Here is a 127,961-nt window from a genome sequence, read left to right as displayed (position 1 = left end):
TGGTTCTTTTTTCATGTTTTCTATCTCTTTTTGTACATTCTTACTGATTTCACCTATTCTTCCTCTAAGTTCATTGAACATCTTTATAAACTGTGTTTTGAACTATTTATCTGGTACATTGCTTGCCTTCATTTTGTTAAATTCTTTTTCTAGATTTTGGTCCTCTTATTTAATTTGGGATATATCTCCATTTTGGTTGCCTCTCTGTGTGCAATTCTATGTACTAGTTAGATCTATGTCTTCCAGTCTTGGCATGGTGGCCTTATGTAGTAGTTGTCCTGTGGGGCACAGTGGTATAGACTTCTTGGTTCTTGAGGTGGGTGTTCCAGGTCTGTTCCATGTGTGGTTTGTATATGCCCTCCTATTGTAGTTGAGCCTTGATTGCTGTTAGCACTTCAGTGCTTGGGATGGACATTCAGCCTGGCTGGATGTGAGGACTGTGACTCTAGCAGATGACATGTAGTGTTTGGGCTAATCATATGGGATAGGTTTTGCGACAGTGGTGCTTTGGTGCCTGCCAAGTCCATTCTTTGGGCATGTTGTTTGTGGAGCTAATTAGGTGGTGTTCTGGTATAGTCTGAAATCTGACACCAGGTGAATTGTTTCTGGGGTCTCTTGGGAGGGGCTCCAGTGTAGGCCCAGGCCCAGCCACTGCCTGTGCCTGGCCTAGGCCACCTGGGAGGAAATACAAAGTGATCTGTGGTTGGTAACTCCCTGTGTTGGACTTGGAGACATCTGGTAGAGGATATGCTGTGAACCTAGGCCCCCAGTACCAGTGCTGGGGGCCACTTAGTTAGAGGCCAAGGCCCTCTGCTTCTTTTTTTTTTTGGAGTGCTGTGAGATTTTAGAAAAGTCTGTAAGGTGGGCAAGTTTGGGCTTGTAAGGGACAGACATTGAAAGAGGTTTGGATTGATGCATGGGTTGGATAGGGCGTGGTCTCAGGGAATCACTGGAGTGGGGTGAGTGGTATTAGCCAAGTTAATAAAGACTCAGATATGGCACAGTCTGTGCCTGACTGCTGTGTTGGGGGAGGGCTCAAAAAAGATAAGTGGTCCCTGCTATCACTTCTGTCTGTTAGCTCTCACCCTGATGCCAGACAGTACAGTTCCTCCCTGTATATACCAGACTCTTTTATAGCTGCTGTCCATTTGCTGGGGCTTAGGGCAAGTGTATATGAGCTTTCATACCACTGTATGCTGATATTTCCCATTCTAGTCTGCTCAAGAAGTAAAATGCTGATCACCAACCCTCTAGGATTGATTTCAGTATTCAATAGTAGGTTTGGCAGAATTTGGGAAAAGAAAACACAAACAATATACTCTGAGGTGGGCCGTAACTACAAGAGAACATCTTATAAATTAAATCTGAGCAATAGATAAGAGCCCATAATGCACAGGCTCTTAAGCCAGAAAAGTGCTCTTCCTCATCGTCTATGGATCTGAATTTCCATCAGGTATCTTTTTCCCTCAGCCTGAAGAACTTTCTTTCACAATTATTGTATTGGAGTTCAGCTAATGACAAATTCTCTTTTATCTCAAAATGTTTTTGTTTATTTTGCTTTTAGTTTTGAAAGATATCTTCTTGATAGAGAATTGTGGGTTACATGTTTTATTTTCCTTTTGTCACATTAGCAGATATTATTGTTTTATGTTCTCCTCAGTGCCTTAAGAGAAGTCAGCTGTCATACTTACTTGGAAGGATTGTGGCTGCTTTTCTCTTTTGCTTTCAGAACTTTTACTATAATGTTTTAGTTTAGTGGAAGTTTCTTGGTAAATTTAAACATTTTATTTATCTTGCTAGCATTTCCTGGACTTGTGGGGTTGTTGTTTAGGTTTAGATGTGGTAAAATTTTGGCCAATTTTTATTCAAATAATTGTCTATACTGTTGTTTCTCTTCTCTTTCTAAAACTCCATTAACATGTATGTTTGACTGCTTGCTACTCTACCCCATGTTTATCACTGTCTTCCTCTTACTTTAATATTGCTTTCAAATCATGTTACATTTTTATTCTCCTGACTAGGTTCACTGTTCTTTCTTTACTGTACTAAACTGTGGCTAATCTCACTAATGAATTTTATAAATTAGATTTACTGGATATAATTTACATACAGTAAAACTTACCTGTAAAGATTTCAGCTGTAGGAAGTTTAATAAATGGAAACATTAATCATGTAACTACTACGATAGACATAAAAGACTTTCATTACCCTCCAACATTTTCTCCTGCCAATTTGTAATCAACCCTCACTACCTCCCCAACCTCCTTCCCCATCCATTCAACCATTGATCTGTTTTAATCCTTATAATGTTGCTTTTCCAGAATGTCATAATGGATGACAGCCTCTGAGTATAGCTTATTTGACTCATTACAATGCATTTCATTCCTATTGTTGCGTGGACTAGAAGCTCATTCCTTTTTATTGCAGAGTATTATTCCATTGCATGGTTGTACCATGATTGTTCAGCCACTCACCACTGAAGGACATGTGGTTTCCAATGTGGGGTGATTATGACTAAGGCTGCTATGAATATTCTCATACTGGTTTCTATTTGGACATGTTCTAATTTACTTGATTTGCTGAGCTTTATGATAAGTATAGTTTAACTTTATAAGAAATAGCCAAATTGTATTCCAAAATGGTCACAGCAAGTTATAATCTTAGGAGTACTGTATGGGAGTTCTAATTGCTCTATATTCTTCCCAGTATATGGTATAGTAAGGTTTTAATTTTGTTTTTAATTTCAGCCATACTAGTAGGTGTTTAGTGTATCTCATTGCAATTTTAAATTACATTTTTGTATTTATTAATCACATTAAGCAACTTTTCATGTACTCTTTTTGCCAGCCATATATCCACTTTGGTGAAATAGGTCTATTCAGATCTTTTATCAATTTTTAACAATTGATTTGTTTTTTATATTATTGTGTTTTGAGAGTTCTTTCTATATTGTAAATACAAGTCCATTAATAAATATGAATTTTTCAAATTTTTCTCCCAGTCTATGACTCATATATATTTTTTTATAACAATGTCTTTTGATAGCAGAAGTTTTGAGTTTTAAGAAATTCAATTCATTAAGTTTTTTCATTAAAGGATCATGCTTTTAGGATTGTATTTAAAAAATCTTTAGACAAGTCAAGTCGAAAATATTTTTTATGTTTTCCAGTAAAAGTGTTATAATTTTAAGTTTAAATTTAAGTCTAAGATCTATTTTGAGTAAATGTATGTGGTGCTAACACGGGGTTTTAGGTATTTTATTTGCATACAGATGTGCAATCGTGCCTGTACTTTTACCATACTTTCACTGAATTGTTTGTACACTTGTGATGAAACGAAATAGAGACATTTCACAGAGTATTTTCTGGATTCTCTTTCTGTCTATTGTTTGCTATGGCTATAATTTCACAAATACCACAACTGTTTTGATTATATGCTTTATAATATGTTTTATAATGTCTCAACACCAGGTAGAATGAATCTTCTATTTTTTTTTCAAAATTGTTTTGAGTATTTTAGTACTTTTGTCTTTTCCTATTTTAGAATTTTAGAATCGGTTTGTCTATTTCTATAAAAATTTCTGCTGAGACTTTTACTGAGATTGTGCTCAATTTATAGATCAGTTTACAGAGAATCAACATGCCTGTCCTCTTGATTCTTTCAATTCCTGATACTGAATTTTTCTCTATTTATTGACATTTTATTTAATTTCTTTTCAGTATTTAGTTATTTTTAACTATTCAAATCTCGTACATATATCGTTAGATTGAAAAATATTTTCCATAGTGCCAAGCTATTGTAAATGTAAATAGTACTTACAATTTTTCAATTTCTAATGATTTATTGCTAGTGTACAACATAACATTGATTTCTGTACATTGAGCTTGTATCTTCCAACCTTGCTAAAACTTGTCTTTCAAATTTTCTGGACATGCAATCATGTCATAAATGAATGAATATGTTATTTATTCCTTTCCAGTATGTATACCTATTTCTATCTCTCACCTTAATATACTGTATAAGACCTCCAACACAATGCTGAATATGGTCAGAGTAGACATCCTTGTCTCACTCCAACCTTAGGAGAAAATAAATTAGTCTTTTATTATTGAGTATAATGCTAGCTGTGAGATTCTTGTGGGTTCCTTTATCAGGTTTAGGCAGTTAGTTCCCTTCTATTCTTATTTTCAGGATTTTATCATGAAAAGAGGATAAATTCTGTTAAATGCTTATTTTGGTGTCAAGATGATCATGTATTTTTTCTTTTTTATTGTTTCCTGATTTGTAAATTCTACTGATTAACTTTTAAATTTGAATCAATCTTACATCCTTTAAAATAAATCCTACTTGATTGTGATGCATTCTTATTTTTTATATGACAGAATTTGATCTGTTTATAAATTGTTAAGGTAAGGGAATTTATCAATACTAAGCCAGTATTACAGGAAATGTTGGAGGAATTACCTTAAGAAGAAAAACAATGTATGAAAAATAGGAATAAAGAATGGTAATAACTACATTTCTATCAACAAGTACCTCAAATGGAAAAGAATTAAATGCTCCAACTAAAAGATAGAGAGGCTGAATGGATAAGAAAACAAAACCCTACATATGCTGCCTACAAGAGATTCACTTCAGATTAAAAGGCATATAGGGACTAAAAGGAAGGGGATGGAAAAAAGATATTGCCTTGATGGATCTAGAGGGTATTGCACTGAATAAAACAGGTCAGATAGAGAAAGACGAATATTGTATGATTTCACATACATGTGGAATCTAAAGAACAAAATAAACAACAATGATAACAAAAGTGGAAATGAAATTATACAGAGAATATTTTGAGGGCTACTGGATGGGAGGGGATTGGGGAATGGCAGAAAAGGCAAAGGGATTAAGAGGTACAAATGAAGAGTTGCAGAATAGACATGGAGATGTGGACTATAACATAGGGAATATGGTTAATAATGTTTTAATAAATATGTAAGGGGGAAATGGGGTACTAGATTTAGTGGAGTGATTACTTTGCAAGTTATGTGGATCTCTGATCACTATGCTATACAACTGAAACTGGTATATTATTGTATGCCAACTATAACTGAAAAAAAAACTCATTGAATTGTACAACGTAAATACAAGCAATTAGTTGTCTATTATATTTCAAAAAAGCTGGGAAAAAAGAAAAAAGAAGTTTAGGTTCTATGTTTATTATGGACATTGTTGTAACCTTCTTGTAATATTTCTATTTGGTCTTGGTATCAGGGTAATACTGTCCTCATGAAATGAGGTCGGAGTATCCTTCCTTTTATATTCCCTTGAAGTATTTGTGTAGAGTTGCTATTATTTATTCCTGAAACATTTGGTAGAATTCTCCACATTGAGGTTTAAGTTGTCAGATTTCTAGGCATAAAGTTGTTTGTATTATTTCATTATAATCCTTTATGTGTCTCTAGAATATATACTGATGTCCTCTTTTTCATTATTGATATTGTTAGTTTGTAACTTTTTTTTTCAATTGAGACTGGCTTTGGATTTATCCATTTTATTGGTTTTTTTATTTTCCCAATAACCAGGTGCTGGTTTCATTGATTTTATTTTTTTCTGTTTTCAATTTCATTAATTTCTAGCTTTATTATTTCCTGTTTTGTACTTTGGGGTTGAATTTTCTCTTTCTCTTTAGTTTCCTAAGCTGGAAGTTTAGATTATTGAGGTCAGAATTTTCTCTTTTTCTAATATAACTATTTCATGCTATAAATATCCTTCTATGCTTTTGCATAGAAATTTTGATATGTTGATATGCTGTGTTTTAATCTTTATCGAGTTCACAACACTTTTTAATTTTTATTGTGACTTTTTCTTTGATTCATAGGTGAGTTAGAAGTATCTTTCACAATTTTCAAATATTGGGGCTTTTGCATATATCTTTGTTTTAATTTCTACATTCATTCGCTCAATTGTGATCAGATAACGTACAGTAAATAATTTCAATTTTTTGGAATTAAAAAATTACCTTATTGCCTAGAAAATGTCATTATAGATTGTTCCATATGTACCTGAAAATAAGATATATTTTTCTGTTCATCAGCGGTTCCTTTCTTTTAAGAGTCAAATACCCTACAGTGTCTCCCTACTTTGATCATGCTCTGATGTCTTAAACATTGTTTTTTAAGTACAGGCATACCTTGGAGATACTATAAATTGGTTCTAGACCACAGTAATAAAGTGAATATCAAAATAAAGTGAGTTGTAATTGTTTTAATGGTGAGGGTCTTGCCTTCAGTTTGTAAAAAACACAACATCTGTGAAGCACAAAAGAGCAACGTGCAATTAAACAAGGTATGCCTGTATGTTTTGTCCAGCCAGAGTTTATCAATATTATCACTGAGAGGGTTAGTCTTTTGCAATTTAATTTGTCATTTCCTCTAGCCAGAGCTCTCATGCTTCTTATCTTATGAGATAAAACTTCCTTATTTTTAAGCCAATGTGTGTTTTATGATGCTTTTAAGCAAAAAAAAAAAAAATTTAATTCATATGTGTACACAGAAATTCACAGTGTGTACAGTGGAATGTCAACAATATGTGCGGTGAGAGGTGAAGAACTCTATAACTAGAACTATTTTTGATTATATATGAGCTATATTAATTTAGAAACCAACTGAACAGGAGAAGCAAACACATATGGCTGTTTTGTTTACTTGTTAGTAAAAGTGTTTATAAAGCATTTCTGTACTATTTATGAATTAGAAGAAAATACATGGAAATATTGTTACCTTTACACTGAGGAGGGTCACTATTCCATACATTATGCCCAGAACAAGCAAGCCTGCTCTCCCCAACAAGTGAATATTCATCTGGTCCCTTTGAAGGATTACAGCTGTAAGTTACTACTTCATTATATTCAAACGTAGCCTTGTGGCTATTGGTATATTTTCCATTGGGTATTTCTCCAGGTGGTTGACACAAAATCTCTTAGAAAGAGAAAAAGAAGACAGGAAAGGCAAAGGAAAAAGTGAAAGATGAAGACAGCATTACTAATGTCCTGTAAATTGTCTTCAATGCATTCACTAACACATGATTTCTACAATGTAGCTGTGAACCCAATATCCATTTAGAAGAATTTTTTTTTTATGAGAAAATGTATTAGCCCAAAACAAACCACTAATGGAGAAATGAACTTTTAGAATAAATCTCATTTTCTTAAATACCTATATAACATGCCTATATGAAATACCTCTATTTACGTGCAAGGCCCTGTTAAGACTTGTTCTCATCATAAGAGATGCTGACAATTTAATGAGATGATATGCTTTGATTAAAAACACAACTCGGAGCTGGTTGAGAAATGGTTTATAACTTATAAGTATATCCACTCCTAAATTGATGGTTCAGTTTTACTAGGATGTTATTGTCTTTCTTCACTTTCATCCTTAAGAGTGTACAGTGAAATTTCCAGTGTTTACAAATTGTTTGATAATGCAAGAGACTGAAATTTAGAGGTCTTCTGTTGGCCTGGATATTGAAGACATTTGAAAAATGTAAGACAATGCCACTATTTCCATATTTTGAAACAAACATTTTCATTTTGCATAAAAAATTACTTTTTAAAACATATATTGAGCTTATTGTTCTTAATTAGTAAATAATTTTAAAAACCTTTTTTAATTCCAATATAATGAATATCAATAAACCTAACATACCGGCACAAGAGTTTTGTGGGGTCTCTGTTAATTTAATAGCATAAAGAGATCACCAGGCATAAAAGTTTGAGAACTGCTGCCTTGAATTCTAAAGAGAGAATATACTTACTTTCACACTGTGGGGGATTATCACTCCAATCCACATGATCTCCAGAATGTTCACAATATAGAACTTTTGTTCCAAGTAAATAATAACTAAATAAGAAAATAAAAAATTACTGTTTTTTTATGAGTTAACAAGAAGCACATAATTATGAAGAAAATTTTTATATGGTTGTTTTCCTACACTCCAGTAGTTTGAAGGAGAAGTTTCTTAAACAACATGTATTGAACATGCTAAGTAAATCTGCAGTTTAATGAAATAAAGAGATTTTGCATTTGAGAATGCATTGGCCTAAAGAAAAATGCGTAAGTAAACCTGTCATGCCTGTCAGTCAAGCGTTTGCTATGTCTCACAGGCACTACAACATTCAAATCTCTGTCCTCATTTATGCCATTCTGTTCATTCACGGTGACTGAGTAGAGAGATCAGGCTCTAGAGTTCATTTGACTGGATTCCAGTTCTAACTCCATAACTGGCTTGTTTTTTTTTCAGCTTGGTCAGGTCACTTAGTTTCTTTTTCTCAGCTTCCTCATTTATGAAAAGGGAAAAATAGTAAAAACCTTGTGGGTTTTTTTTTTTTTTTGAGAATTAGATGAGTTAGCATGTGGACCATGGTGAATGCTAGGTAAGTTTTAGGACTTATTAATATTTTTCAGAATATTCACCTAGGAGTAGCTCAGGAAAACTCCTACTCAATGAAATCTCTGATGATTTACATTCACAGTACTTTCTCCTCCTCTAGACTCTTATTGTAATGATCATGAATAAATCTATTTCTTTGGTACTTCTCATTTACTACTTTCCTTTAACAGCTCTCAGTATATATTGTGCTTCTCAATAAGACTACAACTTTTTGAGGAGAGTCTCTGTCTTAAAAGACTTTTTGGTACTCCTCATCGTGTGTAACAAACTCTCTATAATTATTGACTGATATGTTCACTTATTAAACTACAAAATAATCAGTGAAACTGCATATGATTGCTGCCAGCTGACTTCTCTCCAAGGATCACTCATTGATTCTACACCATAATGTATTAGGAGAGGATCTGGGATGATGGATTGCGGCAGGATAGGAAACACCAAAAATGTGTCTGCCCACCTAGACAACAATTGCAGTGCTAGAATCTCTCTTATGTCACTGTTTTGGAACTCGAGAGCCTCCTGAAGGCCTGCAACTTCCAGGAAATAGCTTAGATGGGTATAATGCATTACTTAATAATGCATTAATTTTAGCTCTTAACACAATGGCAGCTATCCATTTCTTTCCCATAGCAGACAGCCTGTACATGTGTTCCTGGGGCAATTTGTAAGCAATCTGCAGGAGTAGGGTGAGCAAAAAGGACTGTGTCTTTCAAATATTGGAGTTCTGTGCTCTATTATTTACTGCTCCTTCTGATCACAGAGATGCAAAGAGGTGGGCAACCATTGTGGTCGCACCTACCCCAACTCTTGCAAGCTCTTTCCTTGCCAAAAGAAGTGACTTCCCAGGGATTTAAAGATCCATTCATTTTTCACTTTTTCCCCTTTCAGGAGACAGACATGAAAACTGGGATATTCAAAAACAACTGCATATGTCAGGGAAATTAAGGAGCGTCTGTGGAAAAGTCAGAAAAGACTTGAGAAGACCTTCAATTTGTGTGTCAGTCAGATTTTCATCACCAAATCACCATACAAAAGTTGAAACAAACAAACAAAAAACAACAATAATGAAAGAAGAATCGTAGTGACAGTTAAGAATCTGATTCCCAGAGTTACCCCATTATTAGATTCAAATGTCCAGTTCAACAACAACGAAAAAGGCATACAAAGACACAGGAAAGTATGGCCCATTCATAGAAAATGATAAATCACAAAAACGATCCTTGAAAAAGAACTGAGGGTAGCTCTACTACACAAAGACTTTAATATTGACATTGAAACTGTGTATACATCTTTTGCAGGTACTCTTGGTGGCAAAACTGTGGTTTCTGGTTCCACAGTCCTCTTTCTTTCCACGGCAGCTGAGTGGCAGACACAGAGATCTCTGTGAGTGCCCTGATGAGGAAGAGCATCACTCTCAAGGTTGAGCTCAATGACCACACTGAGAATGTTAAAGCAAAACTTCAAGCAAAGGAAGGCTTCACTCTGGACTACAGCATCTGATTTTTTTTCTGGGAAAACATGAAGGCAGGCCACATTCTGTCAGACTACAATATCCAGATGTAGTCCACCCCGTGGTGCCTATTTTTTTTGGTGGAATCAATGAGGTTTTCTTCCACCAGCTCCCCAGAAATACTACGTCCACAAGATGATATTGCCTGTGATTCAGCATGATCAACTGTTTCAAGAAGAAATGTAGACACCAACAACCTGTAACAAAGGAAGATGGTCAAAAGAGGCTTCCCCACTGGATCATCTTTGTTTCACAGTGGGTTCTCCTGCTAGAGCCAAATGGCCCTTGGGCCTTAACAAAATTTAGAAAAAAAAAAAAAACTTCCTTAAGGACTCAAAGAACTAATGCAAAATGTGTAGAAATTTAAGAAAATAAGGTGTGAATAAAATAATAATATAAATTAGGATAAAGAACCCCAAGAAACCATAAGAAAATTTTGGAGTTCAAAAGTACAACAACCAAAATGAAAAATTTACTGGAGGAATTAAAGGCAGTTTTGGGCAGGCAGAAGGAAGAATCTAGGAACTTAATAATAGGACAATTGAAATTATTGAGCCTAAGTAACACAGAGAAAAAGGATAAAAGGGAACTGAGCCTTAGGGACTTGTGGAACATCAATAAGCAGATCAATATACACTTTGAAACTTCTAGAAGGAAATGATAAAGAGAAAGGGGCATAGAAAATCTTTGAAAAAATAATGCCTGAAAACTTCCAAAATCTGATTAAAGATATGATTATGAATATCTAAAGAGCTCAACAAATTCCAAGTAATATAAACTCTAAAGATCCACACTAAGATACATAATAATCAAACTTCAAATATCAGTGACAGAGAATCTTGAAAGCTGCAAGAGAGAGGTGAATCATCATATACAAGGGATCCTAAATAAGACTATCAGCAGATTTCTCATCAGAAACTTGGAAGCCTGAAGACAGAAAACTAATAGAATCAAAGTGATAAAAAAAAAAATTGTCAACCAAAAATCCTCTATATAGCAAAACTGTGTTTCACAAGTGAGGGAGATAGTAAGATATCTCCAGAAATAAAAACTGAAGTAGTATTTTCCCCTACATTTTACCAAATATTCACGATTTAAGGAACAGTAAAGGACTAAAGCCAAATCTAGCCAAAAATTAATAATGAACTTAGATCAGAAATAAACAAAACATGAAAGAGAAACATAACAGAGAAAATGAATCAAACCAAAAGTTAGTTTTTCAAAAAGATCAACTACTGAAATTATTAAAATCAAAAATTAAAGTGGTCGCTTTTATCATTATCTTTCTCATCTTGAAGTTTATTTCATCAGATATAAGTATGGCTACACCTGTATTTCTCCGGATGCCATTTGCTTGGAGAATTGTCTTCCACTTTTTCACTTTGAGTCTATAATTGCCCTTACACCTGAGATGCATCCCTTGAAGGCAGCATATGGTTGGAGTTGTTTTCCTTCTTTCTTTCTTCTTCTTTTTTTTTGATCCAATTTGCTACTCTGTGCCTTTTTATTGATGAGTTAAGTCCATTCACCTTTTGGATAATTATTAATATATATCTTTTGTTTTCTGGTAGCTCAGAGTCTCTATTGTTTCTTTGCCCTGTATTTCTGTCTGTTATTTTAGTTTGGTGTATTCTATGGTTTTCATCTCAATTCCCTCTTTTTTTATTTTATATGTCTCACATCTGTTTTTTTAGTTACCATTAAGATTACGTAAAAGAAATTTTCCCTCTAAAATCAGGAACAAGACAAGGTTGCCCTCTCTCACCACTCTTATTCAATATAGTATTGGTGTCCTAGCTAGAGAAATCAGGCAAGAGAAAGAAATAAAATAAAAGGCATTTAAATTGGGAATGAAGTCAAACTGTCATTTTTTTTGCAGATGACATAATTTTCTATATGGAGAACTTAAAAGACTCCACCAAAATACTATTAGAAACAATAAAGAAAAAAGTAATACACAAAGAATTAAATTTTAGAAAAAGAAATGAAAAAAAATCTTATGCAATTGAAACAGAAAGAATAAAATATCTAGGAATAAACAACAAAGAATGTGAAGAACCTATACACTGAGAATTACAAGACATTAAAAGAAATTGAAGAAGACAAAAAGAAATGAAAAGATATTTTGTGTTCATGGATTGAAAGAATCAATGTAGTTAAAATGGCCATATTACTCAAAGCAATATACAGATTTAATGCAATCCCCATCAAAATCTCAACAGAATTTTTAAAAAATATAGAACAAAAAAATCATCGGATTTGTATGGACTCACAAAAGACCTGAATAGCCAAAGGAATCCTGAGGGGAAAAAAATGGTACAGGTATCACACTCCCTGACTTCAAATTATACTACAAAATACAATAATCAAAACAGCATGATATTGGCAGAAAAACAGACACACAGACAATGCAATAAAATTGAGAGCCCAGAAATAAACCCCTGCATATATGGACAAATATTTTTTGGCAATATGCAATAGAGAAATTATCTTTAATAAATAGTGCTGGAAAAATTGGCAAATTACATGTAAAATATTGAAACTAGACTGCTACCTCTCACCATAGACTAAAATCAACTCAGAATGGATGAAAGACCTAAATAGAAGTCCTGAAACAATAAATTACATAGAAGAAAACATAGGTACTAAGATCATGAACTTTGGATTTAGAAAAGACTTTATGAATTTGACCTCGAAGGCAAAAAAAATGAAAGCGAAATTAAATGAATAGGATCATATCAAACTAAACAGCTTCTGCACAGCAAACAAAACCATCAAAAGAACGAAAAGCAACAATCAGAATGGGGAAAATATTTGCAAACAACACCTCTAATTAGGGACTAATATCCAAAACATGTAAAGAATTATACAACTCAACAACAATAAAAAAGTAATAGAATATTCAGCTAACTAGCTGAGTGACATTTGGCAAGGCATTTAATCTTTCTGTTTCCTCATCTCTAAATTGACATAAATGACATTACATAGCTATTGTCAAGCTCAAATGAGATAATAAAGGGAAAATACTTTAAAAATATTTTTTCAAAAGCAAACAGTCCAATTATGGGCAGAGGACCTGTACAGACATTTCTCTCAATAAGATATACAAATGTCCAATAGACATATGAAAAGATTTTCACCTTCACCAGATATTAGGGAAATGAAAATCAAAACCACAATGAGATACCACCTCACACTTGCTAGAATAGCTATCGTCGGTATAAATAATAACAAGTGTTGGAGAGGTTTTTGGGGAAAAAAATGAACCCTCATACACTGCGGGTGGAAATATAAATTGGTACAGCCACTATGAAAAACAGTATGAAGCATTCTCAAAAAACTAAGAATAGAATTATCATATGACCTAGCAATCCCTCTTCTGGATATCCAGCCCCAAATTTTGAAAACATTTATTTGTAAGGATATATGCATTCCTAAGTTCATTGCAGCATTATTCACAGTGGCCAAGATATGAAAACAACCAAAGTGCCCTTTGTTACATGACTGGGTAAAAAAGATATGGCATATATATATATACAATGAAATATTGCTCAGTTATAAAAAAAGAAGAAACACTGCTATTTGTACAACATCAATGAATCTTGAAATTATCATGCTATGTGAACTAAGTCAGATAGAAAATGTCAAGAACCATAGGATTTCACTCATATGTAAAACAAACTGAATGTAACAAATGAACATGACAAACAAAAACTCATAGACACAGACAGTTTATTGATTACCAGAGAGAAAAAAGAGGGGAGTAGATATGTGTAGATGGTCAAATATATGATGATGAAAGGAGATAGGACTGTAGGCAGTGAATACACAATACAAACAATATATATACATATGATGTAGTATTGAACTGTACATTGAAACCTATTTAATTTTATTAACCAATGTCACCACAATAAATTTAATAAAAAATGAAAGTGGTAACATTTTTACAAATTCTATACAAATACAAAATTTTATAAAGCACTATAAATGACACTATACCAACCTAGATAAAATGGAAAAATTCCTAGAAACATAAAATTGACCAAGACTAAATCACAAAGAAATGCAAGATCTGAGTAGACCTATACTTAGTAGGGAGATTGAGTCAGTAGTTAAACAACTCCCAATGAAGAAAAACACTGGACCTCGTGATTTTAATGGTGAATACTATTAAACATTTAAAGAAAAACTTATACTGATCCTTCTCAAACTTTTCCAAAAATTTGAAGAGGTGAGAAGTCTTCCAAACTCATTCTATAAGATCAACTTTACCATACCATCAAAGCCAGAAAACACTTTAAGAGAAGAAATCTACAGACCAATATTGCTTATGAACCTTGATACAAAATATGCATCAAAATACTATCAACAGAATTCAGCAGGATTTTACGTCATGACCAAGTGAGACTTATTCCTGGAATGCAAGAGTAACTCAATACGTGAAAAATAATCAATGGAATCTGCCATATCACTTGAATGAAAGGGAATAGAACCACGCGATCATTTCAATTAATATAGAAAAGGCATTTGATAAAATTCAACAATTTTGCATAATAAAAATACTCAATAAACTAGGAACTGAAGGAAACTACTTTAAGATAATAAGCATCATACATAAAAAAAAAAAAACCCACAGCAAACATACTCAATGGTGAAAAACTAAAAGCTTTCCTTATATGATTGAGAACTATGCAAGATTCCCTCTTTTACCAACTTTAGTCAACATAGTACTGGGTATTCTAGCCAGCAGAAGAAGAAAAGAAAAAATAAAGACATTCAAATAAGTTAGGAAAAAGTAAAATTCTGTTAGCAGATAATGAGATTTATGTGTAAAAAAAACCTAACACTACCACACACACATACAAAAATCCTGTTAGAAATAATAAATAAATACAGCAAAGTAGCAGGATACCAAGTCATTATGAAAACCTGTTGTATTTTATAGTGTTTTACATTTACCCTCTAAAAGTATACTTTTCATAAATGTCTAATATACCGAATATACTATTTAAAGAAACCTATAGACCAAAGGAACTATTAAGTGCACAGCACCTCCTTTTGAGATCTGCAGTCCTTTGTAGCAGTCTCAAAAATTAGATTTTTCAAATAAGAGATCTTGATCAACATTGTAATCAAAGCTAATTAGGTCAATTTTGGTCTGGTAACACCTGACAGAGTTATCTTGATATAAGAATATCTTTGCTTGGCAATTCTAGTTCCCATTTCTATAAGCCCTTCTTTAATTCTGAGAGTTGACCATTTTAAATAACGTGTATTTTGATGTTAAACATAAAGTCATTATTTTTACTACATTTTTAATGTTAACAATAGACCTATTATGACAGAATATTATAAATTTTGCATTTCTTCAATTTAAATTTTATTCTATCATTATACAGCTTTTCATTTCATTCATTAAAAATGATTAAATATAATAATTATTATACAATTTTGCTGCCTTTCGATTTTAATTTGTTTTATTCTTTATGCATCTCCATAAAATCCTAAGTGTTGATGAGTTATAAGCTGTTGCAAAAAAAAAATGAAATCAATATTATGGAAATATTTGAGAAGAGAAGCAAAACATAAATGAAATTAGTAACATTTACCTTACTCTTCTAAGAAGCAACTTACCCCTCATTACAAATATAGTGAGCCTGGGAACCAAGCTGAAAAGTTCCATGACTGTAGATTATTTGTCCATTTTGGAGTTCTCCTAACTGTGGACATAATATTTCTAAAAGAAAGATTTCAAATTTCTTGTTTTATACCCATTGCAAAAAAAGATTTGAATCAAAATCAAAATTTTACATTGCTTTTTTGAACTCTTGAAAATATTTTTTTATTATTAAATGCTCAAACTTAAGAATCACATTAAGAAAGGAATTGCCAAGAAAAAGATTCCAAGATGATTTTCGAAGACATTGCTCTCTAAAAATCTACATTCTCAGAGAAAATCATTTTTGAAGTAATGAAATAAGCAGTCTAAAATGTGTGAAGATCTCTAAAGTAATAAACAAAAGTTTTGTTTACTTACTTGTACAAGCCTCCTGGAGATGTGTCCATGTTTTATCAGGCTGACAAACAGCAGAAGTGGCAAGAAAAGGCAGAATATGCTTGTACCCAAGGCGACACTGATATTCTATTTTGTCCCCAGGATGATACACAGGTTTAGGAGTACCCTTGAGCATCATAGATTCAAATCTTGGTGGATCATCACAGGCATCTGGGCATGACAGGAGGAGAACATGAAAATAAAGTATTTTATCTTTTTCATCAGCAAAGGAGAATGGTCTGGTATTAGGAGGAAAGTACAGAATAAATGGAAAGTTGTTGGTAAGATTTTAAATGACTTTCCCCTGAATTTATACAAATGGTAGTAGTGGTGGAAGATGTTCTGTGCTTGCTTTAAATAACATACTATTAAGTTTTGGTTTGTTAAGGAATGAGGTGAATATTCAATACAGTAAACTAAAGAGGCAACAGCAATATTTTTAGTTGGAAAATATATTTATAGATAAGTGTCCACCTCCATTTTTCAAAAATTCTTTTCACATCCTAAGAATTTCTTTCACACCCTATTCTACCCTAAGAAGACTTCTATAGTATATAGTACACTGGTAAGACTATACTTTCACAGTTTGAAATACAATCTGATGATGACTTGTCACTTCAGGCTCAGTCTTCTCTCAGAAGGTAAGCTCCTGGTGGTCAGGAATCATATGCCTTCCATTACTACTACTACACTCTGTACACAGAGGGTATTCAAGGAATGCAATGATAAGAGGTGATCACTATAGAAGCATTGTAGATTTCAAAAGTAAAAATAAATATGGACTAAAGTATTTCAAAATATAACACTTCATGTGATGTGTTTCATATCAGTAAGCTGAGCATTTTATAAGAGAATAGATGTCACTTAAATATTAAATTTTATAACTTTAACAGTATTTTAGATATAATTTCTCTTCCTTCACTGATCAATGGATCATGCATGACTTCAGAAGTTCCCCAAGGTGGCTATTTGGGCTGTGTGTTAAATATATCTCTATAATACAGTTACTACATTGCTAAACTTTTTGAACTCTTTACTTCTGGGTGTGTTTTTCTGGTAGTTTTGTTCTTCCTAGTAATAAAAACAAAAGTTTGCTTCTTATTTTCCATTTCTTCTCCAGCAATTCCTCCCTCTTTAAATGATCTGTGGGCTTGACAGCCTAACAAATCTGTTAGAACCATTATTTAAAATAATGTGATGGACACACATCTAGTAAAATTCCGAAGGACTAAAAGAATGCCCAGCCTCTCTTATAAGGTTAAGAACATAGGAAGAAAGGAGGTAGATCTATTCTAATCCTTGAGGTACCTTCCTGTGTTGCTCCTTGGATTGGTATTACTTCAGATTGAGAGACTGGTCAAGAGAACTCTAAACAAGTGAAAATTTGCTCTTATTTCATATTGTATTCTAGATTCTAAAATTCTCTCTATATACACAGGCCAACATTTCATTTCCATCATGCCCTGATATCCACCTGTTGGACTAATGTTTTCCACATTTCCACGATGCTGGCCTTGATATCTAAATGTTCCTCAATTACTTGCCCAACAAAATAAAAAAGCCAACCAAAAGCCCTAGTAATTAAAAGCATTGTTTAAAAAGAGGTGAGGTTCATTAATAACATTACATTTACTGAATACCCTCAGCCAGACATCCTCACTTTCAACAAGAAAACAAGCATGGGCTAGAAATGCTGTATATTTCTGTTCAGCTACAAATGGATAGCAACATTCTAGAAGTTCCTGGAACCACCGAGAAGGAAGTCAAGTACAGCAAGCCTGTTATTAAATTATACAAGAATCCTTCATTTTATGAATTTCACCTCATAACTGTCTTGAAAGCATATAAGAGGATCCTTATATGACTTCTACATGCAGTACTCTGAAATGAAAAGGAAAAGTCAATTGGCTAGTTTAATCCACTAGGAAAGGTCATTGGCTAATTTGAAGTATGTCTTCCCAGTAACATACATCGTGAAAGATACTTTCGGCAATGTGCAGAGTTTAAAATTTGGTGTTGGCATCCAGTTGATTATAAGCTTTTACACTATAATTATTGCGTCCAATATCACACATTTTAATAAGTAGGTTTCCTCCCTTGCTCAGAACATAGAATTTTCTTCCCGTGGGGATGTTCAAAGTAAACATTCCCAGATTCAAAAGAATAGCATCTTGAATTAGTTTTTTTCCTAGGTAGTTGAAATATAATTATTATTTGGCTGCAAAGCTGTACTTTAGCCACAGATGACATTATATACTATGATAGGCTGCATTCAGAAAATTCCCCCAATGTTCCAGGTGAGTTTCAGGAAAGTGAAATAGTTTCCTACTATGGATCAAGAGAACTGCTCACCTTCTCCACACTTGCCAAAATTGTTTAAGCACTCTTTACCTGCTGCAAAATTAAACTTTACTTTCTGACATGATTACACATACCCCTGCACGGACCAGTGCCTTCAGAAGATCACGGCGTCTGACTAAAACCAGAAGCCCAATGAAACCTGGCTGTCCTGCTCCTTATCCCACTGTACGTACAACCCTCATTAAATGATAAGAGACTTCATCCCAAAGAAATGATTTCACGTGTGTAAGTCGAGGCGGACTAAAACCCAGAATAAAGTCTCCCCAGGATAATGTTCTTCCCACAACAGTAGCTACCCTCCCACTTACAGGACATTCCTTCCATGACCCCACTGGAATCTTGGAAACTATAATACAATTTAACTTACAAATTAGACACACTAAGAGATTAACAAAGTAGCTGACAATTAATAAAGCGATTATGACAATATCCTTCCTATAAGTTAAATGAATGTGGTTTCTCATTGTCAAAATATCTTACTGTACTGTACTCTCCTCTCTTCTTGTGATGATGTGAGATGGTACAATGCCTATGTGATGAGATGAAGTTAGGTGAACATACTGGACAAATAAATTATTCATTTTCCAGGTGGGATGAAATAGACAGTGTGAGATTTCATCATAATGCTCAGAAAGGCGTGCAATATAAATCTTGTGAATTGTTTATCGCTGGAATTTTCCATTTAATATTTTTGGACCATGGTTGTGGGTAACAAACCACAGAAGGGGAAATTGTGGATAAGGGGTATCTTGTCCCTTGCTTCTGCTGCAACCAAGGGTCAACCTGAGGTAGCAGCACTGAAGTCAGGAAGACAACTCCTTCGTTTATACCAAAATAATCTCTCAAGTCTTAGGCAGCGCAGTTGATCAGCAGCCCATGCAATTACTTCATTTCAATAAACAAGGTCTTTTCTTGTTTTTCAGTTACTATAAAATTTACTTTCTGTTGCCAAATAAAAATACCCCGTAAGGAGAAAGAATTATTGTATGAGGTGGGAGAAGCTGGTGTTAGAAATGAGTCATGTTCTAGAGACAGCAGAAATTTCCCAGTTTGAATGGTATTATATAAAAAATACTAAAATGGTCACAGGAAGATATCTGTGTCAGCACATCACTTCAAAAAGGAATAAGGAGCATAGTCAATAACACAGAAAACATACATATTAAAAAACAGGAGCCACGGACCTTCCTCTTCAGTAATATTGTTTGGAGAGATGCTGTCAATCATGTGAACTTCCTATATGCCAGGCGCTGTAGTGTATCTCATTTTAACTTACCTATCACCCAGTGAAAAAGGCATTATATCATTTTACATAAAGTAAATACATGCAAGGTTTACATAACCTGCTAAATTTACATACCTCTTTCTATCTGCGGACTATGGCAACAACTAGAATGATTGTAAATATGTACTTTTTACTTTTATTACTAAATATGATGAATGGTGTAAATCACCAGGCATTCAATGAAGTTTTTAAAAAATCATTAGTTATTTAAACAACTTTGAAAAGTAAAGCAGGAAGTTAATCAACCTGACAGATGGAATATTGTAGGTTTTGTCCTGGGGAGAATCAAAAATACAAAACAAAATATTGTAGACTGACTTACCATTTGGTTATGATTTTCACTTATATGAAATTATGCCTTTCATTCTTCACTTATTTAGGTAAAATATCCATGCCTCAATTTTTTGAAAAATGGCTACTGTACATTTTTAAACATAAAAATGCCAACTGGAAAATTTTATACCTATGTGATATACATGACCTACCAAGGACCCTATGAAAACATACAAAAATAACAGCAGCAGAGTTGTTTGTCAATTGTATGTCATACATTTTTTTCATGGAAATAATACAAGACAGAGTTAATTACTAAAACTACTGGTTTCCAATTATTCTGTATCATTGATATTTAATGTCAAAAGAAATCTAAAAAAGAAAGAAGGAAAGGGACATCCGTTGTACCTTTAATACATTCTGGCATCTCAGGCTCCCATACATTGTTAGCACCACAGAAAATTGTGCCGTTGCCTTTAAGTTTAAAGCCCTCCAGGCATTCAAATACAACCTTCGCTTTGTAGTCATATTCTTTTCTAAATCCTGACACCAGTCTTCCATTTTTGACTACTGGATTTTGACATTTGACCACTGAAAAGAAAAATTCCAGAATTAATAAAAAGCTACTTTGACATAGCACAGAAAAACTAGTGTAAAGTAGTTATTTACAGTGTAAATAAAGAGACAAGAAATAGAAGGCAGGATATTACTTTCCGAAAAAAAGAGTTGATTTACGCATTTTAATTCCAGGTAACCAGATGTAGAGAATATAGTAATCTTTTTCTACATAAAACAGACTGTCATTACAGTTTATTGGTTTCTTACATTTTTTCCTCATTCCTGAGAATTTTTAAGAAGGTCTGATTAACAGATACAAATTACGGGAAATGATCAAGTCATCTTTTGATATTCTTTAGCTCTAGAGATTTAAAAAAAAAAAAATTATGCTGACACTGATGACAATGTCCTGTATTTTAGAAAGGCAGGCAAGACTCTTGTGAGGAGGTAATACTTGAACTCAAATGTAAAATCTGAAAAGAAGCTAGCCACCCAAAGATTGGGGGAAAAAAAAAGTCCTCAAGTAGCAACAACATTCATGAACTGGGATATTCAAGGAATAGAAATGCCAGTGCAGTTAGAGGCATGTTTTCCAAAGTTTTGGACTATAACCCAGAGAGGAAACATCACATTTATTTGTTTGTTTGTTTGTTTGTTTGTTTATAAGCCAAAATTACATTTTTTCCTTTTTTAAAAAAAGTGTATTAATTTTAATTAGTTTCAAGTATACAGTACATTGGTCAGATATCTATATATATCATAAAATGATCCCCCTAATTACTCCCTCCCTTCCCTGAACCTCTACCTAGCCAACATATTATCGCTAATTGCATTCCCTATGCTGTGCTTGCCATTTCCACAACCATCTATCAACTACTAATTTGTACTTCTTTAGTCCTTCACCTCATTCTCCTAAACCCCCAATCTCCCTACTCTCTGTCCATCACCAAACTGTCCACTATATTTGTGAGTCTCTTTTTGATTAGTTTGTTCTTTTTGTTCCTTAGATTCCATATGTAAGTGAAATCACATGGTATTTATTTTTCTCTGACTTATTTCTCTCAGTATAATAACCTCTAGATCCATCTATGTTGTTGCAAATTGTAGGATTTCATTTTTTTAATGGCTGAGTAATATTCCTTGCATATACAAACCATAATTTCTTTGTCCAATTGTCTGTTGATGGGCATTTTGTTTGCTCCCATATCTTGGCTATTGTAAATTGTGCTGCCATGGACATTGGGGTGCATAGATCTTCACAAATTATTGTTTTGGTGTTCTTTGGATAAATACCCAAAAGTGTAATTGTTGGGTCAAAAGGTATATCCATTTTTAATTATTTGAGCAACCTCCATACTGTTTTCCATAGCAGCTGTACCAATTTGCAATCCTACCAACAATGTATGAAGGTTCCGTTTTCTCCCCATTCTCGTCAACACTTGTTTTTTGGTTTATTGATGATAGCCATTTTGACAAGTGTGAGGTGATGTCTCATTGTGGTTTTAATTTGCATTTCTCTGTTGATCAGCAACTGTGAGCATCTTTTCATATGTCTATTAGCCATCTGCATTTCCTCATTTGAGAAGTATCTATTCAAGTCTTCTGCTCATTTTTTAATTGGATTGTGCATTTTTTTGTTGTTGAGTTGCATGAGTTCTTTATATATTTTGGATATTAACCCCTTATCAGATGTATCATTAGCAAATATCTTCTCCCAATCATTCGGTTGTCTTTTTGTTTGGTCGATGGTTTCCTTTACTGTACAAAAACTTTTTAGTTTGATATAGTCCCATTTGTTTATTTTTTTCTTTTGTTTCCCTTGCCTGGGGAGATGTGTCCAAAAAGAAATTAATATTATTAATATCGGAGAGTTTACTGCCTAAGTTTTCTTCTAGAATTTTTATGGTTTTGGGTCTTACATTTAAGCCTTTAACCATTTTGAATCTATTCTTGTATATGGTGTAAGAAGGTGGTCTAGATTCTTTTTTTTTTTTTTTTTGCATGTATCCGTCCAATTTTCCCAACACCACTTACTGAAGAGACTGTTTGCCCCTTTATATATTTTTACCTTTTTTGTCATATATTAAGTAAGCATAAAGGTATGGATTTATTTCTGGGCTCTCTATTCTGTTCTATTGATCAGTGTATCTGTTTTTATGCCAGTATCATGCTGTTTTGATTACTGTAGACTAGTAGTATAGTTTGATATCAAGTTGTGTGATACCTCCAACTTTGTTGTTCTTTCTCAAGATTGCTGTGGCTATTCGGGGTCTTTTATAGTTCCATATCAATTGTAGAATTATTTGTTCTTGCTCTCTGAAAAATGCCATTGGTACTTCGATAGGGATTGCATTGAATCTATAGATTGTTTTGGGTAGTATAGCTATTCAAATGATGTTGATTCTTCCTACCCATGAGCACGGTATATGCTTCCATTTATTTGTATTTTCTTCTATTTCTTTTTTTAATGACATGATTTTCTGAAAACAGGTCTTTTACCTTCTTGGTTAATTTGATTCCCAGGTATTTTATAGTTTTCAGTGCAATTGTAAATGTGATTGTTTTCTTAATTTCTCTTTCTGAAAATTCATCATTGGTGTATAAAAATGCCACTGACTTCTGAATATTTATTTTGTAACCTGCTACATTACCGAATTCATTGATGAGTTTTAACAGTTTTTTGATGGAATCTTTAGGGTTCTCTGTATATAGTATCATGCCGAAGGCAAATAACAAGAGTTTTACTTCTTCCTTTCCAGTATGGATATCTTTTATTTCTCTTTCTTGTTTTATTGCTGTGGCCAAGATTTCCAACAAAATATTGAAGAGGAGTGGTGAAAGTAGGCATCTTTGTCTTGTTCCTGATCCTAAGGAAAATGCTTTTAGCTTTTCACTGCTGAATATGTTAGCTGTGGGTTTGTCATATATGGCTTTTTTTTTTATATATATTGAAGTATGTTCCTTCTATTAAACTTAGCTGAGAAGTTTTTTTTTAAATTATATATAGATGCTGAATTTTGTCAAATGGTTTTTCTGGATCTATTGATATGATCATATGATTTTTATTCCCCATGGGTTTATTGGGTCATACACCACATTCTACATTGTAAACCAGTATATAATCTCATAGGCCTGAGATAAAGTTAAAAGTTAATACAAAGACTTCATACCAGTGTATTCTGGTATTTTCCATTAGACTCTACTAATTAGCAAGTAAAATGCTGGTCATCGTCTTGATTAATTTCAGGATCCATTAATGTGTTTGGTAGGATTTGAAAAAAAAATTAAAAATGGACTAGGTAGTGAGTGCAAGAGAACATTTTATAAGATTAAATCCAAATGATATATAAAGGCCCATAATGTAGAGCCTTTTAAGCCAGAACAGAGCTCTTCCTCCTTGTCTGCGATCTGAATTTCCATCAGATATCTTTTCCCTTAAGCCTGAAAAAGTTCCGTTAGCAACTCTTATAGTGCAGGTTGGATGTGACAAATTCTCTCACCTTTACCTCAAAATATTTTCATTTATTTCACCTTCAGTTCTGAAAGATTTCTTAACAGAGATTTCAAGGTTATGTGTTTTATTTTTATTTTATTTTATATTTTATTTTATTTTATTTTACTTTACTTTATTTTATATTATTTTATTTTCTTTAGTGCTTTAGCAGATAATATTGTCTTCTAGTCTCCAAAGTTCTTTCACAGTTCCTTAAGAAAAGTCATTCTACTTGGCGGGTGGCGGGGCAACGCGGGGGAAGCGCAATGTGATATTTTTTTCTCTCTCCTCTCACCGGCTTCTTTTATTTAAACTTTCAATATCAGTAATTTTACTATGATACATTTAGTTTATTGAGGATTTCTTGGTAAATTTAAAAAATTTATTTATCCTGTTAGTGTCACTGAATTTTCTGGACTTGCGGGGTTATTTTGTTTCATGTGGTAAATTTTTGGCCAATTTTTATTCAAATAATTGTCTATACTGTTGTTTCTCCTCTCTTTTTGTAATTCTAATAATATATATGTTTGACTGCTCGCTACTCTTTCCCAGGTTTGTAACTCTCTCCCTCTTATTTTAATATTCCTTTCAAATTATGTTGGATTCTATTGTTCAGAAGTTAGGTTTACTAATTTTTTTCATGTTGTGGTAAATGCTGGTAACCACATTAATGATTTTCAGTTAGTTTTACCAGATGTAAGTTACATAGTAATATTCATCTTTTTAAGTGTCCAGCTGTATGAGGTTTCATAAATGCAAGTGCAAACCACGGAATTACAACAAAATAGACATAGAAAAGTTCCATTACCTATAACATTTCCTCATGCCACTAGTAATCAGCCTTCGCCACTGCCTCCAACCACCTTTCCCAACTATCCAACAATTGATCTGTTTGCATCCCTATTATGATGCTTTTCCGGAATGTCATAATAATGGGATCACCGCCTTTGAGTATTGCTTATTTCACTTATCACAATGCATTTGAGGCTTGTTCCTGTTGTGTGGATCAGAAGCTCATTCCTTTTCATTGCAGACTATTATTCTGTTGTATAAATGTATCATGGTTGTTCAGCCATTCACCAACTGAAGAATATGTGGATGTTTCCAATGTAGGGTGATTATGCTTAAGGCTGCTATGAATATTCTCATATTGGTTTCTATGTGAACATTTTTTAACTTACTTGGATTGCTGAGTTGCTTGGTAAATATATACTTAACACTGCAAAAAACTGCTAAACCGTGTTCCCTATTGGACATTTCTCAATCTTAATAGCAATGTATGAGAGTTACAGTTTCTCCATATCCTTGCAAGTACATGATACTCTTAGTTTTTTGTGTTTGTTTTAATTTCAGCCATTCTAGTGTGTGTCTAGTGATTTTAGTGATATCTCATTGCAGTTTTAAATCACATTTTGTTGTCATTTTTATGAAAGATCTCTTTCCATCACATTACTTTCAGTCTGTGTGTGAGTTTCAATCCCAAGTCAGTCTCTTGCAGGCAGCATATGCAAGGGTCTTGTTTTCTTATCCAGTTGACCACCCTATCTTTTGATTGAAACACGTAAGCCACATTTATTTATTTATTTGTTTGTTTATTATTTATTATTATTTATGCCTACAGTACCTGGTCTTCCTAGGTGGTGGTCTCCTATCCAAGTACTAACCAGGCCTGACCCTGCTTAGATTCTGAGATCAGACAACGGGCTTGTTCAGGGTGGTGTGGCCGTAGATCATGGACTGGGGCTCCACTGAGGCATGAACCCAGGACTTTCTGCATGTGAAGCAGACATGCTAATCACTGCACTATGGAACCATGTCCAAAGCCATTTATATTTAAAGTTAATGTTGATAGATATGTGGTAATTGCTATATTATTCATATTTTCGATCTCTTTCCCCCTCCTTCTTAAAAAAAGTCCCTTCAACAATTCCTCTGTAACTGGTTTGGTGATGATGAACTCCTTTAGCTTTTTCTTGTCTTTGTACTTCAATTCTAAGGGATAACTTTGCTGGGTAGAATACTCATTGCTCTGAATATTTTGGGCCAACCTCTTCTGGCCTGTAAAGTTTCTGTTACCAGCTGACAGTCTTATAGGCACTCCTCTGTAGGTAACCGACTATATTTCTCTTGCTATTCTTCGTCTTTAACTTTTGGCATTTTAATTATGACATATCTTGGTGTGGACCTTTCGAGTTCATCTTGTTTGGGACTCTCTCTTCTTTTCGGCCTTGTATTTTTATTTCCTTTGTCAGGTTAGGGAAGTTTTCTGTCATTTTTTCAAATAAGTTTTTAATTCTTGCTCTCTTTCTTCTCCTTCTGGTACCCCTATGATGCAAATCCTGTATAATTGATGTTGCCTCAGAGGCTCCTCTAACTATCCACACTTTTGGGGTTCTTTTTTCCCCTCCCCTCAGGGTTTTTTTTTTCTCGTTTTTATTCTGTTCGTGTTTTTCTGCTACCTTATTTACTAAATCATTGATTCAGTCCTCTGCTTCATTTAGTGTACTGTTGGTTCCTTCTAAAGTAGTCTTCATTTCAGTTATTGTATTCTTTATTGCCGATTGGCTCTTTTTCATGTTTTACATCTCCATTTTGTTTTCTATCTCTTTGTTAAGGTTCTCACTGAGTTCTTCCACTTTTCCTCTAAATTCATTGAGCATTATTATAACCAGTGTTTTGAACTCTACAACTGATATGGTGTTTGTCTCCATTTACTTTAGTTTCTTTTCTGGATCTTTGTTCTGTTCTTTCATTTGGGACGTTTTTTTATCTCCCCATTTTGGCTGCCTGCCTGTGTTTATTTCTATGTATTAGGTAGAGTTGCTATATCTCCTGGTCTTAGTAGAGTGGCCTTATGTAGTACTTGACCCATGGGGCTCAGGGGCTCAGTCTCTCTGGTCATCTGAACTGAGTTCTCCAGGTATGTCCCTTTTATGGGTTGGGTATGCTCTCTTGTAGTTGAGCCTTGGTTGCTATTTGCATATCATTGGGAGGGATTGATCCTCTGGTTGATTGGTTGTGAGGACTGGTACTATAAGGAGCTGTTGTGCAGGGGCTGGTCTTACCAAGCAGGATTCACATTAGCAGGGCTCTGGTGCCTTCCCACTCTGCCCTTTGGGTGTGTTGTGCGGCCCACTGCAGGCCAAGTTCAGCTACCTGGCAAGAGTCACCAAGCATTCTGCAGATGGCTGCTGCACACATTGGGCATGGTTGTGCCTTGAGAGGCCAGGCTGTGAACCGAGGCAATCTGCTGCTAGTGCCAGCTGGGGGCTGCTCAGCAAGAGGTATAGGGAATTCTGAGGTTAAATGCTGCTTGTTAAGGTTTTGTGAATCTTTGAGATATTTTTAAGAAAGTCTGAAGCATAAGCCAAGACAGGCCATTTGTATGAAAAAGCCATTGGAAGTGGTCAGGGTGTGCCCACAGGTTAAGTAGGTGGGGTGGGGTCTCGGGGAATCACTAGGGTGAGGCAATCAGTTTTAGCAAGGTTGATGGAGACTCTGATATGGGTCCTGACTGCATCTGCACACCAGAAGGGGAGAGAGATCCACAAAGGAATAGTGGCCTCCATCAGCACTTCTGTCTGGGAGAAAGCTGCCTCTCCAGCTCTCACCCTAAAGCCAGACAATTCAGTTCCTCCCTGTATATCCCTGGCATCTTTTGTGCTGCTGCTTCAGTCCTGGAGTTCAGAGTGCGTTTAGCAGCAGATAAGTCCCTGTCTCAGCCCTAGAAGAGGAATGCTTGGGATTCCTGGAGGACTGTGTCTGCTGATTTTCACATACAGATTTTGTGGGTTCATCTCTTCCCATCACTGGAACCCTAGGCTGAAGTGCCTGGTGTAGGGCCGGGACCCTTCAGTCCTCTGGGGGGAACCTCAGCAGCCAAGATATCTCTCCTTATTTTGAGCTGCCACATGCAGGTGTGGGACTAACCCATTTAGCATCTTTGTCCTTCCTACCAATCTCTCGGTTGCTGCTTCTCTGTTTTTAGTTGTTGACTTCTGTTCAGCAAAACATTAGATTTTCCACAACAGTCGTTCTATAGTTTAGTTGTAATTTTGATTTGGTCATGAGAGGAGGCAAACACAACATCTACCTCTTCTGCAATATTGACCAGAATACAGTTGAGATTTAAAAAAATATTTTTGCATCTGGGCATCCAATTGTGCCTATATTTTTATCTTATGTTTACTAAATTCTTTGTATACCTGTGCCTTATAACCTGGCTAAAACTTTAGTCTTTCATAATTTCCACACAGATAAACACATAATAAGTGAATTAAGTCTACTTTATTTCTTCCATTCCAATATGTATGCCTATTCCTTATTGTACTGGCTAGAATTTTCAATATAATACTGAATAGAGTGGTAAGAGTAGATATTTTTGTCTTGTTACAAGTTTAGGGGAAAATAAATTCTATTACTTTTAAGTATAATGTTAACTCTGAGATTCTTGTATGTAATTTTTATCAGGTTCGGATAATTAGTTCCCTTCTATTACCAGTTTCCTAAAAAGTGTTGCCATGGAAAGATGATTAATTCTGTCAAATGCTTTTCTTTTTACATCTATTAAAATGATCATGTGTTTTTTCTTCTTTATACTCACTTTATATGGTAGATAGTACTGATTAATTATTGTCTTTGTTTTTTAATTAATTAATTAATTAAAGTGAAATTTACTTGGGTAACATTGGTCAGTACAATTATATAATTTTCAAGTGTACATTATCATTCGACATGAATATATTCTAATATGTGATTACCACCCAAAGTCCAGTTTCCTTCACCTTTACCCACTTCACCCTACCCCTACCCACCTATTATTCACCACCATTACCCCATCAATTTCTCCTCGCCTCTCCCACCCCCTACACTCTGGTAACCACTAGTCCATTGTCCATATCCCTAAGCCTCTGTTTGTCCTGTTCATTTGTCGCTTTTAGGTTTATATACCACATATAAGTCATATCATGTGATTTTCCACTTTTTCAGTCTGGCTTATTTCGCTTAACATGATTATCTAGAGGTCCATCCATGTTGTCGCAAATGGCAGTGCTTCATCTCTTCTTATGGCTGAGTAATATTCCATTGTATATATGTGCCACAGTTTCTTTGGTTAACCATCTTTCGTAAGAGACTTTGGTTGCTTCCATCTCCTGGCCACTGTGAATAATGCTGCTATGAACATCAGTGTGCAAATATCTTTTTGGATATTAGTTTTCAAGTCTTTGGGTAAATATCCAGTGGAGGGATTACTGGATCATATGGTAGATCAAGTCTTAGTTTTTTGAGGAACCTCCATACTGTTTTCCATAGTGGCTGTACCAATTTGCAGTCCCACCAGCAGTGTATGAGGGTTCCTTTTTTATCACATCCTCTCCAATATTTGTTATTACTTGTACTGATGATCATAGCTATTCTAAAAGGTGTGAGATGGTATCATATTGTGGTTTTGATTTGCATTTCTCTAATAGTTAGTGATGTTGAGCATCTTTTCATATATTTGTTGGCCATTTGTATATCCTCTAGGGAAAAGTGTCTGTTCAGGTCTTCTGCCCATTTTTTGATTGGATCATTTGTTTTGTTGTTGTTGTTATTGAGTTGTATGAGTTCTTTGTATATTTTGAATATTACGCCCTCATCGAAAGTGTTGCTTATAAATATATTTCCCCACTCGGATGGTTCTTTCTTTACCTTGTTGACGATTTTTTTTTTTTTTTTTTGCTGAGCAGTAGCTTTTTAGGTTGACGTAGTCTCATTCATTTATTTTAGCTTTTACTTCCCTTGCCTTCGAGGTCAGATTCATAAAATCCTCTTTAAGTCCAAGGTCCTCGAGTTAAGTTCCTATGTTTTCTTCTATGTATTTCATTGTTTCAGGTCTTATTTTCAGGTCCTTAGTCCATTTTGAGTTAATGTTGCTGTGTGGTGATAGACAACAGTCTAGTTTCATTCTTTTGCCAGTGGCCTTCCAATTTTCCCAGTACTATTTATTGAAGAAGCTTTCCTTTCTCCACTGTATATTTTTGGCTTCTTTGTCAAAAATTATTTGCCCATATAAAAATGGGTTTAATTCTGTTCCACTGGTCAGTGTGTCTGTTTTGCTGCCAATACCATGCCATTTGACTACTGTTGCTTTGTAGTATAATTTGAATACCTCCAGCCTCATTCTTTTTTCTCAGGTTGGATTTGGCATTTGGGGTCTTTTGTGCTTCTATACAAATCTGATGATTCTTTGTTTCATTTCTTTAAAAAATGCTGATGGGATTTTGATGGGGATTGCATTAAATCTGTATAATGCTTTAGGTAATAAGGTAATTTTACTCCATTAATTATTCCAATCCAAGAACATGAAATATATTTCCATTTCTTTGTATCTTCTTTGATTTCTTTTAATAAGGTCTTGCAGTTTTCATTACGTAGGTCCTTCACTTGTTTCCTTAAATTTATTTCTAGGTATTTTATTCTTTTTGTTGCAATTGCAAAAAGAATTATTTTTTCCACTTCTTTTTATGACGCTTCATTATTAGAATATAGGAATGCTATGGATTTTTGAACGTTGAGTTTGTATCCAGAAACTCTACTGTATTTGCTTATTGTTTCTAGTAGTGTTCTTGTGGAGTCTTTAGGGTTTTCTATATACAGAATCATGTCATTTGCAAATAGCGACAGTTTGACTTCTTCGTTTCTTCTTTGGATGCTTTTTATATCTTTCTTTTGCCTGACTGCACTCGCTAGGACCTCCAATGTTATATTGAATAACAGTGGCTAAGTGGACAGCTTTGCCTTGTTCCTGATCTTAGAGGGAAGGTTCTTAGTTTTTCACCATTAAGTATAATGTTAGCTAAGGGTTGTCATATATGGCCTTTATTATTATATTAAGGTACTTTCCTTCTATACCAATTTTGTTAAGTGTTTTAATCATAAATGGATGCTGTATCTTGTCAAAAGCTTTTCTGCATCTATTGATATAATCATATGATTTTTATTTTTTAATTTATGTGGTATATCACATTATTTGGTTTGTGTATGTTGAACCATCGCTGTTCCTCTGGGATGAAGCCCACTGATTGTGGTGTGTAATCTTTTTAATATTTTGCTGTATTCGGTTCGCTGGGATCTAATTTATGATTTTTGCATCTGTGTCATGAGAGATACTGGTCTATAGTTTTCTTTATTTGTGTTATCTTTACCAGGTTTTGGTCTCAGGGTGATATTGACCTCATAAAATGAGGTGGGAAATATGGCCTCCTCTTTGATTTTTTGTAACAGTTTGAGGAGAATAGGTATTAAATCTTCTTTGAATGTTTGGTAGAATTCACTGGTGAAGCCATCTGGTCTTGGAGTTTTATTTTTTGGTATGTTTCTGATGATTGTTTCAATTTCCATACTGCTGATTGGTCTATCTAGATTTTCCAGGTCTTCTTGATTCAGTCTAAGAAGGTTTTATCTTTCTAAGTACTGGTCTATTTCTTCTGGGTTATTAAATTTGGTTGATATAATTTTTCATAGTATTCTTGCATGATCCTTGGTATTTCTGTGATATCAGTTGTAATTTCCCCTCTTTTATTCCTGACTTTGTTTATTTGTGTCCTTTCTCTTTTTTCTTTAGTGAGTCTAGCCAGGAGTTTGTCAATTTTATAAACCTTCTCAAGAACCAGCTCTTTGTTTTATTTATTTTTTCTATTTTTTTTTGTTTTCAATTTCATTTAATTTTGCTCGAATTTTGATGATTTCTTTCCTTCTGCTGTCTTTAGGCTTCATTTGCTCTTCCTTTTCTACTTTTTTAAGATGAAGCATTAGGTTGCTTATTTGGGCTCATTCTTGGGCCTGTAATGATATGAACTTTCCTCTCATGACCACTTTTGCCATGTCCCAAAAGTTTTGATATGTTGTACTATCATTATCATTCATTTCTATGTATCTCTTGATCTTTTTTTTTATTTCTTCCCTGACTCAGTTATTTTTCAATAGCATGTCATTTAATCACTATGTATTTGTGTTTCTTTCTGATTTCTTTCTGCAGTTGATATCTTGTTTCAAAGAATTATGGTCAGAGAAAATGGTTGGTATGATTTCAACCCTCTTGTATTTGTTGAGGCTATCTCTGTGTCCCAGTATGTGCTCAATTCTCGAGAATGTTCTAGAGAAGAATATATAAGTAGCTGTTTTGGGATGGAATGTTCTGTCTATGTCACTTATGCTCAGCTGGTCTAATGTGTCATTTATGGATGTTATTTCCTTATTGATTTTATGTTTGGATGATCTGTCTATATCTCACAGTGGGGTATTTAGGTCCCTTACTGTGACGATGTTTTGGTCTGTTTCTTTCTTTAATTCTTTTAGTAATTGCTTTACATATTTTGAGGCTCTGTGATTGGGAGCATAGGTATTAATAAGTGTTATGTCTTCGCAGTGCATGATTCTCTTTATCATTATAAAGTGTCCCTCGGTATCTTTCTTTACCTTTTTTATTTTGAAATCCATTTCATCTGATATTAGCACTGCTACTCCCACTTTTCTCTGAATGCAATTTTTTTTGAAATATTATTTTCCACTCTTTCTCTTTGAGTCTATATTTGTCTTTGGAGCTGAGATATGTCTCCTGGAGGCAGCATATGGTCGGGTTTTGTTTTTTGATACAATCTGCAAGTCTGTGCCTTTTTATTGGTGAGTTTGGTCCACTTACATTTATGATGTTTATTGAAATATGAGGTCATCCTAAAGCCATTTTATCTTTTGCTTTCTGGGAGCTCAGTGTTCCCCTTGCTTCCTTATCCTTGTGTTTCTTTTTCTTTTTCTTTATTTAATATTTTGTTTGGCTTTTGTGGGTTTGCCTCTGATTCTTCTTGTTTTATGTTATATACTTCAGTTCTGATTCTATGTTGTGTAGTTACGATTACAAATGTGAAAATGTTAGTTATCTATATAGAATAGTCCATTTTCTTCTGTGCATGCCTTATCTCCTTTCCCCTTTGCAAATGTAGATCTTTGAATCCTCCCTTTTCTCTCATTGTTATCTCAATTTGTTCCTAAGTATGCTGAACGTTCATTACTATTTTGCTATAGCAATTCTTTTCTTATTATTTAAGCTTACGATGCCCTTTTCTTCATAAGGGTTGCACTCCTCTGCTTCTATTTACCTGACAGTCACTTTACTCCTAATTATGTATTTTTGTTGTTGTTATTTTGTTTTAGGTGAACTGACCTCTTTCAGAATTTCCTATAGTTTAGGCCTCATAATGGAGAATTCCTTCAATTTTTGCATGTCTGAAAAGATCTTAATTTCTCTCCTTAATATCTAAGGAGAGCTTAGCTGGATACGTTATTCTAGGCTGGTCGTTCCTTTCACTTACTAGTTTAAATATTTGATTCCACTCCTTTCTGCCTTGTAAGGTCTGTGCTGAGAAGTCCGATGATAATCTAATGGATTTTCCTCTTACATTACCATTTTCTTCTCCCTGGCTCCCTGAAAATTCGATCTTTGTCATTGATTTTTGATAATTTTAATACAGTGTGTCTTGGTGAGAGCCTTTGTGTGTTGAGATAATTGGGTGTTCTGTTGACTTATTAAATTCCAAACTCCTGTTCATTCCTTATATTTGGGAAATTCTCTTCCACTGTTTGTCTGAAAATGCTTTCTAATCCCTGTTCCTTTTCCTCACCTTCGAGAATGCCCATTATTCTTATGTTTCCTCTCCTGATGGTATCAGCTAATTTTTGAATTTCTCTTTCATTATTTTTCATTCTTTGGTTTCTCTCTTCTTCCTTCTGATTTATTTCGAGATTTCTGTCTTTAATATCACTGATCTTTCCTTCATTTGGTCGACTCTATTTCTCAAGCTCGTTATTTCATTTTTCAACTCTTGCAGTGTATTCTTCAGCTCCAGAAGTTTTATTTGATTCTTTTTGAGGGTTTCAATCTCCTTGCTTGCTCATCTAGCTGTTTTTGCAATTTCTGAAATTGTTGATATAACTAATTTTGGAAATCACTGAGTTTTTTCAGAAGTACCATCCTGAATTCTCTGTCACTTAAGTCTCATATTACCATATCTGTAAGCTTATTTTCTGGAGATTTTTCTCTTTAATTCTTAGATGCCTTGTCACCTTGGTTGTTCATAGTGTTTAATGGACTATTTCTCTGATTGGCTATTAATTAATGGAAGCGTATTCTGTTGTTTTTCCAGTAACAAGATTTATGATATAAAGGTCTCTCTTTAGCTTGCTGTAAAGCACTTTTCTTTTGGTTTCCAGTGCCTCTTGGATCTCTCCTTCACATAAAGCCTAATGCCTTTTATCCTCTTGTAGATATTTAATCACACTTGCTACTCTCAGTTTCAGCACCTGTCACTGTTAGCAACAGTTTTGTTAGTATTTGCTTAGATTCCCCTGGGTTTCCACGGCGCTCCATTTTGGAAGGTATAGAGTGAGAAGACCTCTAGGTTGGGGGTCGCGGGCTATGGCTCAACCTCGGTTTTGCAGCTGTGGCCAGTAAAAATCAACTGTTGTTTCTCTGCAGTCACATCCTATTTCTATGCTTTCTGCCCTGATGACTGAGCCCTGCTGCTGGCTGTGTAGAAAAATCCTGGCACTTCCAGGCAGGGCTGTTCAGGGAAGTCACTGCACCTTCTCCCCTCCCCTTCCTCTTGCAGGGAGCTCCAGAGACTGAGATAGGCAGCTTCAGTCTCCAAAGCTTTTGCTCAGATTCTCCTGGGGCTCAATGGTAATCGTTCTCAGAGGGTATGGAGGGAGGGGTCCTCCACGTTGGGAGTTGAGGGCTGCAGCTCAGCCTTGGTTTTGCAACTGGGACTGGTAAAAATCAACTGTTGTTTCTCTGATGTCCAGTCCCACTTCTCTGCTTTCTGCCCTGATGTCTGAGCGCTGCTGCCAGTTGTGGGTAGAAAATTCCCAGTACTTTCAGGCAGAGCTGATCAGAGAACTCGGTGCACCTTCACTCCTCCCTCCCCTTCTTCAAGGAATTCTGGCAGCTGCGGGAGAGAGCATCTTTATTTGTCTCAGTCTACCGCTCTGACCTGTGGTAGCTCCTATGTGCAGATTCTTTGCTCAGAGGCGCTGATGTGCAGTTTGGGTGTTTTTTGTTCAGTTTTAGATATTCAGTTTATTGTTGTTTCAAGGGGAGAGATCTGAGGGTGTCTCTCACTCCACCATGTTTCCTAATTTTTGAATTTGAATCAATATTGTATTCATGGAAGCCTACTTGATTATGATATAGTCTTATTTTTACATATGACAGGATTTGATTTTTTAATATCTTGTTAATAAGTTTTGATTCTATGTTCGCAATGGATGTTGTTTTTAATTTTCCTGCAATGTTTTTGTCTGGTTTTGATATCAAAGGCAATGTTTTCGTTTGTATTTTCTTGAATAGCTTGTGTAGAACTGCTATTATTTACTCCTTAAATGTTTGGTACAATTAACAGTGACAACATGGGGACTGTAGTTCTCTTTGTGAGAAGATTTAAGTTGTTGAATTTATAGGCATAAAATTCTTTGTGTCACTACCTTATTATTCTTTAAATGTCTCTAGGATATATAGTAATGACCTCTTTTTCATTCTTGATATTGGAAATTTCTATCTTCTTTTTTTGTCAGACTGGCTGCAGGTCTCTCAATTTTATTGCTCTCCAAGAACCATGTATTAGTTTTATTGATTCTATTTGTTTTCTCTTTTCAATTTCATTGATTTCTAATTTTATTATTTCCATCAGTTTCCTTGTTCTCAATTTAAATAACTCTTCCTTTTTAAGTTCTTAAGGTAGAAACTCATTGAGCTGAGAGTGTTCTTTTTTTTTCTAATATAAGCATTCATGCTATAAAAATCTTTCTAAGCAATGCTTTTGCTGTATTCCAGAAATTTTGATATGCTGTGTTTTAACTTTTATTGAGTTTACAACATTTTCTAATTTTTATTGTGGCTTTTTCTTTGATTCATAGGTGAATTAGAAGTGTCTTTCATAATTTTCAAATATTGGGGCTTTTGCATATATCTTTGTTTTAATTTCTACATTCATTCACTCATTCATTCAATTGTGATCAGATAATGTACAGTAAATAATTTCAATTTTTGGATTAAAAAATTATCTTATTGTATAGGAAATTTCATCAAAGATTGTTCTATATGGACTCAAAAAGAGGATATATTTTTCTGTTCTTCAGCAGTTCCTTTCTTTTAAAAGTCAAATACCCTACAGTGTCTCCCTACTTTGGTTGTGCTATAATGCCTTAAACATTGTTTCTTAAGTACAGGCATACCTTGGAGATACTGTGGATTTGTTCCAGACTACAGTAATAAAGTGAGTATCAAAACAAAGTGAGTTGTAATAGTTTTGATGGTGAGGGTCTTGCCTACAATTTGTAAAAAAATACAACATCTGTGAAGCGCAAAAGAGCAATGTGCAATTAAACAAGGTATGCCTGTATGTTTTGTCCAGAGTTCATCAATTTTATCACTGAGAGGGTTAGTCTTTTGCAATTTAATCTGTCATTTCCTCTAGCCAGAACTCTCATGCTTCTTGTCTTCCAAGATAAAACTTCTTTATTTTTAAGCCAGTGTGTGTTTTATGATGCTCTTAAGCAAAAAAAAAAAAAAAATCTTAATTCATACGTGTACACAGAAATTCACAGTGTATACAGTGGAATGTCAACAACATGTGAGGTGAGAGGTGAAGAACTCTACAACTAGAACTATTTTTGATTATATATGAGCTATATTAATTTAGAAACCAACTGAACAGGAGAAGCAAATACATATGACTGTTTTGTTTACTTGTTAGTAAAAGCGTTTACAAAGCATTTCCATACTATTTATGACTTAGAAGGAAATACATGGAAATATTGTTACCTTTACACTGAGGAGGGTCACTACTCCATACATCATGCCCAGAACAAGCAAGCCTGCTCTCCCCAACAAGTGAATATTTATCTGGTCCCTCTGAAGGATTACAGCTGTAAGTTACTACTTCATTATAGTCAAATGTAGCCTTGTAGCTTTTGGTATATTTTCCATTGAATATTTCTCCAGGTCGTTGACAAAAAATCTCTTAGAAAGAGAAAAAGAAGACAAGAAAGGCAAAGGAAAAGGTGGAAGATGAAGACAGCAGTAGCAATGTCCTATAAACTGCCTTCAATACATTCACTAACATATGATTTCTACAATGTAGCTGTGCACCCAATACCCATTTAGAAGAAAGTTTCTATGAGAAAATGTATTATCTCAATTCAAACCACTAAATAAATCTCGTTTTCTTAAATACCTATATAACATACCTGTATGAAATAACTCCATTTATGTGCAAGGCCCTGTTAAGATTTATTCTCATCATAAGAGATGCTGACAATTTAATGAGACAATATGTTTTGATTAAAAACACAACTTGGTGCTGGTTGAGAAATGCTTTATAACTTATAAATATATCCACTCCTAAATTGATGGTTCGGTTTTACTAGGATGTTATTATCTTTCTTCACTTTCATGCTAAAGAGTGTACAGTGAAATTTCCAGTGTCTACAAATTGTTTGATAATGCAAAAGACTGAATTTAGAGGTCTTCCTTTGGACTGGGTATTGAATATATTTGAAAAATGTAAAATAATGCCACCATTTCCATATTTTTAAAATAAGTTTTGATTTTGCATAAAAGGTACTTTTTAAAATATATATTGAGCTTATTGTTCTTAACAATGAATTAATAAATAATTTTGAAAACCTGTTTTAATTCCAATATAATGAATATCAATAAACTTAACATACTCGTACAAGAACTTTGTTGGATCTTTGTTAATTTAATAGCATAAAGGGGTCTCCAGGCATAAAAGTTTGAGAACTGTTGCCCTAAATTCTAAAGAGAGAATATACATACTTACTTTCACACTGTGGGGGATTATCACTCCAATCCACACTATCTCCAGAACGTTTACAATATAAAATTTTTGTTCCACGTAAGTAATAACTAAATAAGAAAATAAAAGATTACTGTTTTTTTATTAGTTAACAAGAAGCACGTAATTATAAAAAAAAATTTAATGGATGTTTTCCTATTCTACAGTCATTTGAGGGAAAAGTTTCTTAAATGACATATATTGAACATGCCAACTAAAAAATCACAAAGGCAGTTAGAAAACACTTTGAGAAGACTTAAAATGAAAACAATATATAAAATTTACAAGATATAGTGAAAGCAGTGTCAAAGGTGGGGTTTTATAGCTATAAACAGAATAAAAAAGGAGGGATTTGATATCAACTTAATTTCACAATTTAGGGAATTAGATAAAAAGGATTAAATCAAATGCTAGCCAAAGATAATAAATAATGAAAATTAGAGCAGAGGTGAACAAAATAGAGAAAAGAAAAATGTTAGAAAACATCAATCAAACTAAAGTTGGTTTTAAAAAGGAGCAACTAAATTCATAATAATTTAACTAGACGAATTTAGAAAAGACTCAAACTACTAAATCAAAAATGAAAGTAGGGACATTTACACCTATTCTACAGAAATACAAAATATAATAAAGTACTATGAACTACTTTACCTGACAAATTGAATACCTAGATAAAATGGAAAAATCTAGACACAGAAAACTGATTATGACTAAACCAGAAAGAAATATGTAATCTGAATAAACCTATACTTAGAAAGGAGATTGAATCATTAATCAAACAACTCCCAATAAAGAAAAGCCCTGGACCTGATGATTTTACTGGTGAAACCTACAAAAGATTTTTTTTAAAAATCAATATCAATCCTTCTCAATCTTTTCCAAATCATTGCAGAAGAAGAAAGCCTTCTGAACATATCCGGAGACCAGTATTACCAGAACACCAAAACCAAAGACACTAGAAGAAAAGAAAGATATAGACCAAAGTCCTTTATGAATCCTGATGCAGAAACCCACAACAAATTATTAGCAAACAGAATTCAGCAGGATTATACACCATGACCAAGTGAGAATTACTGCTGGAATGCAAGGGTAACTCAATATATAAAAATTGATCAAAGTAATCTGTCATATCAATAGAATGAAAAGGAAAAAAATCATAATCATCTCAATTGGTGTAGAAAAAGCATTTGATGAAATGCAAACTTTTGCATAATAAAAATACTCAACAAACTAAAACAGAAGGAAACTACCTTAAGATAGTAAACACCACACATGAAAAACCCACAGTAAACATACTCAGTGGTGAAAAGCTAAAAAGCTTTTCCTCTAATATCAGGAACAATGAGAGGATGCCTGCTTTTACCATTTGTATGCAGCATAGTAGTAAAAGTTCTAGCTAGAGTGGTTAGGCTAGAAAAAAAGAAATAAAAGACACACTTTTGTTAAGAAGAAGTAACATTATTAATGTTTGCAGATAAGAATATCTTTCTTATATGTAGAAAACCCTAAAGACACCATACGCACACATGCACACACACACACACACACACACACACACACACACACACAGTGCTATTAGAATAAATGAATACCACAAAGTAGCAGGATACCAACTCAATATAAAAAACTGTTGCATTTTTATAGTGTTTGCATTTTCGTCGTGTTTTATATATATAACACTATAAAAATGCACATTTTTATATAAAACACTATAAAATGCACACTTTTCATAATTGCCTAATCTCCTATAGAACGAGATTACTATTAAGTGCTCAATTCCTCTTTTTGAGATGCTTCATTCCTTTGTAGCACTCTCAAAAATAAGATTTTCCAACTGTGAGACTTGATCAATAAATATTAAGGCCCAGGCTAACCAGGCCTATTTTCACCTGGTAACAGCTGACAAAGATACCTCGATGTGAGAATGTCTTTGGCAATTCTACTTTGATTTCTATGAACCCTTTATCAACTTTGAGAGTTGATCATTTTAAACAAGGTGTACTTGTTGTTAAGGATAAAGTCATCATGACTACTATATGTTTAATGCTAATGATAAGATTATTATTCATACAGTAAGTATTATACAATTTTGCTTTCCTGCAATTTAAATTTCTTCCATTCATTATCTACATTTTTAGTCCAAGAGTTGATTAGCTACAAGCAAAGTTGTCACAGAGAAAGCAAAATGAATCAAAATTATAGGAATGCATAAGGAGAGAAGCAAAAAAAAATATGAAATTAGTAATATTTACCTTCTTCCTAAGCAGCAACTTACTTACCCCTCATTGCAAACATAGTGAGCCTGTGAACCAAACTGAAAAGTTCTGTTTACATAGATTATTTGGCCATTTGGGGGGTCTCCTAGGAATGGACATAATGTTTCTAGAAGAAAATTTCAAATTTCTGTGTCAAAACAATTTCAAAACAGATTTAGACCAAAATCAAAATTCTACATTACTATTCTGAATTCATGGAAATATTGCCTTTCTTTAACTCTTAAAAGCCCAAACTTAAGATTCACATTTACTTTGAAGATCGATTGCCAAGAAAAAGACTCTGGGCTGATTTTCAAAGATTTGCTATCTATAATCTACATTCTCATGAGAAAAACATTATTGAAATAGTGAAACAGGCAGTCTAAAAGTGGGAAGATCTCTAGACCAATAAAAACAAAAGTTTTGTTTACTTACTTGCACAAGCATCTTGGAGAGGTGTCCATGTGTTATCAGGCTGACAAACAGCAAAAGTGGCAAGAAAAGGCAGAATGCGCTTGTACCCAGGACGACACTGATATTCTATTTTGTCCCCAGGATGATAAAGAGTTTTAGGAAGACCATAGAGCATCATAGATTCAAATCTTGGTGGATCACCACAGGTACCTAGATAACAGAATAAGAATATGAAAATAAAAGTATTTTATCTTCTTCATCAGCTAGAGACTACAAGTGGTGGTAGTGGTGGAGGATGTTCTGTGCTTGCTTTAAATAATATACTTTTAGGTTTTGGTTTGTTAGAGAATGAGATGAATATTCAATACAGTAAACTGAAGAGACAACAGCAATATTTTTAGTTGTAAAATATATTTATAGATATGCATCCTCCCCCATATTTTCTAAATGCCTTTCGTACATGATTCTTCCCAAAGAAGAATTCCACAGTATATAGTACTTTGGTCAGACTACCCCTCCACAGTTTGAGACACAAACTGATGATGACTTATCACTTCATGCTCAGTCTTCTTTCAGAGGGTAAGTTTCTGGAGGTCAGGGATCCTATGCCTTCCTTTTCTACCACACTCAGTACCCAGAAGGTGTTCAAGGAATGCAATGATAAGAGGTGATCACTATAGAAGCATTGTAGATTTCAAAAGTAAAAATAAATATGGACTAAAGTATTTCAAAATATAACACTTCATGTGATGTGTTTCATATCAGTAAGCTGAGCATTTTATAACAGAATAGATGTCAACTTAAATAATAAATTTTATAACTTTAACAGTATTTTAGATATAATTTCTCTTCCTTCATGGATCAATGGATCATGCATGACTTCAGAAGTTCCCCAAGGTGGCTATTTGGGCTGCGTGTTAAATATATCTCTATGATACAGTTACTACATTGCTAAACTTTTTGAACTCTTTACTTCTGGGTGTGTTTTTCTGGTAGTTTTGTTCTTCCTAGTAATAAAAACAAAAGTTTGCTTCTTATTTTCCATTCCTTCTCCAGCAATTCCTCCCTCTTTAAATGATCTGTGGGCTTGACAGCCTAACAAATCTGTTAGAACCATTATTTAAAATAATGTGATGGACACACATCTAGTAAAATTCCGAAGGACTAAAAGAATGCCCAGCCTCTCTTATAAGGTTAAGAACATAGGAAGAAAGGAGGTAGATCTATTCTAATCCTTGAGGTACCTTCCTGTGTTGCTCCTTGGATTGGTATTACTTCAGATTGAGAGACTGGTCAAGAGAACTCTAAACAAGTGAAAATTTACTCTTATTTCATATTGTATTCTAGATTCTAAAATTCTCTCTATATACTCAGGCCAACATTTCATTTCCATCATGCCCTGACATCCACCTGTTGGACTAATGTTTTCCACATTTCCACTGTGCTGGCTTTGATATCCAAATGTTCCTCAATCACTTGCCCAAAACAAAATAAAAAAGCCAACCAAAAGCCCTAGTAATTAAAAGCATTGTTTAAAAAGTGGATTAGTACAGAGGTGAGGTTCATTAATAACATCACATTTACTGAATACCCTCAGCCAGACATCCTCACTTTCAACAAGAAAACAAGCATGGGCTAGAAATGCTGTATATTTCTGTTCAGCTACAAATGGATAGCAACATTCTAGAAGTTCCTGGAACCACCGAGAAGGAAGTCAAGTACAGCAAGCCTGTTATTAAATTATACAAGAATCCTTCATTTTATGAATTTCACCTCAGTAACTGTCTTGAAAGCATATAAGAGGATCCTTATATGACTTCTACATGCAGTACTCTGAAATGAAAAGGAAAAGTCAATTGGCTAGTTTAATCCACTAGGAAAGGTCATTGGCTAATTTGAAGTATGTCTTCCCAGTAACATACATCGTGAAAGATACTTTCGGCAATGTGCAGAGTTTAAAATTTGGTGTTGGCATCCAGTTGATTATAAGCTTTTACACTATAATTATTGCGTCCAATATCACACATTTTAATAAGTAGGTTTCCTCCCTTGCTCAGAACATTGAATTTTCTTCCCGTGGGGATGTTCAAAGTAAACATTCCCAGATCCAAAAGAATAGCATCTTGAATTAGTTTTTTTCCTAGGTAGTTGAAATATAATTATTATTTGGCTGCAAAGCTGTACTTTAGCCACAGATGACATTATATACTATGATAGGCTGCATTCAGAAAATTCCCCCAATGTTCCAGGTGAGTTTCAGGAAAGTGAAATAGTTTCCTACTATGGATCAAGAGAACTGCTCACCTTCTCCACACTTGCCAAAATTGTTTAAGCACTCTTTACCTGCTGCAAAATTAAACTTTACTTTCTGACATGATTACACATACCCCTGCACGGACCAGTGCCTTCAGAAGATCACGGCGTCTGACTAAAACCAGAAGCCCAATGAAACCTGGCTGTCCTGCTCCTTATCCCACTGTACGTACAACCCTCATTAAATGATATGAGACTTCATCCCAAAGAAATGATTTCACGTGTGTAAGTCGAGGCGGACTAAAACCCAGAATAAAGTTTCCCCAGGATAATGTTCTTCCCACAACAGTAGCTACCCTCCCACTTACAGGACATTCCTTCCATGACCCCACTGGAATCTTGGAAACTATAATACAATTTAACTTACAAATTAGACACACTAAGAGATTAACAAAGTAGCTGACAATTAATAAAGCGATTATGACAATATCCTTCCTATAAGTTAAATGAATGTGGTTTCTCATTGTCAAAATATCTTACTGTACTGTACTCTCCTCTCTTCTTGTGATGATGTGAGATGGTACAATGCCTATGTGATGAGATGAAGTTAGGTGAACATACTGGACAAATAAATTATTCATTTTCCAGGTGGGATGAAATAGACAGTGTGAGATTTCATCATAATGCTCAGAAAGGCGTGCAATATAAATCTTGTGAATTGTTTATCGCTGGAATTTTCCATTTAATATTTTTGGACCATGGTTGTGGGTAACAAACCACAGAAGGGGAAATTGTGGATAAGGGGTATCTTGTCCCTTGCTTCTGCTGCAACCAAGGGTCAATCTGAGGTAGCAGCACTGAAGTCAGGAAGACAACTCCTTCATCTATACCAAAATAATCTCTCAAGTCTTAGGCAGCGCAGTTGATCAGTAATCCATGGAATTATTTCATTTTTCAATAAACAAGGACTTTTCCTGTCTTTCAGTTACTATAAAATTTATTTTCTGTTGCCAAATAAAAATACCCCATAAGGAGAAAAAATAATTGTATGAGGTGGGAGAAGCTGGTGTTAGAAATATGAGTTATGTTCTAGAGACAGCAGAAATTTCCCAGTTTGAATGGTATTATATAAAAAATACTAAAATGGTCACAGGAAGATATCTGTGTCAGCACATCACTTTAAAAATGAATAAGGAGAATAGTCAATAAAAAATAGCACATACATATTAAAAAACTGGAGTCGATTTCTATGGCCTTAATAACCAATATAGAGGCTGACTTCAGAAATATGGCAGAGTGAGAGAGGATCCTGGATCTCCTCCCTGGAAACAACAATAAGCTGAACATTTAACTTAACAAAAACCACCCAAACTGCATACTAGCACATCCGAGCATGGCGTCTGCACATAGGAACTACCGCAGGTTAGAGCCCCTGGTGTCAGGTGGTGGACGGAGAGAAAAAAGGTGCCTCTTGCAGCTGGTGGAGGAAAGGGTGGGGAGAAGGTACGGAGAGTTTCCTGAACAGAGTTTCCTGCCTGGGAGTGCTATGAGCTCCACGTGGCCAGCGGCAGTGTTTGGTCATCAGTGCAGAAGGCAGAGAAACAAGGATGGCAGAAAAGCACGGATGGCGGAGACACAACAGTTGATTTTTACCAGCTACAACTGCAAAACTGATGCTGAGCCACGGCCCCCATTCCCAACCCAGGCGGCATCTAACCCCACGCCCTCTGTGACAGAACACTGCTAAGTATCAGGGTAACCTGAGCAAATGCTACTGAAACTGTCACTGACAGGAACTGAGACTGAGCATAGTGAGTGTGTTTAAACATCTAGGAGAAGAAAAAAGACATTATTAGGAATTTTTTATAAAGCAGAGATCCAAGAAGTTTAGATACTAGAAACCGAGGGACCATTAAATAATAAATCTTCTTTCTGGAAAAAAATAAGAATACACTTCCATTAATGTCAAGGAAGAGAAATATTCCATTAAATACTATGAAAACCAAGATGATAAAGGATCTCAGAAAGAAAGAGAAAAATCTCCAGAAAGTAAGCTTATAGACATAGAAATATGTGATTTAAATGATAGAGAATTCAGGGTGGTACTTCTGAAAAAACTCATTGATATCGGAAACAAATCATATCAACAATTTCAGGAATTGAAAAAAAAAAACAAAAAGATGAGCAGAATGAGTACTTTAGCAAAGAGAATGAAACTCTCAAAATAATAGAATAGACCTTCTGGAGATAAAGAACAAACTGCAAGAGTTGAAAAATAAAACAGCAAGTTTGTGAAATAGAGTTGACAAAATGGAGGAAAAGATCAGTGATAGTAAAGACAGAAATCTAGAAATAAATTAGAAGGGAGAAGAGAGAAAGTGAAAAGTGAAAAATAATAAAAGAGAAATATAAGAACTACCTGATACCATCAGGAGAGGAAATATAAGAATAATGGGCATTCTTGAAGGCAAGATTAGAAAGCATTTTCAGACAAATAGTTGACAAGAATTTCCAAAATCTAAGGAATGAGCTGGAGCTTGGAATTCAAGAAGGCAACAGAAACCCATCTCAAACCAAAAAAAGCCTTCACCAAGACACACTGTATTGAAATTATCAAAAATCAATGACAAAGATAGAATTCTCAGGGAAGTCAGGGTAAAGAAGATGGTTGCCTATAAAGGATAACCCATTAGATTATTGTTGAGCTTCTCAGCACAAACCTTACAAGCCATAAAGGAGTGGAATAAAATAGTCAAACTATTAAATGAAAGGAACTACCAGCCAAGAATAATGTATCCAGCTAAGCTCTTCTTTAGATATGAAGGAGAAATTAAGACCTTTCCAGACATACAAAAATTGAAAGAATTCTCCACTATAATGCCTGTACTACAGGAAATACTGAAAGGGGTCAGCTCACCTAAAACAAAATGACAAAAAATATATAATTAGGAGTAAAGTGACTATCAAACAAATAGAAGCAGAGGAGTGTAACCCTTACTAAGAACAGGGCATTATAAGCTTAAAAAGAAAAAGAGATTTGCTATAGCAAGATAGCAATGAATGTTGAGCATACATAGGGACAAACTGAGATAACAATGAGAGAAAAGGGGAGGAATCAAAGATCCAAATTTGCCAAGGGGAATGGAGGTAAGGCAAATGCAAAAGAAAAGGGATGACTGCATATATGTAACTATACTTTACATATTCGTAATGGCGACCACATGCCAAAGATTCAGAACCAAAGTATATAACATAAAACAAGGAGGACCAGAGAGAAACCCACAAAAGCCAATCAAAATAAAGAAAACAAAAACACAAGAACAAGGAATCAATGGAAACACCAAACTACCAGAAAGCAAAAAATAAAGTGGCTATAAGAAGGCCTCATATTTCAATAATCACCCTAAATGTAAATGGACTGAACTTGCAATAAAAAGGTATAGACTTGTAGATTGGATCAAAAAAGAAAACCTAATCATATGCTGCCTCCAGAACACATACCTCTGTTCCAAAGACATATATAGACTCAAAGTGAAAGGGTGGAAAATGATATTTCAAGCAAATGGCACTCAGAGAAAAGTGGGAGTTGCAGTTCTAATATCAGATAATATAGACTTCATGATAAAAAATGTAAAGAAAGATACCAAGGCACACTTAATAATGATAAGAGGCACACTTAATCATGATTCAAGAAGACATAACACCTATTAATACCTATGCTCCCAATCAGGGAGCCCTGAAATATTAAAGAAATTACTAACAGAATTAAAGGGAGAAACAGACCAAAACACTATCATAGTAGGGGATCTAAATACCCCCTGACAGATATGGACAGATTACCCAAACAGAAAATCATTAAGGAAATAACATCCTTAAATGACACATTAGACCAACTGGACATAATTGACATTTACAGAACTTTCCATACCAAAACAGTTGCTTATATACTCTTCTACTGCACATGGAACATTCTCAAGTATCGAGCACATACTGGGACACAGAGATAGCCTCAACAAATATCAGAGGGTTGAAATCATGCCAACCATATTCTCTGATCATAATGCTTTGAAACAAGATATCATCTGTAAAAAAAATCAGGAAGAAACACAAATACACAGAGATTAAACAATATGCTACTGAAAAATAACTGGGCCAGAAAGAAACAAAGAGAAAGATCAAGAGATACATAGAAATGAATGATAATGATAGTACAACATATCAAAACTTTTAGGACATGGCAAAAGTGGTCATAACAAGAAAGTTCATACCATTGCAGGCCTATTTCCAAAAACAAGAACAAGTCCAAATAAACAATGTAATGCTTCATCTTAAAAAACTAGAAAGAACAAATGAAGACTAAAGTCAGAAAAAGGAAAGAAATAATCAAAATTAGAGCAGAAATAAAATGGAAAACAAAAATACAATAGAAAAATTAAATGCAACAAAGAGCTGGTTCTTTGAGAAGGTTGATAAAATTGACAAACCACTGGCTAGACTCACTAAAGGAAAAAAGAGAAAGGACACAAATAACAAAATCAGGGATGAGGTCTATGGTTATGCCACCCTGAACGATCCTGATCCTATTTGATCTCAGAACTAGGATGGGAGACCACCTAGGAAGACCAGGAGATGTAGGGGTAAAAATTAAAAAATAAAATAAATAAGGGAGTATAAGCCGACAAGGTCCTTGCAATCTGTGAGGTCAACCAAAGATCGCCTTGCCTAAAATTTTTTTAAAAAGAAAGAAAAATCACGGATGAAAGAAGGAAAGTTACAACTGTTATCTCAGAAATACAAAGGATCATATGAGAATACTATGAAAAAGTATATTGACCAAATTTAATAACCTAGAAGAAATGGACCAGTACTTAGAAAGATAAAATCTTCCTAGACTGAATCATGAAGAACTGGAAAATCTAAATTGACTGATCAGCAGTACGGACATTAAAACAATCATCAAAAACCTACCAAAAAGTAAAAGTCCAGGACCAGATGGCTTCACCAGTGAATTCTAGCAAACATACAAAGAAAATTTAATACCTATTCTCCTCAAACTGTTCCAAAAAATCAAAGAGGAGGTAATACTTGCCAACTCATTTTATGAGGCCGATATCACCCTGAAACCAAAACCTGGTAAAGATAAAACAAATAAAGAAAACTATAGACCAATATCTCTCATGAACACAGATGCAAAAATCCTAAATAAGATCCTAGCAAACCAAATACAGCAACATATTAAAAAGATTACACACCATGATCAAGTGGGTTTCATCCAAGAGGGACAGGGATGGTTCAACATACACAAACCAATTAATGTGATATACCACATAAACAAATTAAAAAACAAGAATCATATGTGTCCCTTGGTAGATAATTGGTTAAAGAAGCTGTGGTACATATATACAATGGAATATTACTCAGCCATAAGAAGAAATGAAATATTGCCATTTGCAACAATGTGGATGAAATAATCATACTAAGAGAAATAAGCCAGACAGAAAAAGTTGAAAATCACTAATATGTGGGATATAAACCTAAAAGCAACAAATGAGAAGGACAATCAAACAGAGACTCATGGACATGTACAACGGACTAATGGCTAGCAGAGGAAGGGGAAGGGTGGAGGAGGGAAGTAGTTGGGAGAAAAAAAATGTATATCATTTCTTCAAGTAAAAAAAAATTAATTTAAAAATTAAACATAAATAAAAAATATATAAAAAAATAAAAAAACAGGAGCCTTGGACCTTCCTCTTCAGTAATATTAATTGAGAGATCCTGTTAATCATGTGAACTTCCTATATGCCAGGCACTGTGGTGCATCTCATTTTAACGTACCTATCACCCAGTAAAGAAGGCATTAAAGTCATCTGTAAACACATGTAAGGTTTATGTAACCTTCTAAATTTATACACCTTTTTCTATTTGTGGATTGTGGCAAATCATTTTAGAATTACTAGTTTAACAACTAGAATGACTGTATATATGTCCTTTTTACATTTATTACTAAATATGATGAATGACTGCAAATCAATAGACATTCAATGAACTTTTTAGAAAATCATTAGTTATTTAAACAATTTTGAAAAACAAAGCAGGAAGTTACTAAGCCTGACATGCAGGATATTGTAGGTTTTGTACTGAAGAGAATGGAAAATGCAAAACAAAATCACATAGACTTATCTACCATTAGTTAATATTTTCGCTTACATGAAATTATGCCTTTCATTCTTCACTTATTTAAGTAAAAAATCCTATGCTTTAATTTATTGAAAAATGGCTACTTTACATTTTTAAACGTAAAAATATCAACCAGAAATTTATACAACTATATGATGTACGCGACATACCAAGATCCTATGAAAACATATAAAATAACAGCAGAGTTGTTTGTAAATTGAATGTCATACATTTTTCATGGAAGTAAATATGACAGAGTTAATTGCTAAAACTGCTGGTTTTCAATTACTTTACATCATTGATATTTAATGTCAAAGAAATAAAATATAATAAAGAAAGAAGGAAAGGGACACCTTTTGTACCTTTAATACATTCTGGCATCTCAGGCTCCCATACATTGTTAGCACCACAGAAAATTGTGCTGTTGCCTTTAAGGCGAAAACCATGGTTGCATTCAAATGCAACCTGTGCTTTGTAGTAATATTTTCCTCCAAATCCTGACACCATTCTTCCATTTTCGACCACTGGATCTTGACATTTGACCACTGAAAAGTAGAGAAATTCCAGAATTAATAAAAAGCTGCTTTGACATAGGCCACTAGTGCAAAGTAGTAATTTCCACTAGGAACAAAGAGAGAAGAAGGAATAGAAGGATCTTGAATTTAATTTTTTTAAAAAGACAATTTGTGCAATTTAAATCCATGTACAAATTTAGAGGAATCTAATAAACTGTTTCCACCTAGAACAGATTGTCATTACAATTTATTGTTTTCCTACATTTTCTCCCTCATCACTGAATGGTTTTGAGAAAGTTCTGAATACCAGATAACAATTCCAGGGAAGCTGAAAAGTGAGTTTTGAACATCTTAGTTCTAGACATTATTATTCCTTTTTTTTTTTCATTTTGTGCTGACACTGATTACGGTTTCTTGCTTTTTATAAAGCAGGAAAGACTGTTTTGAGAAGGTAATACATGAGCTCAAATGTAGAAATTGGTAAAAGCTAGCTGGGCAAAGATTTGGAAAAAGAAAGTCCTCAGGCAGCAACAGCATGCATGAACTGGGATGTTCAAGAAATAGAAAGGCCAGTGGAGTTAGGGCCATGTTTTTCAAAACTTTTGGGTTATAACTCAGAAATCAAACACTACATTTTACATTGCAAGCTAGTATATAATGCCGAAGGCATGAGATAAATTAAAAGCTAATTATTAGAGTTCATTTTACTATACTCTGGTATTTCCCATTCTACTTTACTTCTCAAGAAGTAAAATGCTGGCCACACCCTTCTAGAATGATTATAGAATCCAGTAATGTGTTTGGCAGAATTTGGAAAAATCACAAAGAACACTGGGCTGGGATATGAGTGTAGGAGAACCTCTCATGGGATTAAATCTGAGCAATATAAAGGGCCCATAATGGATATACTTTTAAATTAGAAGAGCGCTCTTCCTCGTTGCCTGTGATGTGAATTTCCATCAGGTATCTTTTCCCCTTCACTCTGAAGAACTTCCTTTAGCAATTCTTCTTGTGCAGGTTGAGTAGTGACAAATTCTCTTACTTTAACCTCAAAATGGTTTTATTTACTTTTAGTTCTGAAAGATTTCCTTTGACAGAGATTTCTAGATTATATATTTCATTTATATATTATTGTCTTCTAGGTTTCCACAGCACTTCCACATTTCCTTAAGAGAAGTGAGAAGTCATTCTACTTAGGGTGAGGGGGGCGGAGCAATGTTATTTTTTTTTTCTTTCCTCTCACCGGCTTCCTTTACTTTAATTTTTAATTTCAGTACTTTCACTGTGATGTATGTAGTTAGTGGGGATTTCTTTGTAAAATTTTAAAAATTTATCCTCTCGTGTCACTGAATTTCCTGGACTTGTGGGGTTGTTGTTCTGGTTCGATCGTGGTAAAATTTTGGGCAATTTTTATTCAAATAATCGTCTAGACTGTCATTTCTCCTCTCCTTTTGTAACTCCAATAACATATATGTTTGACTGCTCGCTACTCTTCCCCAGGTCCGTAACTCTCTCCCTCTTATTTTAATATTCCTTTCGAATCATGTTGGATTCTATTGCTCAGAAGTTAGGTTTGCTCATTTTTTTCATGTTGTTGTAAATGCTGGTAGCCACGTTAATGATTTTAAGTTAGTTTTTTACTGGATATAATTTACATACAGTAATATTCATCCTGTTAAGTGTACAGCTGTATGAGGTTTCATAAATGCAAATGCTAACTATGGAATTACTACCAAAAGACATAGGAGAGTGTCGTTATTTCTAACATTTCCTCATGCCACTTGGGGCAAACAGGAAATGGGATAATTTATTTTAGCGTTTAGTTGTTTTACCATTGAAATCTTGCACATTTATTGTTAGATTTATTGGCAAATATTTAAAGTAGATTGGAGCGGTTGTAAATAATATTTTAAAAATTTAAATTTCTATCCATGTGTCACCAATGCTGGTATTTCATCTTTTCTTATGGTTGAGTATATGAAACTGAAAGCAACAAACAAGACAGACAAACAAAAACTCATAGACTCAGACAACGGTTTAGTGTTTACCAGAGGAGAAGGTTGGACAGTGGAGTTAGATAAGGGTAAAGGGTGTCGATTATTTGGTGACAGAAGGAGATTTGACTTTGTGTGGTGAATACACAATGCAATTAATATATATATGACATATTATTGACTCGTACATGTGAAACCTGTATAATTTTATTAACCAATGCTACCCCAATACATTTTAAAATATTAAAAAATGATCAATCCACAATAAAAAATTTAAATTTCTAATGTTTTTTTGCTAGTATATAGACATAACATTGTTTTCTGTATGTTGAACTAGTGTTGTGCAACCTTGTAAAATTCAGTCTTTCAAATTTTCCACATAGACAATCATGTCATAAGTAAACAAAATCTACTTAATTTTTTCCTTTCCAAAATGTATGGTTATTTCTATATCTTGCCTTATTATACTAAATAGAACCTTAAATATAATGATGAATAAAGGAGTAAGAGTAGACACACTTGTCTTGTTCCTACCTCATTGGAAAATAAATTAGTCTCTTACCACTAAGTATAATGTTAGTGTGAGATTCTTGTAGGTGCCTTTTATCAGATTGAAATAGTTAGGTCCTTTCTATTTCTCATTTGTTGATAAATTTCGCCATGAAAAATGCTCAATTCTGTCAAATGCTTTTATTGCATCTGTTACGATCATCATGCATTTTTTCTTCATATAGTCTCCCAATAAGGCGAATTATACTGATGATCTTTGAATTTTAAACAACCTTATATTCATGAAATAAATGCTACTCGATTATGATGTAGTCTTAATTTTACATATGACAAGATTTAATCTGTTAATATTTCATTAAGAATATTCTGTTATATGTTCATAATGGATATTGCTTTAATTTTCCTGCAATGTTTTGTCTGGTTTTGGTATTGAGACAATGCTGTCCTCATGAGATGAGATGAAAAGTATTCCCTCCTCTTGCATTTTCTTGAAGAGTTTGTGAAAAGCTGCTGTTATTTACTCCTTAAGTGTTTGGTAAATTCCCAGTGACAACATGGGCCTGCAGTTCTCTTTCTGAGAAGATTTAATTGTCAAACTTATTGGCATAATGTTATACACGTTACTCCCTTATTATCTTTTAAATGTCTTCAGGACATTTAGTGACTCTTCTTTTTCATTATTGATATTGGCATACTGTATCATCTATTTTCTTATCGGACTGGGTATAGGCTTATTAAACTCCAAGAACGAGCTATTGGTTTCATTGATTCTATTTTTTTAATTGAAATTTCACTGATTTCTATCTTTATTATTTTCTTCCGTTTCCTCATTTAGGGTTTGTATTTACTCTTCTTCCTTAGTTTCTCAAAGTGTATCCTGAGATTATTGACTTGAGACTTTCTTCTTTCTCTAATTTAAGTATTTCTTGCTGTAAATATCCTTTTAAGCAATGTTTCTGCTGTCTCTCCAAAACCTGTATATTTTGATATAGGATGTTCTTCAGTTCAAAACACTTTCAAATTTCCCTTGTGACTCCTTTATAAATGGGTCAGGTAAAAGTGTCTTGCATAATTTTTAAATATTTATGGATTTTATAGATATCTTTGTTTTGATTTCTACATTCATCTCATTGTGAAAATTCTGTACTGTAAAGAATTTCAATATTTAAATTAAAAAATTATCCAAGGCTGAGCCGCAGCCCCAAACTCCCAGCCCAAATGGCTCCTCTCCCCAGACCCTCTGAGAGGGAACACTGCATAGCCCCAGGGGAATATGAGCAAATGCTACAAAAACTGTTGCTAACACTGACAGGGACTTAAACTGAGGGTAGTAAGTGTATTTAAATATCTATCAGCAAATAAAAATGCTTTTTATAAGGTTTATAAAAAACAAGTATCCAGGAAGCTTAGATGCCTCCTACTGGCAACTAAAAGTGCCTTCTTTGCAACAGGCTAAATAGATACCTTTATATAATAAATCTTCTTTCTGGAAAAAAAGCAGAATACATTTCCATTTATGCCTCGGCAGAGAAATAGCCTATTAAACATCATGAACAACCAAGGTGACAAGGCATCTCAGAAAGAAAGAGAAAAATCTCCAGAAAATAAGCTTACAGAAATAGAAATATATGACTTAAATGACAGAAAATTCAGGATGGTACTTCTGAAAAAACTCAATGAGATTCAAAACCACTCAAATCAACAATTTCAGGAATTGAAAAAACATCTAGATGAGCAGAGCAAGGAGAGGGAGACCCTCAAAAACAACCAAATAAACTTCTGGAGATGAAAAACACACTGCAAGAGTTGAAAAATGAAATAGCAAGCTTTGGACATAGAGTCGACCAAATGGAGGAAAGGATCAGTGATATCGAAGACAAAATCTAGGAATAAATCAGAAGGAAGAGAGAGAGACTGAAGAATGAAAAATAATGGAAGAGAAATTCGAGAACTAGCTGATACCTTTAGGAGAGGAAACATAATAATAATGGGCATTATAGAAGGCGAGGAAAATGAACAGGGATTAGAAAGCATTTTCAGAAAAATAGTTGACGAGAATTTCTCAAATCTAAGGAATGAGCTGGAGTTTGGAATTCAAGAAGTCAACAAAACACCCAATTATCTCAACCAAAAATGGCCTTTGCCGAGACACATTGCATTAAAGTTATGAAAAATTAATGGCAAAGACAGAATTCTCAGGGCAGCCAGGGAGAAAAAAATGGTACCTCATAAAGATAAACCCATTAAATTACCTTTGGATTTCTGAGTGCAAACCTTACAAGACAGAAAGGAATGAAATCAAATATTTGAGCTATTAATTGAAAGGAATAAACAGCCTAGAATAATGTATCCAGCTAACCTCTCCTTTACATAGAAGGAGAAATTAAGACCTTTCCAGACGTACAAAAATTGTGGGAATTCTTCACTACGAGGCCTGCACTATAGTAAATACTGAAAGGCATCGGTTTATCAAAAACAAAATGACCAAAAAAAAAAAAGAAAAACATAATTAGGAGTAAAGTGACTATCAGGCAAATAGAAGCAGAGGAGTGCAACCCTTATTAAGAATAGGGTATTATAATTTTAAATAATAGGAAAAGAATTGTTATAACAAGATAGTAATGAACGTGCAGAATACATAAAAACAAATTGAGATGACAATGACTGAAAGGTGGGGGTTCAAACATGCAAATTCACAAAGGAGAATGGGGATAAGGCACATGCAGAAGAAAATGGATGACTGTATATATATAACAATCCTTTCTTTACACATTCATAATGGTAACCACATATATAAGGATTTAGAATCGAGTATGTAACATAAAGCAAGAAGGAGCAGAGGGAAAACCCACAAAAGCCAAGCAAAATAAAGAAAACAGAAGCACAAGGACAAGAAAGCAATGGAAACATCGAGCTACCAGAAAGCAAAAGACAAAATGGCTATAAGAAGACCTCATATTTCAATAATCACCCTAAATGTAAATGCATTGAACTCGACAATGTAAAGGCACAGAGTTGCAGAATGGACAGAAACAAAACCCAACCATATGCTGCCTCCAGGAGACATCTCAGATCCAAAAACAAATTTAAACTCAAAATGAAAGGGTAGAAAATGATATTTCAAGCAAATGGCATTCAGAGAAAAGTGGGAATTGCGGTACTAATATCAGACTAAATAGACTTCAAAATAAAAAACATAGAGAAGGATACTGAGGGATACTTCATAATGACAAGGGGAATCATGGACCAAGAAAACACCACACTTATTAATATCTATGCTCCCAATTATGGAGCCCCAAAATATGTAAAGTAATTACTAACAGAACTAAAGGGAGAAATGGAACAATTCACTATTGTAATAGGGGACCTAAATACGCCACTGTCAGATATAGACAGATCATGTAAACAGAAAATCAATAAGGAAACAACATCCTTAAATGACACATTAGACCAACTGGACACAATTGACATTTACAGAGCCTTCCATCCCAAAATAGTTGCTTATATACTCTTCTACTGCACATGGAACATTCTCAAGTATCGAGCACATACTGGGACACAGAGATAGCCTCAACAAATATCAGAGGATTGAAATCATGCCAACCATATTCTCTGATCATAATGCTTTGAAACAAGATAGCATCTGAAAAAAATAAAAGTCAAGAAGAAACACAAATACATGGAGATTAAATAGCATGCTACTGAAGAATAACTTGGTCAGAGAAGAAATAAAAAAAGAGATCAAGAGATACATAGAAACGAATGATAATAATAGCATAAAATATCAAAACTTTTGGGACACAGTAAAAGGCGTCATAAGAGTAAAGTTCATATCATTGCAGGCCTATTTCCAAAAACAAGAATGAGCCCAAATCAACAACCTAATATTTCATCTTAAAAAAACTAAAAAAGGAAGAAGAAATGAAGTCTAAAGTCAGCAAAAGGAAAGAACTCATCAAAATTAGAACAGGAATAAATGAAACTGAAAACAAATAAAAAGAAAAAAAAAACAATAGAAAAAATAAATGCAAAAAAGGGCTGGTTCTGTGAGGTTAATAAAATTGACAAACTCTTGGCTAGACACTAAAGAAAAAAGAGAAATGACACAAATAAACAAAATCAGGGATAAAAGAAGGGAAATTACAACTGATATCACAGAAATACCAAGGATCATGCAAGAATACTATGAAAAAGTATATCACACAAAATTTAACAACCTAGAAGAAATGAACCAGTACTTACAAAAATACTACCTTCATAGGTTGGATCAACTGAAAAATCTAAATTGATAGATTAGCAGTATGTAAATTGAAACAGTCATCAAAAAATCTACCAAAAAGTAAAAATCCAGGAGCAGATGGCTTCACTAGTGAATTCTACCAAACATTCAAAGAAGATTTAATGCCTATTCTCCTCAAACTGTTCCAAAAAATCAAAGAGGATGCCATACTTCCCATCTCATTTTATGAGGCAGATATCACCCTGAGACCAAAACCTGGTAAAGATAACACAAATAAAGAAAACTACAGACCAATATCTCTCATGAACACAGATGCAAAAATCCTAAATAAGATCCTAGCAAACCAAATACAGCAACATATTAAAAAGATTACACACCACAATTAAATGGGCTTCATCCCAGAGAAACAGGGATGGTTCAACATACACAAACCAAATAACATGATACACTACATAAACAAATTTAAAAAAACAAGAATCATATGATCATATCAATAGATGCAGAAAAACTTTTGACAAGATACAGCATCCATTTATGATTAAAACACTTAACAAAATTGGTATAGAAGGAAAGTACCTTAACATAATAAAGGCCATATATGACAACTCTCAGCCAACATTATACTTAATGGTGAAAAACTGAAAACGTTCCCTCTAAGATCAGGAGCAAGGCAAGGCTGTCCACTATTGCCACTGTTATTCAACATAACATTGGAGGTCCCAGCGAGTCAATCAGGCAAGAGAAAGATGTAAAAGACATCCAAATAGGAAATGAAAAAGTCAAACTGTCACTATTTGTAGATGTCATGATTCTCTATATAGAAAACCCTAAAGACTCCTCAAGAACACTAGTGGAAACTATAGTTCCTACCAGAAACTATAGCAAATACAATAAAGTCTCTGGATACAAAATCAACATTTAAAAATCCATAGCTTTTCTATACTCAAATAATGAAACGTCAGAAAAAGAAGTGAAAAAATATTTCCTTTTGCAATTGCAACAACAACAACAAAAAGATACCTAAAAACAAATTTAACGAAACACGTGAAGGACCAATATAATGAAAACTACAAGACCTTGTCAAAAGAAATCGAAGAAGATACAAACAAATGGAAAGATATCACATGTCCTTAGATTGGAAGAGTCAACATAGTTAAAATAACCTTATTACCTACAGCATTATATAGATTTAATGCAATCCCCATAAAATATCATCAGTATTTTTCAAAGAAATAGAACAAAAAATCATCAGATTTGTATAGAAGCACAACAGACCCCAAACTGCCAAAACCATCCTGAGAAAAAAGAAAGAGGCTGGAGGCATCACTCTGCCTGACTTCAAATTATACTACAAAGAGACAGTAATCAAAACAGCATGGTATTGGTAGCAAAACAAACACACTGACCAGTGAAATGCAATTGAGAGCCCAGAAGTAAACCAATATTTATATGGGCAAATAATTTTTGACAAAAAAGTCAAAAATATAGAGTGGATAAAGGAAAGCCTCTTCAATAAATGGTGCTGGGAAAACTGGAAAGCCATCTACAAAAGAATAAAACTGGACTGTTGTCTGTCACCACACACCAAAATTAACTCAAAATAGAGTAAGGATCTAAATATAAGACCTGCAACAATAAATTGCATAGAAGAAAAAATAGGAACTAAACTCAGGAACCTTGGATTTAAAGAGGATTTTGTGAATCTGACCTCAAAAGCAAGGGAAGTAAAAGCTAAAATAAATGAATGAGACTACATCAAACTAAAAAGCTTCTGGTCAGCAAAAGAAATTGTCAACAAAGTAAAGAGAGAACCATCCGAATGGGAAAATATATTTGCTAGCGACACCTCTGATAAGGGCCCAATATCCAAAATATACAAAGAACTCATACGACCCAATAACAACAACAAATATGATCCAATCGAAAAATGGGAATTGGATCTGAATAGACACTTCTCAATGGAGGACATACAAATGGCCAACAAATATATGAAAAGATGCTCAACTTCGCTAGCTATTAGGGAAATGAAAATCAAAACCATAATGAGATACCACTCATACCTGTTAGAATGGCTATAATAAACAGCACAAGTAACAACAAATGTTGGAGAGGATGCAGAGAAATAGGAACCCTCATACACTGCTGGTGGGACTAGGAATTGGTGCAGCCACTATGGAAAACAGTATGGAGGTTCCTCAAAAAACTGAGAATTGATCTACCATATGATCCAGCAATCCCTCTACTGGATATTTACCCCGAAGACTTGAAAACCCATATCCAAAAAAATATTTGCACACTGATGTTCATAGCAGCATTATTTACAGTGGCCAGGACATGGAAGCAATCAAAGTGTCCTATGATAGATGATTGGTTAAAGAAGCTGCAGTACATATATAAAATGGAATATTACTCAGCCATAACAAGAGATGAAATACTTGTGACAAAATGGATGGACCTCAAGAAAATTATGCTAAGTGAAATAGCCAGACAGAAAAAGTTGAAAATCGCTTAATATCACTAATATGTGTGATATAAACTTAAAAGCAACAAATGAGAAGGACAATCAAACAGACTCATGGACATGGACTATAGACTAGTGGTTACTAGTGTGATGGGGAAGAATTGGGGGAGGTAGATGGGTTAAAGGGGGTCAAATGTAGGAGGTTGGGGGAAGGTGAAGTAGGGAAAAGGATTCAAAAATACAGTAGTAAAGGAAACTGGACGTAGGGTGGTAAACATAATAAAATATAAAGATGTCAAATTACAACATACACCTGAAAATTAAAAGATTGTTTTAACTAATGCTACTCTAATAAACTTAATAATAAAATAAATAAATAATCTTATTGTCTAATATATGATAGTAAAGATTGTTCTATATACACTATAATGCAAAAATATTTTGCTTGTGTTCAGTGGTACCTTTCCTTCAAGTGTCAAATACCCTCCAGTGTCTCCCTGGTTTTGGTCACACTCTCATGCCATAAACATTGTTTTTAAAGTACAGACAATTCTTGGAATATTGCAGGTTTGTTCCAGCCTACAGCAATAAGTGAAAATCAGAATAAAGCAAGTCACAATTGTTTTGCTGGTGAGGGTCTTGCCCTCAATGTGTAAAAAATGTTACATCTGTGAAACATAATAAAGCAAAGCACAATTAAACAAGGCATGCCTGTATTTTTTGTCCAGAGTTTTTCAATCTTATTTACTGGTGAGAGGGGTGGTCTTTTACGATTTACTGTACCACTTCCTCTAGCCATAACTGTCATACTACTTGTGTTAAGAGATAAAATTTTCTTATTTTTAAGCCAGTGTGTGTGTGCGTTTTATGCTTTCAAGCAAAAAATAAATTAATTGCTATATGTATAGTGATTAACAATGTATAAACAAGAATGCTAAGAACCTGTGGGTGGAGAGTTGGGTGACTCTATAATTAGAACTATTTTTGATATTATTTGGCCCATATTAAATTAAATGAGAAACTAATTTAACAGGAGAAGCAAGCATATATGGGTGTTTTGTTTACTTGTTAATAAAAGTATTTACAAAGTATTCCCACACTACTTTAAAATGAGAATAAAAGAGTGGAAATATTATTACCTTTACACTCAGGAGGGTCACTACTCCATACTCCGCGACAAGTAAGTTTGCTCTCTCCAACAAGTGAATATTTATCTGGTCCCATTGAAGGATTGCAGCTATAAGTTACTACTTCATTATAGTTAAAGGTAGCCTTGTGGCTATTGGTGTATTTTCCATTTACTATATATCCAGGTGCTCGACATATAATTTCTTAAAAAGAAAAAAAAAAGAGGACATGAAAGGCAAATGAAACAGTGAATATTAGGACAGCATTAGTAATGTCCTGCGAACTGCCTTTAATATGTTTACAGACAGATTTCTACAAAGTAGTTGTGAATCCAGTATACATTTAGAAGAAGGTTTCTATAAGAAAATGTATTATCCCAATCCAAACCATTAATGGAGATATGAACTTTTAGAATAAATCTCATTTTCTTAAGTACTTATACAAGATAACTATATAAAATACCTGTATTTATCTGCAAGGCCTTATTAAGACTGTTAAGACTTCTTCTCATCATAAGAGATGCTGACAATTTAATAAGACAATACCCTTATGTTTAAAAGCACAACTCAGTGTTGATTGACAAATGTTCTATAATTGATAAATATATCATTCCTAAATCGATGGTCACAGTAATACCAAGATGTTACTGTCTTTTTTCACTTTCATTCTTGAGTGTTTACAGTGAATTTTTCCAATGGCTTCAAATTGTTTGATAATGTAACACAATGAACTCAGAAGTCTTCCTTAAAGCCAGATATTGAAGAGATGAGAAATATATAAAACAAGCCATAATTCTCACTCTCTGTTTCGGAAATATTTTATTTTTATGAAAAAAAAAAGTGTTGAACTTTTTGGCATGTATTGAACTTATTGTTCTTACAAATGAGTTGATAAATAATTATTTTAAAACATCTCTGTTTTAATTTCAATATAAAGAATGTTATTAGACCTAAACCAATTGCAATAAAGCTCTGCGGGCTCTTTACAATTTAAAAGTGTACGGGGGTCCCCAAGCCAAAAAGTTTGAGAACTGCTGCTCTAAATTTTAAAGAAAGAATACTTACTTTCACACTCTGGGGGATTATCACTCCAATCCACATTACTTCCAGAAAGTTCACAATATAGAATTTTTGTTCCAAGTAAGTGAAAACTAAAGGAAAAAATGAAAGATTATTGTGTTCTTATCTGTTATAAAATGCATATAATGAAGAAAGCGTCTATATGGGTGTTTTTCTGCATTACTGTAGTTTCAGGGAGAAGTTTCGTGCACAACATATATTCAATGTACTAACAAAATCTGCAATTTAATGAAACAAAGGGATTTTGCATTTACACATACATTGGCCTAGAAGAAAACATCTAAATAAATCTGTCACCCTTGTCACTCAGGTATTTGCTGTCTCTGGAAATCACAACACACATTCACTTCTTTGCCTTTGCTGGTGTCATTCTACCCAGTACAGACAACAGCTGAGTAGAGAGGTCAGGCCTTAGAGTTCACCTGACTGGTTTCCAGTTCCAGGTCTAGCTGGACTGACTTGTTTTTTCAGTTTGGGCAAGTTCTTTAGTGTTTCTGTTTCTCAGTTTTCACATTTAGGAAAAGAGGATATTAGTAACAACCTTATGGGGTTGTTCTGAGAATTAGATGAGTTAGCAGGTGGAACATGGTGAATGCTAGATAAGTTTTAGGTCTTATTAATATTTTTCAGAATATCCTCCTAAGAGTAGCTCAGGAAAACTCCTACTCGATGAAATCTCTGATGATTTACATTCACAGTACTCTCTTCTCCTCTGGACTCTCATTGTAATGATCATGAATAAATCTATTTCTTTGGTACTTCTCATTTACTACTTTCCTTTAACAGCTCTCAGTATATATTGTGCTTCTCAATAAGATTATGACTTTTTGAGGAGAGTCTCTGTCTTAAAAGACTTTTTGGTACTCCTCAACGTGTGTAACAAACTCTTTATAATTATTGACTGGATATGTTCACTTATTAAACTACAAAATAATCAGTGAAACTGCCTATGATTGCTGCCAGCTGACTTCTCTCCAAGGCTCACTCATTGATTCTATAGCATAATGTATTAGGAAAGGATTCTGATATGATGGATGGCAGGATAGGAAACACCAAAAATGGGTCTCCCCACCTAGACAACAATTGCAGTGCTAGAATCTCTCTGTGTAACTGTTTTGGAACTCTGGAGCTTGCTTAAGACTTGCAACTTCCAGGAACAGACATGGATGAGAAAATTGCCCTAATTTTTGTCCGTTTCAGCTCTTAGAACAGTGGCAGCCACCAAATCCACTCCCAGAGCAAGCAGCTGTGTGTGTCTTCATGTAGCAGCTTATAATCAACCCCAGTGAGTAAGGTGGGCAAAAAGGACTTTGTCTTCTAATATTGGAGATCTGTGCTCTTATCATTGATTGTTGCTTCTGATCACAGAGAAACAGACAAAGAGTTGGGCAGCCATTGCTGTTACATGTCTCCACACTCCTGTAAGTCTCTTCCTTCCTGACTGAGGTGATTTCCAGGGGAATTGAAGAACCAGAAACTATTGTTCTCTCATTGATTTTTCATTGTATTCCCTTTTGGGACATTCAAAAACAATTGCATATGTGAAATAAAGTAGAGAGTGACTGCACATGCCCAAAGTAATGCTCAGAAAAGATTTGAGAAGACCTTTAGTTAGTTACATGTCAGGCTGATTCTCAGAACAGAGACAATCTTAAACAATAAAAAAGAAAATAAAACAAACAAACAAAAACTCAAATAAACTCCTATAAAACAATAAACACTAGTAAGGGTGATAACCTAATTCCCAAATTTACCTCATTATTAGATTCAAATGTCCAGTTCAACAAAAAGTCATGAAGCATACAAAGCCACAGGAAAGTATGGCCAATTAATGAAATAAAAAATAAATCAACAAAAATCACCCATGAAAAAAAACTGAGGGAATATATACTAGACAAAGACTTTAAAATATTCATTGAAACTGTGTGTACATTGATTGCAAGCACTCTTGGTGGCAAACCTGAAATTTCTGATTCCACAGTCTTTGTTTTCTTCATGAGTCTGTTGAGCAGCAGATGCAGAGCTGCAAATCTTTGTGATCACCCTGACAAGCAAGACCATCGCTCTCAAGGTTGAAATCAGGGACACAACTGAGAACGTCAGTGCCTTAATCCAAGACAAGGAGGGTATCTCTCCTGAACAACAGCATCTGATGTTTTTGCTCAGATATCTGGAGAAGAGTGACACTCTGTCAGACTTCAACGTCCAGGTATAGTCCACCCAGCACTTGGCACCTCACCCGTGGAGGTGACATCAATGAGCCTTTCCTCCGCCAGTTCCCTAGGAATACAACAGCCACAAAACGTGTGCCACAGTGGTTGTGCTTGCTGCACCCCCGTGCCGTCAACAATTGTAGGAAGAAATGCAACTGCATCAACAACCTGCGACTGAGAGGAAGGTAAAAAGAGGCCTTTCCACTGGCTACTCCATTGTTTGTAGCAATGCCCCCTGCTGAAGTCCCATAGCCTTGGAGTTTCAATAAAATTCGAAAAAAAAAAAATACAAAACTGTTTTAAGGATGCTCACAACACTAAAAGAAATGTAGAAAGTTAAGAAATCAATGTGTAAACAAAATGAAAATGTAAGTTAGGAGATAGAAACTCTCAAAAAATAAAAAAAAAGGAATTCTGGAGTTCGAAAGTACAATAACTGAAATGAAATATTTACTAGGGGAATTAAAGGCAGTATTGAGCAGGCAGAAAGAAGAATCAGCAAACTTAAAGCTAGGAAAATGGAAATTATTGAGTCTGAAGAACATAGAGAAAAAGACTGAACTGAACAGAGCCTAAGCAACTTGTGGGACAACAATAAGCAGACCAATATTGTATATTACTGTGGGACTCTTGGAAGGAGAAGATAAAGAGAAAAGGGCAGAGAAAATCTTTGAAGAAATACTGGCTGAACTTCCCAAATGTGATGAAAGAAATGAATATAAGTACCCCGAAAGCTCAATTACTCCAAATAAAATGAACTTAAGGAGACTTACGCTAACACACATAATAATCAAACTTTCAAAAGCCAGTGACAGAGAATCCTGAAAGTTGCAGGAGAGAAGTGAATATACAAAAAATCCTAAATAACATTATCAGCAGATTTGTCATCTGAAACTCAGAGGCCAGAACACAGTGAACTGATAGACTCTAAGTGATAAAAGAAAAAAACTGTTGACCAAAAATCCTCTATACAGCAAAAGTGTGCTTCAAAAATGAGGAAGATATTAAGAACTTTTCCAGAAATTAAAGCTGAGGGAATTAGTTACAACTAGACCTCGATTGCAAAATGTGCTCAAGGGAGTCCTGAAAGGTGAAATTAAAGGATACTAAAGAGTAACCTGAAGCCATATGGATGAAAAACATCTCACCAAATGTACACACATGGGCAACTATGATAGTATTATTGTACCAATGACTTGTAAAGGCATATTTATTTTCTATGTGATTTAAGAGACTAATATTATAAAGAAAATAAATAGTGTAGATACCAGTGTTATACTTATTATTGTAGAGGCTTGAATGACATTTACAACCCAAGAGTTTGGTGATGTACCTGATATGGATTGCTTTTTATAATTTATTGAAGTTAAATTGATACAAATTCAAATTGGATTGATATAACTATAGGAAGTTAAAACTAATCCCCATGGGAACCACAGATGGAGTTACTATAGAATATACACAAAAAGAAATAAGAAGGGAACTCGAACATTTGATTAAAAAGTTAAGTAACAGAAAATTATACATTAATTCAGGAAATGGGGCAAAAAAGCACTAAGGCAAGTAGAAACAAATAGCTAAATGACAGAAGACCCTCCTTGTCAATAATTACAAAGGATTGAATGCTACAGCCAATGTCAGATATTAGTATAATGTATAAAAACAAATGTTCCAACTATCTGCTATCCTCAAAGCATTCAGAGGACATCAACAATTTGAAAGTAAAAGGATGGAAAAGATATAAAGATATTCTGAGCAAATTGTAACCAAAAGAGAGCAGGGCTGGCTATGCTAAGACAAAATAGAGTTTAAATCAAAGAATTTACAAGAGATAGGAGCACAATATATTTTAATAAATTTTTAATACTATAAGAAGATATAAATATTATAAACAGTTATGTAGTTAATGACAGACCTTCAAAATATATGAAGCAAAAACTGACAGAATTGAAGGGAAAATGCTCATTTCTCCATACTAGTCATTTCTCCAATAATAGCTAGAGATTTCAAGACCCCACTCATAATAATGGATGGCACAACAAGACAGTAAACAAATGAGGAAACAGAGGATTTCAACAACACAAGTAACCAACTAGATCTCGCAGACATAGACAGAGGACCATACCCAACAAGAGAATACACATTCTCCTCAAGTGCCCTTGGGACATCTTCTAGGATAAACCATATGTTAAACCAGAAATTAATAGTAATTAACCTATAGGTTTTAATAGATAACTATCACGAAGGTATCTTCTCTGATCACAATAGGATAAAGTTGTTAAAACAAAAATATTAACAACCAGAAGCTTTTTGAAAGAAAGAGTTCATGAAGACATATGATAGCCAGAAAAAAAAGAACTGCAGATCCAGGGGCGTGCAGTCTAAACCACGATCAACAGGAACAGATGGAGAAGACAAACATGTCCACCGTCCTGTGTCTGACAGGGCTTGTTTATAGTTTTGAGAAGAAAGATGTAAGTTATTTTGAAAGAATTCACATTGGCTACTCATCAGGGGTTGCAGAAGAAGGATAAGTGGGGCTAGTTCTCAAATAGGTCCATAGTCTGCAAGGAAGAAATATTTGCTGCTTTCAGATTGTTCGTTGGCAACAGTTTGAAAAGTTCATGTGTGTAAGCAGCATGAGGTGGAGTCTAGTGGTTAGCTATCCATTTTAGATAAGAGCTATAATATCAATAAGAGCCCTTATCTAAATACGATGCCAAAATAGGTCTGGACATTGATTCAAAGTTTCAACATACATTCAGGAAAGTGAGAAGACTTCCATTGTTTTCAGTCCTTCACTGTGTTCCCTGTCTCTTCTTCCCCTCTGGCCTGATATAATTTAGTTAGTGCATCTCAGAAATTTCTCTTGCCAAAGTTAGAAATCAATATCTAAAGGAAAACTGGAAAATCCCCCAAACTGTGAACATTAAACACACACTTTTCAACAACCAATGGGTCAAAGAAGAAATCACGGGGGAAACAGAAAATACTTTAAAAAAGGCTTGTAATTAATCTCAGTTGGCTCCGTGGGTCTTAGATTTGAATGCGCCACAACAAAATCACAGGGGAAACAAAAAATACTTTAAATGCATAAAAATGAAAACATCCCCAAACTCATGAGATACAGTGAAAGCAGTGCCAAGAAGAGAATTCACGGCTATAAACACTTGAAATAAAAAAGTGAAAGATCTGAAATCAAGAACATAACCTTACAACTTAAGGAATTAGAAAAAGAAGAAATAACCCCAAATAGTAGAAGAAAGTAGATAGTAAAGATGAGAGCAGATATAAAAAATAGAGAAGAGTAAAATAATAGAGAAAATCAATAAAACTAAAAGCAGGTTTTTCAAAAAGATCAACTAAATTGACAAAACTTCAGGAAGAAGGTCTAAATTACTAAAGTAAAAAATAAACCGATAACTAGTAAGAAGATTAAATCAGTAATAAAACATCTTCTAATATAGGGAAGTTCTGGACCTGATGTTTTTACTGGTAAAAATTACTAAATATTTAAACAGAAACTAAAACCAATCCTTCTCAGTCTTTTTCAAATAATTGTAATTATTTTATGAGACCATGACACCAAAGTCAGACAAAGATACTATAAGAAACAAAAGCTACAGACTAATATCCCTTGTGAACCTTGATGTAAACAGAATTGCAAACAGAATTCAGCAGGATTATACACCATGATAAGATAGATTTATTCCTGGAGCGCAAGGGTAAATTAACATATAAAAATCAATCAATGTAATATGCAATGAGAACAGAATGAAGACAAAAAAAAAAAATTCACACGATTATCTCAATTAATGAAGTAAAAGAATTTGACAAAATCCAACACTCTTTAATAATGAAAATACTCAATAACTAAAACAGAAGGAAACTACTTTAAATAGTAAACAACATACATGAAAAACCCACAGCAAACAGCATACTCAATGGTCCAAAACTAAAAGATTTTTCTCAAAGATCAGGTGCAATGAAAGGATGCCCGCTTTAAACACAGAACCGACCAAGACTAAATGAAAAAAAAAAAAAAAAAGGAAATCTGAGTAGACCTATAACTGGTAAGAAAGTTAAATCAGTAAACATCTAATAAAGAGAAGTCCTGGATCTGATTGTTTTACTGGTAAAAACTACCAAACATTTAAACAGAATCTAAAACCAATCCTTCTCAGTCTTTTCCAACTAATTGCAGAGGAATGAAGCCTTCTGAACTTATTTTTTGAGACCAGCATCACCATGACACCAAAGTCAGACAAAGATACTACAGGAAACGAAAGCTACAGACTAAGATCTTTTATGAACCTTGGTGTAAAATCGTGTTAAAGGAGTTTTATAAGATAAAGGCTAGTCTTAAGTGCTCAGTACCTCTTTTTGAGATGCTTCAATCCTTTGTAGCACTCTCAGAAAAAGAAGTTTCCAACTGGGAGACTTGATCGATGAATAATAAGGCCCAGGCTAACACTAACCAGGTCTATTTTCATCTGGTAACACCTGACAAAGTTACCTCGATGTAAGAATACTTTTGACTGGCAATTCCACCTTGCATTTCTATAAGCCCTTCATCAACTCTGAGAGTTGGCCATTTTAAACAGGGTGCACTCTGTTGTCAAGGATAAAGTAGTCATGACTACTACATTTTAAATGCTAATGACAGGCTTTTTATTACATATAGCAAGTAGTATACAATTGTGCTTTCCTGCAATTTAAATTTCTTCTATTTCATTATACACCTTTTCCGTCTCCATAGAAAGTCGAAGAGTCGATTAGCTACAAGTACAGTTGTCACAGAGAAAGCAAAATGAACCAAAATTATAGGAATCTGTAAGAAGAGAAGAAAAACAAATATGAAATTAGTAATATTTACCTTCTTCCCTAGCAGCAACGTACTTACCCCTCATTACAAACATAATGAGCCTGTGAACCAAATCGAAAAGTTCTGTATACATAGATTATTTGGCCATTTAGGGGTTCTTCGAGCTGTGGACATGATTTTCCTAAAAGAAAAATTTCAAGTTTCTCATGTCATAATAATTTCAAAACACACTTAGATCAAAATCAAAATTCTACATTACTCTTCTGAATTCATGGAAATATTGTCTTTCTTTAATGATAAAAAGCCCAAACTTAAGATTTGCATTTGCTATGAAGACCAGTTCTCACAAAAAGGGTTCTGGGATGATTTTCGAAGACATTGATATGTAAAATCAGCATTCTCATGAGAAAACCATCATCACAATAGTGAAAAATTCAGTTTAAAATGTGTGAACGTCAAGAGCAATAAAAACAAAAGTTTTGTTTACTTACTTGTACAAGCCTCCTGGAGAGGTGTCCATGTGCTATCAGGCTGACAAACAGCAGTAGCGGTAAGATAAGACAGAATGGGCTCGTACCCATGATGACACTGATATTCTATTTTGTCCCCAGGAACATAAAGATTTTTAGGAACACTGCTGAGCATCATAGATTCGAATCTCGGTGGGTCATCACAGGCATCTGTGCATAACAGAATGAGAATATGAAAATAAAACTATTTGATCTTCTTCATCAGCTAGGGAATACAGCCTGGTATCAGGTGGGAAGTACAGAATAAATGGAAATGTTGTTGGCAAGATTTTAAATGACTGTTTCCAGCTTTTAAATAAGTGGTGGTAATAGTTGAGGATGTTCTGTGCTTGCTTTAAATAACATACTGGTTTGTTGGTGAGTGAGGTGAATTCTCACTCCAGTGAACTAATGTTGTCAAGAGATAGCAGCAATGTTTTCAGTTTTAAAACTTATTTAAAGAATGAATCCTTCTCCATTTTTTCTAAATTCCTTTCACACTTACCTATCCCTGAAGAAGATTTCTATACTCTAGAGCACTCTGGCCAGATTACTCTTCCACAGTTTAAGACAAAAACCGATAATGAATTGTCACTTCTGGCTCAGTCTTCTCTAGAGGGAAAGCTTCTGGAGGCTAGGGATCACATGCCTTCTTTTTCTACTACACTCTGTACCCAGAGGATGCTCAAAGAATGCTATGATAGGAGGTGATCACTATAGAATCATTGTATATTTCAAAAGTCAAATTAAATGTGGACTAAAGTTTTTTAAAATATAAGACTTCATTTCATGTTTCATATCAGCAACCTGAGCATTTTAAAGGAGAATAGATGTCACTTAAATATCACATTTTATAACTTTGACATTATTTTTATATAATTTAATCTTCTTCACTGATCAATGGACTATACATGATTTCAGAAGTTCCCTGAGGTGGCTGTGGGCTATGTAGCAAATACACCTCTATAGTAAAGCTACTATATTGCTATACTTTTAGAATGTTTCACTTCTGGTTTTTTTGTTTTTTTTTTGTTTTTTTTTGGTAGTTTCTCCCTCAAATAGTGTCACTTCCACCTCAGTCATTCCTTTCCTTTATTTATCTGTGGGCTTGACAACCTAAGAAGTCTGCTAGAACTATTATGTAAAATAAAGTCACAGAGACACATCAAGTAAAGTCCTTAAGGGCTAAAACAATGCAGAGGTTCTCTTACAAGGTTAAGAATGTAGGAAGAAACAAGCTAGATCCATTTTGATCCCTGTGGTACCTTCCTGTCTTACTCTCTGGATTGGTCTTACTTCAAATGGAGATCTCTCACAAGTGAAATTTTACTCTTATTTCATATTGTATTCTAGATGCTGAAATTCTCTCTATATACACAGTCCATCATTTCATTTTCATCCTGTTGTAATATTCATCTATTGGACTAATATTTTCAACATTTCCACTGTGCTGACCTAGATCTCTGAATGTTCCTCAATCAACTGTCCAAAATAAAGGCAAACCAAAAAGCCAACCCAAAGCCCTAGTAATTAAAAGCATTGCTTAAGATGAGGATTGGTACAGAAGTAAGGTTCATTAGTAACATTGCATTTACTGAATATCCTGAGCCAGACATTCTCACTTTCAACAGGAAAACAAACATGGGTTAGAAATGCAACGTATTTCTGTTTAGATATAAATGGATAGCATCATTCTAGAATTTCCTGAAACCATGAAGAAAGAAATCCAGAAACAGCAAGTCCATGATTAAATTATACAAGTATCCTTTATTTTATGCATTTCATCTCAATAAATGTCTTGAAAGCATATAAAGAAGCATATAGGATTCCTAATATGAATTTCATATGCAGTGCTCTGAAGGAAAAAGGAAAAGTCAACTGGCTACTTTAATCCATTCAACTAATTTGAAGCATTTCTTCCCATGAACATGCACCTTTAAAGTCACAATTACAAAAAAGCGCAGAGTTTATAATGTGTTTTGGCAACCAGTTGATTACACTAAAATAATTGAGTCCAACATCACACTTTTTCTTTTTTTTCTTGCACCTTTTTAAAAAAAAATTGACTTTTTATTTTTCAATTACAGTTGGCATACAATATCATATTACTTTCAGCTGTATGACACAGTGATTATAACTTCATGTAACTTATGAAGTGATAACCCCGATAAATCTAGTACTCATCTGACACCATACATAGTTTTTACAATACCACCGACCATATTCCTAGTACTATATTCTACATCTGCAAGACTATTTTGTTAACTACCTCTTTTTCTCTCTTAAATCATCTCCCCTTCGACCATCCCGAAAGCCTCCCCCAAATCTGGCAACCATCAAAATGCTCTCTGTATCTTTGAGTTTGTTTCTGTTTTGATCATTCATTTACCCTGTTTTCTAGATTCCACATATAAGTGAAATCACCTGACATTGGTCTTTTTCTGTCGGACTCAGTACAATACCCTCTAGGTACATCTATGTTGTTGCAGATGGAGCCATTTAATTTTATTTTTTTATGACTGAGTAGTATTCCATTGTATATTTGCACCTCCTCTTCTATATCTGTTTATTTATTGATGAACACAAAGGTTGCCTCAATATCTTGGCTATTATAAATAATGCTGCAATAAACATGAATGCACATGTCCATTTGATGTACTGTTTGGAGTTTTTTTTGAATAAATACTCAGAAGTGGGATTATGGGTTTTTCTTTTTCTCTTATAATAGTCTTCGTTTGAAGATCTATTTTGTCTGGTATTAGTATTGCCACCCCAGCTTTTTGTGTTTGTTTCCATTTTCATGAACTAGCTTCTCCATCCCTTTAATTTCAGTCTGGGTGTCTCTTTGGATCCCAAGTAAGTCTTTTGTAGGCCATACATGTAAGCGTCTTTTTTTTTTTTTTTTATCTATTCAGCCACCCTATCTTTTGATTGAAACACCAAATCCTTTTACATTTAAAGTAATTGTTGATAGATATTTAGTTATTGCCATTTTATTATTCATTTTTTAAAATCCTTTTTTCTTTTTTTCTTAAAGAAGCCATCCAACATTTCATCTAATACTAGTTTGGTGATGATGAACTCCATTAGCTTTCAGTGTCTGAAAAGCTCTTTTTGTCCTTTGATTCTAAATGATAGCTTTGCCGGGTAGAGTAATCTTGATTGTAGATTCTTCCTTTTCATCACTTTGAATATTTCATGCCAACCCTTTCTGGCCTGCAAAGTTTCTGTTTAGAAATCAGCTGGCAGTCTTATGGGCACTCCTTTGTAGGTAACTGACTACCTTTGCTGCTTTTAAGATTCTCTTTGTCTTTGGCCTTTGGCAATTTATTATGATGTGTCTCGGTGCGGGCCTCTGGGGCTAAATCTTATTTGGGACTCTGCACTTTGTGAGCTAGTATGTCACTTCCAGGTTAGGAAAGTTTTCCATCATTATTTATTCAATTGGATTTTCAGTTCCTTGCTCTGTCTCTTCTCCTTCTGGTACACCTATGATGCAAATGTTCGTATGCCTGATTTTGTCCCTTAAACAATCCTCATATTAGGGGAATTTTTTTCTTTTGGCTGTTATTTTTGTGTGTGTTTCTGCAACTCTGTATTACAAATCACTGACACAATCCACTGCTTCATCTAATCTACTGTCGATTCCCTATAATGTATTATTTATTTCCGTTATTGTATTCTCTATTTCTGACTCATTCTTGTAGGGTTTACCTCCATTATTGTTTCCTATCTCTTTGTTAAAGTTCTCACTGAGATCACTGGGCATCTTTATAACAGGTGTTTTGAACTCTGCATCTGGTAGAGGGCTTATCTCGATTTTGTTTAGTGTTTTTCTGTTTTCTTCTGTTCTTTCATTCAAGACATGTTTGTCTCCCCATTTTGACTGTCTCAATTTATATTCTTTTTGTATTAATTACAGCTGCTATGTCTCCCATTTTAGTAGAGTGACCTTATGAGGTAGGTGTCCTGTGGGGCTCAGTGGTGCAGTCTTCCTTGTCACCTAAGCCAGTTTCTGCAGATGTGTCCCTTGTGTGTCTGCCTATTGTAGTTGAACCTTGGTTGCTGTTTGTACATCAATAGGAGCGATTGCTCCTCAAGCTGATTGGTTTAGAGGACTGGTCTCAACTACAGTGGGTGAGCTGTTGTGCAGGGCCTAAACTTTACACAGCAGAATTCACTTTTGCAGGGCTCTGGTGCATGCTAAGACCACCCTTTGTATATATCTTTTTGTGGAGGTGGCTGAGTGATGTTCTGGTGTGGGCTGAAGCCAGCAACTGGGTTATTTGGATTTGGGGCCTCTAGAGAGCTCGTCTCTGTTGCAGGCCAATGTCAGCCTCTGACTTCTCCCTGCCCAGGGCCATGTAGTGTGAGCTAAAAAGTGATCTGCAGATGATTTCCACTTGTACTGGGCATGGAGGTGCCTGGGAGAGGCTAAGCTACAGACCAAGGCTGGCTGCTACTAGTGCCAGGCTTGGGGGTGCTCAGCAAGAGGTATGGGGCACACCAAGCCCAGCTGCTGTTTGTTTTGGGTTTGTTGACATTTGAGATATCTTAGGAAGTTCTGTAGCATGAGCCAAAATAGAAAATTTAGATGGACAGGAGACTGAAAGCAGCTTGGGTGGGCCAGTAAATTTGTTGGTGTGGGAACCGAGGGAATCATCAAGGTGAAGTGAATGGTGATAGGTTGATGAGGACTCAGGTATAGCACCTGCCTGAGTATGCACACTGGATGCAGGGAAGGCTCAACAAAGGAACAATGTCTTCTGCCAGCACTTCTGTCTGGGAAGAAGCTGTCCCTCCTTTGTCCTTGCCTGTAGCCAATTTAATTTGTCCTCGTATTTCCCTGGCACCTTTTGAACTGCTGCCCCAGAGCTGGGTCTCAGAGTGAGTGAGCCCATCAGTGAGTGAGCCTGTTGTGGACCTTTTATGAGAAACACTTGGTACTACAGCCATCCTCCTCATTAGTAACACCTCTGCCAAATGGTTCTTAGGACATCTCTTCATGGCACTGGAACTTTGGGCTGGGGAGCTTGGTGTGGGGCTTGGACTCCTCAATCCTCAGGGTAGACAGCTGAGAATTCCCTCTTGATTTTTTACCCCCCATTCATGGGTATAGGATCAGCACGACCTGTTTCCTCTGTCCCTCCTACCAATCTCGAGGTGGCTTCCTCTGTATGTCCCTGGTTAAAGAATTTCTTTTCAACTATCCTTCAAGCAATCTCCTCAATGATGGCTGTTCTGTAATTTAATTGTCATTTTGATGTGGCCATGAGTGGAAATAAGTACAATAGTTATCTACTCCGTCATCTTGACTGGAACTCCTATACTTTTTAAGAAGCAAATTTCTTCCTGTGCTCGGAACACTGAATTTTTTTTTTTTTGTATAGGGATGTTCAAAATAAACATTCACCAGATCCAGAAAAAATAACTTAGTTTTTCCTAGATAGTTTAAAGATAATTATATTAGCAATGATATATTTTAACAATAGATGACCTTAAGTAATGAGATAGACTGCATTCAGAAAATTCCCCCAAATTCCAGGTGAATTTCAGGAAAAGTGATAGTTCTCTGCTATGAACAAAGAGAACTGTTCACGTTCTCTTCCCTTGTCAAAGTTGTATAAGCACTTTGTACTTGCTTGCAAAAATCAAAAATTTTGACACTAGTTACACATCAAGGCTCAGAATGGTGCCTGCAGAAAATCATTGTCTCTGACCAAAACTGGAGATTGGATAAAAACTGACCATCCTGCTCCTTCTCCCACTGTATATACAACCCGTTTTAAAAGTTTCTTTGCTTCGCAAAATCCAGATTCTGGTACCTACACCTATCAGTTTTATTTTTCACTTCCCACTCCTTTCTAGGCCTAAAAAAAAATCACTAAATTGCTTTCAAATTAATTAAGTAGCCTCCTTCTTTTTCAATGAATGCTAACACTTTTTTTTTTCCTCGGTAGTTTTAGTTACCTCTCTTTAGGATCTGTAGCTATTACTCACACTCTCTTCATTCCTTTCTGCCTGAAAAGCTCTCTGTCCTTGGTTGTCAGGACAGCATCACCATCCTGGGTTTCAGCTTGTCCTCTGGATGCTCTTCCTTCTCTGCCTCAGTGGATAATGTGATGTTCCTAATGAGTGATTCCAAGAACTCATATTTCACTCTCAAGATCCTCTGGGTAGGTAGATATACTCCTATGACCTCACTACCTCTGAGAAGAGCTGTCTCTCAAATCCCTCTCCATCACAGATGTCTAGCTGGGGCGCCAAGAATGTATATTCAATTGCTGCCCCACACTGCTCCCCTTGGAAAGCATCATACTATCTCGGATAACAAAGTAAAGCCAGAGTGTGCTCTTTTGATTCTTCACACTCACACATACCTAGCAAACTAGTTAATGTTTTTCCACAACTGAAACACCTTTTCTATCCTTGTAGTTCTATCGTTTACTTCTAATTAGAGCCAGTATGATTTCTTATCTGCAGTGTGGTAAGAGTTTCTGAATAGGTGTTCTCACCTACTTTGCCACCATTCATACAATTTATTTTATTATTTGCTAACTATAATAACAGTTTTTAATTCATTTTCATTTAATTAGTCTTAACAGTATGTGCACACGTTCTCAAAAAAGTAGTTCATAACACTGCGGGAGATGCATTGTTTATCCTATCCCACAGAATAGATTTGCAGGCTTTCTTTGACATTCCAGAAAAAATATACTGATACAAAGAATTCGAAGTTAAGCCATTATCTCCAGCTAGGCAGCACACTATTTGCGGGGAGGAGGAGTGCAACAAAGCTCTACCAGATCTCTCTTTCTGAACTTCCTGTCCTTTTGCCTTTAATTTTTATTCAGCTGTTAAAAGAAATTAGTACATGAAGATTGCACATAGTTATCAGTCTCTCTCCAACATACATAGTCTCAAAATTACTGTTCGACAATTTCCTTCAAATCATTCAATGGACCCTATAAGCTTCTGTATTGAAAAACTAATATTAAGTCCAGCTTGTAGGAACACAGTTCAGCTTTCTAATGGGTTTTAACCCCATGTTCCAAGCTCCTACAGCGAATAATAAAGACTTCACCAGAACACTAACATTTTCTTATGAAAATGTAATCAGGAAACTTTTATACACAATTAACAGGAAAATGGCTCTTTCAAAGTTAAAGGACAAAGAATATTTTACAAACTGGATTTAAAATTCTTTTACGATTGATAAATATGGGAGAAATGCTGTTGAGAAATATACCAAAAGCTTAACCACAGTGAAAACACAGAGGAGTTTATCTTGTATATAGTTCTTTGAATTTTAAAACATGTCTACAATGAGTATGAGTTAGTTTTTAATGTTTAGACTTAAAAACGGATTTGTATTTTCATCAAATGATAAAAATTATGTGATTTAAAATTAAATTCATTGGGAGTAACATTGGTTAATAACATTATATGAATTTCAAGTGTACAACTTTCTAGTGGGATAGCTGTATCCTCAGGTGCTTACCACCTGAACCTTAGTCTCCTCCATCATCATATATTTGACTCCCTTTATGCTCTTCATTATCCTCCAATTCCACTCCCTTCTGGTAACTGCCATTCTATCGTCTGTATCTGTCAAGATCTTTTTTTTGGGGGGGAGGGGCAGTTATCAGGGTAAAGTTGGCTTCATAAAATTAGTTAGGAAATAGTCTTTCTTCTTCTTAAGTTTTTGGAAGAGGATGAGAAAGATTTATATTAAATGTCTGAATGTTTGGCAGAATTCACCAATGAAGCCATTTGGTCCTGCACTTTTGTTTTAAGGGTAGATTTTATACTCTTTCAACTTGCTTACCAGTGATAGGTCGTGAGTGATGGATCTATTTAGATTTTGCCATTTTTTAAAAAAAATTTAAGTATATTTGTATACAATATTATATTAGTTATATATTATTAGTTTCAGGTGTACAGCATAGTGATGTGACATTTTTATACCTTACAGTGGTGATCACCGCACTGATTCTAGTAATCATCTGTCACTGTGAAAACATCACAATATTCCCCTTCACCCTTTTCACCCATTCCCCGGCCACTTCCCCTCTAGCAACCATCCCTTTATTCTCTGGTTTCTGTAAGGCTGTTCTTGTTCTGTTTTGTTTGTTTGTTTTGTTTTTCTTGATTCCACATATAACTGAAATTATACAGTATTCGTCTTTCTCTTTCTTACCTATTTCGCTTAGCATAATACCCTTTAGGTCCATCAATGTTGTGCAAATGGAAAGACTGCGTTCTTTTTATTGCACTATAATATATATATATACACATATATATATACACACACACACACACATATGTGTATATATATATACATATATATATACATATATATGTGTGTGATACACACACACACATACATACATATATGCCACACTTCCTTGTCCATTCATGTACTGACGAACACCTAGTTTGCTTCCATGTCCTGGCTATTATAGTCAATTAGTGTTTTCATTTCCTTCAAATAATACCCAGAAGTGGAACTGCTGAGATGTATTGTACATCTATTTTTAGGTTTTTTTTTTTTTTTTAGGATATGACTGTTTTTTTATAGCGGCTGCACTAATTTGCAGTCCCACCAACAGTGCACAAAGGTTTCATTTTTCTCTACATTGTCACCAATGCATGTTATTTGTTACTTTTTGAAAGTAGTCATAGTATCTGCTGTGATGTGGTATCACATTTCGATTTGCATTTTCCCGATTCGTAATATTGAGCCTCTTTTCATATATTAATTGGGCATCTGTATGTCTTCTTGAAGAAATGTTTTTTCATGTCCTCTGCCTATTTCTGATCAGATTGTTTAATACTGTGTTACCGAACTATAGAGTTCCTGATTTATTTTCGGATATCAACCCCGTACCAGATATATCATTTTCAAATATATTTTCCCATTTAGTAGGTTGTGTTTGTTTCACTGAAGGTTTCCTTTGCTGTGCAGAAGGTTTTGATGAAGTCTTATTTGTTTATTTTTGCTCTTGTTTCCCTTGCTCGAGGGGGAATATTCAAAAACATCTTGCTCAGACTAATATCAACTGGTTTAGTACCTCTTTTTTTCCGCCCAGGAGATTTATTGTTTCAGGCCTTACATTTAAGTTTACTTCTATTTTGAGTTTCTTTTTACATGTGGCATAACTGAGTAGTCCAGTTTCATTTTCACATATATCTGTTGTTTTCCCAACAACATTTGTTGAAGAGACTGTCATTTTTCCATTGTATATTCCTGCCTCCTTTTTTGTAGTTTAGTTGAGCATTGGGCGGGAGTTTATTTCTGGCTTCTTTATTTGATTGATCTATGTGTGTTTTTGTGCCAGTACTATACTGTTTTGATTATTAAAGCTTTGAGTCCAGCTTGAAATCAAGGCGTATGATACCTTCAACTTTGTTCTTCTTTCTCAAGATTTCTGTGTCTATTTGGGGTCTTTTGTGGTTCCATTATCAATTTTAGGATTAATTTGTTCCAGTTCTGAGAAAAATGTCATTGGTATTTTGATAAGGATTGTACTGAATCTGTAGATTGCTTTGGGTAGTACAATCATTTTAATGATGCTAATTCTTTCAATCCATGATCACAGTATATGCTTCCATGTGTGTCCCATTCAATTTCTTTCTTTGATTTCTAATTAGTTTTCGAGGACAGGCCTCTTCACTTCTTGATTAAATTTATTCCTATGTATTTTATTCTTTTTGATGCAATCGTGAATGGAATTTTAAAATTTCTCCTGATTGTTATTTTGTATAAAAATGTGACAGATCTCTGAGTATTAATTTTGCATCCTGCTACTTTATTGAATTATTTTATTAATTCAATTTCATTTTTGTGAATTCCTTAGGGTTTTCCTGTATACAGTACCATGCTATCTGTAAATAGTGACTGTTTTACATCTTCCTTTCCAATTTGGATGCCTTTTATTTCTTTTTCTCGTCTGACTGTTATGGCTAAGACTTCCAACACTACATTGAATAACAGTGATGAGAGTGGGCATCCTTGTCTTGTTCATGAAAGCTTTGCACCTTTGAGTGTGTTAGCTGTGGGCTTGTCATGTATGGTCTTGATCAAGTTGAAGTATGTTGCTTCTGTACCTATTTCATTGAGAGTTTATCATAATAGATGTCAAACTTTGTCAAAGGCTCTTTTTCTGCATCTATTGAGATAATCATATGATTTTTATCCTTGGTTTTATTATTTAATAGTCTTTTTCAATGATCCATTCTTTCTGTGTTGTCTTTTATATTCCTTCCTCTTTCATTTCTGATTTTATTTTTTGTGTGTTCTCCTTTATGCCTGAATCTTGCTAGAGGCTTGTCAATTTTATATACATTTTCAAAGAACAAGCTCTTAGTTTTATTGATCTTTTCGTTTTTCTATTTTCTATTTCATTTATTTTAACTCTGGTCTTTATTATTTCCTTTGTTCTACTTACTTGGGGTTTTGTTTGTCCCTCTTTTCTCACTTTCTTTAAGTGTAAATTTAGATGTTCACATGAGATTTTTCCTGTTTCTTGATGAAGGCCTATATAGCTATTAACTTTTGTCTTATAAGTGCTTTTGCTGGATCCATAAATTTTGTAAGATTGTGTTTTCATTTTCATTTGTCTCGAGGTTGTTTTTGACTTCCTGTTTGATTTCCTTTTTGATCTGTTGTTTGAAGCATGTTGTTTAAGCACATATTTGTGTTTCTCTTTTCAGTTTTCTTCTGGTTGTTGAGTTCTAATTCCATGTTATTGTAGGCAGACAACATGTTTGATATATTTTCGATCTTCTTGAATTTACTGAGGCTTGTTTTGTGACCTAGTATGTGATCTATCCTGGAAAATGGTCTATGTGCACTTGAGAAAAATGTGTCCTCTGCAGTTTTTGAATGAAATGCTCCAGGATGGTTATTAAGTCAAACTGGCTTGGATGAATTGTCCCCTTTATCATTATAAAATATCCATCTTTGTCTCTTGTTCCCTTTTTTATCTCGAAATCTATTTTGCTTCCTATAGGTATGGCTACCCCTGCTTTTCCTTGGATGCCATTTGCTCGAAGTATCATCTTCCATACTTTTGAGCTTATTTTTTTCTTTGTAGCTGAGATGAGTCCTCTGAAGGCAACATAGAGTTGGGTCTTATATTTTAACGCATCCCACTACTCTGTGCCTTTTAATTGGTGAGTTTGGTCCATTTACATTTAGGGTGATTATTGACATACAAGGTCTTACTACAGCCATTTTATGTTCTGTTTTCTGGTTGCTTTATATCTTGCATTGTTTCTTTTCTCTTGCGATTCTGCCTGCTTTTTTTTTGAAAATTTTCTATAATTTTTTTTCTCTTTTTCCTCTTTCTTGTTCTGTGTCTCAGCTCTGTTTTGTTTGTTTTGTGTTTACTACTACTTTTGTGTAAAATGTCTTATACATAGTCCTTTTTCTTCTGACTGCCTCTGATCTCACTCACCTGTAATTTTGTCTTTTTCCTCCTCCCTTTTTGATTTTGTTGTCATGAATTATCCTTTGTTATATAGTGCATTTGTTACCAAATTTCAGGAGTTATAGTTATTTTTAAATATCTTCTTTTCTCTTTAAACTTTATGTTATACAGAAGTGTTTAATGATCTAAAGTAGATGTGCAGTATCCTGCTTCTTTCAGTTTGTTAATCATACTATTCAATGTTCTTTATACTTTTGCCTTTTTTGCTTCTGGTAGAAGAGCTCCTTTCAACATTTCTTGTAATGATGGTCTTCCGGTGGTAAATTCTCTCATGTTTTGTTGGTCTGTGAAAGCTTTTATTTCTCCTTCACACTGAAAAGATAACTTTGCTGCATATATTACCCTTGGCTGATGATTCGTATCTTTCAATATTTTGAATATTTTCTTACAGTATCTCATAACTTTGGATATTCTAATAGGGTTTCTTTTATAGGTTATAGAATTTTTTTCCCTTGGCTGCCTTCAGAATACTTTGTCATTAATTTTTGACAGTTTGAATAAAATGATCTTGACGAAGGTGTTTTGGTATTCATGTGTTCTCTTTGCTTTGCCTGTTTTGAAGTCCAGTTCTTTCCCTATGGTTACTTAGTTCTCATTGACCATCGCTTCCAACAGGCTTTTTCTTCCCCTCTCTCTGTATTCTCCTTTTGGACCTATTTTCCTCATGTTGCTCTTTTTAATGTAGTCAGTTCACATAAAGTTCTTCCTTTCTTTTCTTTCTTTCTTTCTTTCTTTCTTTCTTTCTTTCTTTCTTTCTTTCTTTCTTTCTCTCTCTCTCTCTCTCTCTCTCTCTCTCTCTCTCTCTCTCTCCCTCCCTCCCTCCCTCCCTCCCTCCCTCTCTCCCTCCCTCCCTCCCTTCCTTCCTAACTTTTAGTTCTCTCTTTGATTCCTCCTGGGTCATTTCTAGATTTCTATCTTTGAGCTAATTCTCTCCTCCATCGGGACCGATCTTTCCTAATGTATTCCTCATCTCATATATTGAGTCATTTATTGAGAATTTTCTGTTTGGTTATTTTTTATGGTTTCAATCTCTTTAGTAAAGTATCTCTTTTGTTCATTAATTTTATTCCTGAGCTCATTAAACTGCCTTTCTTCGCTACCTTGTATATCACTGAGTTTCTTCATAACTATAATCCTAAATTCTCCATCATTTAAATCACAGTCCTCCATGACTTTGAGATTTGGTTTCTGGAGACTTTTCATTTTCTTTCTGTGCTTCTAGTTATCTTGATTTTTTACAGTATTTGATGGATTATTTTTCTGTCTGTGCATTTGAGGTAGTGGCCTGTTTCCTTGTTTATATATTATGTGGCTTTTAACAATTCTGCAAGTTAATAATAAGTGTGCTTTCTTTTGTTTTCCAGTAGATGGGGGTAAAGTGCAAATTCTTGTTTTCTCTTACTGGCGCTGTTTGTGCCTATGGTATTGGAGTGGATCAGCATACCTTTGCATGAATATAAATGCTCCGGACTCACTGAAATGGTGGGTTGCCCTTCTGTGATCAACTTATGTCAGTCATGGGGCACAAGTGTGGCGGGAAATGTGGAGGAGGATAGAACCAGTTTTTTGAGTTCTGAGAACTACCTCCTATTTCTGATGTGTTTTCCACTGGGCTCTGTGGGGTTTGTGGGGCAGAGGAGTTGAAAGTTCATAGTATGGCAGCTCTGCCCCTTCTAGTAATGGCAGTTAGCCCCACTGTGTTTCCAGCTTCCTAGTCCACTTCCACCCAGCTCTGCCACAATGAGGAGTGTGGAAAGGTATCTCTTCTGGGAGAGAAACTGCTTCTGACTCTCTCATGCTCCAGGCCATACTGTAAGGGCTGCATCCTGACCTATGCGCAGCTACTGCATTCACTGGAGTCATGCGTTGGGCCAAACTGCATCAGAGGCCACTGTGCATTCTTCTCCCAAGCCTGCCTCCTCTACATCTTCCAGTACTCCCACTTTAGATGTCCCACTGTGTAGATCTTTCAGACATGTTGGTGTTTTGAGCAGGGGACCTTTTGTTGAGTTAACATTGTTCATCTGACTTATTATAAATTTAACGGGAGAAACAAGGAGTCTCTTCCCTCTTCCATGAAGCTTACATCACTATCATTCATATCTCAAATTGCTACCATAAGAATATTGATATGATACAGTGACTTACGTTCTCCCTAGTCAAATGCTTTTCAATGGCTACCCAAAGGCCTCAAGGCAATGTCTAAGGCTCCTTAACATGACTAACAAACTTTTAAAATCTGTGACTATCAGGACCCTGCTCACTCTTGCACACTATTCTCAATTCCTTGTGGTGCCCATTAAATTACTACAATTACTTCAGCACGCTAGGCCTCCGTACAACATTTTACTTCTGCTTTGGCCAGACAACCTACCATTCATCTCACCCACTTATCTTTCAGTTTCATTTTAGATGACACTTCTTCCTTGCAGCTCTTGACAACTCAAACTCAAAATATTGAGCTAAGTGTCCTCATGCTGCCCTAACTTTCTTCACTATAGCATTTTTCATATCATAACTGTTTATTCCTTATACTCCCCGGACTGTCATCTTCTTGAGTACCAAGTCTCACTCATCACTACATTTCTAGTACCTAATTATGAACACATTCTCCATTACTGCTATGATCAGAAATGGCATTTTAATATTATCAAGGTGAACTCCAAATACCATGGGTTATATTTTTTCCTTAAGTATCGTAATGAAAGATTCTAGTCCTTCCTTCTTCAATAATACTGATGATGTTAATAACTTTGGAAACAGCAAACATTAAGCACCACCTGTGCCAACCATTATTTTAAATGCTTGTAACTAACTTAAACTTCATGATCACCTAGCGCAGTGTGTCCCCTATAGTTGCTATTCAAGAAAATTCGGAACTCAATAAACCACTACTATCAAATAGAAAACAATGGTGAAGAATATAATGTAGCGAATATAATATTTTAAATAATCATTTTAAAGATTTATGCCCTGGAGAACTTTTGGACCATATAAGATCTTTTGTTGTCTATTTTCCAGTGCTCTGGCAACCTTGCAATTGACAAGATAATAAATGCTGTCTTTGCATTGTAATAGGAAGACTTAGAAAACTACTGTGTAAGCACTTGTTGATCTTGTCTTATTTAATTAGAAAGAAAGAAAAGACAATAGGCAGAAGACACCACTCATAACAGGAGATTTGAGTTTTGTCCAAAAAAGTAAACTTCTCCTGGAGAAATGAGATTGGTCCCCAAAATTTGACAAATGTTCCCTGTTGCTACTTTGAACTATTTGACAACTACCTCTAAGATGGCAAGTCTCCCAGGCACAACATTGTTTGCTTACAAACTTCCTCCTTCTGCCTGCTTCAAAAATGAAATGTAGGGAATTCAGTCTGTAGCAAGTAATGGCTATGTGTAGCGCCAGCGGGAAGATAAGTAATCAGGGGGATAGTTTCAAAAACTATATAAAAGTCTAACCAATGTACTGCGTATGTGAAACTCATAATAAAATAAAATACAATGCTAAAAAAGTGAAATGTTTATTTTTCCTACACATGTTCCCTTCCCAGCATATTGAGTTCTCATTTTTCACTTTCTTTAAGTTTTAGTTTATCCCGATTTTACCTTTTAATCTTCAACTCAACCTTGTTTTACCTCCTCTTCATTTCTAGTTTCATTTCCTTCCCTGTTGGACCCTATTCACTTTATCCTCTATTGCAAATAACTCTCAACATCTCCTGCAACTTCTAGCTTTAGGCCTATTCTAAAATTAATTCTTCTTTTAAAATTTCCTCTAATTTCCTTCTTACCATCATGGTTACCTTCCCTCTCCCATAGAAATGAACTTTTAAATCATCAATTACATAACTGGAGTGTCTAGAGGCCTGCAGACTCTTCATTAACAGGGGAAGACAGAGCTTCTCTGACTCTCGGCTGCCTTTGCCTTAGCGTTTTGGGCACCACAGAAAAGCCATCCTCAGCATGGATCCTTAAAAAACATTCCTCCTGAAGGCTGAAGAATTTTTCCTGGGCTCTAAGCCCCAGCTGAATATTATGTATAATTTCTTGGCACTTAATAGCTATAAAAGAATGTTGAGACCAAGGTGAAAAATTGGCCATTCGCAAACACAAGTGTAACAAAACAGACAGGACCTTGACATGCTAGCGAAGAGAGAGCAGAAGAGAGAATTTTGGAAGAGTGACTACAGCTTACGGGGGATTTGAGCTGGAGTGTGTTTCTCACTAATGTAGCTTGGTTAGAAAAGGTCCCTGAGTGTGTAACATCGCAACTGAGTTTTAAGGATAAAGAGCCAATAATGCAAGAGGCAGGAGGAGAATGTACCCAGACTTAGAGAAAAGCAGGTGCAGAAGCCCCAGAGAGGCAGAGTTTACCCTGTCTGATGAGCAGAAAAGTCTTCCTTTCCTTCAGTCATTTGTTACATGCTGTCAGAGAATCATGCTCCTTCCCTGTAGATCACTTCTCTGGGGTTATAACATATTGGCATTATGGTTTGGTTACTGTCTGCCATTCCTAGTAAATTTTAGCAAATAGTTATTGATTGCCTACTGTGTGTCTAGCACTGGGGATCTAACTGAGCAAAACACAGTCCCTTTTTATATTCCTGTATTCACGTGTGCATGCAGACAAATAGAGAAATAAGGATCAAAAAATAAAGAAGGGCTTGTTATTGTTCACCAGTGTATCCTCAGGACCAGCACAGGACCTGGCACATACAAGGCAAATATTTGTAGAGTGACTGTTGCTAAGGAAAGAATGTAACATTTAGACAGCACATGTCATGGGATCTTCAAAATAACTTGGGCATAGAATCCCACATGCATATAAAGATAGAAGGAAATATACCAACTGTTATAATGGCTGTCCTTTGATTGTGTATGTTTTATACAACAAGCATGTTTTTAGCATATATATATATATTTAATACACATTACATTCGATAAAACACGAATCAAACTTAGAGGATGGCCTTGTCCTTTAGTTTATGAGCTGATAGAGGGAAACCCTTTTAACGTTATTTATCGTTCATTTCTTAAGATACTCGTTTCTCATTCGGTTTGGTTACAGATATTTTCTAGGTTGCTTCGGATTTTCCTTCACACGGAACCCAACCTAATGAAAATAAAAATGCCCTAAGGACATTAGGGAATAGAATAAGATACTGCCTATATTGGAGGGGAATAGTAAAGTTGACTCTATTGTTTACAAAAAAAAAAAAAAATAGTAACAGCCTGCACACCAAAACATTACCGTTTGGGGGCCACAAGGAGCCTGTTACCTTTATGTACAAAAAGCACTGTGCGCCATTCCCTATGAACCCCAGGCACCTAGAACCTGCTCTCACTCACTCAAAGGTTCCATGCACCCCAGCCCCCTTCAAAGCAAGCAGAGTGTCCTTGTCACACACTCCGCATCGATGACTCAGCCACTACTCTAAAGCACGCCACCTGTAACCCTGGGCCCATACTACCCCAGCCCAACCCAGCGGGGCAAAAACATTCCACAGGCCAAGGCATCAACTCGCGCAGCGAATACGGCGCAAATATCCCCAGGCGCGCAGCAGGGGCCCTAACAACATTCCTGTGCATCTGGGCATTCGTGGACGAACCCTCACCTTGAGCATTCGGTCCGCGCTCCCCGGCCCCATTGGTACAATCCCCAAACACCTGCAAACTCGAATTTCAAAGGACACACCTTGGCCCCCGGCAAACGCAGGTTACACTTAGCGCCTAGCATGGCTCGGTGCCTACCACCCAGCAACCTTCGCTGCGAGCACTACGTGGTCCCCACTCCCGCGGATCCACGCACAGCGCAGCTCGGGGATCTCTGGCTAGGCCTTCACCCCCCACTCCCTAACACCCAGGTCGACCCAACCCCGCGCCTCCGACCCGACCCACCAAGCCAAGCTCCCTCCCCGCCCTGGTTCCAGTCGGCCTGCTCCACAGCCAGCTCCAGGTCGCCCTCGGGGCGCACACCCGCTCCAGGCCCCTACCGGAGGATATGGGTAACAGCAGCACTAGAGCCATCAAAAGGATCCCAAGGAAGCTCCAAGAATCAAAGGGGCTCCCGAGGAGGCGGAGAGGTGCAGTGCGAGGCCTGCAAAAAGCCGTCATTTGGGGGGAGATCAGCGGGAAACCTGAAGGACAGTAAGCATTCACCTTTTTGAGTGCGGTTATCAGACGCAACAATCCCCAGACTCAAAAAGTGTCAAGCGCGGTACCTCAGGTGGGCGTGGCCTGAGGCGTGACCTACAGGAGCCCGAAGCGGTTATTCGGTGGGCTCCAGGCGGGGGCTTGGCATTGGGCGGTGTGTTAGGCTTGGAGGGAGAGCAGAGTGACCCTGGCTCAGGTTATATCAAGGTCCGCTGGCACCTCAAGCTTCGCCCGCTCCGGCCAGCGGGGCTGACCTTTCTCTGACACCATACCTACTCGAAACTACCGCAGCGACTTGTGGGAAATGGCTGGCTCACCGCGCCTCTCTAGACAGTACTGTTTTCAAAAGCTGTCCGGGTGGTACTGAAATAATCATGGACTGAGTACCGCTTTCCTCTGAGGTGTCATTAGCAATGTGAACACGTCAAAAATATTTGGAGGAAATATATCCCTGCTACTTTTCTTCCTGGACAATGCCCTTTAATTCTATTCAGTTAGTGTATTACATGTGTATTAAGAATTTACAAAGCCGGATACCTTAATAGGTCACGTGGGTACCAATGCAGGTAAGACTCTGCTCTGGCCTCCATGGGAGCCCATAGTCTGTGAGGGCACCGGTAGGGATGTTGCTGGAGAGCTTGGACCTCCAGTGACCAGGTTCTTATGTGCTAAAAAAGAAGTTAAGAGTAAATAAACAGCAAGTAGAAAAGTGCAAGGTTGATCAAAGAGAAAGCACACACTCAAGATGGGAGTATGGACGAACTCACAGAGAGTGGTGGGAGATGTCTGAGCTGTAGGCTTTTGTTCTTACAGGGAACAGGGCCCGGAAACGTGGTATTGATGGGGACTTGTCTTTTCCCTGTGGGCGGGAGCTTTTTCTTAATATGGTGTTTTTGGAACCGTTATGGTGTCAGGTGCATGATGGGAGCCACAGTATTTGCAGTGCAGATGAGATGATATTATCACTAGCCAAAGGTTATGCCTTAGCCAAAGACGGCATCTAGTTTAAAAAGACTGGTTTCGGTTAAACTCCCCTTGCCAGAGCTAAAAACGGGGAGGTCTGAAGAAAGGAAAAATTTCCAGTGTCATATCTTGGCAGGGGAAAGAGCATCCCTGGGATATCTATTATGGCTCAGGGGGACTGGGAACAATGGTGCACCCCCACTGAGTGTGTGCTTCAGCAGGCGGTGCTGCCAGTGCGGTGTGATGCAGGGTGAGAGCTGCTCAAGGTGCTGTGCCACGTGGAAGAGGACACATAATACTTTTTAATCCACATTCACCTGGGTGGGCTTTCAACTTTGGTGGAGCTGTGCCTGGGCTGCTGTCTCCAATAGCCAGGCTCACAGGGTCTCCTGTAATTTCAGAAAAGGAGCCTGTGGGGAGACTCTCCAGCCCTCACTCTGAACTGGGGGAGTTCCTCCTCACTCTGCTGCTCACCCAGAGCCTGAGAGGAACCATGGAATTTGCATGCAGTCCTAGATTCCACTGAGGACACTTGAGGCTGGGAACAGGGTGTGGGTACAGACCACTGTGGATGGCTATGTTGGCCTCACAGTGCTCGGCCTGAAGATAAATAACTTTTTTCTTTTCTCTTTTGGTTATCGGTAAATGAAGCAGATCCACTGCCAGGGTGACACAGAGAGGAACAAGATACTCACTGTCAATGTCTCTGAATATATATTTTTCTAAACCATGAGAAATTTTTTTTTCCAATAGTCAGTATTCAGACCACTGTCCCACATTGACACTTTTATTATTTGAAGCTCAATTTCATGGAACGGATTTGGTTTTCTTTTCCAATCCTAAGTTATTTTTCGAAACAAATCAGCCTCGCTCTCTGGTGGTGTCTTTGTTTTGTCCCTCTTCCTGAGAGGACATTTCTTGAGGACTGAATTCATGTAGCTGTGTGTGGAATAAAATCACTCATTTTCTCCGAGAAGGCTTTTGTTTTGCCCCATTTGTTTCCAAAGAAGCAGACCATTTTTTATTATTAGAATAATAAAAAATAAATATTGACAGTACCTCTTTAGCAGGTAACTTACATTTGGCTCTACATTCATGATGGCTTTTACTCATAATAGCTCCATGAGGGAAATGTTAATATTAGCCTCATACTACAGAGAAACAAATGCAGAGAGGTGTAGTCAGCAACTTGCCCAACATCATATGTTTATAAGTGACAGAGTCAGGATTTGAACCCAGTTTTTCAACACAAAAATACTCAACCTCTTGAGGTGCATGGTTGTGATCAATTTATTATGAAGTTTTACTTGGAATTAAAAACTGTGAAGTACTTAGGTGAGGGTGAGGATCGTAACTCTGAGATTCTACTAAATAGCCAAGAATATTTCATTAATTTCTTCAGGAAGGACTTTCTCCTTTCCACACCACCCCCTAACTGGCCTCACTTTCTCACATTCTATTAAGTTACAGCCTGAAAATTGCTTATCTGTCTCTGCTCCATAAGCTTATTAAGGGTAGTGCTGAGGCTCCTGGCACCAGTTACCCCATCATCTGCTGTGGAGTTTGGTCAATGGGTATACAGATGCAAAGGAGGAATAGATGCAAAACCACCTATAAACTCTACACAACAGCCTCAAATGGTACCTTCCTCGAATTACACCACCTAGCCTTATTTCTCCCACTCACCCACTCATTTATTCACCAAATATTTATTCAGTTCAACAAACATATTTTGAACGTCTATGTAGGCCAGGCACTGTGCTAGGCACACAAAGTAGATTAAAAATGGTCTCAGCTCTTAACAGGCTCAGAATAGAGCTGGCAAACAATAAAATGGCGGTTTTAATTCAGTGTGGTTAGGGGAACGTGGAACACTTGGGGAGCTTCTGGTGGAAAGGTCAAAGTATCAATGTGGCACCCCAAGTAGAAGGAATTGTCTGTACATAGGCTTACAAAGATGTGAGAAAGCAAACATACAAGGACAGAAACTCCCTATTCTTTGTTACTTCAAATACCCAGTTTATTCTATTATCTGGCAGCTCAATGTTTCAAGAGTTCTTCTCCAGGTTCTGGAGGTGAATGGTGATTTGTTTAAGTCAATTCCAGTCCGTATTGTCAGTGATCAGTCAAGGCATGGACAAGTGATGCTGTCCTGGCTAATGAGGACAAGTCTGCTGGGGCTTCTGGGGACGTGTTCCTCACTTGTGAAAAGAATCACTGAGGCATGCCTTTTTTTTTTTTTTTTTTGCCATTGAACTTTATTGTGTGAAAATGAAATGGTTAGAGTTTCTGATGCCATCTTTCAGAAACAAGAGGGGAGGCCAAGAAAATTGCAGAGAAGCTGACATAGAGACCTAATATTATTGAGCTGCTATATCAACCCTGGGACTGCTTATTTGATACAAGAGATAATAAACATCTTCATTATTAAACAGCTTATCACTAGTTTTTTGGTAACTTGCAGCCATTAGAAACATCCTTAATGGAGCAGGTGTGGGAATTATGTATATAGCCCCCTCCTACCTTACTGCCTTTGCTCTTGCATTTCCTGCTACCATAGATGCCATCTTACCAATGCTGTCTGTTAAAATCCTACACACCAAGAGACCCACCTCAAATGTCAACTACTTCTAGTCAAACCAGTATAATTCTCCCTCCCATCCGACTTCACCCTCACTTTAAGAGGCAATGACCCATTTCTTTCTTGTATCATGGTTATTTCTATGCTTGTCTTATTTCTATTACTAGATTGGAAATTCTCTGAGGATAGAGACAATGTGTTATGCTTCTTTGCAAACACCGATGTGCTTCCCCAGTGTCTGACATCAGTGAGTGTTCAATAAATGCTTGGCAAATTTAATGGGATGGAATGTGGGAGAAGTGAGACATAAACAAAGGAGAAGCTGTGATCTGGTGAAATATGAAGTTAAAGGAAAACTCAGATAAAATAGGTTTTAAAGCAAAAGGTGTCACAAGAGTCAAAGAAGGACCCAGTAATCCCACTTTTGGTATTTATTCAAATAAACCCAAAATATTACTTCGAAGGGACATGTGAACCCATATACTCATTGCAGCATTATTTATAATAGCCAAGATATGAAAGCAACCTGGGTGTCCATCAATGGATGGATGAATAAAGAAGAGGTGGTACATATACACAATGAAATAGTACTCAGCCATAAAAAGAATGAAATCTTGCCATCTGCAACAATGTGGATAGACCCAGAAGTTACTGAGTGGAGGGAGTAAGTCAGGTAGAGAAAGACAAATGTCATGTGATTTCATTTACATGTGCAAGCTTAAGAACAAAATAAATAAACTCGTAGATACAGAGAACATTTTGATAGTTGCCAGATGGGAGAGGGGTTGGAGGGGTGAAAAAGGAGAAGGGATTAAGAAGTACAAACTGGTAGTTACAAAACAGTCATGGGGATGTAACATAGAACATTAGGAATATAGTCAATAATGGTGTAATAATTATGTATGATGTCAGATGGGTACTAGATTCATTGGGGTGATCACTTTGTAAGTTATATAAATGTCTAATTACTATGTTGTACACCTCAAATGAATAGAGTATTGTATATCAACTGTAATTGAAAAGTTATTTAAAAATGCCATTAATTGAAATATAAATACACATATAATATGTTCCATAAATATAAGATTTATGATTCGAATGAAAGCATTTTGGGTATCTTAAAATGATAGCCAATAATAGAAAAAACATTTGAACTCTTTATCAGTGAAAAACATATTTTTATTACATAGCCCAAACCAGATGATTAATATAAAAGGAAAATGGAGCCAGAGCAGCCATTTTAGAGGAACTGGCCTGCATGTCTTGCTTCTTGAACCTTTGGAATGTTTGAATTGAGCAAATGAATCTTGGACTGGGCCAAAGCAACAATGTCTTAAAATAAATGTTTGTAAAGCCAGCAGGACTGCAGATTCTGACTACAAGGACTAATAATTATTACGGACTTTCAATCTGAAGATAGAATCAGTAACCAATCATGCATAGCTAAAGAATAACTCTGCTTGTCAATGCCAATGGAAATTCTTTCTTCTTCTCATATAATTATTCCATTCTTTTTCTCCTAAAATCTCTATGGCTTTGCTCTGTAATAAGGACATTTTATGAGTTTCTGTCTGAATCTCTGCTGCAAGAATTGCAATACTTTGAACCAACAAGCTTGTTGGTTCTCATTTTGGCTTTTAAATTAACATCATAAAACCAAGAATACCAAAATTCTTAAAATTATTATTTTTGTTTCAAAGATATTTCAAAAGCTACAGGAAAAATAAGTCACTATAAATCAGAAATTCCAAATCACGTAATTTTGGTCTTATTGTACATCTTTTGTTAAATTGTAAATTATTACATTAAAATTTAAGTTTGATGCTTAAAAACACTATTCTTCATGTTTTTTCTACTCTCGGTCCACTCTTTTTGATTTTTATAGATAAAAAGGCAAATAAAATGAATTAGGTGCCTGGAAATCTTACCCTTCTCAGTTAAGTTTAACCCATCAGTTGCAGTAAATTAAGAGAACATAGAAGGGAAATAGCTTCTAATTCTCCAGTTTAATTTGTAAAAATAAAAGCTCTTAATGAAAGGAAATCAAATTGGGCATTTGGATGAGCTATTTACACAGCTTCTTATAACTAGATAAGTTATACAGACAAATAGAAGCTTTCGTCCTAAACATTCCAGTGAATACAACTGTCAAAGTCTCCACAGTGAAATATTTTAAATTTAATCCTGGCCACCAGTCGAATTTAGGAAATAAGATATACCTAGAATAAGGAAGGCCCCACAACAGTAGATGATTTGCTGCAGAATTTCAACCTTAAATCCTACAGAAATTTTTCTTACAGTCATAATAGCTAACACAACTCTTCACAGATTAGTCTTGCTATGGTGTAATTAAAAATGGCTAAAATATTTTTAATAAAAAAATTCAATTCTGATGGCACACCAAGGCAGCACATTTTTTTTTCTTAAAAAAGGACAAAGCTGCATAAAAGTACGTCGAGAGTGAGAAGCACCAATTAATTAGAATAAACATGCTTTAATTTACCCTTTCTTTTTTCTGCGAAGACATTTGTACAAGCAGGTGCAAATTACTGCAATGCCAACAACTAAAAGAAACCAGAAAACAAATGACATGTAACCATGAAAAATAATTTCCAAGATTGAAAACCTAGAAGAAGAAACTAATGTTGATTATATTTCAGTTGTCAGAAATGTTATTTTATTTAAGCACATATACATTTATATTTCATCCGGACTCTTCATTGTCTAAATGCAGTTCTCTGGAATCACTTACAAAGTCCATACAATAAGTCACAGTAGAGTTCTTGCTTAATTTAGAAAATTACCCAAAGCATATTTAGGATGGAAACTCATATGACTAATCATCTTGAGAAAACATGTATTATTTAGGGTTTGTTACTAAGTGGACATATAGACTATAAAAGAATATACAATCTGCAACACAAGGTGGTATATGATATTAAAAGTCAGGCATTTATAGACTGTTTTACTTAATTTCGAACTATAAAAACTATAGAAATTGAAAAATCATTGAAAATAATGCACTTCATCACAGTAATATTTTGATTGAAGTGGTATCCAAGTTTGGGATACTTACGTATGGTAAGAATAATTACAGCAATGATTCCTGGATCTGAGAAAAAAATAAAAACAATTTTGAAGATATTGAGCATGTATGGGTCCCAGATAGCAGATGCATTTTAATTTTGATCAGATCAAATAAAAACTACAGCAAAAAAACCTATCAGTCTAGTTTTAGCGTGACTGTTAATGCGTCTGAGTTATTTTGATAACAGACGCTTCAAATCGATTCGTTATTGGCTATACCTTGAGAAACTCTTAATAGGAACCTCACTCGTCATTGTTTTGCGCTGTAGTTACTATACCAGGTTCTTTAGTAAAGGTTAATAGGACAATTAGAATTTATAAGATTAGAGAAAATTACCTACACGTGTCTACATATACTACCACTTACATTTGTCATAGTATGCAATACTAAAATAACTATAATAATTACTAATAATTAGTGACATCTTGTTTCTTCTCTACAAATAATTGAGCACAATTTTTGTGTAGAACTTTATGTTTTCATAATACAGGGTTATTAATAAATAATCTAATACCTAATTCTTTAAAGTCTTCATATAATGGAAATTCACTGGGATTGGGATATCCTAAGAAAGAAAAAAAGAAAATAGTGAAAAAGAAAGAAACATTAAATAAAACTTAAAAATCTATAAATTCATTGGTTTTGATTTTTTGCCTTTGTATTAAACTGCTTATAATTTTTCTTAAAATTTTAAAATTTTTTTAAAAGTGGAGGTCTTAAAAATAGTTTAGAAGTTTCTCTGAAATAGAAAAACTCTTTAACATAATAAAAACCATTTATAAAAAACAAAACAAAACCCACAGCTAACAAAAGACTGAAAGTTTTCCCCTTAAGATCAGGAACAAGATCTTCAAAAAACTGAGAATTGATCTACCACGTGATCCAGCAATCCTCTACTGGGTATTTACCCCAAAGACTTGAAAATCCGTATCCAAAAAGATATTTGCACATCGATGTTCATAGAGCATTATTCACAGTGGCCAGGACATGGAAGCAACTGAAGTGTCCTATGACAGATGATTGGCTAAAGAAGCTGTGGTACATATATATACAATGGAATATTACTCAGCCATAAGAAGAGATAAAATACTGCCATTTGCGACAACATGGATGGAACTCAAGATTATCATGCTAAGCAAAATAAGCCAGACAGAAAAAGGTGAAAATCACATGATATCACTTATATATGGGATATAAACCTAAAAGCAACAAATGAGCAGGACAAACAAACAGACACTCATGGACATGGACTATAGACTAGTGGTTACTAGTGGGGTGGAGGAGGTGAGGGGAGGTAGATGGGGTAAATGGGGTGAAATATAGGGTTTAGAGGGAGGAAGAAGTGGGTAAAGGGTATCAGAAATATGGTTGCTGAAGGAAACTGGATGTTGGGTGGTAAACATGATAGAATATACAGATGTCAAATTATAATGTACACCTGAACATTAAAAAATTGTATTAATCAATGTTACCCCGATGAACTTAATTTTAAAAAAAGATTTAAAAAAAAGATCAGGAACAAAAGAGGATACCCACATTTGCCACTTCTATTCAACATAATATTGGACATTTGGGTCAGAGTAATTAGGTAAAAAAGAAATAAAAACCATCAATGCTGGCATAGAAAATATAAAATTATCTCTGTTCACAGATGAAATAATGTTTTACATAGAAACTGTAAAGATTACACACACGCGCGCGCACACACACACACACGTGTGCACACCCGATAGAATAAATTCGGTGAAATTGTAGGCTATAAAATCAACAAGTAAAAATCAGTTGCATTTCTATACATCGAAATTAAGCAATCCAAAAGAGAAATTATGAAAACAATTCCATTCAAAATAATAAATATTCTTTTATTGAATAAAAGACTTTGGACTTACAAAGAAGGTAAAAGAATATGCACTGAAAAAAGCACAATACTGCAGAAAGAAATTGAAGGAGAGAAAAATAAATAAATAGACATCCTGTGTTTATGAACTGGAAGACTTATATTGTTAATATGTAAATACTACAAAAAAATTACTACAGTTAAAGTACAACCCTTATCAAAATCCTGAGGATGTTTTTTGCAGAAATAGAAAAATCTATCCTAAAATTTGTATGAAATCTTAAGGCACTCGGTGTAGTGAAGGCAATCTTGAAAAAGAAGAGCAAAGTTGAGAGCACTCACACTTCTTGATTTCAAAACTTGCTACAAGCTACAATAATTAAAACAGAATGGCACCAACATAAATACATATAGACCACTGGAATTGAATGGAGGGCCTTGCGTATATGGTCAAACGATTGTCCATAGTGTGTTTCTAGGAATACTGAGTAGGCAAAGAGTAGATTTTCAACAAATGGTCCTTAGAAAACTGAAGCAAAAGAATGAAGATTGACTCTTATTATACGCCGTATAGAAAAATCAATTTTAAAAAAATGAACTAAAACTATTAAGCTCTTAGAAGGAAACAAGGAGGACAAGCTTCATGATGTTGAATTTGGCAATGATTTCTTGGATGTGACACCTAAAGCATTGGCAACAAAAGAAAAAACAGATAAAATGAACAGCATCAAAATTAAAAACTTTTGTATATTAAAGAACACTATCAATAGAGTGAAAAGGCCACCCAACCCACAGGATGTAAGGAAACATCTGCAAATCATACATCTGGTAAGGGATTAATATCTAAAATATATAATGAACTCTAAAAACTAATAACAAAAATTCTAACCCAATTCAAAAATGGGCAAAGGACTTAAATGACATTTCTCCAAAGCAGATATATAAATAGTGAATAAGCACATAAAAAGGTGCTCTACATGAAAAGGTGCTCTACACATCACTGATCAAGGGGGAATTGCAAATAAAAATCACAATGAGATACTACTTCACATATTTTACTCACCATATGTATGAGGATTGTTATTACAAACAAAAATAAAAACAAAAACAAAAGCCAGAAAATAACACAGTGGCAAACAGTGAGAGAAATTAGAATATTTGTGCATTGCTGGTGGGAATGTAAAATGGTGCAGGCATTGTGGAAGACAGTATGATTATTCCTCAAAAAACTAAACACATAATGACCAAAGAACCCTGTGATTCTATGCCTAAGTATGCACCCCCAAAATTGAAAATGGGGACTCAAACAGATCCTTGAATGGCAAAACTCAGAGCAGCATACTGAAAACAGCCAAAAGGTGGATAAAAAACAAGTGTTTACCAACAGATACATGGATCAACAACATGGGGTATATACAAACAGTGGAACATTTTCAGCCATAAAAAGAAATAAAGTTCAGATGCACGCTATTCAAAGATGGATGAATGTTGAAAACATTATGCTATATGAAGTAAGCCAGACAAAAAAGGACAAATGTAAAATTCCACTTATATGAGGTACCTAGGATACTCAAATTCATAAAAATAGAAATTAGAATAAGGATGACCAGTGCAGGGACGAGGGGTATGAATGAGGAGTGACTGTTTAATGGGTATAAATTTCAGCTTGGGAAGATAAAGTTTTGGAGACAGATAGTAGTGATGGTTATACAAGAATGTGAATGTACTTAATGTCACTGAATTGTACAATTAGAATGGTTAAAATGTTAAAAAATTAAATAAAAATTGATCTGGAAAAATTAACATGAGGGTAGCCTCAACACTTCTGAATACGAAATGTTCTGTCAGATATTAAAACATATAGCACTTTATTCAAAAAAACGATTGGATGCTGGCACAGGACTAGACAAAGGACCAAAAAAGAGGCTAGAACACCTATGAATTAATGCAGGATCCAACAGTTGGAGAGAAGACAATTTATTCCAGAAACGGTGCTACTTAACCAACTGGATGGGAATGGGTGGAGTGGAGAAGAATCCAATCTCAACTCATATACTATAATGAATTTCAGATATACCTACAATTAAATGCAAAGAATGCAATCAGAATACATAGTTGAAATGTTTATATAATTTGAGCATGGGAAAATTTAAAGCTTTTAAAGACAATTCTTACCACCATTAGGAAAAATATTGATATATCCAATTACCTATTAATGCAAACCTTCTGAATACATAAAGGACCACTGATAGGAAAATAGTTTAATAAAATATGATATATATATTTAAGTTATCATTAAAAGGGATGAAAAAAATCTAAATACAACACCAATCTAAGGTAATGAGGGTAAAATGTGAAAGTGTTAGAAAAATATAAACAGCATGATGCCATTTCTGGTTAAGAAAAAAGAAAAAATGCCAAGATATGTATAACTACATATATAAAGATACTGATGTACAGTAATAGACAAAAAGACAGCTAAACTATTAACAGTGATTAACTCAGATAATGGACTAGAGAAAGAGTAGGAGAACTAATTTTTTACTCTGTATACTTTTGTAATACATGAAAATTCACAAAAATACATTTGTATTCTACTCATGCAACAAAAAGTTATAAAAAGGAATCATATCCAATAGTATAGTATAAATATTTTAAAAGAAAATGACTAGTAAAATCAAGGCCAAAACACACCTGGAAAAATATTCATTACATTATTTTTAATTATTTTTATTTTATTTTTAATTAAATGTACTGGGTGACATTGGTTAATATAGTTATACAGAATTCATGTGTACAATTCAATAATATGTCATATGTATATTACATTGTGTGTTTACTACCCAGAGTTAAATTTCCTTCTGTCATCATATATTGGACCCCTTCTCCCTATCTACCTTCACCTCTTCCCCCTTTTCCTCTAGTAACCACTAAACTGTTGTCTGTGTCTCTAAGTTTTTGTTTGTCTTGTTAGTTTGTTGCTTCCAATTTATATCCCGCACATAAGTGAAATCATATAGTTCTCAACTTTTTCTGTCTGACTTATTTTGCTTAGCCCGATAATTTCGGATCCATCCATGTCACAAATGGCAGTATTTCATTTTTTCTTATGCCTGAGTAATATACCATTGCACACACAAAAAAGCTCACAACATTTTAAAAGAACTTTAATTTATAATAAGCTTTCACAATCAGCAAAAATAACATTTTAGAAGCCTAACAGAAAAATGAGCAAAGGTCATGAATAGATAAATGTAGACAAAAAAGTTCAGCCTGATTAATAATTAAATAAATGCAAATTAAAAGACGACATGACTTTTTACCCATCACCTTATAAAGTTCTTAACAATATAAGTAGGTTTAGAAGTTATTGAACCTGGATATCTCGAAAGTGGAGGCTTCGTTGGATGAGTAGGCTTGAAACCTAGAAAAATGAATTTGATTCCATTCACCAGCATTATTGATAAAAATTACGAATTTGATTTTTTATTTCATAAAAGATTATTCCTCAAAATAAAAAAATATGCATACTTTCTGAAATTTGCATTTCTACTTCTGAGAATATAACCTAAACATATATTTACACAGGTACATAAATGTTCATTATAATTTTATATTCTATACTATAAATCCCAGAAGTAAACCAATCATAAAAATGTGTTCAGAGCAAATATATTTTTTAAAAAATACCATCCAGATAGTATCATACCACATATTTTGTATAATTTCCTTTATATTTCATGAATACTTTTTCATATTAGCATCATCAGATCTACTTTATCACCATCATATATTGTTATTGATCCTTTCCATATAGTTTTTCTCTGATGATAAAAAATGATTAATAATTCCATGAGGAGTTTTGATTTTTCATCTTTAAAAAAGATCCCCATCATTTCTCCTCTTTATGAGCTTTTTCTCACAATTCTATTCTTTGAAATACTAAACTGTCTCAGTGTTTATAAACTCTGAATTAATTCTTATGGTCAATTCTTTCAACAGAGCCTATCAACAAATACAGTATCCCACAGCGCACCAGGACTATGTGAGTAAATGTGGATGAGTTGATGAAAATAAATTGCACATGCAATCTTAATTTCTCAGTTCACCAAAAATCCATCTCTTTTACCACCCTCTTCTCACCCTCAAACCTTACAGCACTCAACTAATGTATTTAAGGAGGCTACCAGGTACCAGATATACAGGAATTATTAGAAAAAGGAGTTCTAATTATCATATTAACATGCATAATTCCCCTCAATCCTTTAAAATATTAGGACAATAGGAAATACACAAATAAATTAGAGGCTAGTAATTGGGATTTATTTGAGTTCAGTGCCTTTATTAATCAGAAAACCAAAGCCCACAGTAAGCAGAGCAAAACTAGGACCCTGAGCAAGGTCAACCCAGGCTAATGTTTTCCCCACTATTCTTCTTGTCTCTTGTTTCTGCTTAAACCAAAGAGAAGCCAGAGATAGCAGCACTGAAATCAGAAAGGCAATTCCTTCCACCATATCAAAATAGTCTCTCTAGTCTTAAGGAGAGCATTAAAGAGCATTAAAGCAGAGCATAAAATACTCCATTTTATTTTAATAAATGAGGACTTTTCGTGCCTTTCAGTTGCTATGAAATTAAGTTTCTGTTTCAAAATGGACATGCTCAGTAAGGGAAAAAGAATAATTGTATGAGGTGGGGAAGGGTGGGGGTAGTAGAAATACCAGTCTTATTCTGGAAGACAGCAGAAATTTCCCAGTTCGAATTGTGCTACATAAAAAGAGCTAAATTGGTTGCAGTCCAGAAAATGAAACATAGCCCTGAACCAGAAAGAAACTTTCTATGTGTCAACAGATTCTTTTTTAAATAAATTAAAAAAGTCAGTGTCACAAAAAAAATACATATTAGAAAACAAATGCTCTTTACTAATGTCAATTGGAGTAAACTATAAGTCATATATGAGCTTCCTTTAAGAGTTTCCTATATGCCAGGTATTGTGCTAAGTGCTTTAAGTGCAACTAATTTAAGCTTTATATCACCCATCGAGGAAGGCATTAAATCATTTTACATATCAGTAAATACATCTGAAGTTTAAGTAATTTGCTCAGGTTTACATAGCTATTTATATCTGCAGACTATGGCAAATAATTTTAGAATCACTAACAATGAAAATGGCTGAAAATATGTTCTTTCACCTTTTCTTACTAAAAGTAATGAATGAGTATAAAAATATAAATTTAAAAAATTTCTGTAAAATGTAAGCAAGAAGTTATTAAATTTGAACGACTCAAAATAAGAGGTTTTGTATTAAGAAGGACTGACATTGAAAAACATAATAATGTAGAATCGATCACTTGGGAGTTACCACTTTCTTTTCATTTATATGAATTATGGTTTTATTTCTTCACTTATACAGTAAAAGTTCCAATGATCTGACTTATTGTGAAAAATGGTTGCTATCCATTTTTATACGTAAAAATACCAAATAAGAGAAATTTATATACCTGTGTGATGTACATAATGTGCTAAGAACCCTATGAAAACATACGAAATCAAAACAGCATAATTCTATGTGAATTTTATGTCACACATCTGTCATAGATAGGAATACAAGGCAGAATTAATTACTAAAATCGCCTCTTTTCAGTTACTCTGTGTCACTGATACTTAATGTCAAAAACAAACTCTTAAAAAAAAAAACCGAGACAGAAAATGATAAAATTTGTACCTTTAATACATGTTGGCATCTCAGGCTCCCAAGTATTGTTTTCACCACAGAACACTGGGTTGCTGCCATGAAGGTAGAAACCTTTCAGGCATTCAAATAAAACCACAGCTTGATAATAAAATTTTTCTTTAATTCCTGATACCAGTCTTCCATTCTTGAGTACTGGATATTCACATTTGACCACTGAGAAATAGAGAAATTCCAGAAATAACAGAAAGTTGCTTTAATAAAGTATGGGAAAAAATAGTGCAGAGCATTGATTTCTGTGAAAAGAGAGAAGGAATGAAAGACGAGATGTTAACTATAAAAAAAAAAAAAAAGACTGTGCATTTTAATTCCAGGTAAACAGATTTAGAGAAATCTAGTAAAGTTTTACAGCTAGAACGAACTTTCATTATAGTTTATTGGTTTCCTACATATTTATTTACTTATTTATTTATTATTTTTTAAATTTGTATATTCTGTAAATTTTGAGAAAGGTGTGACTATCAGATACAAATTTTGGGTAAGTTCAAAGGCTACTTTTGGTACTCTATAGGTCTAGGAATTTTTTTAAATTGCATGCTGACACTGATTATAGTACCTTGCCTTTTAGAAAGGCAGGAAGACTCTTGGGAGAAGGTAATACTTGAGCCAGACGTAAAAGCTGAAATGGAGCTAGCCCTGCAAAGATGTGCAAATAGAAAGTCCTCACACAGCAACGTGTAGGAACTGGGATGCTCAAGAAATAGAAAGGCCAGTGGAGTTAGGACCCTGTTTTCCAAACCTTTAAACTATAACCCACAGATCGAACACCACATTATACATTGTAAACCAGTATATAATACTACAGGCCTAAGATAAAGTTAAAAGTTAATATTTAAAATTCATCTTAGTACATTGGTATTTCCCATTCTACTCTACTTCTCAAGAAGTAAAATGCTGGCCATGACCTTCCAGATTGACTTCAGGATCTAGTAAAGGGTTTGGAAGAATTTGGAAAACAAAAACAATGGGCTGGGCAGTGATTAAATCTGAGCAATAGAAAAAGTTACATAATGTAACTTTTAAATCAGAACAGTACTCTTCCTCATTGCCTGTGATGTGAATTTCCATCAAATATCATCCTTTCATCCTGAAAAACTTCCTTTAGCAATTCTTGTTGTGCAGGTTGGGTAGTGACACCATACATGGTCTTAGATTATTATTGACTGTGTTCCTTAAGCTGTACTTCATATCCCTGTGGCTGCTTTTTTAAAAAAATAATAAATTTATTGGGGTGACATTGGTTAATAAAATCATGTAGGTTTCAAGTGTACGATTCAATAATACATCATCTGTATATTGCATTGTGTGTTCATCATCCAATGTCACATCTTCTGTCACCATATATTTGACTCCCTTTACCCTCCCTGACCTCCCTCTTTCCTTCTGGTAACCATTAAACTTTTGTCTGTGTCAATGAGTTTTTGTTTGTTGCTTTCAGTTTTATGTCCCACATATGAGTGTAATTATATAATTCTCAACTTTTCCTTTCTGACTCATTTTGCTTTAGAATGATAATCTCAAGATCCATCCATGTTATGGAAAATGGCAGTATTTCATCTTTTCTTATGATTGAGTAATATTCCATTGTATATATGTGCCACATCTTCTTTATCTAATCATCAAAGGACTCTTCGATCACTTCTATATCTTGGCCACCGTGAATAAGGCTGCAATGAACAGCAGGGTTCATATATCAAAAGAAATCATCAACAGAATAAAGAGGTGACCTTCTGAATAGGAGAAGATATTTGCAAACAATGCTTTCAATATGGGGCTAATATCCAAAATATATAAAAAACTCATACAACTCAACAATAAATACGCAAACAATTCAATTAAAAAATAGGCAGAGGACATAAACAGACATTTCTCCCAAAAAGACATCTAAATGGTCAACAGACGTATGAAAAGATGCTCAACTTGACTAGCTATTAGATAGATGCAAGCCAAAACCACAATAAGATACCATGTCATACTTGTAAGGAAGGTTATTATTAACAAGACAATAGTAAATGTCAGAGAGGTTGTAGGGAAAAAAATGAACCTTCATACAATGCTAGTGGGAATGTGAATTGGTACAGCCACTATGGAAAACAGAATGGAGGTTCCTGAAAAAATTAAGAATAGAATTACCATATAACCCAACAATCCTTCTTCTGGGTGTCCAGACATTTTAATATAAGAAAATCTTTTTATTTTTAAGCCAGTGTGTTTTGAGTTTTTTGGTTCTTTCAAGCAAAAAAAAAAAAATCCTAACTCATACATATACATAGTAGTTCACATTGTATAAATTAGAATGCCAGAATTATGTGAAGTTGGGGGTGGGGGATTCTACAATTAGAATTATTTTTGATTTAACTTGACATATATTAAATTAGAAGTCAATGTAACAAGAAGAGGAAGTATATATGGCTGTTTACTTATAGATTAACTATCTACAAAGTCTTTCCACAGTATTTACAAATAAAGAAAGAAAGAAATGGAAATCCTATTACCTTTACACTCAGGAGGGTCAGTACTCCATGTGTCAGGTCCAGAACAAATAAGCTTGCTATCTCCAACAAGTGAATATTCCTCTGATTCATTTGAAGGGTCACAACTATAAGTTACTAATTCATTATATTCAAATATATCCCTCCAACTATTTGTGTGCTGTCCATTTTTTATTTTTCCAGGTGATTGACAAAAAATTTCTTTAGAAGAGAAAAAAAAAGAAAAGCGAGAAAAAAAAAGGTGAAAGATTAAAACACATTAGTAAAGTCCTATGAACTTGTCTTCAATAAATTCATTAACATATAACTTCTACTCATTTAGAGGAAGGTGTTTATGAGAAAATGTATTACTCCAAAGTCAAACCATGTAGAAATACACTTTCAAAACAAAAGTCACTTTTTAGATACCTATATGAAACACCTATATTTATATAAAAGTCCATGCTAATTTTTATTCTAGTCATGAGTCACTAAAAATTTAATGACAAAATATGTTTGTGATTAAAGATAAAATTCACTGCTACCTGAGAAATGCTTTGTAATTTCTAAATATATTCATTTGATAAATCATTGGTTCTCAGTAATACCAAAATATTTTTCTTTTTTCACTTTCATACTTATGAATGTATGTTGAAAGTTTCCAGAAGCTACAAATGGTGTTATTTTGTAACAGACTGAATCCATATCTTCCTTTATGTCAGATTTTGAAGAGATTATAAAAATGTAAAACAATACCACTATTCCATTTGTTTTGGAAATTTCGTTTTAATTTTTTTTTAATTAAATTTATTTGGGTGACACTGGTTAATGAAATTATATAGGTTTCAAGTATACAATTCAAAAATATGTCATATGTATATTGTATTGTATGTTCACCACCCAAAGTTGAATTTCCTTTTGGCACTATATATTTGACCCCTGTTACCCTAATCTACTTCCCAATTCTTCATGTTCCCTCTAGTAACTACTAAATATTTGCCTCTATGAGTTTTTTTCTTCATTTGTTGCTTTCAATTTTATTTTTCATAAAAAATATATTCTATGTGTTATCATGTATTGTTCCTGTTTTAAAAAATAAATTAATAAATAAATATTTTAGAAACTTACTTTTAATTCCAACATAATGAATATTAATAAACATAATCCACATAAAGACAGTTTCTTGGGATCTTTGTTAATTTAAAAGCATAAAGAGCGAACAGCAAGGGTTGGCAAGGATGTGGAAAAAAGAGAAACTTTTTTGTGAACTGTTGCTGGGATTGTAAATTGGTGCAGCCACTTTGGAAAACACTATGAAGGTGCTTCAAAATATTAAAAATAGAACTAGCATACAACCCAGCAATTGTATTTGTGGATATTATCTCAAGAGAACAAAAACACTAATTTGAAAAGATATATGCACCCCTAGGTTCACTGAAGCATTATTTACAACAGCCAAGGTATAGAAACAACCTAGGTGTCCATCAATAGATGAATGGATAAAGAAGATGTGAGACATATAACTCTACACACATACATACAATGGAATATTACTCAGACATAAGAATGAAAACTTGCCATTTGAAACAACATAAATGGACCTAGAGGATATTATTACATTAAGTGAAATGTCAAACAGAGAAAGCAAATGCCACATGATTTCATTTATATGTATAATCTAAGAAAAACAAACAAAGAGAAATAGACTCATAGATACAGAGAACAAATATGGTTGCCAGAACAAAGGGGCCTGGAAGGATGGGTGTAAAAGGTTAAGGGGAATATGAAATAAAACTTCCTGTTATAAAATAAATAACTCACATGAATGTAATGTACAGAGCAGGGAATATGGTCAAAAATGTTGTAATGAACTTGTATGGTGACACATGGTTACTAGACTTATCATGGTGATCACATTGTAAGGCACATAAATGTTTGATCACTCTGTTGTACCTCTGAAACTAATATAATATTGCATGTCAATATACTTTAAAAAAATCCGTGTAAGTGAGTCCTAAGGCCAAAAGGGCTGAGAATTGCTGGTCTAAATTCTAAAGTAAAAATTTACTTACTTTCACATTTTGGCACATCATAGTTCCAGTACACGTTGTCTCCAGAACGTTTACAAGTAAGAATGTTTTCTCCTCTTAAGTAATAACTAAATGAAAAAAGAAAAGGTAACTGTTTTCTTTAACAATTAACAAGATACACATAATAATGCCAAAAATTTTCATGTATTGTTTTTTTTTTTTCTGTACTACCATAATTTGAGGGGGAATTTTCTTAAAAGACATAACGTAATAAAAGGGCTAACTGAGTTTGGAATTTAGCTACATTAACGGTTTCTGCATTTGAACACACATTGGCAAGGACAAAGATATCTAAATAAATCTGTCATGCCTGTCAGTCTGGCCTCTTTGCAATATCTGGCAGTCACATATATATTAACTTTGCTTTTGCTCCTTGCATTCTGCTTAGTCACAACAATGACTGATTAGAGACATAAGGCCCTACAGCTTGCTTGTGTGTATTCAAGTCCCAGCTCCGCAACTGACTTGTTATTTGTGCTTAGCCAAGTCCTTTACTATTTCTCTTGCTCAGTTTCCTCATCTACGAAAAGGGGATAAATAGTATATACCTTGTAGGATTATTTTGAGTATTCATGAGTTAGCATCTGGCACATAGGGAGTGTTAGGTTTTAACTTTTAATACAGGCATACCTCAGAGATATCATAAGTTCAGTTCCAGACCACCACAATAAAATGAAAATCATATAAATTGAGTCACATAAATTTTTTGGCTTATCAGTACATATAAAAGTTATATTTACACTACACTGTAGTTTATAAATTGTGCAATAGCATTATGTCTAAAGAATCAATGTATGAACCTTAACCTAAAAATACTTTTTTTCTAAAAATTTCTAACCATCATCTGAACCTTCAATGAGTTGCAACATTTTTACTGGTGGAGGGTTATGCCTTGATGTTAATGAAAATGCAACATATGCAAAGCACAATAAAGCAAAGCACAATATAATGGGATATACATGTATTCTTTAGATCAGAATATCTTTCTAGGAATAGCTCAGGCATACCATTTGATAAAAACTGTCCTAATGATTTAAATTCGCAGTACTTTCTTCTTTTAGACTCTCATTGTAATAATCATCAGTAACTATTCGGTACTTCTTATTTACTATTGTTTTGAAAGTTCTCTGTGTATATTGTTTGTCAATAAGGCAATTAATTCTAAGAGAAGAATCTATGTCTTAAATATTTGGTATCCTTCAATATGCTTTAGCAGTCTCTCTATCTGAACTATTAACTGGATGTTCCCGTATTTTTACTTGATTAAGTTAAAAAAATAGTAAAACCACTTATACATGGCTCTAGTTGACTTATCCACCAATGCTCATTCGCTTTCTCTATATTTTATTATTTTAAAAGAGAATTCTGGGAAGATGGCAGAGTAGGATGCACTAGGACTGTCTCCCCGACTATAGACAAAAATTGTAATGGCAGAATTTGTCTGATGTAACTATTTTGGAACTCTGAAGTCTGTTGAAGGCTTTCAGCTCCCAAGGGGAAGGTTCTGACAAGTAAATGTAATTTCAATTTCAGCTCTTAGGAAAATAGCAGCTACATATCTCTGACCCTCAACCATGTTTCAGGCGGCTGTGTTAAGAGTTCTTGGAATAGGCTGCAGTAGCCAGAGTGGGCAAAAATATCCTCCAAATATCAGAGATCTGTGCTCTGATTGCTGCTTCTAATCACAGAGAAGCAGACGAAGAAATACACAGCCATTGTTGCAGCGTCTCCTTGCTGGCTAGCAAGCCGCTTTCTCCCCAGCTGAAGTGACTTTCAAAGGATTTAAAGATTATACACCCTTTGCTCCCCACTCTATTTTTAACATTTTCCCTCTTAGGAGCCAGACATTAGAAATCGGTGTCTTCAAAAATAATTGCCTATATATGGAAAATTAGAAATTGAGTTCATGTGCTCAGGGAAAGGCTCAGGAACAAACTGAGATATTCTGTTTACATCTCAGGCTCATCTTCAGCACAAAGACGTAAAATTAAATAAATAAATAAATAAATAAATAAATAAATAAATAAACAAACAAACAAACAAACAATTAGATAGATAGATAGATAGATAGATAGATAAGATAAAATAACAAAACCCAGCAAGGGCTAAGAAAGATGAAGAAGCTGATTTCCAGAGTTACCAAATTTTCACATTCAAATATGTCATATTACATGAAAAAATCACAAACATACAAAGATAAAGGAAAGTACAACCCATTTAAAAGAAAAAAATCAACAAATTTGTCCCTGATAAAGGCATGATGGCAGATTTACTAGACAAAGACTTTAAAATATCTTAAAGAAGCTCAAAGAACTAAATTAAGAAGTTGAGAAAGTCAAGAAAGTTATGTGTGAATAAAGTGGAAATATCAAACACAGAAACTGGCAAAGAGAATACACGAAGAAATCATGGCTGACAACTTCCCAAATTTGATAAAAGACATGAATATAAACATCCAAGAAGCTCCATGACTTCCAAGTAAAATGACCTCAAAGATATCCACACCCCCTTTGAATCCCATATCTGTGGATTTAACCAACCAAGAACTGAAAATATTCTTAAAAAGAAAAAGTACAGACTTTTCTGTTATTATTCCCTGAACAATTTAGTGCTACAACTATTTACATAACATTTGTCTTATATTAGGTATTATAAGTAATTGTGACATATGGGGAGGATGTGCATAGGTTATGTGCAAATATTAAGCCATTTTATAGAAGGACTTGGGTTGGTATCTGTAGAGGGGTTAGTGGGCTGGGGGGCTGGAAATAATACCCCACATATACCTAGGGAGTACTATAATAAAACTTTCAAAAACCAAAGACAAAGAGAAACTCTTGAAGACAGAAAGAGAAAAGTGAATCATCACATACAAGAGATCCTCAATAAGATAATCAGATAATCAAAAACTTTGGTGGCCAGAAGACAGTGGGCTGAAATACTAAAAGTGCTAAAAGGAAAAAAAGATCTTTAAACAAAAAATCCTTTATTCAGCAAAAGCATCTTTAAAAGTGAAGGAAAATTAAAATAGTCTTAGATAAACAAAAGCTGAAGGAGTTTGACCACTAGACCACTCCTGCAAGAAATCCTCAAGGGAGTCATCCAAGGTGAAATGAAAGAACACTAGAAAGTGACTTTAGTCATGTAGAAAAATAAATATCTCATTAAAGTTAAATACATGAGCAATTAGAAAAGCTCATATTATTGTAACAATAGCTTGTAACCGTAATTTTTGTTTTTGTCACATTTAAGATATATTTAAGGAAAAAAACAATTATTGTAAAAATTAGCATTACTGTAACTGTGTTTTTAAACTCCAAATTCTGTTTTCTATATAAGCTATTTAAAAGAACTATTAATTTATGCTTTGAGACACAAAATCATAGAAAGATTAGATTTTGTGACGGTAACAAACAAATGGGGTGAGAATGGAGCTGTGAAGGAGCTAAATTTTTGATGTTATAATGTTAACCTAGTAAAAATTCTAATTTAGATTGACATAACTAGAATTTTAAATAAAATCTCCCTACTAACCACAAGAAATAAGCCATAGAATATACACAAAAAGAAATGAAAAAGGAATTTAGACATTTCACTACAAAAAGACAACTAAAAAAAAAAAAGAAAACAGTAATGCAGAAAATGAGGGATAAAAAAAATACTATAAAGCATATAGAAAGCAAATAGCACAAAGACAAAAGTCCTTCTTTGTCACTAATTACTTTAAATTTAAATGACTTAAATGCTCTAATCAAAAGAAAGAGTTTGGCAGAATGGATAAAAACACATGATCTTACTATATGCTGTCTACAAGAGACACATTTGAGATCCAAAAACAAAATCAGGTTGAGATCGAATGGATCGAAAAAGATGTTTCATGCAAACAGTAGCCAAAAGAGAGCAGGGGTGGCTATACTAATATCAGATAAATGGACTTAAAATAAAAAAGGTTACAAGAGACAAAGGACATTAAATATTAATAAAGGGACATGTAACAATAAAATATCACAGTTATAGACATTTATGCACCTAATGACAGATCATCAAAACATATGAAGCAAAAACAGAAGTGAAGGGAGAAATACATATAATAGTTAGAGACTTCAATACCCCAACACAATAAAGGATGGAACAACCAGATAGAAGGTATATAAGGAATTAGAGGACTTCCACAAAACATTTCTGTGTGTCCGCCCTCAACTCTGAGAACCGATTATTTTAAATAGGTGCACTTCATTATCAAAGATAAAGTCACCGTGATTAGTACATTTTTGATGCTTACAATAACCTTATCATTACCTGTTACAAGTATTATATAATATGCTTTCCTTCAATTTAAATTTCTTTCTATTAAGTACATATTTTTCAGTCTCTGTAAAAAGCCCAAGAACTGATTGGTTAGTACAACTTGTCACACAGTAAGCATAACAGAATAATTTTACGAGAATGCTTAAGAGTAGCAAAACAAAAATTAAATTGGTAATATTTACCTTATGTCCTCTAAGGAGCAACTTACTTACCCCTCATCACAATAAAAGTGAAATTCTTTATCGAACTGAAAGCCAAAGTGAACGGTGAAATTTGGGTCTAATATCCCACCATTTGAGACATTTGGAGCTGAACATTCTTTTCCTAAAATAGAATTTTCAAATTCATTTTTATATCAGTTTCAAGACAGATTTGAATCAGGATCAAAATTCTACACTGCTATTTTCAATTCATATGATATTATTTTCTTCAGTTAACTATTAAAGGGCAAATGTAAAATTCACATTTACCCAGGCAACCAATTGCTTACAAAAATTCCTAGGAGATTTATTAAAGCCTAAAAAGCATTGTTTTCTAAAACCTAGTTTCACATAAAAAAATCATCATTGTCATAATGGAAACTGAACTCTAAAATGTGTAAAAAACTCACCAGAGCATGCGTACACACACACACACAGATGCACATGCATGCACTCACTCACACACACACAGACACACACACACGCAAGGTATTTACTTACTGGTACAACCTTCAGGGATAAGGTGCCACATGTTATTTTCTTCACAATAGGTACTAGTGGAATGAAATAGTCTCTGACGGTACCCTGGTTTACAATTATAATGTATTTTTTCCCTAGGTGAATACAAAGATTTAGGGACACCCTTTAACGTCATACTTTCGAACACTGGTGGTTCACCACAGGCATCTAGAGATAAGAAAATAAGAACATAAAAATAGTATTTAATCTCTTTGACCAGCCAGGGACTATAGCCTGGCAGCAAGTAGGTAGTACATAATATATGGAAAGGTCCTTGGTAAGATTTTAAACAACTGTTCCATGTTTTCACCCAAGAGGCGGTAGTACTGGAGGATGTGCTGTGCTTATTTTAAATAACATACTATTAGCTTTTGGTTTGTTGAGGAATTAATTGAATTTCTTTTTTCTCCCTTCCTTCCCTTCCCCACTTCCTTCCTTCCTATCTTCCTTCATTCCTTCCTTCCTTTCTTGCAAGGCAACCCTTAGTTGCCCTCACAGATTGCAAGGACCTTGTCAGTTTACAATCCCTTATTTTTTATTTTTTATGTCTAGAGCATCTGGTCTTCCTAGGTGGTCTCCCATCCAAGTACTAACCAGGTCTGACCCTGCTTAGCTTCCAAGATCGGGAGGGATTGGGCTTGTTCAGGGTAGCATGGCCATAGACTGAATTTTTTTCAAAAGTTAACTGAAAAGACAAAATCAAGGTTTTTTATCTTAAAAATATATACAGGGATACATGATTCCCCACTTCTTTCTAAATTCATTTCGAAACTCACTTCCCCTCTAAGAAGTTTTCTATAGTATATAGCACTATGCTTAGGTTACTCTTTCACAGTTGGAAACAAACTTATGATCACTTGTCACTTCAGGCTTAGTCTCTTCTCAGGAGGCAAGCTCTTAGAGATCAAGGATCATATGCCTTCCTTTTCTACTTCACTCTGTACCCAGTAGATATTCAAAAAATGATACAGAAGAATGTCAGAAACATGAAAGAGTGAGAGATGTCCCTAGATCTCTCCCCTTGAAACAACAGTAAGCTGAACATCGAAAACTCAACAAAAAAAACACTCAACCTGCACACAAGCACTTCAGAGTGAGGGATCTGCAAATAAGCTCAGAACCCCAGGATTTGGGTGGTAGACTAGGGGAAACAAAAAAGTTGCCTCTTGCAGCCAGAGCTCCCTGTAGGAAGAGGGGGGAAGAGAGAGAGAAGGTGCAGCGAGTTCTCTGAACAGCCCTGCCTGAGGGAGTTGTGCACTCCACACAGCACTAGTGCCCAGGGATCAGGGCAGAAAGCAGAGAAATGGAGAAGGCGGAGAAGCAAGTTGATTATTACCACCCAGGGTTGCAAAACGTGAGGCTGAGCAGCAGCTCCCATCTCCCAACCCAAATGGCACCTACCCCCATATCCTCCAAGACCAAACACTGCAGAAACTGTCACTAACACTGACAGGGACTGAGACTGAGGGTAATGAGCGTGATTGAATATTTATAAGGGGACAAAAAGGCATTATTAAGACTTTTTATAAAGCAAGGATCCAAGAGGCTTATACACCACCTACTGGAAACCAAAAGAAAAACACCTTCTTAGCAACAGGCTAAAGAGAGACTTTTATATAATAAATCCTCTTTCTGTGAAAAAAGCAGAATATGCTTCCTTTAATGCCCATGTGGAGAAATAGTCCATTAAACACCATGAACAACCAGGGTAAAAAGGCAGGTCAGAAAGAAAGAGAAAAATCTTAGAAATATGCAACTTAAATGACACGGAAATATGCAACTTAAATGACAGAGAATTCAGGATGGTACTTCTGAGAAAACTCAATGATATCCCAAATAATTCATATCAACAATTTCAGCAATTGAAAAAACAACTAAATCAGCAGAAAGAGTTTTTTAGCAAGGAGATTGAAACTCTTAAAAAGAACCAAATAGAACTTCTGGAGATAAAGGACACAGTATACTGAAAGAGATGAAGAATGAAATAGCACGCCCGGGAAATAGGGTTGACCAAATGGAAGAAAGAATCAGTGATATTGAAGACAGAAATCTAGAAATAAATCAAGAAGAGAGAAACCAAAAAATAAAAAACAATGAAAGAGAAATACAAGGACTAGCTGACACCATCAGAAAAGGAAACAGAAGAACATGGGTCTTCTCGAAGGGGAGGAAAAGGAGCAGAGATTAGAAAGCATTTTCAGACAAATATTGACGAGAATTCCCCAAATCTAAGCAATGAACTGGAGCTTGGAATTCAAGAAGTCAACAAACACCAAATTATCTCAACCCAAAAAGGTGTTCTCTAAGACACAGCATATTAAAATGATCAGAAATCAAAGACAAAGAAAGAATTTTCACGGCAGTTGGAAAAAGAAGATGGTTACCTATCTTAAAAAAAAAAAAAAAAACCATTAGAGTATCGTCAGACTTCTCAGCACAAACCTTACAAGCCAAAAAGGAGTGGAATCAAATACTCAAACTATTAAATGAAAGGAACTACCATCCAAGAGTAATGTATCCAGCATACCTCTCCTTTAGATATGAAGGAGAAATAAAGACTTTTCCAGACATACAAAAATTGAGGGAAGTCTTTACTATGAAGCCTGAAATATTGAAAGGGGTCAGCTCACCTAAAACAAAATGGCAAAACAATACATAACTATGAGTAAGCTGCTTCTCAGGCAGATAGAAGTAGAATAGTGCAACCCTTATTAAGAACAGGGCATTATAAGCATAAATGATAAGAAGAAACAATATTACAAGATAGTGATGAAAGTTCAACACACATAGGGACAAACTGAGACAAGCATGCCAGAAAAGGGGAATATCTGAGGTTTTAAATTAGCAAAGGGGAATGGAGATAAGGTACACACAGAATAAAATGGACTACTGTATAGATAACTACCCTCTACATATTCATAATGGTAACCACATGCCAAAGATTTGGAACTGAAGTATATAACATAAAACAAGAAGGACCAGAGGGAAAATCCACAAAACCCAACCAGAAAAACATAACAAAACAGAAACACAAGGACAAGAAAGCAATGGAAACACCAACCTACCAGAAAGCAAAAAATAAAATGGCTATAGGAAAATCTCATATTTCAATAATCACCCTAAATGTAAATGGACTGAACTCATCAATAAAAAGGCACAGTCTTGCAGATTGGATCAAAAAGTAAAACCCAACTATATGCTGCATCTCAGTTCCAAAGACAAATATAGACTCGAAGTGAAAGGGTGGAAATATTTCAAGCAAATGGCACTCAAAGAAAAGTGGAAGTAGCGGTACCTATATCAGATGAAATAGACTTCAAAATAAAAAAGGTAAAGAAAGATTCCGAAGTCCACTTAATAATGATAAAGGGAGTTATACACCAAGAAGACATAATATTTATTAATATCTCTACTCCCAATTGAGGAGCCCCGAAATAAGTAAAAAAATTACTAACAGAACTAAAGGGAGAAACAGATCAAAACACTATAGCAGGAGACCTAAATACCCCACTGTTGGATATGGACAGATTATCCAAACAGAAAATCAATAAGAAAATAACATCCTTAAATGACATATTAGACCAACCGGACATTTACAGAATCTTTCATCGCAAAATGATTATACATTCTTCTCTACTGCACATGGGACATTCTCAAGGATTGACCACATACTGGGGCACAGAGATAGCCTCAACAAATATAAGATGGTTGAAATTATATTCTCTGAGCGTCCTGCTTTGAAGCTGAAGATCAAGTGTAAAAAGTGGGAAGAACCACAAATACATGGCGATTAAACAACAAGATATTGAAGGACAGGGTCAAAGAAGAAATAAAAAGAGAGATCAAGAGATACATAGAAACGAATGATAATAATAGTACAACGTATCAAAACTTTTGAGACATGACAAAAGTAGTAATAAGAGGAAAAACCCTATCATTACAGGTCTACCTCAGAAAATAAGAATGAGCCCAAATAAACAACCTAATGATTCACCTTAAAAAACTAGAAAATGAAGAACAAATGAAGCCTAAAGACAGCAGAAGGAAAGAAATATTAAAAATTAGAGCAGAAAAAAATGAAATTAAAAAAATAATAGAAAAAATAAATAAAACAAAGAGCTGGTTTTTTGAGAAGGTTAATAAAATTGGCAAACCCATGGCTAGGCTCACTAAGGAAAAGAGAAAGGGCAAAAATAAACAAAATCAGGGACAAAAGAGGAGAAATTATGACAGATACTGCAGAAATACAAGGAATTATACAAGAATACTTGAAAAAGTATGTAATAATAAATTTAATAACCGAAAAGAAATAGATGAATACTAAGAAAGATACAACCTTCCTAGACTGAATCAAGAACTGGAAAATCTAAAGAGACCAATCAGCAGTATGAAAATTGAAAAAATTATCAAAAAACTACCAAAAAGTAAAAGTCCAAGGCCAGCTGGCTTCACCAGTGAATTCTACCAAACTTTCAAAGAAGATTTAATACCTATTCTCCTCAAACTGTTCCAAAAAAATTGAAGAGGAGGCCATACTTCCCACCTCATTTAATGAGGCCACTATCACCCTGAGACCAAAACCTGGTAAAGATAACACAAATAAAGAAAACTACAGACCAATATCTCTCATGAACACAGAGGCAAAAATCCTAAATAAGATACTAGCAAACTGAATACAGTAACATATTAAAAATATTACACACCATGATCAAGTGGGCTTCATCCCAGAGGCACAGGGATGGTTCAACATACGCAAATCAATTAATGTGATACACCACATAAACAAATTGAAAAATAAGAATCATATGATCATATCAATAGATAAAGAAAAAAACCTTTGACAAGATACAGCATCTATTTATGATCAAAACACTTAACAAAATTGGTATAGAAGCAAAGTATCTTAATGTAATAAAGGGCATATATGACAAGCCCTCAGCCAACATTACACTTAATGATGAAAAACTAAAACGTTTCCTCTAAGATTAGGAAAAAGACAAGGTTGTCATCAACTATCTCCACTGTTATTCAATATAACATTGGAGACCCTAGCAAGTACGATCAGGCAAGTGAAAGTTATAAAAGGCATCCAAATAGGAAATGAAGAAGTCAATCAGTCACTATTTGTGGAAGACATCATTCTCTATATATAAAACTCTAAAGCCTCCACAAGAATACTACTAGAAAAAAATAAGCAAATACAGTAAAATTTCTCAATACAAAATTCATAGCTTTCCTATATTCTAATTATGAATTATTAGAAAAGGAAGTGGAAAAAAGAATTCCTTTTGCAATTGCAACAAAATGATAAAATACCTAGGAATAAATTTAATGAAACATGTGAAAGACCTCTATAAGACCCTATTAAAAGGAATTGAAAAGAGATAAAGAAAAGGAAATATATTCTGTGTTCTTGGAAATATATTCTGTGTTCATTATACAGATTTAATGCAATCTCCGTCAAAATCCCATTGGCATTTTTTAAAAAAATAGAACAAAAAATCATCAGATTTGAATGGAAGCACAAAAGACCTCGAATCGCCAAAGCCATCCTGAGAAAAAAGAACAAGTCTGAAGTCATCTTCTGCCTGACTTCGAATTATACTACAAAGCGACAATAATCAAAATTGCATGGTATTGGCAGATAAACAGACATAAAGATTAGTGGAACAGAATCAAGAGTCCAGAAGTAAACCCCCATTTATATAGGCAAATAATTTTCAACAAAAGAGCCAAAAACATACAGTGGAGAAAGGAAAGCCTCTTCAATAAATGGTGCTGGGAAAACTGAAAAGTCACCTGCAAAAGAATGAAATTAGGCTGCTGCCAACCACCACACATCAAAACTATCTCAAAATGGATTAAGGAGTTGAATGTAAGACCTGAAACAATAAATTGCATAGAAGAAAATATAGGAACTAAACTCACGGACCTTGGACTTAAAGAGGATTTCATGAATTTTACCTAAAAGGCAAGGGGAGTAAAAGCAGAAAGAAATGAATGGGACTACATCAAACTAAAAAGCTTCTGTTCAGCAAAAGAAATTGTCAACAAGGTAAAGAGACAGCCATCTCAATGGGAAAATATGTTTGCAAGCAGTGCGTCTGATAAGGGAATAATATTCAAAATATAAAAACTCATATGACTCAGTAACTACAGAAAAACAAATGACCCAATCAAAAAATGGACAGAAAACCTGAACAGACACTTCTCCCTACAGGGCGTACAAATGTCCAACAAATATTTGAAAAGATGCTCAACATCGCTAGTTATTAGGGAAATACAAATCAAAACCACAATGAGATGCCATCTCACACCTGCTAGAATAGCTATAATCAACAGGAGAAGGAATAATAAATGTTGGAGGGGATGTGGAGAAAAAGGAACCCTCATACACTGCTGGTGGGATTGAAAATTGGTATAGCCACTATGAAAAACAGTACAGAGGGTCCTCAAAAAACTAAGAATTAATCTACCTTATAATCCAGCAATCCTTCTACCCCAAACACTTGAAACACATATCCAGAAAGATATCTGCACACTGACGTTCATAGCAGCATTATTCACAGTGGCCAGGATATGGAAGCAACTGAAGTATCCCACAATAGATGACTGGATAAAGAGGCTGTGGTGCATATATGCAATGGACTATTACTAAGCCATAAGGAGATGAAATACTGCCATTTGCAACCTATCGATGGACCTCGAGATAATCATGCTAAGCAAAATAGCCCAGACAGAAAAAGTTGAAAACCACGCGATATCACTTACATGTGGGATATAAACCTAAAAGCAACAGACGAACAGGACAAACAAACAGAGACTCATAGACACAAACAATAGACTAGTGGTTCCAGAGGGTAGAGGGGAGGGGGGAGGTGAGAGATAGGTGGGGTAACAGGGGTCAAATATGTGGTGACAGAAAGAAATTTAACTATGGGCAGTGAACACACAATGCAAATTTTATGACTTACTGTTTAATTGCACACCTGAAACTTATTGGATTTCGTTAACCAATGTCACCATAACAAAAATATAAAATAAAAGATTTCTGGTATAAAAAATAAAATAATATGGTAGGAGGTGATTACTATATAGGCATTGTGGATTTCATAGAACAAAATAAATATGGACTAAAGTGTTTCAAAATATGAGACTTCATTTCATGTATGTCATATTAGTGAACTGATCATTTCTTAAGTTAATAGATACTATTTGAATATCAAAAATTACTACTTTGAATAGCCTAACATAAAAAAACTGCATTCTTGAAAATTATTTTAAATATAATTTAATCTTCCTTCACTGATCAATGGGTCATGCATTCTCTCAGGGGTTCCCCGAGGTAGCTGTTTGGGCTGTGTATTGAATATATCCCTGTAACAACACTACTATAATGCTATGCTGTTAGAATTTTTTACTTCTGGGGTTTTTTTTTTTTTATAGTTTATTTTTTCTCCCTAGAATAGTGACATTTTTACTTCTACAATTTCTCTAGTTTTTAATTATCTGTTGGCTTGAAAATCTAACAAATGTGTTAGAACAATATGTAAGTTAATATGATGGAGACACAAAGTGTCCTAAAGGTCGAAAATAATGCACAGTCTTCACCTATAAGGTTAAGGACCTAGAGAAAAAGATGATAGATATATTTTCATTCCTGAGGAACCCTTCTTTTCTTATTGCCTGGATTGGTCTTATTTCAGATTGAGAGACTGGTCAAGAATTCTACACAAGTGAAATTTTACTCTTATTTCATATCATATTATAAATTCTAAAATTCTCTGTATATACACAGTTCAACATTTCATTCCATCATGTCCTGATATCCACCTGTTGGGCTAACATTTTCAACATTTCTACTGTGCTGACCTTGATATCTGAATATTCCTCAGTCAACTGCCCAAAATGAAACAAATGCAGAAATACAACCAAAAAGCCCTAGTAATTATATCATTGTTTGAAGACTATTAGTAAAAAGGTGAGTTTTATTAATAACATCATTTACTGAATACCCTGAGCCAGACATTCACACAATAGAAAAACAAACATGAGCTAGAAATTCTGTATAATACCGTTTAGACACAAATACACAGCATCATTCTAGAATTTCCTGGAACCACTAAGAGAGAAATCACACAACAGCATGTCTGCAATTAAATTATACAAGTATCCATTGTTTTATACTTTCCTTTGAAAGCATCAAAGGAAAGAAAATTTCTAAAATGACTTTAATAGAATAAGTACCTTTAAATGTATATATTTATGTACATACATATATATATATACAGTATATATATTCCATTCAATGAAACACGAAACAGACTTAGTGATTGGTCTTCCGCTTTAGTTTATGAGTTGTTGGGGAACATCATATTACCATTATTTATCTGATTGGTCTTCCGCTTTAGTTTATGAGTTGTTGGGGAACATCATATTACTATTATTTATCGTTCATTTCTTTCGATTCTCATTTCTCGCTAGGTTTGGCTCAACATTTTCGGGCTGCTTCTGGTCTCCCTTCAAATAGGACCCAAATACATTAGAGAATAGAATAGGACATTGCCTGTATTATATGGGAATATGAAGTAAGTCCATGGTAAAAGAAAGAGAGAGGAAAGAGGGGAGGGAGGAAGGAAGGGAGAGAGGGAAGAAGGAAGGGAGAGAGGGAGGGAGGGAAGAAGGAAGGAAGGAGGGAGGGAGGGAGGGAGGCAGGGACGGAAGGCAGGAAGGAAGGAAGGAAGGAAGGAAGGAAGGAAGGAAGGAAGGAAGAAGGAAGGAAGGAAGGAAGGAAATTAGTCCTGCATACTAATACCACCATTATGATCTTGGGGCCAAAGGAGCCTGTTACCTTTATACAAAAAGCACTGTGCTCCCTTTCCTCTAAAACTCTGGCAGCTGAAGCCTACTTTTACGCAAAGGCTCCACGCATCACATGTGTTCCCCAGCCTTCGCACAAAGCACACGGAGTTTCCATGCCCCACACGTTGCACCGCTGGCCTGTCACCCAATAACGCCTGGCTCGGAGACCCCTAGCCTAATCCACCCGGGCACAAACGCCCCACTAACCAAGGCTTCACCCCGCCCAGTAAACACAGTACAAACCCTCCTCAGTGGCACAGTTGGGGCCCTAGAAACATCCCCACACACCTGGGCACTCAAGAGTAAGCCCTCACCTTGGGCATTGGGTCCAAGTTCCCCAGCCTGATTGGCTCAGTCTCAAAACACCAGCAAGCTCTTTCTGGGGACACACTGTGGCCCTGGATAAATACCAGTCGCGCCAAGTGCCCCTCAGGGCTGGGTGCCTACCACCAAGCAACCTTCACCGTGGGCACCACATGGTTGCCAACGCCCTGGATTCCTACACAGCACAACCCGGGATCTCTGGCTATGCCTTCGCCTCAACTCCGCAACATCCGGTTCGACCCAGCCCCGCGCCCCCCACCTGGCCCACCAACCAAAGCTCCCTCCCTGCCCTCGAGTAGGTCAGCCTGCTCCTTAACCCAATTCCAGTTTGCCCCCGGAATGCACTTCTTCTCCAGGCCCCTACCGGAGAATGTAGGTAGCAGGAACCCAAGAGCCCCCAAAAGTATCCCAACCAACCACCAAGAAATAAAGGAAGTCTCGGTGCAGCGGGGAGTTTCTCCGTGCATCGCGCAAGACGCAGTCATTTTGGGGGAGATCAGCGGGAAACCTGAGGGACGGTGAGCATTTACATACCTTTTTGAGTGCAGCTAAAAGACGCAACAATCCGCAGACTCACAAAGCTTCAAGTGAGGAACTTCGGATGGGCGTGACATACGCGGCTACAAGGCGTTAGTGACCCGGGAACTGGGGTCATGCGGAGCCAATCAGCGAACAGAGAGGCGGGGCCATGAAGCAGGGATTGGCAGCGGTAAGGCTGGAGAGAACGGGTTGCATGGCTCTGCTGAGGTCTCACCGATCTAAGTCAGTGGGCTGGCAGCTCCGAAAAATTAAACAATTAGGTCATTAGTGCCCCCCCTCCCCCACCCAACGCTGGATTGAAAAACAAAGTGAATCGACCTGAAAATAGAAACCCAGAGCCCAGACAATGGGTCGCCCAAGGGCCAAGGCCCCTCAGGGCTCCACTTTTGTTCTGGGGTCTCCAAACTCTCAGGATTACCAGGGTCCTTAGTTAATATTTGGCATTGAGACGGGACATCTTTAGCAGAAAATGAAATGAAATGGCTCTTGCAGAGTTAATCTTTTTAATAAACCTAGTTAAATTTTCTTTCCTCCTTCCTAAGGAAAAGGCTCTTTCTCAAATCCTGGAAATTGCTGGAGCAACTCAGATCCTCTGGCTATTAATAAGGGTGATCAGCCCATTGTTAAGCAAAGATGGTTTTAAACCAGGCCGGGTACTTAGAGTCTGAGGGGAGAGGAGACTTGAAGCCAAAGGTTTTTTTTTTTTACTCTTTAAGAAATATATTAACCAAGCCTGTTTTCCTTCATTCACTTCATAGGAAAATCAATAATAAAAATTAATAGATATATGATTTAAATAATAAAATCATATCTTCTTTTTCCTTATCTGGGGACTGAGGTGACACTTTGGCAGGAAACCCAAGACCTCACCCTGACTGAGGCAGAAAAGGAAAGAGCTCCATGAAACCCATGTAGGCAAGGACTACAGCCATTTCTCAGCAGGAAGCAGATACGAAGAAGAGACCTCTCGTCCGTCAATATCCATACTAGTAGTAAGGGGGTTCATGGCTCTTTGAAAAGAGGTAGGCAGGAAAGTTAGGGAGTTCCAGGTCAGCCTGCAAAGACACTGAGGTTATCCTATCCTAGAAGGGGGTCCTCCCTAATCTGTCCACAATTAAGCAAGCCAGAAGGCATTTTTTTTAACTCACACAAAGAAATCAGTAGGCAGAGAATAAGGTGCCAGTTTAAGCCAGTCACTTGCACCTGCTCAATGAAGATCCCCAACAACCTTCAACTCCCCTGTGCCTCATTATACTATCATTATAGTATGATGCATATGCCCGAAAGTTCATTAATATCAATATAACAGACTGAATTCTGGAAACAAACTTGTGCAGAAAGCAAAATGATGAATTATTGAGCCCTGTCAATCTTAGTTGTCAATCAAGGAAGCCCACGCCTCTAAGAAAAGTAACCACACACAGCAAAACAGGATAAAAACCCCAGAGGCTTTTGTTACCAGGCCTTTTGAGCCACGCTTCTTTTGCTCAGGCCTGCTTCCACATCTGGAAGTGTACTTTCCCTTCTAATAAAACTTTTCTTTTCTATTGTTGTTGTAGCATGTTCAAATCTAAGACCCACGGAGCCAATTGAGATTATGAACCCTTATTAGCCGGCGACTGATTCTCCCCGCTAGAGAATCAGGCTCGAGCTTCCAGAGGGGATAGCTTAAAAAGCCCCCAAAACCCCCTCCAGCAAGCAAGCAGGTTTACAGAAGCAGATGTTGGCAGTTAGTTTTGTTATCTATACTCCACCAGCAATATTGTTTTATTGTTCTTCTTGGGAGCCTTGGGAGCTATTTTCTCCCAGGCAGCTGGCGCCTGGAGATATCACGCTCTGCCCTGTCCTTGGGGCTGACTTACTGAGGAATTGATACCAATAACCACAACAACATATTTTCCAAAGTAGTCACAGCCAGAATAAAGAGGGGAGATGTGAACAAGGAAGATGTTATTGAAATGCACTTTTACACTGTTACATTGTATTTCAGCATCTGGCTCAATTCTTTGTTCGAGACATTAAGAACCTGGACAACGCTCTGGAAGAGGATCCCCACTCTCTGATAACAGCATTACTCAGGTAAAACTATGGACGACACTTCAGATTTACATGTTTGAATGTCTGCTACTGAGTCCAATCAAAGCCTGTTAGAATTCAAAATCACAAAGGTTGTTTTAGGCTGTGATCGGCCAGAGGAGACGAAAATGAGGGTGAGATTGAGCCAAAGTGAAGTATGAAACAGGCTTTATTAGGGTCGGCGGGCGAGGTTCTCTGGTCCCGAGGGAAGGGGTCAGAGAAGTAGCACATGTCTGGGGTATAAGCGCGGTTTTTAAAGGTTTTGACCCAAGATGTCGGTGGGGTTACAGGGCGGGGACTTTTCCATTTGGCTGATCTCGCCGCCCGGGAATCCTCCACTGTAACTTTGGTCCTGAGCCATCGACCATCTTAGATATTGAGCCACCTTCCCGCTGGCGTAATGGCGCCCATGAGCAACCGAACAGGCTGCTGTGCTTCTAACTCCTAATGTAATATTACTCTGCTTCCAACTCCCTTTAGAGGACCCCTGAGAAGGTAAATTATTAAAATACACTGCCATTCTGGGCCTCGATCTATGGGGCCCATGCCCTTTAGGAAATAATTTTTTTTTTTTTTTTTTATTGAAGATAAAATATACATGCTTGAAAAAGTTAAGGACAAGGGTGTACTAAATGGCAAATTCTTGGAAGCAATGAATGTCATTGAAATTAGGATGGTTAGTAATTAAATAGGTGAAGTAGATAGGGAGAACTCTTCGGGTGAAATAATCTCGCAAACAATACTAAAAAATTAAGAATGAGAAAGATTTTTCGTAGAGTTGGGAGCATACCTGTATTGCTAGTTAAAAGAAAAAAAGAGTAACACGATAGGCATTAAAGAGCAAACAAAAGTGCTTAACATTTTCTTCCTATTAGATGGCAAAGACTATGAGCATCAACTAATGTGAGTAAGCATTCTGAGGGGACCACCACCCTCAAACTTTTAGTTTTTAACATAACTTTTCCATATGTGAAAAGATTTAGAATGGACACAGCTTTTAAACAACCAGTTCTATGTAGATGTTACCCCAAAGAAATCATCAGATATGTGAGTAAAAATTATAATTTTGGAAAAAAATATAAACCCTAAGCATCTAGCAAAAGTATTAAGGACTTGATGGTAGGAAGCTTTATGAGATGAAATTCTATGAAGCAAGCAGTATAAAAAATACATAAATATGAGAAACTATGTTATATTCGTAAGTGGAAAAAGCAGCCTCCAAATTTGAGTATTTCTTTTATTAAAACAAAAAGTAATATATTGATAAACATAAAAAGAATTAACGAATACTTAATAAGATTATGGATATTTCATTTTCTTTATGCTTTTTATTTTTCTTTTTTGACCTTCCTTTACATTTGGAATTAGGTAGAGAAAAAAATAAATCTAGCATATATATTAATGTCGATTTTCTTCATAGGTGGCAGGGATAGAATCTGTAGGATAAGCTATGAGAGGATGGTGAGGAAATAGAAGCTCTCCATATAAACCTTAAATGCATCTTCTGGAATTAAAAACTTTATATATATTTAAACAATTATACATCTGAGATGTACTAAAGACTTTCTGGGTTCAACAAATCATGGAATTTCCTCTTCCTCCCAGACCAACACAATGTCTGGATTTTTGGCAGAAGATATGACACTAAGTGTGGAGGTGATGTATAAAATAAACACCTTAGAATCTTAGCTTATTAAACCCAGATACTTCATAATGACACTTAATTGAAGGAGATATAATTGAGGAGACCAAGAATAGGAAACTCGGTGAAGGGGGTAATCATTTCTGTGCATTATTCCAGTTGAAAAAGTGATATGACAGAAATATTCTGTGACTTATTTGTGAAAACAGAAAATGTTTTATTCTCTACAACCATTTGTATACAATGTTATATGTCAATTATATCGCAATAAAGCTGAAAAAACTTTCCCATCTATTTCTAGGTTTGGAAATGTGTGTGTGTGTGTGTGTGTGTGTGTGTGTGTGTGTGTTTCTCATGAGGAAATTCAAAAGGGTTTAGTAACCTAGTTACAAGTTCTAGATTAGGTTCAAGGACTGACGTTTTACTGGAACTTTCCTTAAGTCAGTGAAATTTTTATACCCGGGATTCATCACCATTCTGTTCCAAACTTTGTTCCCTATTTTTCTGGACAAGCTCCATGAGTCAGGAATAGAGGTGTTTTTTTTTGTTTTGTTGTTTTGTTTTGTTTTGCTGTATCTCCTGTGCCCAGACTGTTCTAGGCCTGTAGAAGGTGCATAATAAATACCTATTAAATACCAAATGAAATAAGTGGACATTACTGTCAACTGTGTTTAACATGTCTCTGCCAATTAATTCATTGGTTTACCAAATGCTGGAGAATTCCGAGATTTTGATTTTAATAACTTTAGACACTTAAGAACAGAGCTGGATTAGTCTCTAAAAGGAATGTGTTCCACCGTCTGCACAGAAAACCTTCCTAAATCAGGTGTTGCAAGCCAACCCGTGAAGTGGAGGTAATGTCTGTCCCTTAGCCTTGAGATCATTTTAGTGATTAAGGTCAAAGAGAAAATATTGACAGTGAACTTCTTCAGGTCCTGACAGGAGTAGAACTGAAGAGAGTCACGGCTTTGAGTGAAGTAGGAGAGTAAACACTAGCGGTTCCTCCAACTTTCTCTAAAGATGCCAAACTGCCAAAAGAAAATGAGGAGAAAATGGAGAATATGCATGTTTGTAGGCCAGGTTTTGAGCAGTGTGGTACATCTCCTTTAAGGCTTTATGAATGGCAGTAGGATGGCAGTAAGTCTGTGTGGATGTCATTAAACAGACATCAATTTCTTTAAAACACAACGATGTTAGATGATTCTTTGCCCCCTAAATTAGGATATTTACATTATGCTTTCCTGAGGTGAGAGTAGCAGCGTGAAAGCTCTCAGAAAAGGCTGTCCACAGACCTGGTGAATTACATATCAAGATTTGTGAAAATCTGAAAGAGAATGTCTAAACAGAGGATAGTTAAGCCATCTTTGTGATGTTGGCCCTGGGAGCTGTGTCTCCTCTATTGTACCTGGTAAGCCCCTGCCAGCCCATAGCTGTTACCAGCAACAGCGTTACCATGGTAAACCACAGTTGCCACAAGGATTCTGAAATCTATCAAAAACAGAAGAACATTTCTCAGATGGAACAATATTCATTTTGTTTCCTCTCGGCACTGAAGGCTTTAAGAAGTAGATATATTGCAAACCATATTCGATAAGTAGATTTACAAAGATAAAATCTTTTATTATTTTCTTATTATAATGGTAGAGATAGAAATTTTCATTTAAGCCTTATAGACTTAAACTAACATGTCACATTTAAGTGTACAAAAAGGCAAGTGTTATAATGTTAGCTCTAGATATACCTTTGGAGAGTAATTGTTTCAGCTCCTGCTTTTCAGATGAAAAATGTAAAATCAGAAGTTAACAGAATTGCTCAATAATACAACTAAAATTAGACAATTTGTTATTTTATACATTGTTAGTGTGTAAATAGTATTTTCCATAGATAACTGATGTCAAAAAAATCTCACAAATTTCTTGCAATTAAAAAGCCACAGAAAAAGAAAGAATGTAGCATCAAACCAAATTGGCAAGCAAAGTCATGACTTTAACAGGCTTTTCCGACAAAAGCAAATAGCTAAACACGACTTGCTAAACACTAAACAGTAAAGACATAGAAGCATGTTTCTTATATCTGTTAAAAGGGTGATCCCTAGTTTATGGACAAATAGTAGTTAAAAGTAAAGTGTGATTGTGTTACTGGATTTGTATCCATTTTTAGAACTGTATTGTAATTAGACTAATAGCACAGTTTTAATACATAAGAACAGTATACTAATTTTATTCATTTTTCATAATATATATGAACAATGCTGTTTGGAGAAAAAAATTGTCCTCTCGACTATACCAGGAAATTATAGTGTGAGCTCAACAATCAGAGATCCACTGATCACTTGGTGGGCTAGCCATCCATTTCAAGTTTATTAAAGGGCCCGGGACCTTTCAGTCTGAAAATAAAAATAAATAAAAATAAAAAGCCACAGATATCAGATATCTATTAATTACACTGATCATTCCATTCTGGAAAAAAAATTAGAATTTTTTCTTCTAATAGGAATTTTAAATTCTAAGAAAGGCCAATTTTCAACCAATTAATTTCTAAGTCCTCCTTTAAAATTTACTTCTTCCAAAATCCAATAAATAATAGAGACTTGTTAAAGTTCCAATTAAGCAAACCATTGGCATCTCTTTATATATACGTAGGCTACTTGTTTTCTTTTCTTTTTTTTTTTTTTTTTTTTGGTGACCTAGGTATATTTACATATATATATCTTTTGCACATTTTGGGGCAGTTAGGTGGAGAGTTGGTTTTGAATTATTAACTCTCAATTAATTCCATTACTATTTGTCTGTGATATAAGTTGCAATTTTCCCTCCGAGTTTGTCAGTTGACTTTTTGCTTATACTGTTTTTTTTTCTCTCTTGCGTAATTTTAAATTAAACTTCAAGTTGATGTCTAGTTCACTGTTTATATTTATCAAGGTAAATATGGCAGAATACACTTTAAAGACAACTATTAAAACCAGAATTACTTAGAAGTTAGCAGTAGTTATATCACATCTATTCTTAAATATTCAGAAAGATTTTGATATTTTCTCTTGGTCATTAGCATGGCTCATAATGTCATATCAAATGAATTTTTGATCTATAAGGATATGGATCCCTAAGAGACTCCAGGGCCACTTATTGAGAAAGAATTAATACAGGTTTATCAATTCAACAAAGTCATAAAAGTCATACTTTCTTAGTTTATTTAGTATATTCCAAATCCATTCAAATGTAAGCTGGTTACTTTTATATAAAAATTATACTTTTATTTAAATTTTGTATTTTTTTATACAGAACATAGTACAAAGTGCTTTTGAAATAGAGCGTAGGAAAGATCCAAAGCTTATATTTCCCCAGATATTTCTCTGAAATAGTCTCGACCCATATTCCCAATCATTTAATGTCTTTTTAATAAACAGAAATTACTTATTTTTTGAGAAAGTGAAAAATGATATAGCATATATTTTACTCTAATCTGTCTAAAAGAAGTGCATTCTGCTCTATTAAAAAAGGTATTTAAGAAAACAAAACATACATGTATAAAGAAATGTATGAAGAAAGGTTAACAGAATGTGAATTAAAATATCAACAGTGATTATCACTTGGTAGTATAATTAAATGCAACTTATTTGGTCTTGTTATCTTCCTCCTGCATTTTCCAAATTCTCTTTAGTGAGTACATCCCATATTATAGTTAATCCTTGACCAACACGAGTTTGAACTGCATGGGCCCACTTATATGTGGATAACTTTCAATAAAAATACAGTTAGCCCTCAGTCTCCTCAAATTCTGTATCCAGGATTCAGTAACTGAGGATCAGAAAAAGCATTTTCATTTAGGCATCACCACTAACCCACACATTTTTATAAAGAACATAGTACAAAGGGTCATCTGTATAAACAATCCAAAATAAGAAGAAAAATAACAAACTTATAAACAGAAATCCTAGGCAACACCTTCTTCTTTTAAGTAGTTGAGACCATTTCTATATCCTAAGTGCAGTCTTTTCCCCTGACTAGATAGTGTGGAAGGAAAGAGGATACAGAATGACAGTAATCTAAACTGAGAGGATGGAGCATCATTAGATACTGGGAGAGCATCAGCATCTTCAAGTGCACATGTGAAGTCAATTCAAGAATTTTATGAGTCCCAGATTTCACTTTGTTGAAATGAATTGGCTCCTTTTCAACAATCATTTTAATTCTAGGTGTTCTCCAGCTTCATAGTACTTTGTCATGGCAGGACACTGAAATAACAAGAAATTTTTATTTAGAAAGTTGACAACTGAACTACCCAGAATTTGCACGCTGACAATCATGATGCTGGCATTACACATAAATTACAAGTTTTAAAAAAGTGTTTTATTGCCCTTCATTGTGGTTGCTATGTAGGGTAAAAGAAGGTATGGCAAAAATTGAGACACTGAATAGATAAGAGAGAGATTAATGGATAACTCGATCATCCTCCCTTTCTTCTTTTGTCAAAGGAAAGTGTTTTCAGAATTTAGCAATTAAATAAAAAGAGCCTCAATCTAGAAAATATACAGATCTCTCTTAACATACAAAATCCTTTGTGGGGTCTCTTTTCCAAACCGCGGTTGTGTCAGGGGGAAGTAAACAGGATATAGTAGT

General features: G+C 35.0%; 3 protein-coding genes and 1 pseudogene across 4 annotated transcripts in view; all 4 read right to left on the bottom strand.

Annotated features, from left to right (window-relative positions):
- Positions 1 to 6,609: 6,609 nt before the first annotated feature.
- Positions 6,610 to 85,587, bottom strand: LOC107505212 (C4b-binding protein alpha chain-like). The gene is made up of 15 exons (XM_036235276.1): positions 85,461 to 85,587; positions 68,425 to 68,613; positions 68,012 to 68,135; positions 60,881 to 60,966; positions 59,828 to 60,019; positions 49,331 to 49,513; positions 40,560 to 40,748; positions 40,149 to 40,251; positions 37,855 to 37,940; positions 36,834 to 37,031; positions 20,335 to 20,517; positions 15,990 to 16,178; positions 15,587 to 15,689; positions 7,804 to 7,889; positions 6,610 to 6,965 (listed from the first exon to the last, which is right to left on the bottom strand). Exons 1-15 carry the CDS (start codon positions 85,585 to 85,587, stop codon positions 6,727 to 6,729), a joined length of 2,277 nt encoding a protein of 758 aa, XP_036091169.1. The 3' UTR covers positions 6,610 to 6,726.
- Positions 85,588 to 90,748: 5,161 nt separating this feature from the next.
- LOC107497882 (membrane cofactor protein-like) lies at positions 90,749 to 119,840 on the bottom strand. 2 transcript variants are annotated; one of them, XM_036234458.1, is made up of 10 exons: positions 119,619 to 119,835; positions 109,881 to 110,066; positions 109,392 to 109,503; positions 104,854 to 104,939; positions 102,806 to 103,003; positions 100,284 to 100,466; positions 97,938 to 97,985; positions 93,239 to 93,289; positions 92,713 to 92,748; positions 90,749 to 92,200 (listed from the first exon to the last, which is right to left on the bottom strand). In XM_036234458.1, the coding sequence occupies exons 2-10, from the start codon at positions 110,032 to 110,034 to the stop codon at positions 92,136 to 92,138; spliced, it is 933 nt and encodes a 310-aa protein (XP_036090351.1). In that variant the 5' UTR covers positions 110,035 to 110,066; positions 119,619 to 119,835; the 3' UTR covers positions 90,749 to 92,135. The 2 variants fall into 2 exon arrangements, with proteins under 2 accessions (XP_036090351.1, XP_015975706.2); XM_016120220.2 differs by lacking the exon at positions 90,749 to 92,200 and having other exon boundaries at positions 92,229 to 92,748; positions 119,619 to 119,840.
- Positions 110,444 to 110,562, bottom strand: LOC118613008 (annotated as a pseudogene).
- Positions 119,841 to 126,378: 6,538 nt separating the features above from the next.
- LOC107497854 (complement receptor type 1) overlaps positions 126,379 to 127,961 on the bottom strand; it is a 29,984-nt gene continuing 28,401 nt past the window's right edge. The window contains exon 13 of the mRNA XM_036234457.1: positions 126,379 to 127,576. The gene's annotated coding sequence lies outside the window, so the exon portion shown is untranslated. The remainder of the gene's footprint in view (positions 127,577 to 127,961) is intronic.

This window comes from Rousettus aegyptiacus, unplaced genomic scaffold, assembly GCF_014176215.1.
Source record: "Rousettus aegyptiacus isolate mRouAeg1 unplaced genomic scaffold, mRouAeg1.p scaffold_m13_p_17, whole genome shotgun sequence".
NCBI lineage: Eukaryota > Metazoa > Chordata > Mammalia > Chiroptera > Pteropodidae > Rousettus > Rousettus aegyptiacus.
The sequence above is the reverse complement of the archived record's forward strand: the minus strand, read 5'-3'. Positions and strand labels throughout refer to the sequence as shown.

Coding starts and splice junctions, on each gene's coding strand:
- LOC107497882 (XM_016120220.2), bottom strand. CDS start 110,034: ATGACGTTAAAGGGTGTCCCTAAATCTTTGTATTCACCTAGGGAAAAA. Junction 93,290..97,937: donor TCCACTTTCGAGATATCCAG/GTTCAATAACTT, acceptor TTTCTTTCTTAG/GATATCCCAATCCCAGTGAA. Junction 92,749..93,238: donor TGAAGACTTTAAAGAATTAG/GTATTAGATTAT, acceptor TTTTTTTCTCAG/ATCCAGGAATCATTGCTGTA.
- LOC107505212 (XM_036235276.1), bottom strand. CDS start 85,587: ATGGGGCCGGGGAGCGCGGACCGAATGCTCAAGGTGAGGGTTCGTCCA. Junction 68,614..85,460: donor GCGCCGTATTCGCTGCGCGA/GTTGATGCCTTG, acceptor TGTTATGCACAG/ATGCCTGTGATGACCCACCG. Junction 68,136..68,424: donor TCTCCAGGAGGCTTGTACAA/GTAAGTAAACAA, acceptor TATGACATGAGA/AACTTGAAATTTTTCTTTTA.